This window comes from Aptenodytes patagonicus, chromosome 1, assembly GCF_965638725.1.
Source record: "Aptenodytes patagonicus chromosome 1, bAptPat1.pri.cur, whole genome shotgun sequence".
In the NCBI taxonomy this organism is placed as follows: domain Eukaryota; kingdom Metazoa; phylum Chordata; class Aves; order Sphenisciformes; family Spheniscidae; genus Aptenodytes; species Aptenodytes patagonicus.
Window position 1 is genome coordinate 79,875,228 of NC_134949.1, and position 127,486 is coordinate 80,002,713.

At 39.1% G+C, this 127,486-nt stretch overlaps 4 protein-coding genes across 7 annotated transcripts; 3 read left to right on the forward strand and 1 right to left on the reverse strand.

Moving 5' to 3' along the window:
* The first annotated feature begins 7,560 nt into the window (after positions 1-7,560).
* Positions 7,561-14,400, forward strand: UPK3A (uroplakin 3A). Its single transcript, XM_076328774.1, has 6 exons — positions 7,561-7,615; positions 8,432-8,587; positions 11,252-11,531; positions 12,757-12,839; positions 13,321-13,453; positions 14,313-14,400. Exons 1-6 carry the CDS (start codon positions 7,561-7,563, stop codon positions 14,398-14,400), a joined length of 795 nt encoding a protein of 264 aa, XP_076184889.1.
* Positions 14,401-46,003: 31,603 nt separating this feature from the next.
* On the forward strand, positions 46,004-61,697 carry FAM118A (family with sequence similarity 118 member A). 4 transcript variants are annotated; one of them, XM_076344242.1, is made up of 10 exons: positions 46,654-46,715; positions 47,494-47,657; positions 49,285-49,340; positions 50,564-50,816; positions 52,086-52,307; positions 52,930-53,058; positions 53,799-54,084; positions 57,454-57,486; positions 58,967-59,050; positions 59,991-61,697. In XM_076344242.1, the coding sequence occupies exons 3-10, from the start codon at positions 49,294-49,296 to the stop codon at positions 60,029-60,031; spliced, it is 1,095 nt and encodes a 364-aa protein (XP_076200357.1). In that variant the 5' UTR covers positions 46,654-46,715; positions 47,494-47,657; positions 49,285-49,293; the 3' UTR covers positions 60,032-61,697. The 4 variants fall into 4 exon arrangements, with proteins under 4 accessions (XP_076200375.1, XP_076200357.1, XP_076200346.1 ...); XM_076344260.1 differs by lacking the exons at positions 46,654-46,715; positions 47,494-47,657 and adding an exon at positions 46,004-46,057; XM_076344231.1 differs by lacking the exon at positions 47,494-47,657 and having other exon boundaries at positions 46,659-46,715.
* Positions 61,698-63,190: 1,493 nt separating this feature from the next.
* SMC1B (structural maintenance of chromosomes 1B) lies at positions 63,191-101,530 on the reverse strand. The gene is made up of 25 exons (XM_076344273.1): positions 101,422-101,530; positions 99,423-99,615; positions 98,774-98,882; positions 97,404-97,607; positions 96,788-97,026; positions 96,071-96,326; positions 94,492-94,632; positions 92,128-92,210; positions 90,963-91,170; positions 87,883-88,068; positions 85,336-85,515; positions 84,155-84,301; positions 83,392-83,529; positions 82,767-82,883; positions 79,498-79,604; positions 77,651-77,792; positions 76,026-76,171; positions 74,622-74,775; positions 73,086-73,184; positions 72,034-72,190; positions 71,116-71,270; positions 68,431-68,582; positions 68,109-68,178; positions 63,574-63,684; positions 63,191-63,301 (listed from the first exon to the last, which is right to left on the reverse strand). The coding sequence occupies exons 1-25, from the start codon at positions 101,528-101,530 to the stop codon at positions 63,191-63,193; spliced, it is 3,714 nt and encodes a 1,237-aa protein (XP_076200388.1).
* Positions 101,531-101,990: 460 nt separating this feature from the next.
* On the forward strand, positions 101,991-118,553 carry RIBC2 (RIB43A domain with coiled-coils 2). The gene is made up of 7 exons (XM_076328775.1): positions 101,991-102,110; positions 105,739-105,820; positions 107,372-107,716; positions 108,419-108,537; positions 115,492-115,719; positions 117,275-117,441; positions 118,411-118,553. The coding sequence occupies exons 1-7, from the start codon at positions 101,994-101,996 to the stop codon at positions 118,490-118,492; spliced, it is 1,140 nt and encodes a 379-aa protein (XP_076184890.1). The 5' UTR covers positions 101,991-101,993; the 3' UTR covers positions 118,493-118,553.
* The last annotated feature ends 8,933 nt before the right edge of the window (positions 118,554-127,486 follow it).

Consider the following 127,486-nt stretch of genomic DNA (forward strand, 5'->3'; position numbering starts at 1 on the left):
AAGGAGGCTGAGGGGAGACCTCATCGCTCCCTACAACTACCTGAAAGGAGGTTGTAGCGAGGTGGGCGTCGGTCTCTTCTCCCAAATAACTAGTGATAGGACGAGAGGAAATGGCCTCAAGTTGCGCCAGGGGAGGTTTAGATTGGACATGAGGAAAAATTTCTTTACTGAAAGAGTGGTTAAACATTGGAACAGGCTGCCCAGGGAAGTGGTTGAGTCACCATCCCTGGAAGTATTTAAAAGACAGGTAGATGCGGCGCTTAGGGACATGGTTGAGTGGGCGTGGTGGTGTTGGGTTGATGGTTGGACTCGATGATCTTAGAGGTCTTTTCCAACCTTAATGATTCTATGATTCTATACCTGTTTTCGATACACCTATAATAAATCCACCATGAGAAGTCTTTCAGGTTAAATAAAAATATCTAATCATAAAGTCCCCTGAGATAAGCTTACAATGCAGTCAGCTCAGTCCATTAGATGCTGGACTAGGAACCATGAGAGTTGAGACATAGGCTTTCTTTACTACTGTAACACTCCAGTCAAGTCATTGCACTTTACCATGCATCAGTTTCCCCATTTAGACACTGGTCATAGCAATGCTTACTTTTTTCAGACAGTCTTTTTTTAATAAATATAATTGGATGTACTCGTTCAGTTTTATCTCCCTTTACAGGGCTCTAGGTTTAAATCTGTTGACTGCAAAGAAACTTACACCAGCACAGCTGAAATTCTAAGATTGTTTTATCTATCACATCCCTCTCCCAGCAGCTATTTACACTGAATCTTACTTGTTTATTATTAATTATTAATAATTATTAACTTATATTTGCCACTAATATCAGCTGAAAGCTTAGAACATCAGAAGCATATGAGTCAGGAGAAACATTGTCTTCCTTTTATTATATTGTTTCTTGAGTGGTTTTTTCACTTTTCAATGTAAAAAAAATTATTCTGGAATGCATTTTTGCAAATGCCTTCTACAGCATCAGGTTGACTTTTCTTCCACCTTCAGTCACTGACCAAAGCTATTTACTGCCAAGCATATCCACCATGCACATGATCTCAAAGAAACTGTAGAAAAACACTGAAGCATCTCAGTCTATTGTAAACTGAAGCTCTATAAATGTCATGTTAAACTACAAACCATATAAACACAGCTGGGTCAAGCTTTTCTCTCCCTTTCCCAGAGCAATTGTGAATCACAGCAGTTTACTACATCAGGATCCTTTTTTCCCCAAATCTCTTGTTCTAGTCATATTCCAACCGTATTTGTGGATGAGAAGTTGCTGTATATCATGTTATCAAACCATGAGAATGAACTCCTTAAAAAAGCAATCTTTTGATGCTTCTCATTGACTTACAGATATAACTCAATACAGGGCTGGCAGCATTCCTGCTTGACATGTTCTCATGGCTTCCATTCAATTCAGAGTTGAACAAGAAGTCACTACTCAGAAGCATATTTTGTATAATACAGTCCTTTGAATACTGAAGAGGAACAGAGATGAAACTGAGCTGTTTAAACTTTATCAGTAGGAACCTATATGCAAATTCTATACAGGACTACATTGTCAAACAACAAACAAAATGAGCTCAAGTAACCAGAAATATGGATGTTGTTTAGAACATAAATTTTGACTAGCAGCAGATGGACATTCATTACCTACCTTTACAGATTACTCCATCTTCCTCCATACCCTGCACTGGAACCACGGATATGAATATCACGACCTGTGTACCAGAATTGTTTCACGAAGCCCTTTCACGCCTCTTGGAAGGCAAATGAACAGGGCATTTCTGTGATGCTGTCTGAAGAATGAGGATCCAGGCTAAGCAACATCTGATTCATATACCTCTTTTTAGGGGGTAGTTCTAGTTTAGGGGTTTTTATCTGGTTGTTAACTTCGAACAGCATCTATCAGAATTTAGTGTAAAGCATTTCAGCTACAACATAAAGACTGTAGTCAAAAACAGCATATACTTTTTGTCCTTCTGGGAACAATGAATTAGCTAGTGGGTTACAATTCAGTGAGTAAAGGAAGTCCTAACAGAAAGCTTTTTCCATTTTTAATTACAACATTATGGACCTAATTCATCACTTTGTTAGAAAACTTTTACCCTGGTCTGACTGCAGTGGAATTTGGCACACTGATCAATACAGGAGCCTGGTTGTGTTGTACTTCACATTCATATAAAACCACAGCTATTGCACCGAAGTTCAGCTGAGTCTCAAGGGTATTAAACTGGCTCCATGAAGTGATATTTCAGGACTCTAGATTTAGAGAGGTATTCCTAGCCCTAATAAAATCTTTGTGAGGAAAGAGCCTACTCTTCAGCCATTACAGAGAGATCCTTCTCAAACCTCAAATAGTAATCAAGTTGCATATCATTAAAATTCACTCTTGCTTGCAAACCCAGAAAGCTAAATTTTATTTACCTGGTAAAATTAAATTAAAAGGGCTCCATTATACAAATAATCAAGAGCAACCTGAGGACAAAGGTGAGGGATTACACCCACTGCTTAGGGAGGCCTGCTTCCTCACATCAGCCAGGGAAAGGGTCATTGCATTGACCCACATCATGCCAACACAGTAAAGTTACTTTTGCATGAAGTCAGTTAACAGAAACTGCAGCCTAAGGAATGTAGCCAGTTCACAGGCCAGGAAGATTAACCCCATCCCCTGTCATCTTTGCTTAGTTCTTCATCAAAAAACATGTTACTTTGGTTATAGATATAACACAGTTATCTAACCACTCTGAATTACCAAAAATACGTTCTCTTCTTCCTCTTCTACACCAGTGTGACTCCTCATTATAATTGATGTTTAGAACAAGCCCCTCAACCAACAGTGGATTCACTGAAGTAGGAAAATATTACCATTTTGTAAGTGAAGAAATGTGGGACCAACCTACATTGACCTGCCTGGTACAAATGATCCATCACAAGGGGCAGTTCTGAGAGGGCTGCAGCAAATGGTGGTTGCTTTTATTAGGGACATCTACACTATCACGTAAGCCCAAGACTTTCATAAAAAGAATTACTTCTTAGTGGTTCTTAACAGTATGAGGTGAAAGTTCAAGCAGATAACTGCAGATAATAAGACATCTCCTCAGCAAAGAAAACAATAACTTCTGTGTAACAAAGGGGCCTTTCATTTTAACCCCTGGCTCCTCCAAACTGCGGATGTTTCAGTGTTCTGCAATTGTTCGGGGTTTACTGCAGTGATAAGACCTTATACACGATTTCTGAGGGGAACGCAAGAAGGACCAGTTCTTCTGTTCGTAAGAAGTTTACCTCAATGGAGCCATGCCAATTTATATTAAATGATGGTGTGGCCCTGATTTCTTATGTAGAAAGTTATTTTTCCCTTCCTGATATTTCCACTGTTTGACCTTTCAGGTTTGCACAAAATTAATTGTCACCAGATGATAAAATAAGTTCTAAGTTCTCATCTTTCTAACTGAGCATTCGTATTTCCTTATGGACACATGAAAGATTTCTAATTTAAGGAGATCAATGGCTCAGTGAGTCATGCTGCTCCGATCTGTGCACAGATGGGACCCCCACTCAGCACGTAAGTCTGTTCCTTTGCTGAGTGAATGTAGGATGGGGCTTATCTCCATCACTTTGGTCCCTTTTTAACAAAGCGGTTTGCAGAGCTCTTCCGGAGATTCAAAATCTACATGCTTTATTAGGACTTTATTAGGAAAGGAGGAAGACAGACCCTGAAAATGAACCCTAAGGCCATGTTAATAGGTGTGTAGACTTTAAGATCAGATGTGAATGCCCCTTGTTGCAGCAACAAAGGACAGAAATACTTCTCCAGGAAGCCAAACGCATATCAAAGAGATTTCAGAACTGCACAACCGTACCAGGCATCTGTGTGGCCTTTGTGCAGCAGATCTTGTGAAATGTGAATCTCCTACTGCCTTGAATTATTCTGGGAAGAGTTTGAGAGAGAGAAATGTCGTAAGAAGTATTTCACTTCCTGCTTCAGTGAGGAGTTTTCTCCCTGGATAAATGGGAAATTTCTCCCTTTTATCTACAGCCGTCTGATATAAATGCAATGCAGTAGTGACTGAAAGTTATTTACCATTAGATGGAAGTTTCCATTGCGAGGATAGCTCGGATTTCCAGGCACTGCCCATGACAATCTGTTACTAATACCAGCCCCAGAACAGCCACTTCTGAAGCCTATAGTAGCTGACCAGTAACCTCTTTGAATAGATTTTTTGGTTTCAGTGCCACTCTCAAATGGACAAATGTCCTTATCATAACAACAGTACTACAGCTGCTTCCCTTGTGGTTAATCTCTGCAGACCAGCTGATGCATATGACCGAGCAGTAGAGGTGGTTAAAGATCCTGCCAGATCATGTCTGTAGTATAGTGACTGGACAGAAGGAAAAACTTTTCCATTGTTTCTCATTCCAACTTATCCTCACTTTCACAATATTTTACAATGCTGTATCTCTGTACTTCCCTATTTTCTAACTGTGTCAGCTCTCCACTGCTCTCCCAAACCTTGATCACCTGTTTTATCAACTTGTTTTTTAACCATCTCTGCATTCTCTTCCAGATCTCCCATATTCGTGGAATGCTTTTGTTAAAATTAATTCACAAAGGCATTACTCCCCTACTCTTTCAGCTCCTACCTCAAGGGCTACACCCACCAAGATATCTGCAGGAAATTAGAAGCTAATAATGGCTATGCAGATAATTAGTGAGGATCATCAAAGGATTTTAAAATGGATTTTATGTTTTATTTGTCTTTTTCACCATCTTGACTGGTAAATGTCACCACCATGTTTTTTACTGTTATTAAACACTGTAATGTTCTCTACATGGAGCTGGGCTTGCAAATTGCCCATAAATTTTAGCCCGTGCAGTGGACTGGAGAGATGGAGCACAGCAGATTATGGAGGGTTATTTCCACTACACCCACAGCTGAGCATGTAAAGGAGGTTTGGACTTCAGATCCTGGAGGGTTCCATACATTTCACGGCCTTTTGGGACTTCAGGCCCCATCCTCCCCAAACATGAGTTTCACACAGCCCTGGAAAGCCAGGGCTACAGGCAAGGTTTGTTCTCATGGAGCCATCAATCCAAACTGACTGGAGGCTTCTATGAATTACTCCAGAATTGCCCACAAGGTAACATAGAGCAAGAAAATTGGCATTGTTGCTTAAACAAAGACGTAGGAATTTACATTGATGTCTTCTCTTGCACTTCCTTTCGGGAACTCTGTAATTATACTGAGGTTAAGTTTGTTTATGGTAACATCCTTTAAATCCAGACCAGCTCCCCTGACTTCAGTGGAGTTAATGTGGATTTACACAAGTGTAAGCAAGGATGAGATCTGGTCCTAATTTAGGGCACATCTGCCAGCACAGATGGAGCTGAGAGAGTTTATTGTCATGTTAATTTTCTACCTCTGTTTGAGATTCTTCTGAGCATGGAAAAATTTTAAAATCTTGCAACACAGGCAATGTTATCCCCCCTTATTGTGGCTGGTGAATTCCACCAGAGCACAAGATGGCCTTGTACTCAACTACATCATGATGGCTTGAAAAAATAGCCTCACAAAAAATAATGGCTAAAATTGTCATCCTGTAACCACTTTGAAAAGTGATTAACTTTCTGTGATGAGCAGCTCTATTGACATACTCCTGGCTGTTGTAAAACTAATCGCCTGAGTAACAGTTTGCATGACCGTAGCCCAAGGAGCAGTTTGCCACACTCTTCATCCAGGCAAGACTCCAAGAAGGTCATGCAGAGTTTTGCCTGAGTAGTAAGTGCTGAATTTATTGCTTGATGGCTGTGAATCTAAAAAAAATATTTGTACCTTTAAATCAAAAATTCTGTTGTGATTCTGGGCCTTAATCTGTTGATTTTTAAAATTTATATTCTTTTCTGTTGTCTGTTTTGATGCTTTAGAAAGTGAATGAGGGAGCAGCTCTTTCTTATAAAACTTGGAAGAGTATTCTGTAGCACATGCAAGTGGCTTGCATGCCATGAAATAGAATACTTCTTTTTCTCTGCTATACAATATGTACTAGTGTCTATTTTTTTTTTTTTTTAGTTAGGCAAATAATGTGCCTATTTTCTATCTTAAGGAAAAAAAAGCCACTGCTTATTGCTCTGGAAGGGTTACCTGTCTAAAGAATTCAGGATCTGATTTTACAGGAATCACTGTTTGGAGAAAGTATTGATTCTATGATGGAGAAAGAGATCTTGTTGTTCTCAAGCTCTGCTTTTACTGTGGAGTCAGAAACCTTACAGGTTTTGTGCATTATTATATTGCTTTAAGGGATAAAAACACTCTTGAGCAGATCAGTACCAAGTTTGTACAACTAACCCCCCTAGTGTAAATGTTAAAAATCAGATTCCTAGGAGTAAAAGACAGAAGGGTAAGATCTTTTCTGGCTTAATCTGATTTACGTGAGTGTTTATGCCCACACAGGCTTAGAGTGCATTGTAGAGTGAGAAAGTATAATACAACTCATTCTTATTGTATAGCAATGCAAATCTAGGGTAACTCCTGTATTCAATATTCTCCCTCAAAAGTGGTGTGAGAAAAAAGTCAAACCAAACACACTGAAGATGACATGCAGAATTTGAAACAAAATGAGACACATATGGGGAGGAAATTGCATTATAATCATTTGATTACATATTTCAAACAGATTTCTGGGGCCCATGGCATATCCATAAAGAAGATGGTTTTGGTAATGTAACTGTAGTGATATTAGTGTAAATCTGGAGTTGCTGCAGTGACATCATGTTAGCCCCATTAATTCTGTAAAATCTTGCTGATACTTATTTTTTCCCCTCAGCCTATTTTAAGTGGGTGATTAATAATTTTGTAATCTGAGCTTTTATGTAATAGACCATTCATAATAGCAATTACTCATCAAGAATATTCTCAGCTGAACAATTCGGTATAACAGGTCAGATTCAGATTTCCCAGTGGTTTGCTCTTCATGTAGTTGCCCTGAACCACATTAGGGTTAACTAGAAGCAGAAGGCTTATGTTTTTCAAGATGTAACCCAGGAAACACAATTCAGAAGGCAATTGTAACCTCTGTTAAGGCTGCCCAAATTTAGAGCTCTGAATCAGAACCATCCATGATGCAGACTGGATGCAGGGTTCAGGTATTCAGTTCCGAATTTTCCCTACATGAGAGATTTCAAAAGTTTTTAGACAGAAGAAGGTGAAGAACAAAGCCACCTATCAATGACACAGGTGGGAAAAAACTCTCTTTACGCTCATAGCACTGCTGAGAGCTACACTGGTGCCCAATACCAGGTGGAAATCAAAGCTGCGACACCCTTCCTCACCTGGGAGCTGGGGGGGAGGGGGTTTGGTGACACCTGAGCAGGAGGGGCAATAAGCATATAGGGAGGTGCTGAGGGGGTAGGCAGCTCCTAACTACAGGACCTTGTGGAAAGGGGCAGGTGTGGTTGACTTCAGGGAGGGAGTGGATGTGGGAGCTCTTCAGTTGGGGTTGCCTCCCAGCGTTGTTCTTCCTTTCGTGGCAGGTTTCTGGAGGGCTCAAGCATGTGCAGCCATTGGGTTCTATTAGCCTTTTGCTGCTTGGGACAGCTGTGTGCAGGTAAAAGGCATCTATCTGCAGTCTCTTCTTTTTTGTTGCTCCTCTCTTTGTGTCTCTTCCCTTTCTGTTTCTCTTACGTTTTCTTGTTTTGTCTTGAGTGTCAACTTTCTGATCCAGGATCTGTATTGGGAGGGGGTTTAGGGCTTCAAACATACATTCTGCCGGAAGATTGTTAAAGTATCTCTACTGCAGCTAGGCTGGGAAGGAGGAGGAGCTGCTGAATCCCTCTCTTTGTTCGTAGTTAATCTTCCCCAGGAGACTGGAGATGGGATGAGCTTGTGTGGGGAGGGGGGAAGTGTCTGACATAAACTTTATTCTAATACCACTTGCCCTCTCCAGGGCCTCTCCCAGACAGCTTTCCTCTCTGCTAAATCTCTCACTCTGTATGTTAACAAGCCTGATCTTAAAAACCTTATTAAGACTTCTTGCTGCTAAAGGATTCAAGAACTGACTGTGCTGCTTCTGGTGCTGCCACTGGAGGGGGGAGGCTGTACGCGGGACCCTAAAGACAGAGGTTCAAGTCTCTCCTATAATGAGGCTTTGCCTTTGTCCTTCTGAGATGATGTGACCAGTATGTTTGAGAAGCAATATCTCTTACCTCCCTCCCCAAATCCTTGTGTTTCCTGTTTTGCATAAAGCAAAACCCCTACCTCTCAAACTTTCACAGGGCAGGTAGGCTGTTTCCTGCTCAGCTGCAGTTCATATCTCCCTTTTATGTTAATGTTGCTGCCAGATCCTCCCTTTTGAGTCAGAGCTTGCAGAGAGAGAGGAGAAAGATTTTTTTTCATATGCTTTTTTGGTAACTTTCTCTTCTAGATCAAAGCCTGAAACCTCAGATTGCAGCGCCTCAGCTTGCTACAAACAATCCAACTCTCACTACAGTTGCTCTAGAAAAACCTTTCTGTATGTTTGACAGCTCACTGAGTCCAAATAAATCTTACATCATCTACTTGTACACAATGAAAGAATCAGGTGGGTATCCAGCATTATGCTTCTCTGGAAGATAACTACATGATGTGACCATTGCATAATTCTTCACAATTTGATGGGAGTGGGTCTGAATGGGGGAAAAATCTGTAGCTGTAAGCTACATACAAGCTGAGCCTCTGGTCTCAGTTTTCTCCAGGGCATTATTATAAAATACAATATAAATAACTGTAGTATTTCAATGGGGCTGATTAATGATAGCAAGCCTTAGTACTGTTAGACTCCCACTAGGTGTGGAGCAGCACTATCAGCTATAAACATTGGCCCGAATCTTGCTAATGAAACCAAGTGGTCCACAGTCCGATACCCTATCTTTGTCTAAACACGAATGCCTTGTATAAAAGCCTGGATTCCCCTAAGTAAACCTGCTGAGAGAAACTGGGTAACGGCTGCTGTTTGCTTCATAGTTAGGGTAGCCAGCCCTTGCAAGGACTACTTTTTTTTTTTTAAGACAAAGGCAAGTCATGCTAGACTTGTGGTCGAAGATGCCTGGCCCATGAGTTCATTCATAAAATGATTTTCATAACTGCTTGGCAATGAAACACTGCTGGCAGTGACCAAGACCTGCCTTCTCTGTTCCCTGCTGCTCTGGCAGATTGTTTTGAATGCCAGCTAGAGCTACTCCGTAAGCTGACAGAAATAAATGACCTCCTTATATCATGCCTTCTCCCCTGAAGGCTGTATGCAGCCTCCTTTTCTAAGAGGCACAGAGAAGAAATCTTGAGGGGGACAGAGAAATTGGCCAACAGACAAAACGGTCTAAAACTTCCGCTGCTGATTATTGCTGCTTTGGACAAGGTGGAAGGAAGGGGCCTTGGATGGGTAGAAGCTGTAACCAGAGACACCATCCCATACAGCTAACATAGACAATTGTGAATGCACGGCCTTATGAGACCCGTCCCGTGACTGAAGTGCATGTCTTTGTATGTCTAAAACAGACTGTAAATGCATTATAATTATATAAAAGGCTACTGATACCTAGTTATACCTGCAAATATGCAAACATGATGTTTTGTGTTAGAAATTACATCAACCACCCCATCTTCTGCAGATTCTGTGGTAAAAGCTTCCTACACAGATGGGTGAATCTCTACAAAAGGGGTTATATATGGAGAAATCGCTTCTGCTGCTTTTAAGGCAAGCAGATGCAAACTTGTTACTTGGCAGACTGGAAGGAATTTTGTTTGGATTTGTCTCTGGTCTGCAGAGAAGCACATTGGCTCACCCTTGGATGCCTCCTGGAGCAGGGAGAAGGAAAATTTAAGAGAACTTAACTTTCTTAACACCTTATGTTTCAGCTCTGCTGGTAAGGAAATGTGTCAGCATACTACAAAGCTGAGGGTCTAGCAAATTTCTGAAGAAGTAACGTAACTTTTAGCTCTATTCTTGTTAATGTTGCTATCAGGCTTGATCTACTTAGTAAAGTTTAAAAAACCAAACAAACAAAACCCAAGAAAAAAAACCCACACAAAAGGAACTTGCTTAGGCATCAGCTCTGACTTGCTCACCAGAGCCAGGCTTAGAGTTATTGAAATGGAGAGTGGGAGAGCAGGAAGACCTAGCTGTGAGAAGTATTATAATTTGGGGAAGCAAGCCTAAGAATAGAGCATGTCTTAGCTAGTATTTGCTTTCATGTTATTGGCCCCTATTGAAGAGAGGGGTGTCAGAGCTCAACTAACTTGAGCACTAACCCTTAAGTTGTATTTCTAACCTGTGCTAGAAAATTTTCCCTTTTAAAACAGGTTTAATTTTGCATTGGATCATAGCTAAAAACTTCTCATGACCAAGCAATTGCACAGCAGAACGTTTCCAAACTGAAGTAGTTCCCAATGTACCGCAGCTTTGGAAAAACTGGCATTCCTTTGCTGCTGACAGCACTGAACAGCTGGAGGGGGCTCCCCAAAAAAATTTAAGCCGCGGTTGCAGAACTTGGGAGCATCTCTTGGGACTTGTGCCTTGGCTTTGCAGCAGGAAAGGTTTGAGAGCTGTAACTGAGCTTCCAAACTATGCTGTAGGGCTGGGTGCAGATTCACACTTTGCTTGAAGCTGTGAGGACTTTCAGACTTTGAGGCATGCTGTCTGGAAGCAGTGACATGCCTGGCTGGCCAGAAAGGTAGATACCGCATCTGTTCATGCAGCCCCTACACACTGGTCTGCATACTGCATGGTTCTGGGAGGTCCAGCTGCTGCGTGGCCAGAGGTCTAAGGGTTTCTGCTCCAGGAGGTGGGAGAATTGTGACTCTAAAGGAACTCTGCCTTGGCTATAGTATCAAATCTGAAATGGCAGGATTTACTGGATGTTTATTGGAGCCATGTGTGGCATGGGGGAAGAGCAGCCTTTGCCACCCTCCTCCCTACTCCATCAGATTCTCCTTGGAAAAGAGGAATTTGGGGAGGGTGGCTACTAAAAAGTATTGCTCTGAGATACGCTGTGGATCCTTCACAGTTTCTGAAGGACAAGTGTAAAGAGCTTCATCAACAAACAAGGAGGAAGGGGTAGGATCACTAACACAGCCAAAATGGTAGCAGATTTTTGGTTTCCCTTTCGAGTGTTTTGGGGTAGAAGAGCAAGTTGCCGAGTAAATACAGGGTGAATGGAAAGGGCTGAACTAGTTCTAACAGCCTCATTAAAAAGCATCTCTCCTGCAGCAAGTGCAATAAACTCCCTGGTGACCGACAACAGCAGCAAACCACTCGACAGCACCTTCCAACAAACAAGTGGAGGGCAGCTCGGACCTTACAAGGCTGCCTTGTTCAATGTACCCAATTGTGCATCGCCTCCCAAACTTGCTGATGTAGGAGATGTCAACAAAGTTTCTGATGTCCTGAAACAATACCTCTTCAGAGTTGGGGATGATGGGACTTGTTTGTACGACCCAAACTTCCTAGCTGTCTGTAACCCACCTCTTGCACCAGACACAACATACAGGTATAATTCTTATTTCTTACAAGGTGATTGCTGCTCTTAAAACACAATAGGAAGCAACATTGAGTCTGTAATGTTCCTTTGTAATGGTATGATGTGAATTACCAGTCCCTAACTGAAATGCTCTATTGCAAGGGTAGTTATGAAGATGGCTTTACTCTGGTTTAGCACCCTGCAGATGGTCCTCTATGGTGCCCTAGCAGTGGTGAGCTCTGTCAGGTTAAATTCATGGATCGGTAGGAAGATTCATGTGTGAACTGCTGGATCTTATACCTACGTTGGAGTAGGTAATCCAGTGACAGCATCTGATTAGAAACTGCTGGTAGAAAAGGATTTTGACTGGAAAATGATGTTGAGATTATTCACCGTGTATTTTGTGTTAGATCATTCTGCCAAATTGCAGACATGGATCTGGCTCTGCTTGCTTTGTTTTGATGGGATTTTGAAGAGCCAAAGTTCTCCTTGGTCTCCAGCTCCAGGAAGCCTCTAATGTTACTGGAGACTTCACAGTGAGGGCCAGGTGGCTTGCAGACTTGTCTGACCCCTGTTGTTTGGGGAAGCTGGCCATCTGGGGAATTTGGGCACCCTGACAGCTGTTACCTGAAACACTTGTTTTGCTGTTGCCAGCTATTTAAAAGCTGTAGTAAAAATGGCACTCACATGGAGCCGACTGCTGTGGAGACCTAATACGCTTCGAAAAAAAATACTATGGGCTTTTAGTTTTGCAAAAACTGTCTTGCCTCTTCTGTCTCTTCAGGACATTTCTGAAAACTCAAACTATTGTGGAATGGAAACTCAATTTCTTTGCCAAATCTGATGTTGGCCTGTCTCTTCAATACTCTCCTCTAGCAGGGAAAGTGCCAAAGATCTCTATTGTTGGACAAAATCTTCAACTTCCATATGGAAATCAAAACCACTTGCTGTCCTAAATAATGAGGCTCTTCACAACAGGGAATAGCAAGCTGGGAAAAACTGTTGTTGGAAAGCTATCATCTGCCAAGGCTCACAAGAATGAATTGCAAACTGTGCATGACATAGCACAGAATGCTTTTCCATGATTAATTCTATTTGCTCTTTATAAGGTCTCTGGAAATAGTCAGTTACCTTTGATAGTCTCCATCTAATGCTTTGACAAAACCTGAACTCTGACCAGCTAATCCAGTAGCTTAAAAATACTAGTAAGGAAGCTCAAATTTGAAATACCTAATTTAACACTTTTTCCCCACAGGTTTAAATATGTGTTGCTAGATAGCACTGAAGGGATCATGAAAGACCAAACTCTCTGGTCTGATCCAATCAAAACCAGAAAAGGTAAGTCTGTGGCTTGGCTCAGGTCTTCTGAGTAGCTGTGCTTGCTTTAGGACGCTATTGCTCTATGAGCAACACCTAGTCCTTTCCTACAGTTTTAACAATTTTGTCAGGCTTTCAATATTGGAGTAGCAGACTTAAATATGGAATAATTCTGTACTTCTTTTGTGTACTTCAAAACAATTCTTTTAGTAAAGATAAAGTTTGTACATGCGGTTTCAGATTTTATGCATATCATAGTATCTGGTGCTGTTGACATTTCTCAGTAATACAGATACTTGTCATACTGGCTAACCTGCTGAGGAAAGCTTATAAATTCTAAATGCTGACACTGAGTCTTAAACCTGTTTCCCATAAATCATCTAAGACTTCAGGTATAGACATAATCAGTTTGCCTCTCCTAAATCACCAGCCTTCTCCTATTTGGTGGGTGTGTTCATGGTCAAAAATAGATCATAGGAACATTCTTTCCATGCTTTTCTAGTTAAACTTCCCTTGAAAATTGATACCTGGCCTGGTCGAAGGAGTGGAGACATGATTGTCATCACCTCGATTCTAAGTGTTCTTGTGTTCCTTCTGCTTGCTGGCTTTCTTGCTTCTATGTCCTCTGTTGTCATGTAAGTACTGCTACACCTTACAACTTCCAGTAAGAGTACCTAAACCCTCAGTCATCAGCCTTCTTCCCTATGGCTCCAAGCCACTGTTGCTGGTCTTGTTTGAGATGACAGACCAGATGGTGTCCTCCAAATTTTGAAGTTGGTAATGGGAAAAGACTACTTTATCATAATCTTCCCTAAGATCAGCAGCTCTTGTAATTATTACACAGCCTTAAGCTTACTAGCTGCCAGACTTTAGTAAGGACCACTGGAAAAAAACAGTAGAGTTGCACATACTTAAAGCCTGTATATTCTTTCTTACATATTGCACCTTTCCATCTATTCAGGAGTTTGGAAACTGTCTTAAGGAGTGCAGGCATTTATAAAGATTACATAATGTCCTAATTAATGCCTTGATTTTAATTTATTTGCCTCCTCCCCAGGAGAAATAAGTTATCCCTTTCAATTAATAAGTGAGGCTTTGCTGGAGCTGTATAACTCAACTAGTCTATGCATGTTCCCTAGTCTTCTATGCCCCCTGCCCTGGGAAATCAATGAGGCTTGATTGATTCCTAAACTGAACTTTTGGAGGGAATGAACTAAATTTTAGAAAGGGTGGGTATCAGGGCTGCTAACACCCACTTCTTTCATTAACTTGAAAATGATGCAAGTGCTCTGCATTCAGTCAGCTCTGCTGGGCTCTCCTGGATTAAAGATGGGGAAAGCAAAAACTGCATTGCAAATGGTTATTTTAAAAAAATCTATCGGCTTCTCTGATGCTAAATGATTTAAGTAGCAATCAGCCTTTGCAAAATGTTGTGACAGTAGGCTCCACTCAGGCTCTACTGGAACTTAATAAAGTCTTTCTCTTGCCCACCAGGGGATCAGAAGATTCTTCTGCAGAGACAAGGTGTGTGTCTCAGACTACTCAACAGAGTGAACCGAGACCACAGTTAAGCTCTGAGTGAACAAACTGATTCAAGTCAAGGATGGAAATGCAGCGGAATTGCTACATGTGCTAGACCTACAGGACTGTCTTTTCTACTCAACACTAGTCCAAAACAAGCTACAGAACATAACCACGCAAGTGAAGATGAATGGCATAGATGAAATAAGGACAACTTTTTTGAAATCTTGCAATACATGATATCTTGTCCTAATGAGATTTGATTTAGTTAATTGCCTTGTACAGCACATATCAAATGCCTGGACTGAAGAAAGAATCTTCATGAGATCCTTCAACTTCAGTGGTGTGATCAGAGGTTGTCTAGTACATACATCTCATCTGGAGTAAGCATTACTGCAGACCTCTCACCTGTTTCTCATGATCAGATGAACATGATGTCTCAACCTTTCTCTATAGTAACTGATGAGGAATAAAGGAAAACAGGCTGCTTTAGAAAAAGATGTTCTTAGAGAAAACTAGGGATTAAAAGGTAGACAACACAGAGCTACTGCTGCTTACTCAGGATTTTAGTGACTATATGTGTCATAAGACTTCCCGTTTTTCCTCTCCTTCCCTAAAAGAAAGCAAGCAAGTTCCAATTGCCCTGTATGTAGCAGAGTACTTCTGATCTCAAATACTTAAATATCCTCAAACAGCTTTGCCAGGGATGAATGGTAACAAAATTGCTCCAAAGAAGGTGTGTCCTTTCAGAGCTCCATATAATTTGTTGGTGGGCTAGTGAAGGGGAGATACTGCTTTAGTGGGACACATGAGTATATTCACTGTTGTCAGGCTTAGCTTCATTCCTGACCTTTACCTTAGGCAGCGGCAAGCCAGCAATATTCACATCTTAGTATCTAGACTGGTGGGTTTTTCTGAGCTAATTCTCTTCTTTCATTTCGTGATCTCAGTTGGTGACTAGAAATAAATCTTTGCCCCAGGTTTGAGTTATGTACTGCTTTTTTCCATTGATGCCAACTTCTATATACAGTTTTGTCTCTACAAAAGACTTGAGGAAGATCCAACTTCAAAGCCCTACCTTATACCTCTTGAGTAAGTAGAAGCACCTGTCCTATTGTAGCAAGCACTTACTTGTGATAAGCACAGAGCTGTCACTGGTTATTATTGATGTTTTCCTAGTTTATCAGTAAATTTGTTAAACTGTTTCAGATTATAAATAAATAAGGATTCTGTTTTGATATAGGTAGTTCACGATCACTGTCATGACTGGATGATCTTGCACTGATACTTATTTCAGGGAGTGGGACTTTCTCTCTTCAGATTATGAAAATTAAAAAGTTTTGTGTAAAGTCAAACATTGCCAGGATGGACTGTTGAGAATTGTAGCTTGGTGATTGCAAAATTTGCCATTTAAATTTCAGGAGTTAGGCCCTAGAGATTTGTACATGAGCTTCCAGTGTCTGGGTATTCTAACCACAGCATGTTAAAGCTTGCCTGCTCCATCTTGGTTTCAGCTACACAAGGGCTGGCAAGGAGAAGGGAGAAAGCACTTTAAGGGAGAGATGGGTGCTGTGTCTTCTGACTAGAAATGGATGCTGAAGTACCTGGAATTACATTTTTCTGGGTTTTGGCTATTGGTGCCTTCCCTGTAATTTTCTGCCATACAGGCTGCTCCAAACACTGTTCTGAGGTGCTTTCTCATTCACGTATTGGGTACTAACTTGGAAGCAATGGATATTTGAAAAAAAGGGAGTATGAATTGTAGGTGTGCAATGCTGAACATTACGTGAGAGATCCTTGGAGTGTTTGCCTCCTTTATAAAGCCAAAGTAGTACTTCACTGCTATAGAGGGCTCTAACTCCCTGCTCTGGACCCAGTGGAAAAACAGGCTATCTAACAGTAGGATCAGTAAAATTAATAAAGCCAAATAAGTATCCTTTCAACTGCAGACAGTCAATACATTATATTGGATGCCATATCAGTTAATTCTATTACTGGAATAAGTTCTCCTCCATTTCGTTTAAAGGAGTTGCTTGAGACTGTATGTCAGCACGTACAGCTATCATTTAAAATACAGCACTAGAATAATCCGATCTGTTTTCTGCCAGTATCTATGAAGACATTCACATCAAGCAGTTTGTCTCTCACTCTACAGATAACTGATTTTAGTCAGTTTAATCCTGCTAATGGGCCTAGTTGAATAGCTTGTATTTCTTCTTGTGCTTCTCTTACATCTTTCATTTAAAAGATCTTCACTTTATTTCTTTGTGGAAAAATTCAGAATGGATTATTTCTAGGTTTTATTTTTCCTCCACACAAATGAAGCAGAATTAACTGTCAGTTGTTCCTATATTGCCATGCATACAAGCTTTGGGTTTTTTCACTTTAGCTTTTCAAAACTTCCCCAGTGTTCACAAACTTTGTGTGAAAAAGAATTCTGCCTTTCACCAGCTTCACATCTTAGGACATTTTTTTCTCAAGGAACACGGGACGGAAGAGAAACTCTAACGTATTATGATTTTTGTCAAAATTTCCTGTTGAAATATTTTGTTGAAAATGACAACTCCAACTACTTTTTCTATACAACCCTGCTTTTAGACAGGGAGAACTACGCTTGGAGCAGCTTTAGCTTTTCACAAGATCTTGCCTTTCAGTACCTGTTCATTATGCTGTGAACTGTATTTCAGGACTGTGCCTGGTCAAAACAACAGTCATGATAAATACCAGAACAGGGTCACAACTACTTTTGCCTCTCCATATGGTATTTTCATTGATCTAAATACTGACTTCTTTCTGCTCTGCTTTTGACTCCTCGCTGAAGCAAGGGTATGGAAATTCCTGTTTGAAGCCTATCAGAGGTATGTCCTGATTCTTATCCTGGTCATGCAGAAGAAATATAAGGTATCAATGATTAACGGCATTTCTTTAGTACATAGACTTAAGAAACAGAAAGGTTGGGGGCCACTGCTTAATTTTTGAAGGAATGGGGGTGCAAAAAGACTACATTTGGCTCTTTCAGGAGTTGTTGCCAACCTTGTCTGTATTTTTGTTCAGATATGTCTTTCACAGTCAGCCTGCCACACTGAAGGAAGGAATATGTATGGATAAGACATAGTTCCTGAGCCTTATGTATTTACATTAAAAGCATCAACAGAAATGAGACAAAACTGAACAGTGATATTTGCTAGGTGTTTTCTACGTATTGTTCATCTATTCCTAGCTGTTGCTTTGGGCACTGAATGATACTTATCATTACTTCAATGACCCTGCAAAATGTATTGAAAATGCTGACTGCAAGTGCTGCTATGTGGTAGAAAATAAAGATAAAAATCACATCTATGGAGAGAGTCCAGGAGCCACTACTAAAGTCCTGCTTACATTTAAGACTTCAAGATTGTGCTTGGGTTTTATCAATGTTACACGTGATGGTTGTGAACAAGTTGAACTTGAGATCTCTTTTGAAGAGAAGCTCTAAGAAGACTTTGACCCATGCCTGCTGGTCTGCACTGAGATGAATGTAACCCTAATAGTATTAAGTTGCCAAAAGTATAGTTGTATACTCCATTTCTGATATCTTTTACTTGGGTCCTGGTATTTCTCTGGGCGGAAAGTAATAAATACAAACTGTGCTGTGGAAAAACTAGTGCTGGGATGAGGTTATTGTACATAGAATCATAGAATCATTAAGGTTGGAAAAGACCTCTAAGATCATTGAGTCCAACCATCGACCCAACACCACCATGTCCACTAAACCATGTCCTTAAGTGCCACGTCTACATGTCTTTTAAATACTTCCAGGGATGGTGACTCAACCACTTCCCTGGGCAGTCTGTTCCAATGTTTAACCACTCTTTCAGTCAAGAAATTTTTCCTCATGTCCAATTTTCACCTGTGCTCTAGGTTAAGATTCAAATGCCTGGTCTCCAGGACTGGAGAAACAAATTGCATTCGATTCTCTTTGCATCACTCATTCCAGCATGCTCTCAGCTGAGGCCCTGGCAGAAATGCTGCTTTAGGCCTGTTTAGCAGATGGACTGACTGCACTAAGATTCAGTACAGTTGAACACTGAAGTTGTCCGCTAGCAGCTATGTGACCCAACTTGTCTGTGGAGCTGCCTGAGCTTGGATGTGGGAAAAAGGGTGAGAGCTAGACAAGATTTGTGTGGTTTGAAGCACTCCCTTGTGTGGTTTGTTTGGTCCTAGGGCTGCCTGCTGCTAAAACATGGCTATGCGAGTCTTGAGTTAACTAAAAGACTCCTTTCTGTGCCAACTGTAATAACTTTTGTGAGGCGTTTATAAGCATATTTTTAAACTGTAGTATGCCAAATAAAAATAATTTTTTAATGGGGGATAAATGAGCACAAAGATGGTAAAGATGTGAATATGGAGAGATGTTATGTTGCATTTCTTGAACATGGTGTGTTTATGAAGATAATTCCCTCTGCATCTTCAAACAAGTCTTTTCTGCTCTACTTTCACCAGGACAAATGCATAATTAACCAGAATTAATACACGGGCAGGGTGAGGGAAGAGGTCATTTCCTTCAGAACTACTTGTCTTTTATTCAGTAAGTGATTCTGCAGATTATTTAATTGACTGGTCATTAGTAACATTAGAGACTTTTAAAAAAACTCCCTTAGATAAAGGAGGAAGCAACTCATCTGATGGTAACAGGTGATGTTTTGGGGCAGACTACAGAAAATTAGCATTCTCAGAAGCTCCTGGTAAGAAACTCTGTATTATACTCTCAGTTGTATGAGAATTGGGCTGGGAACCTGGCAGATGCAATATTTAATACTCTTTTTCAGTTAAGTTGAGGCATATAGCATTAGGTTGTTTGGATGCTGAAACATGGTCAGTTTACTGAATTAGCTTTGCTTTTGTTTAGGTTGGGCATAAATGCAGATCACTTGCTAGATATATTTGGAACTGGGGAATGAACCTGAGGAAAAGGATGCTAGTGAGAGCCATACTGTAAAGCAGTCACAGTACTTTTTATAGATATTTGTGATAGATCTGGTCAGCTGTGATCAGGAGACCTACCTCAAGATCAGGACCAAATTGCAAAACGCATTTATCAATGCCTAATGGTACCGAGCAGCAGTATAGTGCTGGATGCTTTTACTAATGAGCAAAGAACCTGACACTTCCTACTAGAAAGAGTTTAAAGGTTTGTTCAGGAAAGAAAAACAATCAGCCAACAAGTACAAGTTTGTCTGTGGGAGGAAAACTTGCTCTAGAAATTAGGTATTCAAAAATTAGTAGCATGATTTTTGAAGCAGTCTGAGCACTCAGGAGCTCTTATTTCCTTATGGTTTTACCAATGAAATGTAAAAACCCCTCTGAATTTTTTTTTGGGGGGGTGTATGGTACTTTCTCACAAAAGTACTGACTTCCAAGTGTAGCTCTGCCACTCTGGTCACTGCACTGAGTGATCTTCACGGCTCTGACTGCTCTTTGCATATATTTTCCTGCTTCTACTGCTTAGTCCATGCATACGTCACTACAGCCAATGTAGTAATGCATGCACAATGTTAAGGTCCATCACTCACTGGCGAATTCCCATTTTGACCTTACCTACCTTCTGATGCTTGGAAACAAGACTAAGATGGAAGACATTGGTCCCAGCAATATAGACAACCTTATTACTAAATTTCTGTTCTTTGAATTTATTTGAAGTGTGGGGTGGTTTTTTTTTTTTCAAATTTTGGAAATGATTTGGGAATTCTGGCTGTAACTGCATATATAGCCTGTTGTTTCAGAGATTCTTGTGTATTTTTATTCTGCTTAGATGCACGGGCCTATCTCTGGGAAAAAATATGAGCGCTGTTGCGGTATAAACTATGACAGTGTGCTACTGAACTACTGGCACTAGTTTTTCTACCTGGTTACAGTTTAGTTCTGTCTTTGCAAGGTCACAGTCTGATGAGAGTTCAAGACATCTAGCAACTACAGAGAAAGTGTAACAGTATGGTACCAACACCCCCCAAATCTAAATCCTAATCAACTGTAGAAATGAGGTCTTGGCCCTAAGTAAGCAGCTGTCTTCTCTCTCCCCTCTCTTCCTGCACCTTGTCCTTTCTTACAACATCTGCCTGGGTAAGCTTGATGTTTAGCTGTCCTGAAGAGAAAAGCATACGGGATATTATCTGACTGTGAAAAATAGTAACTAATAGGCTGGCAATTCTTTTATGTGCAGCTCATGTATAGCTGAAGCTAATTGTGACCAAAAATTATTATAATCACCTGGCTGCTTTTCTGGGAGACAAGTTTTGAGTTTCAAGCCATTCCCATTTGAACAAGTGTGCATATACTACACATCCTCCCTCGTAATTAGTACCATCTTTCACTTTCACTGGCAAAAGTCTCAGCAGAATGACCAACTTTCAAATGGTTTTTAAATGGCATTCAAACCTTCTTTGGCTAAACTTGGCAAAATGCACTGGCCTCCATATGTGACTTATTGCCAGTTCTGACCCTGACAAGGTCAAGTACGATAACTTTCAATCCTAATATTGACAGTGCTCCTTGAAGAAATGCTCTGACCTTTTACGTATTTGCCTGCAGGGGCTATGTGCCTATCTAAGCAAAATAACTGAAGAGTGATCATGTCTCATGCACATGGCTGTGCGTATAATGCTGTGTATAATACTGCATTACTACTATAACCCAAAGCTGGATGTAAAAAATAATGTAGAAAGTCTCCCTAGAAACTTTAATGTATCATAGTTAGATAAAAATTCCTGAATATCAGATGGATTTTGCCACAACTTTGGCTGATCCACTGATTGATATCTTCCACATGTGGTAAAGAAAACTGAAAGAATACAACTCTGATCAGAGGGTAATGTGGTGTTTTCTCATATCTAATTGATAAGGACCTCATTATATTAGTCGTCTTGCAATAACCCTGGTTCTTTCCAGGATAAGATTCCCAATCTCTTCTTTATATAAACAGTGCACAATATTTGGAAAGAGAAAATGGATGTCACACTTCTAGCAGAATATTCTAGTTCTTCCCTACAAACTCAGCTCAAGTTTCACTCCAGTCAAAAAGTAGTAACCAGGGAACTGCAGAATCTTTTACCCATATTTGTCTTGTCTTTGCTTTTCCATGAGTGCGTTTCCTGGTGAGATTTTTGACTTAAGAATTTTGGATTGTCTTATTCTTGAAACAAGATGTGCCATCTTAAAAGTAAATGCTTTCTGTCGAACTGACTTTGTTTCGTTTAAGAAATGGGATTCTGGCTTTTGCTGCGACATGGATCTGTTATCTGAGTATCGTTTACTGTGACTTATTGAACAAAAGTTTATAAATTTCTGAGCAAGTCAACCATCTTTAGCATTTAATATCAAAACTAAGTTTTTTGATAAAGGCGTACATGTGATAAAAAGTATTATCTTAAAGAGTACGTGCATCAGCATTTTCTCTTTCCCTTTTTCGTATCTTCCTTCTTTGCTTCTATTTAATGACTGCAAATCTGTCCCTCTCTCCTGTGATGCCAACTCAACAGCCCCAGAACTACCTCTCAATTGATGGACAAGCTGGACTACTTCCCCCACTGTGCCTTGGAATCGGAAGGGCTGTTCAGTTTAGACACTGTCTGTAGGTGCCCATTTGTCATCTCAGCAGTAATGAATAACATTTGGGTTTTATACCATAATATACACCAAATTACTATTTGGGGGGTTGTTAAAGAATATGTTGTAACTGAGTAAATGAAACCTAGAGGAGGAGGAAACAGCAATACTCAGTTTTATGTTCTGTAGCAATTCTTATGTACCTAGTTCTCTGTGTGTCTATAGCTGTATAGACAGCTATATTAGAAACTATCATTTATTTCCATTGAAAAGAATTATTTGTAAGAGACGTTTGTATGCATTATAGACTTCACATACAACCAAATTCTAAGAAAATAGATCTGAAGTATTTCTACTGATGTCAAATTAACTAGCAAGCTGAAGAAGAAATTCTAGCATATATTTAAAAAGTAACTTGTACAATCATTTTCATGGTTGCTTCTGATGGTATTAAAAATATTAATAATATTCAAGTAATTGAATTATTCTGGATACATCCAGCTATAAGGCATATTGATCTTTCAAACTGCATAATAATAGCATATCGACTGAAGAACACAGAAGGACTGAGATGACATCATATGTGACTAAAAAGAAATCCCTTGTACTTTCCTAATAACTATGTTAATTTGGCCTGAATACAGGAACTTCTTTATTCTGAGGTAGCTTGCAAGGGTAAGCTTGGGAAAAGCATGTGCTGCCGTATAACCATTTTCCCCAGTCCAAGCAGAATTCAGCAGTAGAGATCTGAAGGTTTAAAAGCACTGGGATTAGTTTTCCCATGATGAAAGAAGGCAAAAAGGAAAGTTGTTTACAATCCCTAGTTCTACATCAACAGGTTCAAGACTAAAGGTGGGTACAGAGGTATATGGGTGTAGCATGTAGGTTTGCTACTTCTGTTCACCTGAATAGTTTTATTTGTGATTTTAATATGAGAGAGACAGAGATGGTATTATATTCTAGACGTGTGATATTTTTGAGGGTAATGCTTTGTTTCCTCATTTATCCACAAGCTAGTATTCATAAGCAGGATCCGTGACATTTCATTATTGCACTTAGTCATATGGTGCTTTATGGCTACAACGAAGCACCAGCTGAATTCCGTTACTCTTTCCATTTACTTTTTTTTTTTTTAATAGCTCTTGTATCATGACTTTGGAGAATGACATATATTTTCTTCAAAACATTGTAAATTCTTTCTGGATGAAAGGAGTTATTTAAATACAATGGATTGTTATTATTTCCTTAATGGCATGAGTAACTTTGGGATAGATTCTGTTCCACATTCCATTGAACCAAATCCATTGAAGCCTGTCCATTTCCTCTGTGTTTACACAAGCATAGCTTAGCAGCAGAATGCATTCCAGGACTGCAGCCCTTTCTCAGGAAACATCCCCATTGAGATTTGCCTAAGGTTTGAAAGATTATGCACAGTTGGAATCAGTTTATCAATATACGATTCCTCCCACCCCCTGGCATGAGCACAACTGGCCAGAGCCCAGCTAGAGTGCACAAGGAGAGTCCCATAGAAGAACATCACTCTGCAGTCTCGCTGAAATGGTGGATCTGCTCTTGGCAGCCATAGGAGAACCCTAGGGTTTATCTCAAATTTGGCTCAGTGGAAGGAATTCTCAGCTTAAATGTCAGTGAAGATTCAGGCATTACTGATTGCATATGAGGCAATTACAAGAAAATATGACGGGGCTAATTTTCCATGTTCTTGTATCCCTTTTAAACTTCAGTTTAATGAAGAGTTTGAGCCTGAACTTAGTTTTAAGCATGTGAGTATTGGAAAAAGACTTTTCAATTCACAGAATTCTAGCAAAAGATATAGTTTTAATCGGAAATGTGTTTTCACAAGGGAAAAAAAGAACCTGAAAAGTGTCAATGAACATCGAAACACTTTGTCCATGTTGTTTGGGGGATTTTTTATTGGTTTTGGTGTTTTTTGGAGAGGATGCAGAAATAATTTCCTAACCAGCTGAAATAGAGATGTTATACTCATCTTTTATTAGATTTCCTGTCCATCACACATTTGTGTGGAAAAGAATTTGCTCTAATGTTGTCTCTTATTTTCGACATTGCCTTTCTGTCCACTAATGAACAAAATTATAGCACTGAGAATGGTTATTTCTTATTTTGGTCATATTCCCAGAAGTATTTCCCCCCCCTCCCTTTTCAGTTTATAGCCAACACCATCAGCGGCAGTAGCTATTCCTGGAGATTCAATTGCTGCACCAAGTACCTTATGTTTGTCCTGTTTATTTTTGGATTTGCAGGTGGTTTTGAATTTATTGGAGCATTACTGATCAGAAACACGGGAAAGTATTGCCACCTTCATAAACACATTTCTGATCTTCACTGAAAGTCAAGGCAATGAAAGAGTCTTCCTCATCTATGACTTCTAGCAGATCGTCTCTATATGGAAAAGGTTAGTTCAATGTCTGTGTCCATCACACCTTGCTGCTTAAAAGGATTTAAGAGCTAGTTATAATTTGACAGCTTTCTTGCGTACAGCTTGCAGTCTACCAGGAACTGAATGAAAACTATTTCGATAATTTCAGACATTAACGTCTTCCCCTTGTTCCCAGTAGTATTCCCAAGCCCCATAAGACTACAGTCACCTTCAGTGTACTATTCTGAGGTACCTACTGATAAAATCATCACTCTGTGTAAGAAGACTGTGGGATCATGCCAAAGGCAATGCGAATTGTTTACTAGTGGAACACCAGTTGTCCTCATGTTTAACCCAGTCCTTTTTAATGCATTGGTCACCAGTCACCTCACCCTGCACCCTGAGATCAGAATAGGTCTGTCTATGTATGTCTGTTCTTTACCATTAAAATGCACAGTTAAACTAAGTTAACACCCTGCAATCTTTATTAAAAAAAAAGGAACAGATGGATGCTATCAGAGGAACAGTGACTGTATGTCTTAGCCTGTTGGAGCTGCAAGTAGATGACTAGATCACTGATTAGGCCCCGGCCTGAGGTTAAGCTCACTCAACAGGATGTGAGAAACTACTGAACATGACATGAGAAATTGCTGGACGTGACAGATAACAATGTGAGAAGCTGACAAAAGTTACAGACAGTGCTGTGAGGAGTGGCTGGACTTCACATGTGGTTAAAGGGGGAGATACATGAGAAATGGACAAACTTTATGGGTGATTGGAGAGCAGTGCTGGGGACCTTTAGGGGAGCAGAACCTTGCGAGGTCATCTCAGTAATATCATAAGGCCAAGATAACCTAGGAAATCATATCAGGAATTACACATTTGGGTATGTGTGTAGCAAAACTGGGACCGGTAGGGAAAAGTGAGACTACTTATTTAGGAGGGGGCTGAGCTGGAGAAAAGGATGGCTAAGAAACACAAAAAAGTCACTAAGGCATGCAGATAGTGTACCTGGGGCTGTCTGTAGCTCGCAGGCAGCACTGTGTTTGATCATTGCAGCTTGGAGCAGGACAATAAACCAAACCTGTTCTGATGTTACCACACGTCAAGCCTGCTTCCACAGTTTGGAGAGCTGCGGTGCCTACCCTTGCTAGCAAGACACACTTAAAGTGTCTTGCTGGTAGAGTGATGAAAAGGCTCCATTGAAACGGACAACCTAAAAATGGATTGAGTGAATATATTTAGGATAAACTCAGAAGCACAGGTACAGATTTAGGGTAAGTTTGAAAGTAAAACCAAACATTTTTTAAACAGGATAAGAAATAGTGACAAATCTAACCCAAATTCTGTTTCCAAAACTCCCTCCTCTGAACAATGGTAAATTGAATCCTGTGGAGGGCTTTGATCCAGATTTTTCAAATGACTGATACCACATGGTCCCGCCCTTTTCAGTCTTCCTCTATTAAAGCAATATTTATTACTGTTTGGACTGGAGTGACATAATATATAGAAAAAACATAATGCAGAGCTAATGAATAAAACAAATACAGTATGCTAATTTCATAGGACTTTACTAAACTGTACTCTCTTTGGTCTTTCCCAGGGTTAAGTTCTTTATTTTGGATGAAGGAGCTACAATAAGTGCTCACACAGACTGGCCAGTCGTTAGGATGATAATGTAATCTTTCAGCTGTGCTCATCAATTCTCTTTATTTGCTCTCACCTTGCACTAAACCCACACAGACAGTACTGAAACCTTTCTCTAAACAATAACCTTGCAAAATTTCTACCACTCTATTACACTTCACTTTGCGTAACTGTTTACATGTGTACTACATCCAAATGGCAACATTTATTTTACAAGCCGAGTCAGATCCCTGGCTACACCCATACTGGTAAAATAAAACAGATCACAATCTTTTCTCTGGCCTTGAGGGCAAGTGACACAGCACAGCTCACTTCCACATGGCTAAATGCTTTCCTTTTGAAACAGAGGGGCCTTGTCCATACTGCTGTTGGGAATGACACCTGGCTAGTGCTGTCCCCCAGATTCTGTCTGGACATTGATTTTTTTGAGAGTGCTAGTTGTCATAAGCCAAAACTCTGCTGGGAACTAGCCTGACAGTAGAACAGTATGGACAACCATGGGACAGAGGTTGGGTCCATAACTTGATCCTGCTTATTAGTAAGGTCGTAGCTGGTGGTTATGGCTGCATTGATATCCAGCATTGATTCCTGCCCACCCAAGCTGGTATGAGCTAAATCAACATCTTACAGCCTGCACCACAGCTCCAACTGCAGCTTAGATCAAAGCAGAGGCCTTTTAGAAGTCACTTTCTCTTTTCTGGCTGCCTTTGTTCAGAGGCAATAGCCTCTAAATCCAAATTGTAAGGCCCAGCTACATCCTGCTCTATGTTGAGGCGAGACCAATGCCCATCCACTCTTCCCATCTTTCATTTCTACAGGAAAAAAACCCCACAACCTTATCAAAGGGCTGCAGTGTGCCTTGACAGTTCTCCAGTCTGTGGGATGGGAAACCATGAGTGTGTCCTGGGAAAAACGTGCTTCATGGCATAAATATAGCCAGAGAGAGAAAAGCTGTGGAACAACATAGAAGGAAGGCAAGAGCTGGAGGACTTCACGGGCTCAAGAGGTGTCCCGTGCCCAGGGAAGCTGCAGACCCAAGACAGTGAAGAGCAGGACTGGAGGGTGGGCACTGACAAAAATATATAGAAATTCTGAACAGCTTCTACATCTGCGCAAGATTGCTCCAAAGGGTTGATATGAAGAGACTGAACTTGCAAGACACACACACGTATATATGTGGCAAACTCTTCTATCACAGTAGACTTCCCTCAGAAGTCTGTACTGTAATTGTTTTAGAGATAATAAAACTCTGTTTTGGTTCAATACTTTATTGATCTAACATTTTTCCCCAGACATCTGAAAGCTTACCTGCAGGCAATATATTACATTGGCTTAATTATACAGACTTTAAAACTGACTTAGTCAATCCACTGCAATATCTTGATGAAAGTAGTCTCAGATCAATTTACATCTAATTTTACTAAAATAACCCTGAGTCCCTGCTGCATTGACTGAGTCCAATCTTACTAAACTTAATTTCTGTAGCTGGTGTAGCTCATCTGAAGACATACCTTCAGCTAAACTGTAATGAGTCTGAATGCGTGTAAAAGCTTACATTTAGATTTTTAAATACAGTTTCTGTTCTTACACTGAGATATAAAACCTAAAAGGCAGCTTTGAACATCTGCTGCACCTTCTTTAATGTCTTGTAGTTTTAGGGTTTGGGGTTTTTTTGCTTTTTAGTGGTAAGTTTCACATAGGATGGGTCATTTGAAGGGCAAGTGGCAAGAACATCAGTGAGTGTTGTTCTGCTTTTTGTTGTTAGATGCTTCCTGTTGTTTGGCTTAATTGTAGCAACATCTCATGAAAATAAAAAAAAATAGCATAAAGCAGTCAAATTATGATTTCTTTCCAGATAGTAGGAACTGCAAATATAAAAGAACTGGTTTTGAAAATAATATGATGTGAAGAGTAATATATCATGGAGGTAGCATAAAGAATTAGAAACAATGCAAACTGGGTAGTGAACATGTGCAGTTTATGAAGTGTGTGCAGTGACAGTGTTTACCTCAATTCCTCATGGAAGAGATGAACCAAATCAAATCTCTAGACCCAAGATGAACAGTGATGATTACTTTGAACCTAAAATTAATGTCCTCTAGAGCATACTATAAAACTCACTGTTAATTGAGATATTAATATGGGAGAAGGCATAACTTCTAATTTTTTAAGAAGTAGTATTTCTGACAGAGACAGACTGGACTTTGCATCTCAACACATACATATATCATAAAATCATAGAATCATTGAGGTTGGAAAAGACCTCTAAGATCATCGAGTCCAACCGTCAACCCAACACCACCATGCCCACTAAACCACGTCCCTAAGTGCCGCATCTACACGTCTTTTAAATACCTCCAGGGATGGGCACTCAACCACTTCCCTGGGCAGCCTGTTCCAATGTTTAACCACTCTTTCAGTAAAGAAATTTTTCCTCACGTCCAATCTAAACCTCCCCTGGCACAACTTGAGGCCATTTCCTCTCGTCCTATCGCTAGTTACTTGGGAGAAGAGACCGACACCCACCTCGCTACAACCTCCTTTCAGGTAGTTGTAGAGAGCGATGAGGTCTCCCCTCAGCCTCCTTTTCTCCAGGCTAAACAGTCCCAGTTCCCTCAGCCGCTTCCCATCAGACTTGTTCTCCAGACCCTTCACCAGCCTCGTTGCCCTTCTCTGGACACGCTCTAACACCTCGACGTCCTTCTTGTAGTGAGGGGCCCAAAACTGAACACAGTAGTCGAGGTGCGGCCTCACCAGTGCCGAGTACAGGGGCACGATCACTTCCGTGCTCCTGCTGGCCACACTATTTCTGATACGGGCCAGGATGCCATTGGCCTTCTTGGCCACCTGGGCACACTGCCGGCTCATATTCAGCCAGCTGTCGACCAACACCCCCAGGTCCTTTTCCGCCAGGCAGCTTTCCAGCCACTCTTCCCCAAGCCTGTAGCGCTGCATGGGGTTGTTGTGTATTAGCCAACTATGAGCGTACGATCCTGGGTATGTATCCTTTGACATTCTATTTAGAGCCTTGAGTCAGAGGTCATCTGCCTCATAGATTCAAGTGTGATATTTCATATCAGTAGGACAATTTACAATACACTGTAGTGGTGTCTGATCTTCAGTTATTCTGCTGACTCAGCTCTGCAGGGTCCTTGCTAATACTTGAGAGCTGCAGGCCTCAGCCCATCTTCAAATCCAGACTTATAGCTATGCTGTAGGTGACCTGAGGAGTTGCCTGCTTCTTGTACCAAATTACAGTATCATTTAATATCCTAAACATTCTGTGTCCATTACCACTTGAAATATTTTGGCTGAGGCTACTTAGACTTCTCACGTAACTGATTAGTTTTCACCTGGAATAGTTTTTACTGCTTGTAGATCTGATCTCAGTGATTAGAATTTATTTTTATCTTATAACAGTTGCACTTGCATCTAAAAAGCTTCTGCTGTGATCTCAAAGAGGAAAGATGCTAAATATTTTTTGCAAAACAAAGCAATGTTGAAAAATGTTACAGTGATGCCTGAGTGAATAAAATAGCAATATAGCAAGCCTCTGCAAAATTCTGTAATAACTTTCATATAATGTAGTCTATAATTAAGTAGAAAGTTATAGAAATCACCCTCAACTTCAATTGACCATTCCTAATTGAATTCTATTCTCAATCCAACCCATGAAAGGCCCATTGAATTCAATGGGACCTCACATGTTTAAGCACAGACTATTACTTTGGAGTTGATCCAAAGCCTATTGAATTCATACAGAAAACATTCTGTATACATGCAGTGGACTTAAAATTAATCTCTTTCCAGTTTTTATCTTTCAGGAAATAAACTTTTCCAATACCTAAGAATTAGCTAAAGACAGTGACTGGTGACTACTTTCAGAAAATGACAATGGTATATCAAAGTGCATGACAATCCACAATAAGAAATAAAAAAGAATGATGACGATAGAAATGTAGCTGTAGTTCTCAGACAACCCATACTGAGGAAAAGGATGCTCTTCTAGCCTACGCCGGGGGAAAAAGAGCTCTGCAGCACTCCATGGAATGTGCTGACTGATTTAAAAGAAAAAATACAATGCGAATTTAGCTTACACCTGAAATATATTAACAATGATCTATTAGCAAAGTTGTCTTGTATCTACTGATACCATTATTTACAATTTACTATTTCACTACTCCTAGATTCTCACTAGGCATTCATATTTTTAGCTGAAAAATGCACAATAATCTACTTTTTATGGTCTTGATAAATTATGTTTGGGCTTTCAACAAACGTGAATTCTTTTCTTACCTCTCTCACTCCAGTTTTCATTTTTCCCCCCTCCCTATTCTGGTCATTGCTTTGAGTGTCAAATAAAAATGAGTGATGTTCATAAGCTAAAGGTAACCACAAATACATCCTGATTCAAATTGCAATAACAGTGAATCTTGGTTGAAAGGAAGACTATTCTCTAATAAAAAAAAAGGTTCAAATTATTTCCTTGTAGAGGTGAATTATTAAAGAAGCCAAAACCACATCATAAAACATTTAATAAGAAATTTTTAGTACTTTCTATACGCTTTCCAAATTCAGCTAGACCGGCTCAATACTTGAGAGTTACACCTACATTAAAGTGGGCCATGATATTTTTTTTTTTTTAATCCTATGAAAGTACATTTACAAGCAAAAGCCCTTCTGTGGACATAACTGCATATTCACACTGTGGGCAACCGCAGTCAGTACCCTAGGAAGCATACTTGTTATGTGTGAGAGAGCCTGAGAGTATTTAAGAAAACAGCGATTGAAATGCAGCTTTGACAAGCACCGCATCCCAGCTGGCAGCATCTGCCGTAGCATAAAGCTTGGCAAAGGCATGGGTGAAGCAGAAGTTGGTTGTTATTACAAATCTTAGATATAGATACATTTTGAAAACGCGGTATAGAGACCACCTGAACTCTCCTACAATGCAGTCAAACCACAGGTGATGGGTCAGTTTTAGCCTCCTATGACAAGTCTTGATACCGCCTTCTGTTTGATAAAGAAAACCTGAAGATCAGCCCTGGAGTACCCAGATAATTTATTTCCTTGGTGGTGAGGGCAGGGAGGCCCATCCAAAGCCAAAGGTACAACTGACACTCATAACACTGATCTGGAATCAGAGAGGTGGTGGTACCTACGGATGGCAAAGATTTACTCGCACATCACAAGAAAAATACGGTCCACTCAGGTGCATAAATACGCATTTTAGAGTCTGCAGAGAGAAAGGTGCATTCTCCATTTCTGAGACCAACCCAACATTCAGGTGTGGGAGATCCCAGCACAGTGATTTGGACAAGTCAGACCCACGTAGGACCATAGTGTCTGTGCCAACAGATGGAGCCAGCGTGTTGCCTGCTGGGGCCCTATTTTGTGCGCTGGGACCCTGGGCACCTGCCCTGGATGGTGTGACTGCTGCCACGAAGCAGAGATCTTGCCATGCTGGTGCTGAAGGTAGCAGGGCAGGAGTATCTCAGTGGTTCTCACTCTGCTTAAAACCTAGGCCCAAGCTCTGCTGTCTGATGGCAAAGGCAGAGCTGGCTCTTAGTCACTTAAAAACTGTCACAGTTAGAATATATGACTTAGCTGAGAAAACTGCAAAGGTGATGAAAAGAGAAGGCTTTGTCCCACAGAAGGCAACAGAAATAGGGCACAGCAAAAGAATGCAAGGTAAGACAAGAAGATTATTATAGATAAGGAATGTATATGCAATAACATTACTGAGACCTAGAAGTAAGCTCTTATCAAGCCAATCGGTAAGAGGGACTGAACCGGTGAAGGTGTGTTTGATGTGGAGGGGAAGTGAGCGGTGCTCAAGCTCCTTCTTTCACTACTGAGGCGCCACTGCCGCTCCCAAGAACAGAGACTTTTTGAACAGTAAAGAGACCTAAAGTGTGACTCTGAAAAGGATAATCACCTGAAGGAAAGAGTGCATTTTATTGATACAGCATAACTTTTCCCTCGCACACAGTTAACTACAAGCACCATTAAAAGTTCTTTTGAGGCCCAATGTGAGGCAAGTTGTATTCCATAACTTTCTAGGAGGCTTAAAACAATCTAAGTTGTACTCTGTGACTTTATGGGAAGATCAAAGCAATCTAACTTTCTGTTGTAGTCAAGGCTTTATTCTGTGTCCCATCCCCCTCATCTGATAGTCCACATGTATTCAAAGTGAACATAAACTGTTACCTAACCATGGTGTGTGGAAGATACCTCCACACGCACGTGTACAGATCTTTGCTTCTGCACTCCTGTGCTGCACAGGAACTTGGTCCTTTGGAAGACAGGTAGCCGTGCTTGCACAGCTCTGAACCTGTAATGGTATGTCCCATTTCCCGGCTAATTCACAGCCCCAGAACCAGATATGGCTGGTGGCAGGCCAGCTCAGAGTATGTTTGCAAGCAAAAATCTCAACTACACTTGTTCTTGTAGATATACCCTTACATCATGCTAGTATAAGTTTCAATACTACCTACAGGATAACAGAGGCCAATATATTTTATTTCAAGCAGATGAACTGGTTTTAGACCCAGGAAAGATGAGTGAAAGAAGGCACTGTAATATTTCTTAGGCTTCAAGAAACTCTGATGGTTCCAAATATTGCCTTGGAAGTTTATACCTGCAGTCTTGTTAGTTTGTTTCTCTAGCGCTTTTAGGCGCTAACTACTTAGACCATTTTGAAATAAATCATACACAAAGTCTACCTGTGTACTGTTAATTAGTACCTGATCCAGGATAGTAAAGAATTTCTCCAGAGAATTCTAAAAGGTTCTCAGTTAATAAGGAAATCTGCAGATATATGAGTATATCTACTCAAGGTTAAGTTAAACAGGACTAAACCGTGTAGAAGAATCTGTGCAGTGCATAAAAAAGCCACACTAGAAGACTGTTAATTATTTGAATTTCCTATAGGTGTTTTTAATAAGAGCTAGCTGGGATTTTTAAAGGTATAAAATACTATGTCTATAATTAGTGGCAAAATGTCCATTAGCTTCCATTAATTTGAGATTTCACTCTTTTTTTACCTCCAGATTTTCTTTCCTGTTTGTGAAAATTCATGGTGAAGTCTATCTTTATTGATGATTAGAAGGTTTGTCTACTATACAAGATGAGAGAAGAGCACCTATCCTTCTTATCACTGAGAATCTCAATACAGGACATATTTCAATAGCTTTAGCAGAGTAAGCTGCCAATAAATTACATGAGAGCATCAAATCCTAAATATTTATTAAGAACCTGGATGATAGGATGCAGTATGCTCTCAGCAAGTTTATGGACAACACCAAATTAGAGTAATCAATATACTGAAGGGCAGGACTAATATTCAGAGGGACCTCGACAGGCTGGAAAAAGTGGCTGACAGGAACCTCATGAAGTTCAGCAGAGGCAAGTGTCAGGTCTTGTACCTGAGATGGAATAAACCCATGCAACAGTCTAGCCTAGATGATCTCCAGAGGTCCATTCCAACCTAAATTTTATGATATTATAGTGTTTACATGCTCATAGATATATACCAGGAACCAAGTGTGTCTTGGTTTTGTAATACAGAAATAAACTACCCACAAATGCACAATTATACAGTTAAAAATAAATATGGTATGAACAGAGTACCTAAGCTATACAGTAGAGTTGCCACACATATAAACTATAATACAAAGTGCATCCTCCAAACGATTACTATCACAACACATGATAGCTTTTACTTTTCTCTGAAGACCATCTGACAGATGCCTCAGCTGCAGGGCATTACGCCAAGCAATGCTTAAAATGTCCTAGAAATCGTAAAACACTTTGCACAGAGTTCACGTCTAAAGGGAGTTATTTCTGCTTGAGTACACAGTTATGGTTCCTAGGAACTATTAAGATACACAAGACATCAAGAGCTGAACTACTTGTGTATATACTGTTGCCCTTATTTGCATTGTGCAACATTTAAGATATCCTCTCTTGTAAAAACAAGAGCTTATTGTGCTATCTGTTCTGCAAACAAGAGCAAACCTGGCTCTGGCTGTAGGATGGCCCAGTGCTGCATTGTTTGGTACCACAGAATCTGTTCCACACAACAGAGAAAAGCTCCAGATCCCATACCTGAAAAAGACTGATTTTTGCAAACTGCTGTACTTTTATACACAAGGTTATTAGTACGGAATTAAATAACATAAATGGAATGCAGGATTCCCCTTATACTATTCAAGATACTTCACCTCAGGATGAAAAAGATATTTGCTTGAAGGTAAACATTTATGTCATACATTTTATTACTTCAAGCCCATATATTTCTTTTTTTATTCCTCCACTGTGTTTGAAACCTGGGGTATTGCATATGCCTGGCATATGCAATTCATACATATGCATTCCCAATGTTATGCACCATTTTCTAAGAAATGGAATATTTATGTCATTATTTCCAGAGACTTATCTACACTCAGAACTGAATCATCTGTAGCTGAACCAGTGTATATTGTTTCAGTTACAACGCCGCCTGGGCACTCATCCCGCAAATCCTGGATTTGCGCCTAGAGAAGCAGTGGGTTCTGGGAGAATTTTAAAACCACTTTTGAGCCGTTGGACAACAGACAACCAAGTAAAAATTTTAAATGCATTTAGTTAACAAGATAAAACCCCAGGAGACATTTGAATTTTTTTTACTGGTAGTGTTCTAGTTTGATTTGGTAAGTTATATCCTGCATCAGCTCCATGCATTACCTATACCAAGCTTGCTCATGTACAGCAGAAGCACACGTATCTTCAGTACACGCTGCATATTATTACTGATCATCTGAAAATAGGCGTCAGGTAAAATATCTCACTGTTTTTTTTCTGGCAGAAGTTTCTTCACAAGTAATCTGGAATTTCTACCATGTCTCTACTCTGCGGGCTATCTTTTTTATAATAGCACTGATAATAACATATATGGTTAAGTTTTCCCACCACTTTCCATTAAAGGACTCAGTCTTTAGCTACTTTATGATCTTCCCAACATCTAACCACTCTGGCTGACGCTTTGCAATAGGCAAAAAAATACTCCAGAAAATAGACTTAAACAATTCAGCACTCTCTAAGAGCATGGCTAAGGAAAATCGTTTGGTTTGTCCCTGTTTTTTCCCCTTGAGTGCCTGTAGCACTCGAGTGTTTTCTGCCAGACAGTGTTTCTGTCTCCTCTGCCAGGAGCTTGAAACTTCATGTGAGAGAGAAAGGGAGGGAAAAAGGCATAGCATATGTACAGAGTAGGAATTGCCTCACCTTCTCCTCCTCATAAAAGTAAACCGTAACAAGCTAAAACATGTTTAAACAAATTTCTATGTGGAGAAGTCTAAGCAAGCCCCCAGTAAGACCTAGCAATCTCCCATCTTGTCATCCAACTCTGTTCTCACCTTTCAAGTGCCCCCTCTCCAAAATGGGGAAAGAAGTACCAGCTAGAGACACCAGAGGGGCAGCAATGGCTGCCGGTCGCAGGGGCAGTATGGCTGTCACCTATGGCTGGGCCCAACAAATCCAGCAGCCTAGGGGCTGAAGGCGAGGTGGCCCTGACCCTGCCCTCCTCTATGGGCCCCATGCCCAGTTGCTGCATAACTAGCTTACACTTGACAGTATTCGGGGCGGGGGGTGGCTCTTTTTCTGGTGTTTGGGATAAAATAGGGCTGAATATACAGATACCTCTTGGAGAACTGGAGGTGAAGCAGAGCTCGGGGGCCACAGGGTAGGCTGACAGGGACCCTGGTTCCCAGGCAGGGACGGCTGAGGCAAGATGGCGCTGCTGCAGCTGCACAGGGGGAAGATGGCTCCTCGGGACTGCCGCTGCCCTGGCGGCAGGCTGGGGCATGGGTGCTGGTTCTCAGGCAGACAGGTACAGAAACAGTGAGGGGACTAATGTCATAAAATGCAGTTTTCTCCATTAAGAAAAAAACACTCCCAGCTACTTACCACTCTCTAGCTTGCTGAGGTGGCTGAGCCCATCCTTATAGGAGAAGGGTTGAGTTTTCCTGAGCACAGGCAGAAGAGCCATGCAGGCCAACCCGGGCCCCAAGAGGCAGTTACCAGCTGTGGTGGGCAGCCACCAGGCAGGACCCGCAAGCTCCGCACCTGCAAATCTCCCAGGGCCCAGCTCAGCCACCAAGCCCCCAGCAACGTCCCTGAGGGGCTGGCTGCTGTGGGGGGCAGTTCAGGGCCACTGTGCCCACACCTGCCTGTGGCCTCCAGCTGGGAGCCAGTGGCCACCGTGGCTGAAAACACACCACAAACACAGCTGAGCCCTGCTGGGACGAATGTTCTCTGTCAATACCTGGGCCAGGAGCTTAACTGCATCTTTATTTTTCAGCTTGATCACCCAAGGAAACAGGCCAGCTCCTCCAACAGCTCTTGAACCTGCTGAGCACCTCCAGCCAAATTTGAGTGAAGTGTGGTGATCTCAAAGATAATTACGATTCCACTTAATTAGCAGCCATGGCAGCAGCTGGGCAGAGGTAAGTGCCCTGCTACAGGGAAGACAGGCAGAAATTGTTGCCTTTCCCTTGGCAGCAGAAGCAGCATGAATCTGGCTTTAAACTAGCATCTGCACTGGTATAACTAGCTATTGGAAAGACACTAATGTATAGAAGTGCAGGTTTGTTAGTTCTGCTGGTTAAGAAGTAATTTATTGCAATTTATTTTCATTTGGTGAATCGAAAAGGCTCTCCCCAGTGTTTCATTGCCCTCCGAGGTGTAGTGGTAGCTGCTCTCATTTGCCGTCGCTCCCCATGCTATGGACCAGGGTTTGCTGGTAGGTGGTTGCGTGGAAGGGTTTGGATGGGTCATGAGATGTTTCCCACAGGGCCTGCCTGATCCCCCAGCTGAGGCCATGGCAGGGGTGGTGGTGGCTTTGGTGGCCCAGGTGCAGTGCACGCTGCCCCTTTAGACTGGGAGATAGTTCATGACTGTGAAAGCCCGGCTCCTGCCTGCAGCAGGTGTCCGTGGGCCTTGTCCTGTTCCCCACCCTGAGCAGGCTGTGAGTGAGCCACTGAGGGTGCCTCGCCTCAGGAATACAGCTGGGAGGCTGCCCTTCCCTGCAGTGGTTGCTCAAGGGCTGAGGTTACACTTGCAAGATTTCCTAGGGGTAATCTTGTCTCAGTAGCTACCTGACTGCAGAGGAGGCAGGAAAGCATTTGGTTTAAATGTGTCACGGGAAAAAGTGCGTAACGGGAGAGGAAGGAAGAGATAAAGGCAATATAGCCTGCTAAAACTGGGATTGATTGGTAAAACTATGATGAAGGGAAGGACGGAGAGTGATTGTGATGGGATTTACAGAGCAAACAGACCAGAATTAGGCAACGGGAAGAAAGGGAGGCTGAAATGTGTTGTGCAGGGTAACTAAGATGGGAAGAAACCATGAACTGGGGTGACAGCAGAGGGAAAGAAGAAGAGGGGATAGCCAGATCTAGTTGTCTGTATGTAAAACAGAAGGAGGGACTCTGTGACTGTGAGGGAAGCAGATGCCCGTGATGGGCAGTGAGCCTGGGGAAGAAACGACAATTCTGACAGCGAGCCAAGATGCTCAAGGAAAAGGGGGTTGTTTGGCACAAAGAGCCAGAAAAGGGACAAAGTAGGACAGCACCTCATTGTGCAAAGGAAGGACAAGAGTAGGGTAAGGGCTGAGGGATAAGGAAAGACGAAACTAAATGTGACCTGGCGAAGAAACTATATTGAATGTACTGAGAAGCAATGACTTTCTCAAAATGAGAGTACGGCTGGCTGGGTAAAGAAATCAAGATTGGAATAGGAAGAATGAGAAACATAGAAGGGACTAGGGACAAAGGATCAACTTGGAATAGAGGCAGGACTCTCTAACAGACTGGCAGGAACAGAATGGAGGTGGTGCTGTGTGCATAAAACTGGAAATACAGAATATAAAATGCTTCCCTGCAAACCTGAACAGGAGCCCAGGGTTCCTGAATCTCACCATTCCTCTGCTGTTCCTGGTATCCGTGAAACCCACAGGGAAAGAGCTCCACCCATCACAAGTATCTGTGTATTTAGAGCATGTTAACTTTCCTTCTATTAGCAGTTCCTTTCTTCACTTAGGTGACAAAGGTCCTTGAATTGCTTCTAAAGTCTCTGGTCCTAAAAACACATAATGGAATTTCGTCTGTTTGTCTTTCACCAACTTTACACTCGTAACAGTGTTAAAAAAACACCATGGCTGCAAAGTCAAGTTAGTTAAGAGTGGAAATCTGTATTACAGATATTTCTGCAATATTAATTTAGCATCTTACTTATGGGTGTTATAGTACTGTCTTGAATTACACAGTCATGGATTATCTCTTCCGCGTGCTTCTGTCTCTGTGGATGAATCAGGTCTGTATGCCAGATAACAACACTGCTTTGCATGAAACAAGGAATGAAAAGAAAATTACAATCTCAAAGCTCAGGCCCTACTCAGGAGGTAGATTTAGTCTTTTCAACGATCATAGAGTTCTTGTGCTAAGCTGAACAAAAACACCTCAACAAAATTTTTTAGTGTAATCAGTAGTACTTTGTTCTTTGTTATGTGGGTGCAAAGTTTGAGGATCCAGATCCGATTTGGACAAATACTTAACACTCCCAGCTACTGCTGTAGTCAGTGGAAACCGTGCTTTGAATATTTAAGGTACTATAAAATGCAAAGCAGTAGAACAAAACAGATTCTAGTAATCTAAAAATAGGCAACCAAATTAATAAATATTATTTTACTTTAATTTCTACATGCATCATTTTTTCTCCCATCAGTCAAATAGAAATAATATTTCCTCTTGTCTCACAGGAAGTTTAAAAATAAATGACAAGACATTATATAAAGAGAGTATTTCATTGCAAATAAATAAGTATCTTCATCTTCAGCGATGGTTTAGAGAATGTGCACTATATTAAGCACAAAGGTTGTATATTTGACAATAATGAAAAAAATTTTTGAAGCAACTTACTATGTACTAGAAGACGGAGAGGTAGGACAGGGGAAAGAAGAATGCATTCCTATAAAGTAGCATCATAATGCAAATCCATGGTGAAGCAAAGCAGGGGTGCACAGGCAATGTTTACTTTTATATTTCCTGGCTTCTTAGCGTTTGAGCTTGAACCTTACTGTAGTGTTCTTTTAAGCCTTTTGCAAGGGATTTATTTAAATTTGCTTATATTAACATACAAACCTTGCAGTAGGTTTCTCCAAGTTAGTCTGTAATGCTCTTCAGCCTCTAGTTAAATCATTTATTCTGCTTACTTTCAGTCACATAAAATAAATTACCCTTTTTATATTAATCTTGAGTATATTTACATAACGCTTTTATTCCGAAGCATTTAAGTCAGATAGTGACTACTATGCCCACCAGCGCAACTCGGCTTCCTACTGTTTAATAATACAGCTAAAATATAGAACTGGACTTGTAAACCCATGGGATTCTTTCTAAACCTACTCACTATGTTCCTGTATAAAATCATGGGACGGTTTAAGCATATGGACAGGAGGTATCCAATTAAAACTACTAGAGGAAGTTCAACAGAACTGAACTATTCAAATAGCGATTTGACTAAGTCACTAGTATTAATACTTCGGTTAAGTTTCTGTGTCATCAGAAGAATAGCACAGTTTGTTGTTGTTGCCTTCCTTGAATTTGATTTTAGTACGGGCAAAAGAAAGCCCTTACTTACCTTTGGGCACCAAATTCTACGTATACCAACTGTTGTTTTGCATGCCCTTGCCCAAATACCAATTTCTGTAGCTTCTGCTATGTAACAGGAACACAGCCCACAACAGGATGGCTGCAGACTGAATTTGATCTTTTTGTGATTAACAGCCTTGCATTACTACAACCTACTCCGATGCCTTTCCAGGAAATATTTCTGGGATGCCTGTCTTTGCAAATATTCTTTATAAACGTTAACCAGACTGGTATTTCTGGTGTGTATATCCTTATGCTGTCTAGCCTAGCGACAGTACAGATTTTCTTTTTTGTTTCTACAGATCTTTTGTTGTAGAAAAAATCAAAAGACTGGCTTTTTAGTTTGCTGAGAAGTTGAAGAGTGAAATAGAAAAGGCAATGGCTTTTTGTACCAAAACTCATTGAAAAGCTTTAATTACAGTGCTGGTTCACTTTAAGACACCAAATCAAATCTTAGCCTTTTATGTCGGAGTAATAAAATGCCATTGCACAGGATTTCTTCCGGCTCTGGCATCTCACAGTGTGCAGTGCCAGTATTTGCTCTAGCTAGAAGGTGAGGAGATACCAAGTGAAAATGAACAATGAGCCTGAATGAGATTGAAATCTTGGGAAATTCCTGTTACTCAAACCTTTCAACTCTCTTATCTTTCCGCAAAAAAACAGGACTAACACCTAGGTGAAACTACCTGAAGGTATCTGGATTTTCTCATAAGGAAGTTTTTCAGCCTGGAACACGCTGCATAGGTAAATTGGTTTTGATATTATTTTTAAATTTTTTTTCATCTTTACTGCTAAGAGTCACTGTAAGGGATGTAGCAGGAGAAAGCAGCCATTTATTAGAAAGCTGACTTTTTAAAAGTTACCTTCAAACTAACTAGCATTTGCTATAATCAAGACTGCATTAGTAGAATAAACCTAATTCTAATTTTATTGTTTCTTATTAAGAATGAGGAATTCTGGAGAGAGCCATATTGCAATATGAGTCAGTATTGGAGTTGATAACTTGCACAATAAATCCAGTAAAACTGGAGATTATGGAGCCTTTTATGCCTCATCTAGTTAAAGAGACTCGGAGCCACTTAACAAAGTAACAGACTGAAAATTTCATACAGAAATTTCCTATTGTAGTATATTCTAGTAAAATATTAAAACTCAAAAGTAACCCAATAGCTTTTTTTCTTCTGTAGAACGCAGGACCTTCATATTATAACTTTTCAAACATTTATGGGTTACATAGTATTCAAGTAGTTAAAGCTGAGGCTTGACGACATTGCAATGATAATCCTGCCTGAATGTCTTCTTTCTGAGATATAGTATCTAAGAGTTTCTGCACGAAGGCCCAGATTCCCAAATGAAAGAACGGGAATGAGTGTCCAAATATCCCTGGGCCGGGATCTGCAATCCTTATTGGAATGATAGCATACATTATAGCAAAACACTTAGTTAAAACATGCGTTAAATGGGATTTGTAACTGAGATCTCACACCAAAAATCATATACGATACATAATATGGTTCTCATCTGTTATGTTAATCCAAGCAAGTGTAACGTAAATGTGGTATAACACTTCATTTCTCTTTAGGCGTACTGCAGAGTATAAAGCATGGCAGCTGGCTGGATACAAAGAACTTTGCTTCTTAAGTAAGATTTCATTTGTCTTGCATCCCTGGACCTAAGTGCTACATTTGCAGCTTCCTCTGCAGACTTGGTCCTGACTGCACAGGAATTACAATTATAGATAACCTCAGCTATACCCCCGAATTAGGAGTTAGGCACAACTATTTAAGCTACAGGAGAGATCGTATTACCAACCACCTCAAAGCAAAGGTTTGTTTACTAGAAAATACATGAGATCTGCGCAGTCAATAGCATTATTATGCAAACAATTCCCCAGCTGATCAGTACTTCAGACAGCCAGTCTGACTGGCCACCCCAGGGTGATGGGGTTCCTGTCCTCAGGGCTCCTTTTTGCTGCAGTTCAAGAGAAGTCCAAGATCTTAACCAATGCTTCTCTACTGCACTTCTGCACTGCATACTGGACCCATGTGCTGGTCGCCTTTGTAGCTCTCTGCTTCCTGCTCTGTTGATTGTGTTTTTAAGCTCGTTAAATATATGGCTAGGTAGAAGAAGCAGCCATTGGAACAAAAAAGCCCAGCCAAGCAGAAAAAAACCCTCATTACTTAGTACCACGTATGGTATGTTCTAACAGAGCAGAGTAACACCTCTACTTTTGTCCTGATTTTAGGTATATTTTATTTCTGCGAATGTTTTGGCAAACATTTTCAACAGCTGATATTTCACAACCAAGAAAGACCTTTATGCCAGTTCACCAACAAGTTCTTAAAATAATATTCCCAAGGCTCATTTCTCTGACCTAGTTATGCTTTTTACCAAGCAGCAACTTATTCAAGCAAAATTTGAGTATTTGCAACTTCCTGTCTGGCTTTCTGCCCATTCTTTACAGTAATATGCTTGATTTAAATCCATTCCTTCCAGTCTCTATAATGCTTTATTTCCTTTTACCTTTTTTCTCTTTTTTTTTTTCCCTTCTCTTTGGTTTTGTTTTTGCTCCTTTTTTCCATTACGGTTCTGCCTCTCCTTCGAAATGGCTTTTCTCCCTTTCATACTGCTTCATGCATTGTTGCTGTTCAGAACAGGTAAGGGCCTTGTGACACAGCTCCTTTGGTTTTTTTGTCAGAAAGGTGCAAGAGACAACCTATTTAATCAAAGGACATTCCAGTCAGTTACACTCCTTAGTTTCTCAAAGCAAACTCATATATTCAGACTTCATTATAAACAGTTCGAACTAAATTCAAGGTCAGAAAGACTGCAGGTAACAGAGCTAATTTCCCCCATCATTTACCCTTTTTAATATATATTTTTTCCACAAATGACTATACTGAAATGATTACACTCTCACTGATGCTAATGTTACTGGACTCTAGAAAACGGATTTTAATTCTAGGAATTAATTTATTATTCATTATTAATCCAATAATTATTAATTTAATAATTGTTAATTATTGGATTAATTTATTGTGGGGGGAAATTATGGTAAATAATTTTTGGTAAATGGATTGAACAGGTTGTGTTTAATCCTAAAAAGGAGCATACCATAGAATCATATTCTGGCATTTTGTCCTGTATTCAGTGTAGAGTCAAATCTGTTATTAAAGCCTTTTACTATTAAAGCTTATACTGCTATTCAAAAGAGACCTTGAAATAATTTCCCAAGAAGCTGTAGCTTACCATCTCTTCCACGTCTCATTGAAAGCATAGGACAGCAGCAGGAGGTTGTACACACTGAAGAATACTGACTGCGATTCAGACAGCGTGAGAGAGGTAGGTGCAAGATAATGCAGAACTTGCATGCAGTTATGCTCTGTTAAGTAAAAGTTGACTGTGGGGAGACCTTGTTGGTATCTGTCACTGAAGCGGTGCTTATCACCTGGCAACTTTAAAAACAAGCTCTAGTGTACACCTGCAGTTACATACAGAATTATTTTACAGACCATGTCTGTAAAACTGTCTTAAACTCAGGGCTTAAACACATACAGTGCTGGAAGTAAAAATTAAAAGGTTGTCTCTGAAAATTAATCTCTATATTCAGTCATAGGTAAACTCGAAGTGAAGGGACACCGGCTTTTGAAGACATACTTTGAATTTCTGATAGTATCTTTCTTCTTCAAAGCATTTTATAAACTATTCTGTTTACAAAGATGACAAACTAGCAAGATCCAGTCAGCTCCGAGGTAGAAAAAAGTAATCACCTACCAGGGAGTAACTAGCAGTTCCATTGTACACGTAGAAGGAATTTTATCTCAATCAACAGGGGCAAATTGGCTTCCTGCTATGAAAAAAATTAAGACACGAGTTAGTTGGTGTCTTAAAGATACTTTTCAGCAAGCTCAATAAACTTTCATTACGAGTTTTACTTGTTTTCTTTCAAACCAGCAGGTTCTGGCATAACGTAAACTAGGATTTACTTTATCATAACTTATTAAACAGCAAGATGTCAAAAGTAAAGCAGCATTACATCTCAGCGCATAAAAACACAGCTGAATAATCAGACTCATTGCCCCTTCCAGCCAAAACCAGCCAGCTGCATTTCTTAGCCTGATTACATCACTTCGAGTAGTATTTCCAAAGTCTGCGAGAAAGCCCAAAATAAGCAGCTGAATTAATGTATTGTTTAGTACACTTGGATAAACATATTAATTTACTATAATACGAGAGATAAATCTTAGGTTGAATCAAGTGGCAAGCTTCTGCAGTTATTTCATTTAAAATACGTGTTCTACCTCTCAGAGTTTCTCAATTGTAGCAACAGTATTTGCTTTGTTGCTTCTTGAAAGAAACTCCTTCCTATTTCAAAGCTTACAGGTTTCAACACACTTCATCATCCTCTTCTCTCTGTGACTTTTGCTACTGAACTTTATGCCAATTTTCTTGTAACGGTGTTTGCGTGTCTCTCTCATATACAGTTTGAATAATAACAAGGAAATATAATGAAAAATAATACATTGATGGCTCTTGTTGTAGATTTGGAAAACTATACTAAACCCCCCTTTTGATTATATTTTATATGGCTACTTTTGGACTATATTGGATTGAAAAGTATTGATATTCTTTGTCCTTAATGACTTTCCTAACCTCTTGCAAGGGAATCCAGAGCTTACGTAATTTATTATTGTTGTAAGTACTGTTGGGGTTTTTAAATAATAGTTATTGTAGTCTAAGGATATAGAAGGAGCAAGACTTACAGGAAAAGGTAATAACATTTATCAGATGAATTGGTTCAGACTGAAAAATGGAAAAGCTTTCAAGGGCCTTTCTTCACAAATATTTCCTTTCATATTACTTTTTAAATTAATGCGAAACAAGAATAGTAGGTATTGTGAATCTACAGGGCGGGTCTGACCTTGAGTCTCAAGCTCAGGAAAATATTTGGCAAGTCTTTGTGACTCCTATCTACAGCTGACAAAATATTCTAAGATACTCAGCAAATTATTTAGTAATACATTCCAACGTTATTACAATGCAGTGTCAAATGGCATTCCAAGCTGGATTTCCCACATAGTTACTGGGGTTTAGGGAGCAGAATATCACCCGGTTCTTTTAAAACACAAAATCTTTGACCTTCAGGGTTACTGAACCCTAAGTATCAGCGTGTTAAAATACCTTGCTGACTGACTGGCGGTAGCAAAGGGTGAAAGGCAAAGAGCTAGAAGCATTGCAGAGCTTCTCTAACTCAACCAAACTTCAGTTTTCAGGTGAGACTGTAGTTACATTCTTTCTTCTCCCTTCCTGTTCCCTCTGATCCTATCCTGCATCTTCCTTACCGCTACGAGTATGAGCCTCCAAATGTTTGTTAAGCCTTTCTAGGGGCACTGCAATATAGTAATGCAAAAAAAATGACAAAGTGAGAAGTGATGTCTAGGGAATATTACACAGACAGTTCAGAAGGACACAATGTTTATATGCAAATTGAAAGTTAGCGAAGTCAGTGTGGTCAACACAACTACTCTTGCCAAAAGTACCGCCAGATATGGAGTAAAAACAGAGGGTTTATGTTTCGTCTGTAAAGGTGGCCATCCTTACCAAAATTCTTCCTAAACTATACTAGAATATCAAGACAACACTGACATTTAATGAACAGAAGAGAATGTTCAAATCCATCCTACAGGCATGCAAAACCTGTGACTCCTGACTGTACCCTCAAACAACAGAAGTGACTGACCAGAGAAACAAAGAAAAGCTTTTAAGACCTGTGTTTGGGAAGCTTATGCCAACAAGTACTTCAAGTCTTCAGAAGTCTGTAAAAATGGCATCACGAGTAGTCTTGAAAACTCCAGTTAAGAAATTAAAATTTGAGAATGACACGTTTTTGACACAGTTTTGCAACTGGAACTCGGGGCTACCGTTCTGCAATAGTATCCTTCGGCACCATTAGCAGCCTTTTCGTCCCTGGCTGCCTGGTTTTCACGCGTCAGCTGACTCCTCTCGTGAGGTGGTCTCATTAAATCCGCAGCGTTGCAGAGAAAGCTGGGCACTGCTGTCAGAAAATAGGGTGGAACCGAGCTGAACGGTGTTAATCAAATGCCTTAATAAGCCGCGGTGAAGGAACTTTGGGTTTTTAGGCTTTGGCTTTAAGAGATTGAAAACTAAAAAAAAAAAAAAAAAAAAAAAAAAAAAAAAGAAAAGCACTTTGAAGCGGAGGAGAGCTTTGGCTGTGGGCTTTCAAATGTGACTAGCTGAAGCAAGCGAGCTGCGTGCGGGCAAGAGGCTGCTTTGCTACCAGTGCAGATAGCACATGCCACCTGCCGTTACGGCATCACAGCGTCACGCCCAGCCATGCCTCAGTCAACACAGACCGTCAAGCCCAGCCTCCGGCGGAGCCACGGAAGGTAACTCTGCCATCTCTTTTTGCCGTTCCTCGGCTTTCTCATCACCCCAATACTTCTCACCTGTAACACTTCCACCATCTACAAGTTTTCGCAGCGTTAACCCCATTAATCTTCAAGTTTACCAGTTCCTTTTCTCCCGTACCTGGTAATTGATTCTTCTATTTCGCACAGACTCGCAGGCTGCTAATTTGTATTTTTGCCTGTAAAGAGTTTCAAGTATTTTTAGGGGTGCGTGAACGCTACCCATCTCCATTTTGTGAGGACAGCAGGGCGCAGGAGGGTGCACCACCTCGCTTGCTGGGGGGAGGCGTGTGTGCGTGCAGATCTGTTCAACTCCGCTGCCGCTCAACCATTGCACGGGTTTGAGTGAAACGGTTCGCGTTTTTCAACCGGATTTTAAGGCGGGGAGTGCTGCCCCTGCGGGGCTGGCCGCACGGCATCAGCCGCCCGGGCCAGGGGCTCCCGCCGCCGGGCGGGAACCGTCCTCAGGCGGAATCTTGCTCCTGGGGCGGCTGTTTCCCAGCCGGCGGGGAAAGCTTTGGGGAGGGGGCGGCCCCGCCGGCGAGGGCGGCGGTCGTGGCGGGGGGAGCCTCGTGCCGCTGGCCCCGCCCTGGCGGAGCGCGGCGGGGGCGGGGCAGAGCGAGGCCGCTCCCATGAGGTAACGGTCGCCGGAGCCCGGCCCTGTGCCGGCGGGGCGGGGGGCTCCGGCATCGCCGCTCGGGCCCGCGTCCGGCGTCGCCGCCATCCCCCCCCGCCCCCCCACCTTCGGAGCCATCTACCCTGGGGCGACAAGGCCGGGCCGGGCCCGGCCCGGCGGGGCGGGGGGATGGCGGCCGCGGGGCTCTGCGCGGCAGGCGGCCGCGGGGGGCGCGTGCTGCTGAGCTGAACCGCTGCTCCGGCTGCCCTTAGGCACGGCCGCCCGGGCTGCCGTTGCGGGGCTGCGGTCGCCGGGCAGGTCAGGCGGCAGCAGGGCCTCCGGGGCGGGGCAGGCCGGTCCGGGGGAGGCCGGCGCCGGCAGCGTTGCCGGGGGAGCGGCTCCTCTCCGCTCGCAGGTGAGGGAGGAGGAGTGCCGCCGGCCCGGAGGGCGGTGTGCTCCGGCAGGCTCTCGCCGTGCCCGCTCGCTGCGCCGAGTAACGCCGGTTCAGTTACCGGAGGGCGACAGGGAACTTCACTCGGCAGAAACTCGTGTCCTGCCCAGCCTGATGCCCGTGGTCTTTTTCCGGAGAGAATCGTCGGGGACGTGGGGTGGGTGGGGGAAGGAGGCTTTCCTGTGCCCGGTGCTTCCTTCGTGTTGAGCATTTTAGGCTGCTTTCGTATATTGAACTGCCCGGAAAAATCGTTTGGTCCAATTAAAGCGTTGACCTGAAGTTTCAGTCAGTGAATAGAGCTCTCGTTCCATGCACGGATCATTAAATAAAACTTACTTTCTTGAACAGGAAGAAAATACGAAATTAGAATTTGTTCTGATGACCCCTCCTTGCGTTCGGAGTAAAGACCCAGCTCCCATTCAGCGCTTTCGGGTATATCTGGATTGTAGTGGGGTCCGGTTTCCAGGCTGCCGTGAGGAAAGGGTGTTGAAAAGCAACCGTGCACGCCTTTGGTTAGTCCAACGTGTCTTTTTGAAAGTACACCAGTGTTGAATGCTGGTGCCCAGGTCCTCTGTTTTTCTAGGTGTGCTCACTGAAGAAGTGTTTATTACATCTAATAAGAGAATGTTCAAGACTAGTCACGATTACTAAGTACTCAAAGGCATGGGAGAAATTTGAACTTTATCCTTTGCAGCCGTTTAGCTGTTACGGGTTGGTGATAATTGCTGCCGCTTATTTGCACAGCTTCTGCTTCCAGGAAGCAACTTTAAGGGGTAAAAGGAAACAATGAGGTCTAAAATGTTGGTACTGACAGCATCCTGTGGTGAGATGCTTACTTTATTAATTTTGGTAAGTTACTAATGTAATTATTAAAGCTTTCTTGGGGATTCTTTCCCAAATACTTCACTGGATGGGGTTATAAAATAATACAATCTTTTTCAGAATAAATAAGTTGCACTTCCTTCATGTGTTGTTTTTGCGTTGTGAACTCATAACTCTTCCATATATAAAGGAATCTTGTTCTCTAGATTTTGAAGTGTTTTGCTCTAGGTAGGTTATTGTTCTGAATTTTGAATGTGCTAACGTTCTTCAGATGGTAGTGTAGCATCTTTGTAGGATACTGTCAGTGAAGGAAGGGAGCATGGAGGAAATAAATACTACAACAAGAAAAGTTTTTTCCACTTGAAAAGACATCCTGGGTGCATTCGCAGAAGAGATCTGTGTGTTTTCCTCAGAAATGCTGATGTCCCCCTATCATAGGGTGGGCGTTTTTTGGGTTTGTTCTTTTCTTTGGGTTTTTTTTCGGTCAAATGATCTCCAAACTTGGGCCTCTTGCTTCCAAATTAGCTTCCAGCATGTGAACCTGAGAGCTGGCAAGTAGCCTTATGAGCCATAGGGTCTGGCAGAACGCGTATTTGAGGGATTAGGGTCTGCAATCTCCACAACCACAAACTAAGATGTGTTTCAAAGCCAAACAAAAAATACATCCTTACAAAAACAAAGCCAAGAATTAATGTAATGAAACTTGGGGATTTCTAAGTGACGATATTGTAGCCAAATTCTCCTGCCAAGATGCAGTCCTTCTTATGCTTTAGACACAAGACAATATAGACGAAACAAAAATAAGTTTTTATTTAAAATACTAGCTGAGAAAAAAATCTTTCGTGTTATGTGGTCTGGTAGAGTAGCCAGGTGGCTAGCGGAGGGCCTCTCATGATCATTATGTGTTGCAGAAGTCCTGTTTCCACAAACTTGGTTGAATCAACTGGTTATTATGAAAAAAAATTAATGCAAGAAATGCATTAATTTACTTGAATTAACATTTAAGTGGGTATGATAAATTTTACCTTGAATTTAGACACAAGTATTTTTCAGCTGCATGAATAGCCCTATCTTCGTTAGCTTCAAAATGTCCATCGACTGAGCTTAAATGGAGCTGTGGTAGATTTACACACTCATACTTTGTCAGCTTTGTTTCTGTCAGTGCGTTGCTTAACTGGGATGTGACATACAGAGTCTTGATTTTAAAATACTTGATAAGAATAAATAGAAAATGCTGACAATAATACATCTGGGTTTAATTTTGGCCTTTTTTAAGGTAGAAGTGTTAGGAATTATTTTACTTTTTGTTTCACTTAGGGCTCAGAGATGGATTCATCAGAACGATCAACAGTTAGAAGTGAGAAGAAATCCAGGTAACTTGTGTTGCAGAGATTATACAAAACTGTCTCTTAATGAAAATCTGAAAACACAGTGGAAATACATTACTGAAAACTGGATGCAAGAACAACGTCATGCTTGAAAACTTGAAACGATCCCAGACACTGACCGAGGGCTTCATACTCAGTTAAGCTGTTTGTGAGGAATAAATAATATACTTGCTGAGAGGAAACAATTTGTGCTGAATGTAGCAGGAAGGCATGGGGATTATCAGCAATATATTCTTTGTAGGCATTGGCTAGCAACCTTATCTACATGTTTATTAATTGCTTTGCCTGAGGCCATTTCAAGTTAAACATTATAGTTTTAGCTAGATAGTTTCAGATGATTGTGAAATAAGAGGTGTTAAACATCCATATTACCGGATTAACAGGAATTAAAAATCTGTAAAGGTAGTTTTGAAAGTCAAGGGAATTCTAAGGTTCTGTATTACTGAAATCCTTGTTTGTATACAGTGATTTCACTGTATGGTTTAAATGCATTTTCACTTCTTTGCAAAGTAATCACGAAAGCCAGACTTTCTCGACAGTTTCTTGTGCTGGCTTGCGCAGTGAATACTGACGTAGAACCAAATACGCCTTTGAGAGTCGTCTGTGGTTAGTAACATCTGAATAGTGGGCTAGATGAACCCTTGATCTGAACAAGCATGACTCTTCTTATGTTCCTGTATCCTAAAGTGAGAATAAGTGAGAATAAAAGATACTGCTTTTTCCCAGAAAAACACAAGTTTGTTTCTTTGAAATATTGTGACTCGTCCCTTTGAAATACTTCTACTTACTTTCTATCAGACACGTGTTAAGTAAACCATTGGACAGTCCTTTGACTGCTTTTTTCAAAATTTCATTTGAAATGGTGTTTGGCTAGCCCAGTGGACTGAAAATTGGTAATTGTCAATTTGGATCTCAAAGACATTAGTGATTTGAAGTTGTTGCCATTTTTTGGCTTTAATTAATTATGTACACTTACTTGTCTAAAATGACCAAAAGACCTAAAGTACATTGTCGGTTTGGGGAAGGCTGTGAACTGCTGCCAATACCATTCTTCTGCGTAGAAATGGAGAACTCCGTTCCTTTTGGTTGGTTAGTATTTTGCACAAGCGTTAATAGTTCATATGGACTTCCTGAGTCAGTTGTGAGATCTTCAGAAAAGTTAGAAAATGCACTGTGAAAAATGAAGATTTTTGTTTTCTGTTTTAAAGAAAATTCTTAAAAAGTCTAATAAGAAAGCAGCCTCGGGACCTTCTTCTTGTAATTGGAACTGGGGTAAGTGCTGCAGTAGCACCAGGAATCCCAGCGCTGTGCTCCTGGAGAAGCTGCATTGAGGCTGTAATTGAAGCAGCTGAACAGCTGGAGGTGCTTCATCCGGGAGATGTTGCTGAATTTCGTAAAAAAGTAATCAAAGATAGAGACCTGCTTGTGGTTGCACACGATCTCATCAGGAAAATGTCACCAGTGAGTATGTTTATAACTTTGATTGATTTCTAAAATTCTTACATACTTTTATTTTGTTATCAACAAAAATTCTTTTCAGCTTTCTAAAACTTGAAATTTTTCTGGTAAAAAGTGAAAGTTTGATGGTAGTCATATAGTACACTGTACGTTTTAGAGAGGCTAAAAAATCTTGGGTTTTAGTGTAAGCAAGCTTTCGTCATGATTAATGCAAGCAAGACCCCCGACTATTAAATATTTGCCATAACGTTTCTTGGAACTGAAAGAGGAATTTATAGCTCTGCTGGGCAAAACTAGAGATACCCTGAAAGTACAGGTAGACCTTGACCCTACTGATAGCCTGAGATCACACAGACGTAATCACTGCTGCAGCTCACACTTCACTGAAGACAGTCCATACATGCCCAGTTTCTCAGACGTTTGTCTTGGGTTCCAGAGGTTTTCAGATTGTGTTAACAGGTTTGCCAAGTCTTCCAGTTGAAGTAATTAGGGTGACATACATACTGCTAAGTTGTAGGGTGTGCTGAGCGTTTTACAACACGTGGTGAGCTTCTCTAGAGGCAAAGTGTAATAATAACCTCTCTCTTTTGGGAGGAGTCTGCATGTATGGTTAGGCAGATTGAACAATTAATACATTTTTCTCAACCAGGAAGCAAAAAAAAAAAACCCCAGAAAAAAACCCCCAAACCCTTTAATAGTATATCCCAGACTCTGAATCCAGGGAATGATAATTTCAGTACACTAACCGGTTTTCAAAGCAGTAAAATCATACTGAGAAAGGTGAGGTTTCCATGTAGTTAGGCCAGTAACCATATTTGGCTTATAAACAGACATTTGTTCTGTGTGTGATACAATTTATTGAATAGGAAGCCTGTATATTTCATAGAATTGTTACGTGTTCCTATCAGTCTCGGCAGATACTCTGGGCAAATGCAGCCTACGCTTTGAGGAAAGCGTACCTTCATGTTTGTTTAGGAGTGACGAGTGAGGATTTCACTGTAGCAAAACAGTTTTGTTTTACTGTACCTGCATTACAAGCTTCCTTGAGAAAGCCAGACTATTATTTTGAGCTACATTAAGTAGAGGCAAGAGCACCTGAATAATTTGAGATTGGTTTTGATGGTTTTGTACATTCAGACCTTTATGCTTTGTATACTATGTAAGCCCTCTAATTTTAAAGAAATGCTTTGGCATTAAGTAGACAAATGATGTGGAGGCAATTATAATGGTGCACGTGGTCCTTATGAAGCGTTCATCTTTTTCTTTCTTCAGCGTACTGGGGATACGAAGCCCAACTTCTTCCAGGATTGCTTAATGGAGGTGTTCGATAATTTAGAACAACACATTCAGAATCCCGTTGTTCTGCAATCAATCCTGAGACTCATGGAGAGAGGCACAATGGTTCTGACTACAAACTATGATAATTTACTTGAAATATTTGGTCAGCAACAGGGTAAACCTATGGAATCTTTAGACTTGAAAGATAAGGATAAGGTATGATGAGAGCAGTAAAGTTTTTAGACTTATTAGAAGAGAAGGCAGCTCGTAAGCTTCATTGAAAGATGTTTTCCTGTTTAAAGAGTGTCGAGGCTAAAACTTCTTAATTGGTAAAGCATGTCTATAAGCTAACAGCAGATGCACATTTATTTTACGTGTCTTTTTATTCTGAATAATCTGGTAACAGTTACCAAAGAGAATTTCAGTGATGCACTTATTAACCAATGCCCACCCACTCTGTGGAAAAAACCCACAAACTTATTTAACTTACGTGAAGTAATTGTTACAATCACAAATATGATTTCACCTAGCTGGTAGTTAATTTGCTGTTCATATCTTTTCTGTCCGTGTTGCTGGAACTTGCTTCTTGGTTGAATGCTTGTTTAGACCAAAAAGCCAGAGATATCTTCAGTATCAGCAATCACCCCTTTATTATAATTTAAAGTAAGCTGTGTAATTAGTAATTAAAATTGTCTCTTGCTGCAGAAAAGTGCAAAAGAAGTTACTTCTGCTTTAAGTGGTTTTATAAGTTAGGACAGCTGTATATTTTTGCAGAATCTCGGTTATTGTAGTATATTATAGTATAACAAAGGAATGTAACTTGCATGATTTGCTTTAGGTTCTTCAGTGGGCAAGAGGTCATATAAAATATGGAGTTCTTCATATTCACGGCTTATATACAGATCCCTGTGGAATGGTGCTAGATCCCTCGGGATATAAAGATGTTACTCAAGATCCTGAAGTCATGGTTCGTGTGATCTTTAAAATCTTCACTACGTTTTGCCAAACTATTTTTTTGTAATCACTGCATACACATTACCTAAGGCTAGGGTTTTGCAGTTCATATAGATTAAATAATTGGGGCCCAGAAAAATGGCAGTATTATTCAGAAAGCCAGCTGTGTTGCTAGGGCAATGTATGCTCTTGTATACTGCTGCTTTGTAAATCACAATCAAAACCCTCAGCTGTATGTCGTAGTTTTAGAGTTCTTTGTATTTATCTCATGAAGGAACATTAGCCCCAAAATACTAGACACCAGAACAAGGATCCATCACCATCTGATTGCTTGGATTCATTTTTTTAGGGGCTTAAGCTGTTACCAGCTCTGGATCCTGGACTTAATGTCGTATCTTAGGTATTTTAAGAAGTCAAACATTAGGTCAATCTGTAAATAAGGAAAATTAATATTCTTGACCAAACAGGAGCCTAATATTCTGTCATCGTAATTCTTTCAATTTAAAATTCCCTTACTGGAAATACATGTGCACTTAATTTTGTATGGTAACTTTGAATATAATTTTTTTTTTTGTAGAAACAGTGCTTATGAAATGTCAGTTTGCCCGGATCCTAAAACATATGCTTAATTCAGTTCAATAGTGATATCTGCTCTGCTTCTCCTTTTAAGTCTGACGTATTTTAAAAGTTCTTACCTTGGCCTTTTGACTGCTGAAGTAAATGTAGCGCTTGTGTGTTTATATTTCTTAACAGGAGGTTCTTCAAAATTTGTATCGAACCAAGTCTTTTTTGTTTTTGGGCTGCGGAGAGACTCTGCGTGATCAGATATTCCAAGCTCTTTTTCTTTATACTGTAAAGAATAAAGTGGATTTAGAACATTATATGTTGGTGCTTAAAGAAAATGAAGACCACTTTTTTAAGCTCCAGGCAGATATGCTGCTGCACGGAATAAAAGTAGTGTCCTACGGGGACTGCTTTAAACAATTCCCAGAGTACGTACAAGATCTGACTGCTCAAATCTGCAAGCAGAGAAGCCCAGGTAATGTATCCTCTTCAATAAGAACATTTTGAGTAGGTACGTAGCAGGGTGCCACGTCTGAACAATCAGCAGTTGGTCTGAGGTGCTGACCTCGTGCGTAGCTAGCGATAGGCCTGTGCAGCATCTTTGCTTATGAATGGCATGCAGAGTTGGAACACGTGACAAAATTGTAACCAAATTTCTTTCTGTAAGGTCTGTGGATTCTTGCAAATTTAATCTTTAATTCTGAATTTGTCTTTTTGTTAGCATTTGGTTAAGCCGTTTACTTTGTGTATTTTTTTTTTTGGCGTGAACGACTCCAGTATATTGAGTATTACACTGTATGAAATATGACATGTCAGTAAAAGAGGCTAAAAGAATAACTGGTGGGATAAGCTGGTTGAGCCACAATATCTGATGAACCGCAGAATGGGAAATTAGTACACCCAATAGCGTTTCGCTTAGCACAGTTAGGGCTAATGGGGAGAAAACCCGAGTGTGAGGATAATGTTTTGTGACAATAAAATAGAAGAGGCTGTGGAATAATACTCCATTTGTGACAGTGAATGGCATTCTGTAGAGGGCGTTTAATGCTAAAATGGGAAATAACTCGATACCTTTGCTGAAGGTAGCAGTCCTGTACCCGACAGGGAGCTAAATTTTACTAACTAGGTCCATTCACCTACTCCCATCCTGTTGTCTCTCCACTCATAAAATTCCTTAGCTGTAACGATGAAGAGCCTTTAATACAAAACGAGGGAAAAACAACAACAGTATGTTGAAAGAAAGAGACTTCTTCAATGTTTTCCAAACAAGGACAGTTCTACTATGGCTTATGCAGAGAATTGAGGAAAATAACTAGAGTAAATGACCTTGGGAAGAATACTGTTTCACAGCTCTCTTATTTATCACGTCAGTGAAACTGTTTTGTCTAAAATTAGTGGTCACACAAGCGGTGCATAGCAGGAACCTTCCCCTTGCCCTCCTTAAAAGAAAATTGCAGGTGTATGCCCAAATCATATAATGGTTTTTGTAACTGGATGAGTATTACATTTAGACTGGATTAGATTTTTCTTTCCATGAAGGCTAGAAAAAATACTTAGCACAGCATCTAGGTTTCGGGAAGTTTGTCTGCAGTGTAGACACCTAAAAGTAAGTTGGGGTGCAGTTTCAGACACTGAACCAGCCTCAGCCTGCTGGTTCTTTGACATACTGCTGTTGATGGATGTGATGGACATGCTTCTCATAGTCTGAGCAGTGCCTAGAGCCTGTTGAGTCTGGAGTCTCCGATTTATTGCAAAGCAGCCATTGATATCAAAACAGGGTGGGAGATACATTTACGTAAGCTCTAAATGGAAACGACTGCAAAATCAGACTATAATGCTCCCCTTTTTGTTCAGTGGAATTACTGATTGGCATAATACTTGCAAGAAGAGGGACTTAACGCTGACTTCAGAATCTTGATCTGAATGTTGATCACACTTACAAGTCAAGATTCCAAACAAAACTGTTTTCAAATGTGCGTAACTGCTCTTTACGTTACCAAACTGTCAGGTTTCATTTTTTTCATGCTTATTTACAAACTCTCTTTTAAAAAATAGCAGAAGGAGTTTGTTAAAAGGGTTATATGAAAGAAATGAGAAATGCAGGCCCTGATAGGGGACTTCAGCCACCCGAACGTGTGCTGGAAAAGCAGCACAGCGAACTGCAAGCAGTCCAGGAAAACTACTGGAGTGCGTTGAGGACAACTTCCTAGTACAGGTGACGGAGAGCCTGACCAGAGGAGAGGCGCTGCTGGATCTGTTGCTCGCTGTCGGAGAGGTCAAGATTGCAGGTAGCCTGGGCTGCAGCAAGCATGCCCTGGTAGAATTCTTAATCTACAGATGAAGCAGATGAAGTTGCTAAGCCACTAGCCATCATATTTGAAAAGTCATGTCAGACTGGGGAAGTTCCCAGTGACTGGAAAAGGGGAAACATAACCCCCATTTTTAAAAAGGGAAAAAAGGAAGACTTGGGGAACTACAGGGTGGTCAGTCTCACCTCTGTGCCCAGCAAGATCATGGAGCAGATCCTCCTGGAAACTATGCTGAGGCACATGGAAAACAGAGAGGTGATTGGTGACAGCCAACATGGCTTCATGAAGGGCAAATCGTGCCTGACAAATTTGGTGGCTTTCTGTGACAGGGTTACAGCGTTGGTGGATAAGCATTTGATACTGTCCAGCATGACATCCTTGTCTCTAAAATGGAGAGACATGGATTTGATGGGTGGACCACTCGGTGGATAAGGAATTGGCTGGACGTCGCACTCAAAGAGTTGCGGTCAATGGCTCGATGTCTGTGTGGAGACCAGTGATGAGCAGTGTCCTTCAGGGGTCTGTATTGGAACCAGTAGTATTTAACATCTTTGAGAACGTGGACAGTGCACCCTCAGCAAGTTTGCGGATGACACCAAGCTGAGTGGTGTGGCTGATACTCTAGAGGGAAGGGATGCCATCCAGAGGGACCTGGACAGGCTGGAGAGGTGGGCCTGTGTGAACCTCATGAAGTTCAGCAAGGCCAAGTGCAAGGTCCTGTACATCCCAAACATGGATACAGGCTGGACAGAGAATGGGTTAAGAGCAGCCCTGCCGAGAAGGACTTGAGGGTGTTGGTTCATGAGGTGCTCAACATGAGCTGGCAATGTGCGCTTGCAGCCCAGAAGGCCAACCGTATCCTGGGCTGCATCAAAAGAAGTGTGAGCAGCAGGTCGAGGGAGGCGATTCTCCCTCTCTACTCCACTCTGGTGAGACCCCACCTGGAGTACTGTGTTCACGTCTGGAGCCCTCAGTACAGGAAAGACATGGACCTGTTGGAGTGGGTCCAGAGGAGGGTCACAAAGATGATCAGGGGCTGGAGCACCTCTCCTATGAGGACTGGCTGAGAGAGTTGGGGTTGTTCAGCCTGGAGAAGAGAAGGCTCTGGGGAGAACTTATAGCAGCCTTCCAGTACTTGGGGCAGGGGTGAGGGGTGCCTTGCAGGAAAGAGGGGGAGGGACTCTTTATTGGGGAGTGTAGTGATAGGAGGAGGGGTAACCATTTTGAACTGAAAGAGGGTAGATTTAGATTAGGTATTGGGAGGAAATTGGAACAGGTTGCCTGGAGAGGTGGTGGATGCCCCATCCCTGGAAACATTCAAGGTCAGGTTGGACGGGGCTCTGAGGAACCTGATCTAATTGAAAATGTCCCTGCCCACAGCAGGGGGGTTGGACTAGATGACCTTCAAAGGTCCCTTCCAACCCAATCTATTCTGTGATTCTAAATGCAACCTTGCCATTTTGGAATGTTGTATAAAAATGTAAAAACTTTTTGGATGCTAACTTGTGCCGTTGCTGTCTCTTACACTTCTCTAGATGCTGATCGAGTGGACAGCACAACACTGTTAGGTGAGTAATGTTCTTATTTTCACAGGAAGTTCCGTAATCTATCAGAGGGACAAAAATAAGTCTCTCATTTACAAAGTAATTGAATGATTATAGTGCAGCACTGTGATTTAGCTCTGAAAGTCTGCTTAACATACTCTCTTTTTGCCCTCTTATTTTCTTTCTACATATTAGCAGATAACTGCTGGCTTTCAGGTGTCAATAAAATGACAAATGATAAAATGGAAAAGCTCCAGAAAATGTGTATAAAAAATTATTAATGCTGATCAGAGTATTCTAAGATAATATTAACATCCATTAAGGTTTTGGCTTAAATTTCCAAACATACGTTTGGCTATTTTGAATGCCTGCCTTAAGAAGGTATGGAGGAGTGAATCTCAAGCTTAAGCGTGTAGTACTGAAGGTGATTTTTTGTCTAAGTGTTGTTCAGGTATCTTTGTGATACTTCTGTGAATAAGCAGAGCAATAATACATTCCAATTTATGGTATAAAATAGCAAAACTTCCCTTTGAAACAACACTTCAACTTAAAAACATTACGCTTCTAAGATATTTGTGCTGCTGCTGCAAATGATACCAAACCTGTATAAAAAATACCATTTCATTATTGCATATAAGGGTCTTTGGCATCGCAGGAGATTTAAACACACACCCTCCACCCCCCCACACTTTTTCACAATCAAAAAGTACACAAGGTCCAAGATACTTGTGGGCAGGTGTAAAGTCAGAGATTACTTTTGTAATTGCAACTAGATTTTAAGCTTATCTGTCTTTCAGATGAATTCATAAATCCCTTTTTCAGTAAAGTACAATTAGGCATCAGTGGAGAAGAAACCAAAAACTTGAGGACAATGTATTCCAGTTCCACTTGACATAAAGCTCCTTTACTAACTTATTAGCACCCTCCTTACAAGTAATCTTAGCACCTGTTTACTTGTATTTTGGAATACATAGCAAGTTAAAAAAAAAAAAAAAGAATTATTCCTTAACACAGATTTGTAAAATACCGCACCAAAAAAAAATATCTAGAGGTTTAAGTGATGGATGTCCTGATTTTGAAGGAATTTCCCTTCATTTCTACTGTCCAGCTATGCTGTTTATACTTTCAACAGTAGCTCACACCAACAATTTTTTTCCTCTGAATAAGGGATCCAAACTTTTTAAAGAAGCTTCTCACCTGTGAACTCCACAGGCGGCATCACACAAAATCAAGAATTATTTTCCTCAGAAGGCAGCTGTATAATTGGCTACTTCCCTTTTTATATGTTAGTACCAGAGCTCAGTGTTGGGGAAGAGCTCGAGATCACTGAACTGGTGCAGACTTTCAGTAGGGTTAGTGTTATAATTCAGAATCCAAATGTAAGAATCTCAGTGGACCAGTATTGTGTTTATTTTAATATTTGGTGCTTGTAATAAAAAGTATACAAAGCACACATATGTAGCAACATAATTTTTTTTTTTTCCTCCCCCCTCTCCCTCCACAGGAACTTCATGTGTGGACTGTGCTAAAAGGAAGTTAGGAGAAAACGGCACTGACTCTCCTAAGAGAATCAAGCAGTCAGACAATGGTATACTCACTATTTAAGTGAAAAAAAAACCCAAACAAAACCCAACCCAAAACCCAACCCAGCAGCTTTTTAACAGTAGGTGTTTTACATCTGCTGCATGAAAAGTTTTGACCTGAGTATTCCCATGGTTTTAAGTGGAATAAAAATTGTGCACCTTAGCCTTTTCTTTTCTAGAGCTGTAAATGTGTAATGTATGTAAAGCTTGAGAGTCGTACTAGTCACTCTCCAGGCACTTCCGTACTACTAAAACTGTATCTGCAGGGTTGTTTAGAAGCAGGTGCAAGTTTTCTCTCCCTGTGCTTCAAGCCAGTTGGACCAAGGTGAGGCCAGAACAGAGGTACTGTTTGAATCTGTCAGAAATTACTTTTGACATACCTGCGACTATCTGTTAGTTGCCTTTGAAATGAAGGGGTTTCTATTCTTTTCTCATCAGCTGAACTGCAGTTAGGCTGCTGGAGGTTGAACTCTTCAGGGGTCTGTCAGCACAAGGCTGCTTGCAAGCTTCAGGTTTGGATCCCTAAGCTGTTAGGAAGTGTTTCATGTTTATAGATCCTGCATCATGATAACCTGCCTATTTTACACTTTCAGCATGAGTATTTGTTTGTTTTCACTTGTCAGTCTGTTAAGGCATGAGATCACACGGAGAAAAGGATGCAATAGTAATGTATCAGCAAGGACATACCATATGTACATGGGGGCTTACTGACCTATTTGCAGTGTATTTCTACGGAAATATTTTAAATATTGTTGTTTAAATCACAGAGTATGCTGCCAGTTATCTCAGAAAGCAGATAATGGATAGTCTTAATGCAGCAGAATTAAAACCAGTTAGTATCTAATTGTGTACACAATTTCTAGTGTGTAAGTTTGACTTCAGTTGAACTACTCGATGATTAAGGTTAGGCATTGCATTAACTGTTGTTTTTTTTTTTTTCCTGAGGTGCTGTTACTTCACCTGCCACTGAATTGTCTCAGCACTAAACTGACATAATTACCAGTCCAGTTGCTAACACTGGTAATCTTATGAAGTGTTCTAGTCAGCTGCCTCTCACCTCAGTGTCTGCAGGAGAGCATGTTCAGGACCATTCTTTGTTCTTATTCTGGCACATTCATACCTGGCAGTCCTGGAGGGTTGCTGCAGTCAGGTTTCTCTGCTTATGTTCCCTGTGAGTTTGATGTTACACCTTCAGAGATCACATCACACTATAATGAGCTTTTACAGGGAGTGGAAGTGATGAGCCTGTCAGATGACCTTTCTGTCTGAATTGTGGTATGTCAACTCTTTACTCCCACGTCACAGAAACAATTTCTGTTTGTTCTCTAGTATGTATGTGTGCACAATGAAAAGCTTAAAAGCTTCTTTCTAGACTAATAATTACTGAGATGGGTAGAGTTTTTGGGGTGTGGAAGTCTTTGTCCCTGTTCTGAAGTAGGTAAAGATCTCACGACATTTTGCCTAGAAAAGCAATCATCTTAAACAATGCATGCACACTGACTCTTGTCTTCTACCCCAGAAGAAAACACCCAGTTGTCTTTCATGATTGACAGTCTGGAAACCATACTTGGGTTTTAGTATATGATATAATTGCTAAGGACCTCAAGCATCAGTTCTCAGGGTTTCAGCTGTGTTTTTTAAAAGGTAAAAATCAAAAGCAAAACCAGCCTGAATATAGACCATACGCATCCTCTCCCTTTTGAGACACTGTATTTATACATACATCACTTGAAAATTAAGTCTTCTAGCATTGCATATAGCACTCTCTGTAAGACTCCAACCTCTAAAATTTGCTTCTCTAGTCAATGTGAATTGGCTGTTTTCAAAAGTGATCAGCCATGCTATTTTGGATGCTGATGGATCAGCTTAGAACACTTAAACTGTTGCTTCAAGCTGCAGCAAAATTAATCAGATGAGCTGAGCCATTTATGACCCTGATTACTGCAATTATTTAAGCCCAACCCTAAAGTCACGTAACTCCTTATCTCGTGCCTGAAGTCAGATCCACATTAGGAAATCACACCCCCTCCCTTTGGTAAGGATCAACTTACACCTAGCACTGGTGATGATTCTTCAGTTTTGTAGACACCACTGAACTGCAACTTACTTACACAACAGCCTCCCCTGACTCAAGTGCCATTTATTTGTATCCTGAAAAGCAGATGGGTAAGTAGGGGGTTATTTTAATTCCTAACATACACAGTAAGAAGGTAGAAATGCCTAGTTTTGGTGTGTCCTCCCCCCCACCCCCTGCAATCCAATAATATATTTGTCATCTTAGGGATGGGATTGCCTTGCAGCTACCTCAGGGTTTAAAATACAGTCAAAAGGGTCAGAACCTGAAGCTTGTCTGTTCCATTTATCTGTTAAGTGAAAGAGTAACTTGTTTAAGGCCCTGTTCAAATTATTACCCAAGTACTGTGAAAGAACTAACCATACAACTTGGCACGTTAAATGATGTTTGCCAATTCTACCATAGATGGCGGCTCTTCTACTTAATTCATAGTTGTTTTTTTTTTAAATGGCAGTAAGATATTTACTGAAAACAAACTTGTTGACCATTTATTGTCCTGTTTTGTTCAAGCTGTGTAATAAACGTGATAGGACATCTCTGATGATGGCATACAACCTTTTAATAAAGTATTTAAAGCTAAATAGACCATTCTTGTATAGTAGCTAAGACGTGTAGCTTTCACCATTCTTCAGACTGTTCAATTCTTTACTGTATTTTTCTATTTCAACCAGCTGTTCCTAACAAATGGTTAAAAAAAAGCCACAAAACAAAACTTCTGTATTTGCAATACACAGACTGATATGGGTCAAAGATCTTTGAAAATCACTAGAGGCTGCTCTTCTATCCATCCTTCACACTACTATAAGTATTTCCACATCTGTCAATGGATTCTGAATTAAGGGACTGATGGTAACTTACAACTTACGCTCAGAGTTAAGTAATTTTATTTAATAAAGTGTGGCAGCAACATAAGTATTTGATAAACATCTGTCTACAGTATAAGTAAGTGGACACATTTATGTCATTGAAATGTTCCCATAGGAACATGCTATCTGCTGCTCGCATGTCATTCCTTCCTTATGCAGTAACCCCACATGTCCAGACATCATCAGTTGTGTGCAACAAGCACAGTATTAGCAACACGTTACAAGGTAGAGGTGTATAAGCAGCATGGTGGATAAAAGGAAGCTAGTATATGAACTTAAGAAGATGTAAGTATTATGAACAACCATAAACCAAATAAAGCTCTTCAGCATACACCAAGGTGAAACATAAGCCACATGAAGTGATTAGAGCTCTCTCAAACAGTGTTCTGTATGCAACTTTATTAACTTTGCTTCTTACATGAAGCGCGGCCATCAAAATAAACTCGACTTTACTGGGACAGCTACATAATAACAATCTCAAACCAATATACTTTTTTCTAAGGCTGCTACCTGTATGGCATCTGACTCACACCTCTTTTATTCTTTCCACTTTTGTGTGAGGTAGAATACCTCAAAGGTGAAGTTTTTCCAGGTTATATCACACCTAGAGAGATATATGATGAGCTTTTGTAAAATTAACTAATATTTTCATAAGGTTGCAGCAGAAGACCGAAGTGTTACTGGGCATCACAAAAGTCACGTAAGGTAACGGGCAGATTCCAGTACCATCTTGTTTTAAAAAACAGGAAATAATCCTATCTGAAGGCAAACAGATGCAGCTGCGACACAAAAGAGTTTGTAAAGGTCTTGACTAGTGGTAACATGCACCTAAACAGCGCACTGGAGATATGGCTAAACACATTACTTTTCATAAGAAAAGGAAAGGCTTATTCTTCGTAATAGTGTGCTTATGTGAACCCGTAATCCTTCATCTTAAGGCAAAAACACCTAAAACATTTGAAGAGAAAGTTTTGCATACCAGAATGTACACACTTCAATAACGACCTCTGGCGCTCTCTTACTTGTTAACAAAACTGTATCAATGACCAGCAGTTGCTTCCTTCAGTATTTTAGAAAACTGCTTTGTCTGAAAGGTAAACATTTCCCTATCAACCTCTAACAGCCACATTCAAACTCAGATTTGTTACAGTCAGCTGTAAACACAGTTCTTGCTGTTGTCACCTGGCCCTGAAATCATCCATGCTTTATTCCGAAACAGAACTGCGCTTGTGCTTCTCTGTTCTTTCCTGGTCATCCATGTCTGGATACTCGGTAAGATCCAAAGTCAGTACTCGACTGAACATAAAGTCATCATGCTGAGAAGAGGAAGGATCATACAATTGTAAAACATTTCTGTAATTTGAAATAAGCATTTCATAAATGACTATGAGATACAATAATGAGCTTCAGTTACCAAAATGATCTTTTCATCGAGCCGGTACCTGCACTTATTTCTGAACACGAAGTAGTTCAAATCCAGCAACACAATTATGTACATGATTGACTGTAGTAACACGGTGTAAATCAGTACTTCAACAAAAACCAGCGTGTATTATTTTAACAAAACTTGGTAATAAGTAATTGTTACCTCTGGACACACTCCAATCAATGCGTCTGCTTTGGAATAAAACTCTTCCTTTAGAGAAATAACTATCATTTGAAGCTGTTCATGTGCCTGTTCTCTAATGAAACTTGATACCTTTGGAAAGAAGCCAAATATTTCAGTAAGTTAGTTCTGGCAGACTTAAACCATGCTATAATTAGGGAATGATGAGGAAAGAACTGAACTTCGTTAGCCGCAGAATTCAGTAATTCAGTTACGAAATAAGCAGGATAAAATGAGAAATAAAACAGTCTTAAGACAGGTACTTCGCATGTTCTTAAGACAACCCCTCGGATTTGCTGCTTTTTGAAAACACTTAAAATAATCACTTGCTCCAATGAATAAAGTTATAGAAAAAGGTCAGTGACAATGAAAAATATTTTACTTAATATAACTACAGAGGAAGGGGGAAAATTCCTGAATAAGGAAAAAAAAAGTGTGAAAAGGTTGTTACTGGCTGTATACTAAGATCTTAAATACATATTAGTTCGCTGCGGACAGCAACATTCTTTTCAACGATCTGCAAAATAAAAGGACAAATATTAAGTTATAAATTGGTGACTGAATAAGGCAGTATGCCGCCATATAAATTAAATGCTGAATAAAGGAAAACCAGTACATTTTTAATTAGACTTTTGTCTGCACAGTTATAGCTATGTGATAGGGAAGTCATTTTTTTAATGGAAGAACTGCCTTTAGTGAGTTACATAATTCACATTCATTTTACAGTATAATTACAAGTAAATTATTGGAGATACGCTTTAGTAAATCCTTAAACTGAAAGAACGGAAAGAAAAAGACTTAGTTCTAAGCATAAAACCTGGATACCAGTGAGTACTAGCAACATAACATTTTCCATATATCATTTTTGCTCACTTGCAATATTTAATTCCTCTGTCTGAAGGTTTTGGTGCTTTCCAATAACAACTGCATCTTGCAGATAAGGGAAGAGATAGAAAAGACCCTGGGAGCAGGGAAACATTAAGTGAATTATACTTGCAGATCACTGCAATTTTGCTTTTCCTCATTCTGCAATTTAAGACACTTTTCACACATGCTTGAAGAATAATCTAACTCTCCTTATAACAAAACCTAGATAGATGTTGAAGCCAATCAAAGGAATCTTCTAGGAAACCACTATTTTGTCACCCTCTTCCTGAATTACACGGGAATGTGTAACTCCGTGCATATTACGGAATATCTGCTCTCCAAGCGTATTGCCCATCACAGCCTCTATCACAGGTTGCCTGCTTCATGTTGCTTACGTGAAAAGAGCAGCCTTTGTAGTAATCCTGCCCCAACCCCTCCACGCTGCATCTGGTTACGGGAGCAGCAGGCAGGAGAAGGACTGCAGAAGGGCAGTAGGCCAAACAGGACGTTCTGGACTGGGGCCGTGCAGCTGGTATGCCCCAGCCTTACGGGAGACGGGCATCTCTAGCCATGAAGGTTACAAAACAGGTAGAAGCCCAATTCAACTTCAAAGCAGGAAGCTCAGCCTAACTTCCCAGTCAGGTTAGATGGGCCCCAAGGACTCAACTAAAGGCTTAACGTAGACTACTAAGGCAATTTCAGGGTTAACCCTAATGTGTAATATAATGAAAGTTTAATAGCTCTTTGGCCATAAAGTGCTATTTATGGATGTTATTTTTATAAATATACATTAGACCAGAACTTACGTTACTTAAAACTTTCTGCATTAATGTTCTTTATTTTCTTGAATATACATCTTAAAAACATACATTATTGTTGCTGATGCGTCAAATGAAATATGATACTTTCAAACTGTAAAAAATGCTACCAATTGAAGGTTACAAGCCTAGCAACCATTTGGCTAACAACTGTTAATATGACCGTCTTTTGTGGGCTATGAGTGTGATTTTTACCTGAAGAAAAGTAAACCACATTTGAAATACATTTGAATTGAGAAACTCAGTTGCATAAAAGAAAAATCAGCTGTTCTTTGTTTATAGCGTTCTGAAAAAGAATGGTGCTCAGCATATTCTTAGGTATAAAGTGGACATCTCTTCTGCCAGATGTGACAGAATGAGCCTACTCAAAGGCAAACTGCAGCAAAGTGCCTCATTACTGTGTTTCTCATCAGGTGTGTTAATGCATCATTTGTAGTCTCTATGGAGAGTTGGTTAACATACTAGAAATCATGAACTTCATGGAATGTGTACGTAATTGACAACCGGTGCATCTATAACTGCAACAGGAACTTATGTGGATAAACTAAAGTCATCCAGGTGATAACCTGCAATTTTGTTAGGCATGATCTGGGACCCCTGCCCGGCTCCAGACAGAACCATGGAGAATTTTACATTCTTATCGAAAAGACCACTTCAGAAATCTGCAGAGATAGGAAGTACTAGACACCTAATACACTGCAGCTTTGATGAAAGACAAAAACGTGAAATTTAGCATTAAATAGTGTAATAGCAGACAAGAAAGACAGGAAAGGAAAACTTGGAGGCAGCCTGCATAACTCTAAGTCATCAGCCATGATACATTTGACTCCAGAATTAAGAATAACATCCAGAAAACACAATACTGGTATTTAACCAGAATACGTGATCTTCAACTGTTATGTCAACTCATAGTGGTCCTGAGTGAAAGCCTAGTAACTAGAAGAGTATCTTGTTAAAAAGCTTAGATCACGGAGGTGTTTTGTGATCACTTGATGTGTAACCTTGTGTTGAGGTTTAACCCAGCAGGCAGCTAAACACCACACAGCTGTTCACTCCCTCCCCCCCAGCCCCTCAGTGGGATAGGGGAGAGAATTGGGAAGGAAAAAAAAAAGTAAAATTTGTGGGTTGAGACAAAGACAGTTTAATAGGACAGAAAAGCAAGGGAAAATAATAATAAATAAATAAATAATAATAATAATATACAAAATAAGTGATGTACATTGCAACTGCTCACCACCCACCGACCAATGCCCAGCCAGTTCTCGAGCAGCGGTCACCGCCCCCCCGGCCAGCTTTCCCCCAGTTTATGTACTGAGCATGATGTCACATGGTATGGAATAGCCCTGTGGCCAGTTTGGGTCAGCTGTCCTGGCTGTGCCCCCTCCCAGCCTCTTGTGCACCTCCAGCCTTCTCAGTCGGCAGAGCATGGGAAGCTGAAAAGTCCTTGGCTAGTGTAAGCACTGCTCAGCAACAACTAAAACATCCGTGTGTTATCAACATTGTTCTCACCCTAAATCCAAAACACAGCACTGTACCGGCTACTAGGAAGGAAATTAACTCTATCCCAGCCAAAACCAGGACACCTTGTTTCTAATCATGTCATTGAGAGCCAAACCCTAAAGCTTGCTTAGTTATTTTCATTGCAGTCCCATATACCTAATCCGGTGTTGCTGAAACACACTGGACCGAGTTAAAACAGACTCAGGGCATATCATCTGCTTGGAAGTAGTGGATGATGGGTATCCCTCACGGACTTGTGTCCCAAGGAATGTTTAAGGAACTTGGGTTCAGGAAAACACTTCTCACAATGCTACGTGGAGTCAGTAATCTCCAAGAAGGAATTTTATCTGGCAGGCACAAGTAGCGGAGCTTCCCCAGCTGTCTACTATAGAGGTACCCTCCAAGTAAACTCTGATGCACTTGGCACATCAGGTAACTCCACTGGGGGTGGGGGGGTGGGGGGGGGAGGAGAGAAAACAAAAAACCCAGTTTCGTGTTTATAAAACTGGTTTTGTCTGTTAGGCTCTACCAAGACTGACATCACTGTTAATGCAAATAGAAATACAGCTCGATCTTACTTTATGTGGAAAAGAGTGCTTCCATGGAAGAAAATCCAGGCACATGCGGATATCTTTTTGACTCCTCTCCTACATACAATCTCCTTGTATTGAGTCTCCTGCTCCCAGCGGCTGACATCTACAGCTGGCAACCTTTACTGTTTGTGTCCTATCTTAAGTTTTTGTTACAGTGAACAGTTATTAGCAAAAAGGGAAAGAGAAATTGAGAGGACAGGAAGCTATTTTAATCAAGCAAGAATTCACGTGCCTAGAATGATGGGAGTGACAGCCCTTAATTGGTGTTAATGTAAAAATATTTAGTAGGCCAATTACATAAAGTAAATACTGCAGTGATAGAATGACTTGATTTTCAACATACTGATACACTCCTTTCTGCTTCTTAGACATAAGGGAACTCAAAGGCCTTAAAAATTCCAACCAAAGAAACCCAACCAGCAATTCACAAGTGACCTTCATGTCAGATCGTACCACACATAGTCATGCTGCATACTTTCACACTCCTGACCTATTTTTCTCAACTTCACAGTTTGGGGACTGATTAAAACACACTTAGATTTACCAATTTAAACCTGGCCCTAGTCTAACATCTCATACAACCACTATTTCAGTCCTAAACCCAATATATTTTAAAACAGGTTAAGACAGTGTAATCAATCTCTTTATCCCAACAACCTGTAATGAAAAGTCGGCATCCTTCTACAAAATGTATCATTATATTGTCGATAAAAGGATAAGGCGAAAGGGACCAACTTACTTTATCAATGTTGGTGTTATCCAGGGCAGCATCTATCTCATCTAAAATAAAAAAAGGTGCTGGCCGAAAACTGTAGAAGACAAGACAGTATTTTGCATTTAGATGCAAAGATGTTAATAAACATTCTAATTACTTCAGAGATTCACTTACTCTATCATAAAATTTGGTAAGAAGTAATGACAGGTAAAGAATAAGGACTTTAGTAATGTTTGAATACTCTATTAGCAGATTTTTTAAAAACGTGTTTGTAAGTGTAACACTGTCTATCTTCCTGCCACTTACTCAGCCACATACTTGGATAATACCGTAACATTTCTTTTACCTGTGTATAGCAAACACAAGAGCCAGAGCTGCCACAGATTTTTCACCTCCTGACAAACTGTCCATTGGCATAAAGCGTTTTCCCGGAGCCACGCAGTTAAAGCCAATGCCTTCCAGATAAGGCTCCTCAGGATTTTCAGGACTAAGGAATGCCTGGAAACGCATACATTTCATTATTAATAGTGACATTTATAAAATTATTAAGATGGGTACTTTTTAGGTTTAAATACTGACTGAACTAGTGTCGTAACTTAGCTTCATTTGTAGGTAACACCTGTTCATCTACACTGAAGAGCAGCACTATAAAATTTCCCAGTGAATATGCCTTTGTTAACGAACCATGAGCTAGGAGGCTAATTAACAAAACCATTTTGGAAATAGCACCACATCTTCGGTATTTACAGACTTTCAACTACTAAATAAACTTGATTTTATCACCTTTTATGTAATTGCTTTATTTTTAAATTTTTTTTAGACTTCAAAAGCGGTTTTCTTTTTTGTTTGGAAGTAAATATACTTCCGAAATCACACTTTTTTGTGAAAGGCCCGTTTTATAAAATCTAGCTTTGAGCTGGAGAAAGATTTTAATATAGGTAGGCTTTCTCTATACTTCGTATCCTGGTTCCCAGGTCCAAAACTTCAAAGTATTATTTTAAAGGAATGGCCATTTTACCAAACCATTAAAAAGTATGATGGATAAGCTAATTGCTACATGGTTTATTTTTCCCATTAAATAGAAGAGACAATAAGATAATAGTCTCTTCCCCTCTGCACAAGTAGATACAGATAAAAGAAGAATTTCCATAGTTGACACTCATTCCAAATGGCTCCTCTCGGATCATAGATACAGTGGAAGAAAAACAAAACCAAAACACTACAGGTACTTTGATTTAAAATAAGTTCTGTGGTAAATAGTCCTGGAAGTAAGATATAGTGCTTGCAGTATCTTTGTTTTGTCGGAGGTATGCATATTTTCCTTTTTCTCTGCTGAGAGAAGGCCTGTTGTCGTTATTACAGTGTTCTTCAGGCTGTAAACATGTCAAATATCTTGCAATGCAACTGCCAGTTCTATGCCATTGCATGTATCTATGCAAGAGGAAGTTTTTTTCAGATGTTGGGACACTGTTAGCAAAAATCATCTTGTAGCTTACTAGGGGGTACATATATTCCTTGCTCAAAGTATGAAAGGAACAACATTTCTCTCTCCACAGAAGAACGGAAGAGAACTGGTGGTGAACCCAGCAGTGAATATGTGTATGTACAGTTTCTTAGGCAGTAGTTTCTTTTAAGGTACTTCTAACACACAATGTGCTGATGAAACAAATTTTACTGAGCGATATATTCAGTGCACGCATGTTTGGAGTCCAGAATCTCTGGAAGTTAAACTAACTCAATCTATCAAAGCTTCTCTTTCTTGGACTGGATAGTAAAGCTTTATTAATAAATGTTATTAATACAATAATATTAAGAAATATTAATTTTAATATTAAGAAATTTTCATGTTAAAAATTGTTAAGGTTGCTTAAAAAGCATCTGTTCAAGCTGCAACCTAGGCCACCTCCTCTGACAGCAAAACTCAGAGCTAACCCTTTCCTTAGCTAACCACAGCAATCGCCACACACAGAGCAATCATTTCTCTTCCAATGCAATTAGAGCAGCTTCCTTCAGCTGCTATGTTAGTATCTAGCAGGCAGCTTTAGCTTCCCAGCTAATCACAGGATAATCTCTTGACCAGGTTACCACTATGGTTCAAATCAAGGCACAGCATCACAGACCTCAAAGAAAGCACGCAACTAATTTTTGGCAACGCATCTGGAAAATACTGGTTGTTTCAGAGTGATGCAAAGTCAAGACCTGCCTGATGTTTAGTCTAGGGGAGAAGGTATGTGCCCAGTAATCATGAAGAAAGAAATGCTTTATTATCCTGTCCAACCTAGAAGCAGAAAGGATATGTTTAAATGTATTTAAGGTGTTCACCGAATATCTGACTCTGAGGGAAAACACAAAATCTGAAGTTTAAGACAGACAAGAGTTCAAGCCTGAGCCCTTTAAACATTCAACCATCTACCATCAAAGCATTTGGGAGTTTCCTCTTTACTTTCGGCATTAATACTGGAACACTAGCAAAGATTAATACAGTTGTGACACAATTTTCCTACAGGTTTCTTAAAAGTTGCGAACACATTTAAGTCTGTCTTTTTAAAGTATTTATTTAAGTGGGGTATAAGGAGCTTCAAAACCTCATACAAAACACTAGCACCGAAACAGTGATTTATGATTTTTAGTTTTATCTATACTAATGATTAAGTGTTTTTAATCACTTTTTATTGGTATCACTAGATCTGTAAACAAATGTTATTTTTAAATGAAGTACTTGAATATATTTCACATTTGTGTCATGGTAATTTACAAGTCTGCTAAATACAAAGAGTAAAACTAACCCAAACCGAGTAGTTCCCAATTTTGTTAATACTTTAGATCACATTACTCTAATGTCAAGCATGCTTTGGCATATTACCTATTCCTCCTCTGACCCTAAAATTCTGAAGTCTTTATTATTTGTGTAATTTTCTTCTTCAGGACTGAAACTGTCTTTGGAAACTAAAAGTGTTACTAAGTTCTCTTATTCTAGAGAACAAAGCATCAAGTAGGCCTTTTAAGCCAAGCACCTACGAACATGACACACCTGAGCACTACTGTTTCTGCAAAGTTTCTTGTAGATCTGATCAATGGCTATGGAGGCATGCTCAAAGCACCGGCTAAAAAGCTCATATCTCCTTTTTTTCACCTGTTCAAATTCTTGCTTGCACGTTCTGGCCTCCTTTCTGCTGGTCTCAAAAGCTATGAAAAAAATGCTGAAATTACTCCATAATAAGCCTCTAAGCAAACACACAGAACAAATATATATTTGTGTACCGTAACAAGCATCAAGGGAAGTATTTATTGCAGAAAGAGGTTCTAATGCACACACAAGGAGCATACCAATATTATGAGTTTCCTTCCAGCTTTCAAATGGAGGCCCCAAAACTGAAAAGTTAGGATATATTCAAATCTGCTCTATGCCACATTCATCTGGAGCAATGAACAGAATTCTTCTCCTAATTCCTTCCGTAAGCTGGGTAGCCTTAAGCAGCACCAGCATTTACCTGTTACAGCTTCAGATCTCCTTGTTTTTCTTAATATGTTAATGTCTGCAGTGCTCTTTGAGAATACTGATAGTTTTGCGGTAATGCTCATGTCTGAGTTCTGGACAACGTATATGTGCTCCTTCAATTATTAAAAAAAAAATTTAAAGAATTTTATGATTAAAGTCAGTAATTTCTAGAAAATAAGTAAAAATACTTTATGATGTCATTTGGCCAACAAAGTATCTTTCCAATCATTCAAACTGTATTTCAATAAACTACTACAGAGTAAAGTATATGTTAATAAATTGTTTACATTTAATTAAAGAGACAACTGAGGATAAACACCTGAGCACAAAAAATACCTTAATAGCTGAAATAAGCAAAATCAGCGGGACCAACCCCAGAAAGAAGAATTTCAATTAGGGTGAAAACTCTCACAGTCACAAAAGAGATTAAGACGGAAGACTCAGTGTTACCATCTATTGATTCTTGGAACTTGTCCCGAGCTATCTGTAATTTCTCTACTGCTCTCAGGTTTGGAGCAGCTGTCTTCATTAAAGTATTCTCTTTAGATTTTATTTCCTGCTGAATCTGGCTCAGATGATCCTCTATATCTTTATCAGACTCCAGGTCCTGAAGAAAAAAATAAAAATACTAGAACAATAAAATTTGCTTTTAGGCCAAGACATTTCATCATATATGGCAAGCACTCGTAGTTTCTGGAAGAAGTGCCCCACTCATCGAATAGCTTAACTGGAAACACAACAAACCAGAAAACTCCACTCAGTCTTAGTTCTCAGAATAAATTTACTAGGTCCTAAGCATTGTTCCACAAGACCTTTAAAAACAGACCACAAATTCCCTAGAACTCTGGGTTTAAATACAACATGGGAGGGAGGATTAGCTGGCTTCACTACTTGCTTTGTAAAGAAAACCTTTGAAGACAGGTTCTCGATGAATTCTTTGAGACAAGTTCCAGTGATGACAGATTCATCCCTTGCTCTGTACCTAGCCTCTGACATTTAATTATTTTCCTTATGATTAAAAAGGAAAAAAAAAAATCTACAAAAAACTGCTGAGAAAAAACAACCTAATGGACTGCTCCAGAGGGAAGTATGGTGAGTCTCAGCCTCTGAAAATACTACAGAGAGAAGGCCGCACAACCCCCCTGGCAGCCAATCATTGGTTTCTAGCGTCTTGAGTCATAACCTATAGTGTTGGAACGTAAAGGCAGAAGGTAAAGGAGGAAGGAAAAATCAGAGTTATATTTACTGTTTCTCCATTCTATTTTTATGGTTTAGGTAAGCTTTAAATTAAATTTAGTTATATGGGAAATTAACCTATCCAGAAATCCCATACATTAGTGCTATGTATGATTGCAAAACCAGAACACACACACACGCACTTAGGCTTAACTGTTTTTAGTAAGTTTCACTTAAAGACTAGGGTGAAGAGTAAATAATTTCAACAAGTAAAATATTTTAAATAAAAAACTCCATCTCTAATAATTTCAAACAAAAAAGATTACCTTCAGGTCTTCTGCTAGGCTGCTGTAGTCTATCTGAATTGCTTCTTCCCTTTCATAGATACTTGACGTAGTCCGAATGCCTTCTGTTTCAGTTCCTAGCTATAAATATGAAGGACATTCCAGTTCAGAAATATGACAGTTAACTTTTAAACTGTTAAAACAATACGTTAAAAGGATATAAAATGAGGAGACAGTGGTAACATGGTATGAGGTAAACTTCCATAGCTCCTCCCCTAGCCAAAATGGAGTTAACAGTTAGTTAAGATCTTATGAGTCTAATTAAAAAATGCACCTTTTAAATGAAGACAAAAACATCTGCTAATTTCAGTTTGAAGCTAAGATGAAAGCAGCAGTAATTTATTTGTAATATATTTAGAACAATGTGCATACTGTAAATATCCTGATTGGAAAGATTTACGTTCCCATGATTAATTCAATCCCCTTTCAAGGAAAGGCTCTGAAGTGTGTAAGTTGAGGCGTTTGTTCCACTCATTTGGCCTCAGAAGAAATGAGTAGCTTCACTTCTGTATGGCGTAAGTAGAGTATCTTCTGGACACCGTAAGCCTGGATTTCAAACAGCTACTTTCCCTTGAATAAAACACGTGCTGCGTGTCGTTACCAGTCCCTTTCCCACCAAGATTCTTTCTCAGAACCAAATCTTACTGGTCTTCTCAGTGATATTAATTAGGAATCCAAGTTGTTACTCCTACTGCCCCCCCTCCTTGGTTTCATCTCTTCCTTATTCATAAACAGCGAGAGCTGAGCTGCCTACATACTCTGATGATTAGCAGTTCATGTCCTTTCCCTTCAGACTGCCTACCTCACTGCCTTCATTCTGTTTGTCTTCTGACCCACTCATTCATACCTATCCTCCAGCAAAAGTACTTTTCTAAGGAATCGGTTCAACAAGACGCCTTCCAAATTCACAGACTTGTTACAAGTCCCTCAAAACCCATAGCTTTCTTTTGTAACAGGGGAGAAAGTTTAACTTCTCCTCACAACAGATATGCTGGAAAAAGAGGGAAGACTGAGAAAAATAATGAGGGTCAATCCTCTGATAGCAGGAGTATTTCTATTTTAGCCTATCCCTAATTTCTGTGAGTATCTACATCTACTAAAGACAAAAGGATGATTTTAGACAGCATTCATATTATGGATGATTAACCGAGTATTATATCAATCCATGTACATGCCATATTTATTTACATTTCTGAATTGACCCGTGTGTCCTCTTACATATGCGTATCTGGAATACTCCTTCATACCCGTTTGCTTGTACCACAGCGTTTTTATATATTTCACAGGAATACATTTCAAGCACTAGCAAATACACTTGCAAACAGTATTTCTGTCTACAAAAATACACAAAAATCCTTCTTTTGAATGGATGAGGCCTGATCACATGAAAACAATTTATTTATTTTAATATTACTATGCCAGACACACAGTCCTCTAAGGAAAAAATAAGTATCTTGAAATTTAAGACTGAATAGTTGCTCCTCCGTGATATCTGTCTTCTGTAAACATTTTAAGTACCTCCACTTCACTGATGTCATCCAGTGACCCAGACAGAAGCTTTATTTTCAAGTCCTGCACCTTGCATTCAAGAAGCATATTATGTCGTCTTAATCTTTTCTCTTCCAGAGAAGTTTCTATAGCTGTAGCTTCCTTTTGTAATTTTGTAGCTTCCCTACGTACACAAAAGGCACAAAACAGTTAAAGAGCAGAAGCATCGCTGCCAGTAACATCCACAGCCATACAGCATGAAAAACAGTTACCAAGCTCAAAGAGGGCTTTTTCCTCTATAATCCCCATCAAACATAAAGGAAAATGGTACTTAATTTCTTCCATCCCCTTTATTCTCCCAAATTACTCAAGAGGGAGCTGGGAACCACACACTATTCTAGCATGCAAGCTAACACTCTGGTATTCTGTATTAACTCTTAACTCTATCGCAAGGTAAAGGCTAGTAGCACGGACACGGTTTCAGTATATTTGCCAAATTCACGCTATAGGAAAGGTGGATATTTGAACATGCTAACTATAACTAAACTCTGTTCTGTTCAGCTGTGAACATGTTTGGAGATTTGATCCTTGTAAATTTAATCAAGTATCTTTTATCATTACTCTACTTGAAATACACCTTGTTTCTTTGCAACAAACTCCTTTGATAGCATCAAGTTGCTAAATAAGGCAGACACATAACAGTCTTACATTGTTAAAATTACATACTATAAAATTAATTACTAGGCATACAGTCTATGAGTTTATACAAAATTCCACAAGTTTACCTAACTATACTGTGCCAACATGTTGCTTTTTTTAAACATAAAGACAACTCATGATTAAGAGACATTAAATACACCAATAATAAGCAAGCGTAAGAAAACTGAAGTATAAACTGTCCCCAAAGCAGTTAATTTAAAAGAACAGTAAGGACAAAAGTGAGCTAAAATTAGTATTAGTTTAAAGTATCCAACACTCGAAAGGCCTAGAGAAAGTGAGAACACTGAAATTAGAAAAAAAAATCTCTCATTAATTGAACCAACTGTACAACTCCAACAAAAATATAAAACTACCAGCAAACTTAATATGTCCCCGCCAATCAAGTTGTAAGCTAATACATACTTATCAGAAGTCACTACATATTTATCAGAAATCACGACGAGACCTACAGTAGGTAGATAATAAGATAATGTTATTCTATATGGTTTATGGGATGGCTCTCATGAAATAATCTTGTTCACACTACTTTTGGGAACCACATACCGAATTAGAAAAACACTTTTTAACTAATGCATACTGTAAATGCAAATTACCATGCCTCTAATGAATCTTTCACAAGAAAAGAGAACAAGAGAAATTCAAACGTCTGATCACTAGAACTCTTCTAAATATTATCACATTAATCATTTTCCCAGGAGTACAATTAGTAATTACCTATTAAGAGTTAACAACGTCTTTCTGAACTCTTCAACTTCATTTTGGGTTTTTATAACCTCAGATTTATGAGCACTTAATCTATCCTTAAGATGTTGCTGCTCCTCCACAATTTCATTCACTTTTTTTAGAAGCTTCTCCTCATCCTGCATAGAAATATTTACATTTTTAACCTTTCACCAGAAATTTTGATAAGGAACCTTTGTAATACAGAAAAAAAGAGTTAAAAGCTTAAACCTGTTCCAATACATTCAAATGTGTTACAGCACAAAATCTGAAAGGCACTGGGAAACAGCCTGTCTTATACATAGGAAGATCCAGATGTTTAGTATACATAAGCACAGCCAGCTCCAGATTTGTGACTGTACCGGACTAAACTATAAAGCCCGCAAACAAGGCGGGGATCCTAGGACGCCTACGATCTGTAGGCTACTCCTTTTTCCTCAGTTAGTCCCTTAACCCTGCAAGAAGGATCCCATCTGCTCTACATCTACAACATATTTAGCAACACCTAAGGTAACCTGAAATCCTTTAAAAAGTATTGTTCATTAAAGATAAATCCTGAGGTAATCTGCAGAGAACAAAGAATCTGTGGAGGTACTCTAGAAGGGTCTTCCCCTATATAACCCATACCACTGCTAAATTGCTAGAAATTAGATGCTAGAATACAGTAAACCTAACGCTACATGCATGAAGACACAGTCCTTAAGAGACCAGTATTACGGCAATCTAATCAAGACTTACTGATGTTGCAGCATCCGAACAAAGTAGCTTCAGAATTTAATACAAATGATCCTTCTCTAGGCCAAAAATACCTGAATTTGCTCAAAGTCGTATTTCAGAAGAGTTATGCACACAGGCATGAAGTCAGACATGTTTTTGTGCATGACTAAGGGTCTGTTGTTTTTCCTCAGTATCAGAAATACACGTCTTCTAATGTTAAAATACAGAGTTCAAATGATGCATGTGGGGTTTTTTTGCCCACTTTGGGGCAGTTTTACATTTCACTTCTTTGTTCAAAGCGCTATTACACATCTTTTCTCCTTCACTTTCTAGTGCACCACAGCAGTTTATTTAACAAGCAACATTAACACAACAAAAAATTACTTATGAATAAAGAGCACTATGAAGGAAGAATCCAGACATATTACTTCAACTAAAAATCTAAATTAGTTTTCACAGAATTATTTTAAGTCTATTAGTGGCTGTGAAGTGCCTTAAAGATGCAAAGCACCAGAGTTGCTTACTATTACTCATAAGATCTTCTAAAGAATCTCAGCCGCATGCTACTAGTTTTATCTGTAGTCATATGCTGCTTTTTCATATGAACAAAAAAACAATATAATACTGTACATACAGTAATCCCAAATTTAATTTTTAGTAATCTTATTTTTAATAATTAATAAGTACCCTAATTATTCCAAGATTATTCCAAGGTTAAAATGACAATATGCAACTGCTTTTTTTTTTTTTTTTTTTACATTTACAAAGTCAACACTGAATTAAGCCCTAGAAGAATTACTCAACAGCATCAACTATGTTTATTCAAAACTGTAATTCAATGCATTCTTTCCTCTCAGTCCCAGACAGAGAGATACATGTGTATATATATAATTTACAGTTACCTTCTGTAGCCCGGTAATCTCAGCTTCATCTTTATGAATGGTCTCCCTCAACTTGCTGACTGTGTTTGTTAATTTTTGTAGATGATCACGATTATATTCCAGCTGAATGTTTAGTCTTGTCTTCTGATTTTCAAACTCCAGTCTAGTCAAAGTACAAGTATTTCAAACCAACACTTACAAAGCAGGCTAGTAACTGTGCTTTTAAGTTATTACAAGATACATTTTCACTTTGACTATTTAGATAGCATTTTTATATCTTCTACGTGAACACAAAAATTTGCATATGTTTGGATCATCGATTCCGCCACACCATATCCTGTGCATATACTGGAAGTTACAAAAATACAGTGATAATAGTTCAAAGAATACAATATACAGTATGGCCACATTCAATACAGAAAATAACACAAAGTTCAAGTATCTCAGTATGAATGATATACCTGTAAATGATGTAGATATGAGCTGGGCAAAAGCTACACTGATGCTGTGTATTTATCCAATGCCTGCACTCCCTGCTCAGCCTCTGCAAGCCTCCTAGTCAGCTGGCATGTACGTTTATCTGATTATAAGGAATCTATCTCATTTGGGAGATGGCAATTAAGAAGCATGAGACCAGAGCTTTTTAAGCCATATTCAGCCTTGGTTATCATCTCTCAACTGAGACCTGTATTTGTTTATAGGGGTACAACGGCAAAAACTTCTTCACATGCTGCTGTGAGAAAGGACTGAAGTAAAACTAAGCAGCTGTTTACAGGAAGGTCTCCTCTCAGCTGTTACTGTCTGCCTCTGAGCTTTGAGCTTCCCAAATGATTTACTACTAGTGCTGCATCTGCTCTTCAGGCAAAAGGGATGGCACAACGCCAGATACAAGCTCTTTAGACCTGGGCAAGAAGGCACCATAGCACAGGCTTACAGGACTAATGATGGCAAGTTAGGGCACAAGCAAGGCCAAAGCCGTATGTGCAGTGTAGCATAAGGCCATGGAAAAAGCTCCTCTTTTCATTGTTCTGTTACTAACTTCTTACACTTCACCAGACTTCAGTTTTTGCAAACACAAGTAAATGATCAAATCACTTCAGCCAGCGGGTGCTTTAACTGCAACTGAATGCACTGCACTACTACCTCACTGCAGCCCTAGCCAAAACCATACATTTGGACCTGTTTCTGAAAACCGGTCAGAGAGTCTCTCAGCAGCTGAAGAGATAGCTGAAAAGAAAATGGACTTCGGTGATAGCCATTGCACTAGTCACGTAGAAAAGGTGTATTTTCTATAAATAATGTCAGGAAATGCACAAACTATCATCTGCCTGAAAATGTCTGTAGTACAAGCAGACAGTTCATTTTAACATTCTCATTCTTTAAGGTATAAATTTACGGTCCTGTGACATGTGCCTGTTTGAGGGGAATACCAGCTGAGGTTGCCTATGAGAAAATTAAGATCCTGTTTTCCTTAATAGCATGTTCCTATACCAAATCACTGCATCTTACACCCAGTTCTCCTTTAAGATTTTTCATACATGAGTGAGCCTTCATGTCATCCTCAATTTATGGTAGAGCCATTTTTCAATGTGGATTTTAGAAAATTATTCTTTGCTTTATTTTTCTATACCAGTGCTACCAAAATAGTACATTTTACCTATAAAGTTCGTAGCAAACTGTCACTGACCATAACTGTCCAAATAAACCCAAACCATAGCAGTGCAACTGCTAACTGATCTTTGCAGTGATAATGTAACCTTTTACAGTCTTCTAGGTTTTTACGGTATTTCCTGTGATGGAGTTACTCATTTATCAGTGTGCCCAATCAAATACAAACCACTTTTTTACATTTCAACTACAAATACCACCTTCTCTTATCAATCTCCTCTTGTTGTCTCACATGTTCTTGTTCATACACACGAATATTTTCTATACCAATTTCTTCACAGAACTCCTGGAAAACAGCATCTTCAGCCTTTGAATAAAGAGAAATGGAGCAAAAAAATGTTTATACTATTTTGGCACTCACAGAAGTAAAACATTTAGACAATCACTTCATGCTACAGGCTGGATTTTCAAGGTACTTAAAGAAACAGCAAATTGAACTACTGAGAAGTAATCTGTACTTGTCATTTTCAAATAACACTTTCAGTACAAATGCCAGATACAAGGCATATGATCTGCAAAAGGTAACTCTTATCAAAGCTTTTATTGACAGCACCTGGTCATTCCAAAGACAATTAAAGTCATCACAGTGTAACCAAATTCTCTGGTTCTGCCTGTGGTTCCCAGTCAACTGAAGAAGAGAAAGCTGAATGGTACACGAGACACTAGTCAGATACACCAGGTTTCTTCGTGTAGCTCAGTTCTTCTTTTCAATCCTTTCAAGTGATCCATAAATATTAATTGCTATGTTCCATTTATAGCAAAGCCACAGCAAAAAAACCTGCTACAGAATCTCTCATTTCCTAATTACGCAGTATATGCTAACAAAAGCCTCAGCCAAAAACAGTCCTAAAATTTTAATGCAAAATTTAAGCAGACAAGTAGGTATGGTGCATATGGCAGGACTGAACAAAGAAATAGCAACAGCCTACAGCATTTAAAAGGAGACCCAATGGACTGAACAAAATTTTAAGAGAACTTTACAGGTCAAAACTTAGTATTGTTTATATTGTTTTGGTACGCAGGCTTGTTTAACCAGGTATCAAATACTACATCAAACCAAGTTATACTATTCAAGTAACACTATTCTTCGGAAACTGATCACCAGCCTCCATCTTTTTTTGGTTGGGGTTTTTTTGTTTTGGTGTTTTTTTTGTTTTTTTTCAGAACAAGCAAAAGAAAAGTCCCCTGGATCTGGAGTTCTTATGGCCTAAACATCAACAACTTCCTCAGTGTTTGCAGATGACACATCTGCACTCCCTCGTGCCTGTACCACAAGAAAGACAAAGAACATAGAGCAGTTTTGGCTTGTTTTACATGCAGAATTCCAGTCACACATTAATCCAAGAGAGACTGATGAGAATGGGTCAGAGGCCAGGAACTAAGTTACATTCTATACACCTCCAGTAACTCCACACAGTGGTGAGGAATCTCTCTTTCTCTAAGAATCTACCTTTACACAAGCATCTAGGTGCAGGGCTGTGAATTTTCCAGATAAAACTGCAGCACTTTTCCATAGTTTGTACCAAATTCCTTTGTTTGGCAAGAGTAGGAACACGGCAGCTTCCAGAGGTGCTTATTTCGCAGAGAGGCTAGAGTTATTGTCTGCTCTAGTAGAACACAGTATGAAACCCCTCTTGGTACCAGATTAGGTTTTACTACTATTCATTTCACTGAATGCCTTCAGTCTCTTCACAATAACCATGCTTTTGAATTTGTCAGCTGTCTGTACAAACTGTTCTGGGGACCATCTGAAGATTAGAGAACGATAAGGAAAATGAAGGATGAGATGGCAGAACAGTCTGCAGAAAAAACAGCTGGAAGACCTAACTGTTGGATCACATATCATAGAGAACTTTTCCTGTTGCTGATGAAAAGCAGAAAGAAGCAGGTTCTAATGACAAAAGCTGTTTAGTACCATAACAGATAATGAATTTGGACAGGCGGGGATAGCATGAGGTCCCTAAGCTCTGCATCAGCTACCCCTCAAAAAAGAGGGAGAGCAAAGAAGACCCAGTTATATCATAAGCTAGTCCCATCTTCCATGAATTGGACTCCAAATGAATGTAGGCATACAACAGTCGTAAAACCAGACCAAAACAAAAAACCAAAACCCCAAAACCACAACATCCAAAAAAACCCCAACAACCCCAAAACACCTCTTCCCCCCAAAAAACACCCACCCAGACAAACAAACAAAAAAACCCCCTAAAACAGTGGAATGCGGAATTTGTTGACAATCATCATGCACACCTCAACCATTCTCCTAGGGTAATCAGACCGCACAGAAAATAAAGCGCAGATATTGGCTACTTTCCAAAGAGAAAGGTATCTTCACACTATGATGCTCTTTATCTACTTTTCTAGTATATAGTGGTGTAACAGGTCATCACCTAGACATGACACCTGTAGAGTTCAGAACAAAGCACTCTAGCAGTGCTGAGAACTGTTCTCAGCTCTAGAAAACTGATACAGAGCTCTCTTCCTAATGTCATGAGCATGCCTGATCTATTCTCCCTGTGGGTTGCAGAAGTAGTAGATCTTCTCGTCTCCCCATGAAAACATATTGATAGAGCATTTCCACATAGACACTGCACGGGTCCTGCTATGACTGCAATGAGAATGATTTTCAGAAGGACAGTCACCCATGCAGAGACTGTCAACCAAGTGGGTGCACTGATTACTGAGAGACCTGCAAATCTTCTGGGTGCATATAGAGTTTAGTGTATGTACGTGCTGTCACAGATCCACATCGGCCAGGAAGGCTTAACGCCCAAAGTTACAGTCCACTCATGCAGTCACACTGCAAAATTATCTCTCCACAAAAAGGAAAGATCCTGTAACTACAGTTTCTTACTAAGAACTTGGACATTAGAGTCTGAGAAAGAATAAGCTGAGATTTATCAAATTCTATCCTGAGGCCATGAAAGACCTAGAGAGTATTTTTCTGGGATTTGATCTACAGTGAAAGTTTACTCCAAGAGCTCTAAAGCTGTGAACTTCGATGGACTGTCCCTGCTCAATGCTACAAAGAGTAAATCATATTTATGAGCAGAGCAGGAAAAGGTGGAGGAAAACCAACCCATCTTCTTCAAACTCAAAAATTTTCTCTTATGTCAAATGAAATTATAGTGTATGTATTAAGCAAAGCTTCATCTAATATCAAGAAGTAGATGGTTTTGGTTGGTTGGGTTTGTGCTTGGCACATAAAAGTCACAGCGTTTTGATTTTAAGGAAATTGATTGGCAAAGCTATGATACATATATACTAACATCCAAGTGCATTTCTGTTCAGTTACCTTGGTAAGAAAGGTAGAGAATGTGGAAAGATTGCTGGAGTAACTTATAACCCTTGTCAACAAAGTAGTTTACAAAGTTAAAAGTTGTCCAGGTTCTAGAAGTCAGCAGGAACAGAAAAAAAGTTTCTGTAGTATAACAGTATAAGCTGTCACGGCTATGACAAAAGGCATTACCTCATTAATTTTCTTCTGAAATTCTTCTATTTTTTCTTTTCTTTGTGCTATTCCTTCATTCAGCATATCATGCTGAGACTCAATATTTACCAGTTCACTTTCCAGTTTTGATTTTTCCTAGATAGAAAGGGAAAAGATGGTAATTTTTCTTAATAGGATAGTCAACTTCCTAGAAATTAAGAGACAGTTCTGTTCCAGAATAACTGTATTCTTCTGATTAAAAACATTTAAATATTTTCTTCTCAAATGTCACTTATCCACTATTATTGCCGATTTGCATGCAATGATTACAGTTTTAATGAGTAGAAAAGCAAATTACATTATAAGTATCATTTAAAGTGCATTTTGACATACGGATTTCTGGAGGTTACTAAATGATAAGACAAGCTTACCAGAAATTCAAATTTAAAACCTAAAATAGAAAAAGCCTCATGTAAATTACTTTGTAATTTTTTTTTTTTTTTTTTATATTTCATTAATTCCTCAGTCATAACTGCTGTATGTAAAACTTAAACTGAATTAAAAAAACTATGGAAGGAAGTAGTATTTACTTCACCGGTAATTATAGCTTAGGTAAAAAAATACAATTATTAAACATGGAAATTATAAACGCTTAGTACTATACCGTGTAGAGATTAGCGAGATGTTTCTTTTTAATAAGCTCTAATTCACTCTGTGAATATTTAAGTCGTGTCTGAGTTCCGTGGCATTGAGCACGCAACTGCTTCAAGTCAGCCTCCTTACGTTTTATCTTCATTAAGTCCTAGAAAAATATTACAATGGGAGAAGAGAAACAGCATTTTAAACAAAAGGTGACTTCTTTGGAAATTACTCATTTTTCAGATTCATGCACTACATAAAGCTAGCCTCACTGACATACGCCCCGTTCAAGGTAGATGCTGATTGCATTGGTCATATTCAATAGTCATTTTGCAAGATTTATTTCTCAAAAGAAAGCATATGCTTGCAAATTCCTGAATTCCTACTCTATCCCTCCTCCAAAATAACTGGTATGACAAATTGTTTTACACTGACAGGTTTTGGTCCGTGCAAATATTTTCATGTTGACAGAATGTATCATCTTTTTCAATAAAAGTCTTTCAGGTACTTTGAACCACAGATCTTTTTCCTTGAAGGAACTTGTATCAACAGTGTTGTCCTGGTTCTTTACCTCTGTGATATGCGAACCAACCCACCAGCTAAGGACAGATACCCACAGTTGATTATTATTAACTAGAAGAGGATAAACAGCTACTATGCCCTGTCTGCATCTTCTAGAAGTTTTGAAAATCATCTTTAGAAAATCATCTTCCCATAGCTGAATTAAATTACATACAACTTTTACTCCTTTATGCCTTTTGCCGTTAAGTGCTTTTTAACAGACCTACCTTTAACTCATTAATCAAGCTATCTCTTCTTTCTTTCATTTTATTCATTTCTTTATCATCCCAACATCTAGCTTTAAATCTTAAATCACTTGATCCTCCAGAAATCACTCCAGATTTCAAAAATAAAGTTCCATCAAGAGCCACTGTCTGGAAGCGCAAAAAAAAAAAAATTAAAAACAAATAAATCTGAACACAAAGCAGCCAAAATATCCCATAAACTAGCGCATCAAGATATGGTAGTTAAACAAGCGACAACTGCATTTTAGTTGGACTCCAATTTTTTTCCCCGTGTTCCAAACCTGCTAAAATGAGATACGTGAAGCCACAAAAAAGACTGTTGTTTCTTGGCACTAGTCACATTTTGGTATTATTACAACTGATCAGAAAAGGAAATGAAATTGTATGAATTTCCTTGTATTTAGGAAATAAATATGAGACATTTGTGTCTACATTGGCAACTTAGAAGGTTATGTCTGGCTCAACAGAGCAAACCAAGCAGTGTGATAATGGAGTAAAGGAAAACAGCTCGTTTGTAAATGGGAAGTGTAAATTTCAGTAAAGAACTTGGGTGTTTTTGTGACTTAACTGGATTCCAAGTAAACATGATTTCACACTCACCTTCAACTTAATGCTGTCTTAAGATTTTAGAAGGTTTACTAAGTGCATAAATGGGCTCTACAGACTGTGACAGCAACAGAAATATGGATAAGAAGAACGAACTGCAGGAAGAGACAGAGAAGCTTCCAGTCCTCAACACAGTCTACATCTACAACTAAGAGATTCTGTCAGGTATTTTAAGGAATTTTTGAAAGCATTTCTTCATAGAAAAGCTAGCAAAATAAAGTTTGTATTTTTATATCAGACAGTTTTAAGAACAGGATTATCCCTCCTTCCTCCTCCTCCACTTCATCAAGAGGAGCATACCAAGAAGCATATTTGGACACTAACTATCCTCTAATTTGCCTCCTTTTCCCAGGAAATCACTTGAACATACTACCATACAGAGGCAAATATAACCATGTGAAATATCTGAGGGGATATTTGTGTGGGAACAGACTAGACAGCATAGTACCATTCTGTGTTTATCTGCAATACTTTGTGGGATGTTTATAGAATTATTTAAATGGCATCAAATATGTAACTGTAATGAAAAACACAAGCAACAAAATTCAGCTTCTTACTTTCAACCTCACTGGTCCATCAAACGCTATTTGTTTCGCTTCTTTAACTGTTTCACAGATCAAGCCATTCCCACTCACAAACTGAATCACTTTTTTCAGTGGAGCAAATGGAGTCTGTACAACATCCACCATCATTTTAGCTCCTTTTATCTCTCTTAACTTTTCGTTGATCGGTTTAACCTGTAAAGCATAAGTGGTGTTTAGAATCCATGTTGTAATAGCAAAGCATGTCCAAACCTGAGTGGTCTGGGGACAGGACATACAAGTCAACAGAATGGGGGTCTCAGTTGCTACAAGACTAGAAACAGATCTGGTTTTCACGTTCTGTGTATACTATAGTCCTTAAATCTGTATAACCTATTTCACTGTGCATGAAATGCAAGTATACTAATGCATGTAGCATGGGCAATAGACAAGATGAGTTGAGGATCTGTGTGCAGTTGCAGGGCTACAATCTTCTTGGGATCAGGAAGACATGGTGGGATGGCTCCCACAACTGGAATGTTGCAATGGAGGAATAGAGGCTTTTTAGGAAGGACAGGCTCGGAAGACAAGGAGGTGGAGTTGCCCTATAGGTGAGAGAACAGCTGGAATGCACGGAGCTCTGGCTGGGGAAGGATGATGAGCCAACTGAGAGCTCACGGGTAAGGACTGAAGAGAGAACTGGTAAATGTAACATTGTAGTGGGTGTCTGCTACAGGCCGCCTAACCAGGAAGAACAAGTGGACGAGGCCTTCTACAGACAGCTAAAAGCAGCATCAGATTCACAGGCCCTGATCCTCATGAGGGACTTGAGCCAGCCCGGTATCTGCTACAGGGACAACACAGCAGGGCATAAGCAATCCAGGCGGTTCCTGCAAAGCATCAATGACAACTTCCTCACCCAAGTGACTAAGAAGCCAGTGAGGAGAGGTGCTCTGCTAGACCTCGTGTTCACCAACAAGGAGAGGCTTGCTGGGGATGGGAAGGTCAAAGGCAGCCCTGGCTGCAGTGAGCATAAGATAGGAGAGTTCAGGATCCTGAGAGGAGGGAGCAGGGCAAAAGGCAAGCTCACAACCCTGGCCTTCAGAAGAACAGACTTTGGCCTCTTCAAACATCTGCTCAGTAGAGTCCCATGGGATAAGGCCCTAGAGTGAAGAGGGGCCCAAGAACGTTGGTTAATATTCAAGGATCACCTCCTCCAGCCTTAAGCACAAATATCCCAATGAGCAGGAAGTCAGGCAAAAATGCCAGGAGGCCTGCATGGATAAACAAGGAGCTCCTGGCAAAACTCAAACACAGCAAGGAAGCCTACAGAGGGTGGAGGCAGGGACAAGTAACCTGGGAGGAATATAGAGGCACTGTCCAAGCATGCAGATATGGCTTTCCTAAAAAGCCAAAGCCCAACTAGAACTGAATCTAGCAAGGAATGTCAAAGAAACAGCTTCTGTAAGTACATAGGTGACAAAAGGAAGACTAGGGAAAATGTGGGCCTGCTGCTGAATGAGGCAGGGGACCTGGTGACACATATGGAAGAGACTGAGGTACTGAATTCCCTCCTCACCTCAGTCTTTACTAGCAAGACTGGCCTCCAGGAATCCCGGGTTCCAGAGACCAGGGGGAAAGCCTGGAACAAGAAAGACATACCCTTGATGGAAGGGCATCAGGTCAGAGAATGCTTAAGCGAACTGGACATACATAAATGCATGGGCCGTGATGTGATGAAGGAGCTAGCTGATGTCATTGCAATGCCACTCTCAATGATCTTTGAATGATCATGGCAACTGAACGAGGTGCCTAAGGACTGGAGAAAAACAAGTGTCACTCCTGTGTTCAAAAAGGGGCAAGAAAGAGGAACCAAGGAACTACAAGACAGTCAGCCTCACCTTGCTCCCTGGGAAGGTGATGGAGCAATTAATCCTAGAAATCATTTCCAGGCACATGAACAACAAGAAAATCTTGAAGGAGTAGTCAGCATGGATTCACTAAGTTGGTCATGCTTGACCAACCTGATAGCCTTCTACAATGAAATGACTGGCCTGGTAGACGAGGGGAGAGCAGTGGATATTGTCTACCTAGACTTCAGTAAGTCTTTCAACACTGTCTCCTAAGATCCTCATAGACAAGCTGATGAAATATGGGCTGGATGAACAGACAGTGACGTGGACTGAAAACTTGGTGAACAGACAGGCCCACAGGGTGGTGACTGGTGGCACAAAGTCCATTTGGAGGCCAGTAACTAACCATGTCAATATTGGGACCAATCCTGTTTAACATCTTCATTAATTATCTGGATGATGGGGTACAATGTATCCTCAGCAAGTTTGCTGATGACAAAAAACTAGGAGGAATGGCTGATATGCCAGATGGTCATGCTGCCATCCAGAGGGACCTCAGCAGGCTGGAGAAATGGGCCAACAGGAACCTCATGAAGTTCACTTCATAAGTGCTTTGCCTTAACACTTAAGTGTGTTAAGCTTAACATTCTAGTTAAGCTTAAATGAGCCAGTATCAAGATTTACAAGTGTATTGACTTGCTCGTGACAGGAAAAAGAAAAATGTACTTACATCAAGGTAATCCAAAGCAAGAAAAGTTTCAGGTTCAGCTCGTTCTTGTTTTAGGAACCGAATGCAATCTCTTGCTGTTTTTTCAGTGGCAACGACAATAGCAGTCATGTATTTGCTGAATACCTTGGTAACAGCAAGCTGGTATTTTTTATGAATAGGATGACACAGGTCGAGCAGTCTTCCAAACTGAAGATAAAAATATAGAGAAATGTTAATATGTTACTTTAGATATCAAATAATATTTCTGCATACAAGATACTAAAGTAGTAAGAGGAAAATGTGTTACGTATCTACCAGCTGCACTCTCTTACATGGCTGTACATCAGAAAAAAAATAGAAATTGTAGCAGTCATCAATCCAAATTGCAAAGTATGCCTTCAAAATCTGAAGGGATTTAATTTTTTCTCTGAGGTTACAGTTACATCTCAATGTTTTACTCAGAATCTCTACCATACACTTCTAGAAGTACGACAGAGTGACAATAGCAAAAAGTTAGCTAAGCATCTTTTTTGGAGAGAAAGAGAGTATCTAACACAGAGTAAGATCTTTGAATGACAGTAAGGTCTTAAATAAAACTGTTAACTGGACAATCATAGCAAGAGAGGCACTAGTCCAGTTTCAACCCAGAAAAGAATTATCTGCTTACTTTAGTAGCATGAAAAGAAAAAAAACCTGCTTTTCTTGTACTGCACAGTCCAAATAATCAAGCCTGTTTTTTGCTTGTTATTGAAATAACACCTCCATAGATAAAACTAATTAGTTCTTTGCTGTACATGTTCCCTAAAGATCTTTTGTTCCATTTCTGTAATTATAGGTACAGTTGAGCTTTCCCTGCATGATTAAAGCTACTAATGCACATTCTGAACATTATAACCTGTGAATTCATGCAAGAACAATTTTTCTGCTTGTTGACATATAGCTACTGGTCTCCTCTTGCATGTCTACAGTTTTATCCTTACCAAGTTTAAACAAATGAGAACAGGAAGATAACTACCAAGAATTGTATGCAATAGGTCATCCACAGTATTATCTCATGAATTATATAATTGAGATAACTTCCAGTAGATCAGATCACGGCCTACTATGATCTACTTTCCTACCCTTCTCTTGACAAATGTTTTCCCTTTTCTGAAAAACAGTAGAAGCAAGGATAACATCCAACACCACAAAGGTCTTTATTTAGTTTCCTGGTTTTCTCACACAGTGTCATCTACTTGCATGTTTCTATCTGCAGCTCAGACACGTGATGTTTCAAACATGCAAAACCATACAGAGGATCTGTATACTTTCAGACACAGGCATTTAAGTCCTGATGGAATGCCAAATTTCTGTGAAAACGGATATTGACGGCCCAAATGAATCTGTAACAATAGCAATCTTGCCAATTAAAACTACCAATGTAGGAATGCCTTTTTGAAAATTAAACTATAAAAACTGTAGTCAGCTGCAAAATTCACTTTGTTGATCAGACAAATCCATGAAAATGCACAGATCACTCATACAGAGGGAATCTCACTGCTGCATGGCTGTTCCAGTACCTGGAATGTTCACCAACCGTTACAAGACGTTTTACAGAAGAACAGGAGCTTTAAAATGGATGTAAGTACTAAACATTTAGAAGCAGTATGCCATTTTTTGCCTATGAAATCCAGAAGATTGACACCAAGATTTCTTCCAGTTTGGCCTGAGTACTTAGTGGACTACCAGATGACAAAATGTGTCATGACCCTTCCATCCTGAGACTTTAATTTGGATTGTGTTTAGTAAACTGGAATTAGTGCACCGGAGCATAAGGAGCAGCACAGAAGTAACTCTGTTTGCCTCATATGCTGGTGTTGGGAAAACTATTGCAGGAACAAGGGTAACTGAAGCAGATATCATTAAAACTTTCTGTAATGGGATAGTTTATGTAACCAATTCAACTTATCTAGTTTTTATTTGTTAGAAGTCATCACATCTGCAAGTAATCTTAAATTTACAGCTCCTGAAGGAAAATGACAGATAACATCCTGAACACCAGCTCTCTCCTAAGCCGGCACGCTATCACCAGCCTGATCCAGTCCTTTTCAAATAGGGATACAATGCAAAGAGCGAGCAAAGAGAGATATACCAATCATTTTTTTGAATTTTTGTAACACTTTGTTAACATGGATGAAAAGTTTCTGAAGAATGGCTGAAAAGCAAATTTCTTAATCTCTTGAGAAAACAACAGCATCAGACACTTACCAGATTCTGAGGAGGTTTTGCAAAAGACCAAGATGCAAAGAACAACTGAAAACATTTTGATTTTTTATGTTCTTACGGCAGCACTAGGAAGCAGAGATATGTCACCTTCTAAACATTAAATAAAAAAAGATTCCCAGCTTGTACATCTCAACTGACTATTTATATCAAAAAGGATTGATTATATTGAGACATACTCAGAAGCCAACTATTCAATTGATTAGATTTATTAAAAAGTTCTTATCTGGAATGGTTTCCAATGTTGGAGTAATTTTTAAGCATCAGTAAAGAGGTGTAAATATGCCTCATAAAACAATCAATATCTGCTGACAATTCAGAATCAATACACAAAACAGTTAATAGCATTATTGAAGAGAAATTTAAGTAAAATATGGTAACCGATAAGCAAAGACAGACCATTTGGTACCATAAAAATCTCATGCACCTAAGCAAAATTGTCCTTTGGAAGAAGTATTCTTTCTGAAATAAATGGTCTCACAGCTAAACTTCCCATTCATTTGTTCAAAATAAGTAAGTCAAAAATATGTTTGAGGACAGAAGAAAACAAAACCAAACAGAAAAAAAAAAATCAAACACCAGAAAAATCACACAAGAAATCAGAATTATTCTTTGATGCAAGCAGTAATCTGTTTAGTTCTGGAAACCGTGAAAAATAATAACAGTACATGCTACTATTCTTTCAGAAATACTATTTCACCAAGTATACTCAAGCAAGCATGAACTTTAAAATAATACTCGAGACAGTCCAATTTAATCCAGCTACTTACTCAATCTAAGGCAGAACTCTTTAAAACTTAAATCTAAAATAAGGCATTTAAATGAGGCCCTTCAATTACCACAGAATCCGGATATAGTCTTTTGAGACTTTCCAGGATCTCTGCTCTCATTTGCTGACGCCTTCCTTCATGGTAATCAATTTTGGCATTCTGCAGTTCACCAACTATTTTGTTCAACTCTTCATTCACTTCAGCCATTCGTATTGTTGAATTTTCAATTTCCTTAGTTAGCGCTTCCTCTTGCTGTTTTTTCTCGGCTAACGACTCACTTTGAATGGAAGTAAAAAAAGGAAAGCTATTTACTATTTCATTTATACAAGCTTTGAGCTTGTAAAATTACAGTCATTCTGTGGTCATAGACCATACAAGTTGCATTCTATAGCATAAGCTATTTTTAAGGTTTCAAAATTGAGTTCAAGGGAGAGTTTTTGCCTGTGTAACTTGCAACCATACTGTTTTATCCTCCATCAATAAAAGGTCTGCTATTGCAAAACTAAGAAGGACTGAGAATTCTCATGCAAAATTATGACTCACTTTACACACCAAAGTCACTAAGGCTCTACCACGCTCTACTAAAACTACATAATTAAAATAATTTTGCATCACAGCAGTCACAATGGGTCTGCTGCTCCCTGTCCATGGCAGAACTTTGTTCAGTACAGACAACTTTAAGCCAAAGCACACATTACAGATACATAGGAAAAGGTAGGTTGGGGAAAAAGGCTCTGAAGATCACCTACTTGGACGTCCTGCACAAAACACAGGCTAATGTCAAAGTTAGTTCAGCTTGCTCAATGAAGGGCTTATATACCTTATTTCACAAAGAGTAAATATCAGGTGGAAGACAAGACTGAGGAAGCAAAAACAGAGCTGTGCTCCTAATACACAGTGTAAATATTAATGCTTTCTAGAGCAGCACAACTACAGAACTGCCCTGTTCTCTCACTCAGAATTTGTACACTAATAGACCCGTTCCCTACCTGTAGTGACATAATTTGCACACCTACAAGAAATTAGAAGCAATTATAAAACTGGCTTCAAACAAGATATGGATAAGTCATCATACTTCCTACTTATTTTGACAGCTAAAGTAACTGAAATATTAATTAGAATTCTTACTAAAATTTGAAAGAAAAGAATTAGAAAGAATTAGAAACCTGCTATGTTAATTTGAAAATATGTAATATACAAGAAATCCAATTAGCTTTTAATTTTTTAAACATACGTGCATATCTTGGCATATTCTTCTAACTTCTCTATTCGTTTTTTATGCTCTTCTATCTGTTCCACAGTCCGTTTTATGTTTTCCTATGCAATCACAAATAGAACGTGTTAAAAACAAACCAGAGGAAAACAAGAGTTTTATAGCAAGATATTAAGCTCTTAATTCAGAACAAGTACTGAGACAGATCTTTTCTTCCTTGTTGGTATTTCATGCTGAAGTAATAGCACCTCTTTTTCAACAGCAGATGCCAAACTGCACCATGAATAATAAAATTATTTTCCTTTATCAAGGCCATTACTGTATTTTTCATGTTTGGCTACAGTTCAGAGAAAGCCTCTTTAGCACAAAGAATCATGACACCATCACATAAAACAACTGTAAACATAGTGCTAGTAAATTATAGGCGTTAAAACAAAAAAGGTGCTTTTCTTGGCCCGAGATTAATAGAAGCTTTTTCCTAAGAAGGACACATGAAGAAGTTGACATAGAGGTTCCAACCTGACATAAAAGCATTGTACTAAAAACCAAGCCAACAGTGAAACAAGTATTTTTAATTACTCCAACTGAATAAAAATACATTAACTAAAGCAAATTAAAGAAAAAAAATAGTTACCTACACATTTTATTAAGCCTTAATTTAACTTCTGAAATCCTTCTGACCTTTTGAATAGCTCTAGGGATGGAGAGTCCACCACCTCTTTGTGCACCCGCTTCAACATTTGACTATCCTTGAGATGAAATAGTTTACCTCATAGCAATTTGGAATTTCCAGCGTTCCAAGTTGTGCCTGTTGTCTCCCATCCTATCACTGTTCACCTCTAGAAAGAGTGTGGCTCTCTCTTATTCATACCCTCCCATCAGGTAACTGCAGACAGCAACAAGGTCTCCCTTTCACCTCTTCTTCTCCAGGCTGAACAGATCCAGTTCTCTCAGCCCCTCCTCATAAGCCAGGTGCTCCAGCCCCAGCCAGCTTGGTGGCTCTCTGCTGGACTCACTGCAGGATGCCAGTATCTTTCTTGTACAGGGGAGCCCAGAACTGGACAGAGCATGCTAGATGTGGTCACATACATGCTGAATTGTGAGGAGTGATCACCAAATGTCAGTAGTACAGATAAGTAATGCCAACTCTGAATGGTCAGACATGCATTTTATGAACTCCCAAGTATCCCTTATTTCCTTCTCAACAGTACAATGGGACTTGCAGAGTTTTAGAAGCACAAGCAATAGAATTTATTTCACTTCTAGATACTAACTAGGTTTTCCTGGTAACTAGTACTTCAAAAAGAAAAAGTAGTATTGTATAAAGAGCAAATGGATGTACAAGTATTAACTTAGATATCATGGCAAGGATGACTTTACATCCTCATACATATACAGAAATAGATTTTTCCATACAAGCAAGTTTATATGTACAAGAATGAGGTGTCAGGAACTCTAGAACTGGTAAAGTCTTATCTGATGGATTTTTAAGTTTTCCAAACATAAGAAGTCTCCTCCAAACTTGACTCCATAACTAAATGGTGAAGAAATGCATGTTGCCTCTCTAACTTCTTAGTAGGTGACAAAACTGCAAGGTTAGCATAGTTGGGGGGGGGGGGGGGGGGGAGGGGAAGGGGGAAGGGCAAAAAACCAAAACACCTAATAAGGCAGGGTTTCCAGCAAAAGACAGCTGAGCTTCTGTCCTTTCTACTTCTATCAGAAGCATCATGCAAAGTTGAACAATGAGTTGGGAAATAATTTTTCTAAAAGAACATCAGTCATGGTGACCAAGTCATAGTGAAAAATGGAGGTTTTTTGTTGTTACATGTTTGGATATGCAATGATAAAAGAAATCAGAAACAAAATGACAGCAACGATCTGTGTTCACACCATACACCCTGCCTCTGAAGGGCAATAGAGGAGTAGATACCAAGGAGATTTTTCCAACTACAACACACATACACACAACTGACCTTAAAAACACCCCCGCAAAAAGGTAGCTGTGATCAAAATAAACCTCTAAAGGGTGCGAGTATCATATAGATATACAACAGTGGTAGGACATCTCAGAAAGAAAATCTACACTTGCAAAAACAGGAACTGATTACAGTTAAGCATACGTTCTGAGTAACTGTAAAATATTAGAGCCAAAGCTTTCAAAACCAAATCCTCAGTGTGGGCCCATGCAACCATTCTCTGAAAAAATTTAGAAGCCATTTTGCTAAACCTGTTGCAATATGAAAACTGAACTAACACTTGCAATGTATCTCCTTTGCTGAGGATTTACGTCAAAGAATTTAACACTTTATATAGACATTTATACCAGAAGGAGGGGTAGAGAAACATTTTCCTCCTTAAAATGTAATTCTAGCTTGATGCAAATACCTCAACTTCTTTTTTCTTCCTCCGATTAAGTTTCAGCCTTTCTTGATCTGCTTTTTCCTCCCAACGAAGTTTTTTTAGCTGCTGGGCTAGTGTAGCTACTTTCTTTCTTGCTATTTCCTTTAGCTCTTTATAGCGCTCCAACTGGAGAAATAACAAAAAAAATTCACTCCACAGTGGGAAGACTCATGTTGTTACAGCCTCAATTAGTAATTGCCTACTTTATCATAATTAAGATTATGAAAACAGCCCAACTCTCCAGAAGACCCTTCTAGCTACTAACTGCATTATAAGAAGTTATATTTTATTATTAGAGAAAGATTCAACCCAAAGCTTACACTTAATAGTTCTTGCCTGCGGTCTTGTTTTGGACTGCTAATGACTTATTTTTCAGGAAAGTTTATAAAGTTTACAGTACTTCAGTCAATCTTAAGGTTAACACTGATTTTTGCACAGCCCAAAATTAGTGCAAGTTTTGGTATTTATAATTACAGCATTCTCACGTTATCAAATAATTTTTTTAAGGTAAACACAAACATTTTAAATAATCCTTCAGAGTTATGACTAACTGACCAAATACCTCTGAAGTGCAGAGTAGGAAGATTCTCAAACTAAAAAAAAAATCCTGCAGGCTCTCCATTAATTGTTCAGAAACTATTATGAGGAAGAGACAGTGGAGGAAAGAAGCTAGCACCTATTTTTAAAAGCGTTTCTGGCCATATGGTTGCAAAGACAGCTTCTTCAAATGTGAACATACTATAAAGTGATGCAGTCCTTTCCTTCTAAAATAAAATAGCTCATAAGTGAGCTACCTTACATTTAGATTCTGACCCACAGAGGATGGTATGTATACTACCAAGTCATGTTTACATTTTTGTTGTCTTCTTGTTTTCCTAATTGAAGACATATTTCTGTACTTCAGCTGACAAGCCATTTCTCAAAAATTACCCTCTCACCCCGAGACCCTACTAGATGGTTTCTATCCTACCCTCCTACAATGTACCATGTGGACTTCCATGAAGAAGGGGGAAAAAAAAAACAAACCAGAGAGAACAACCTAACCATGGATAATTACATGTGGCTATAATCCTAATCCACAGATGACAGTCCCTGTGTACAACCCTTCTGAAGTTTCCATCAAGCTCTTCTCAACTTCTCGTTCACTGAAAATTCACTGCTTCCTCTAATAAGGTATCTTCTCACATTGCTTAGAAGATGTACTTCACACCCTAGGAAAGATGCTTACCATTTCCAATCTCAGAATGGTGAATTTCTAAATCTCTATGCAACTTAGATTTACCTCCTAGAAGTGTTCTGCATTTGGAACTTCTGTGAGATCTGACTTCCCCCCAACCCCCTCGCAGAAAGGAGACAGCCCACTCCCTCAAGAGGCTGCATCATCGTTTCTCTTCATCCGATGAGACAGTCTCTAAATGAAAGTTACAATTTTCTTTTTGTCTGAGCTCAACAGCAAAAAGACGATTAGAAATTACAGCTTCTTGATGAAACAATGGTTTCTCTGTCATCAGTGGGGATTTTTGGACTTCACTAGTAAACAGTACTTTTTGGCCTCCCAATTCACCTGACTTTCTCCCAGCTCAATATCTGCTGCTCTCTGCAACATCTCTTCAGCTTTCTTCTCAAACGCTCTCCACGCCTTCTCAGTATCATTCAATTCTATCTCTAGTTCTTTTATGTTCTGCTTTTCCTTATCACAGGACTTCTCCTTGTCCCTTAGAGATTTTTTAGACATTTCTACTTTCTTGATTTGGTAGGAAGTGTTTTCCTTTGCTTTTATATAGAGGGGTCTCTGCTGAATCAGTGATGCCTCCAGAGCCCTAAAAAAACAAAAACAAAAAACAAACCCAAAACAACCAACCCACCCACCATAAAACACATCCAAAACAACAAAACCACACCAAAAAAAAGGAAGAACCCCCTCCCAACCACACATGCAAACAAATAATCAGTTGTCAACGGCAAGGTTACATACCCACAGGTGATTTTTTTTTTTTTTAAATATCAACTGAAAATAGAAATTTAAGAAGTGAAGTGTAACCTTCTAAAAAATTTAATAGCTAACAAGTATTTATATAATGAAATTATTGACAACCTTGGCATGGTGGTGGAGGTGAAATCAATGTCTAGATACTACTTTACTAAACTGCTACAAACGGACTTCCATAGTGTTGGTATATCACCCAACTGCTTTAACAGGACATACAAGCCTGCCAAGCAATTCCCAGAGCAGACTATGCTTTAAACTCAACTATCAGAGAATCTGATTGGAAAAACCTACTTCATTTCTCTTTCCATGTGCTGTTGGTCTCTGTTTAGTACACCAAGCACCTTTTTCTTGGCTCTAAACGCATCTTCTGCTGTGGAAAGAGATTCTTTCTTGATACGAGCCTCCATATTCTTTTCATCCAAACTTTTTTTCTGAAAGTCAATGTTTTTTTCATTGTGATAAAGCCGGAAAAGCTGCAGCTGTATCCTTTCTTCATCCAGTTCCTTGAGAAGCATCTGGTAATGCTCTGCCTACCAACATTAAAATTTTATTTATGGTTTATAAAAAGGATTTTTAATCATTAGCAGTCTAATTTGAAGTCCAAAGTGATGTAAGATGATGTACCAGTAGCTGTAATTCCCGTAATGTGCACTAATCATAAAACTCAAACATGTAAGTCAACAGTTAAATTAATTATACTGGCAAACCTACACTTTCATTTATTTAGATTTTATTGTATTTATTGCTCTACCCTTTTAAGTTATACTAAATTATTATATATTATACCATACTGAAAAAAATAGTAGATGAAAAACAAGTTGGTTTTTTTAAGAAAACCTGTATTAAGTTCATTAAAAATGCCAAGTCTGAGATCTTAACATGCAAAAAAGGACTAACTGTGAGTTACCTCCTCTTTCTCTATCTTTGCTTGTTTGCGTTCTGCTGCAACACTTTTTTTCTTGTTGTAATTAAACTGCGCATCCTCTTCTGCTTGCTTCATTTTTTTCTTTTTTCGTTCATAGTCTTCAGCATATTCCCATGAATTACTGATTTGTTCAAAAAGTTGAGTTCTCTCCTTCGGCTTCTTCATTGCAATTGATTCTACTGTTCCCTAAAACAAAATTAAAAAAAAAAAAGAAAATGCAGCACTGTAGATCATTATGTTGTCTAATGAATTTCTTTAAGAGCATATAGCACAGATTTATCTCTGGATATATTTATGGTTAACAGAATTGGATGGAAAAGCTTTTAGATTCAAACCCAAGGAAAAGTTTAGTACCAGAAGGAATACCACTTAGCCACCTCACCTAATTAAATGACATCACTAAAAGGTTTAGAATGTCAGATACAGTCTATGAAAAACACCTTCAAACTGAATCAACCTGCACAAATCAGTGAGCAGTATGAGAATGACAAAATTAAATCTTCTTAGTCTCTTTAAAGGAGCTGAAGCTCATTTTCAATGAAAAATTAACTAACACCCCCCCCCCAGTATTTCAAAAGCAAAACCAGCTGAAATCAATGCACTAGAAGATTACGTAACTCCCGAAGCCAATGGGCACACAGTTTTTGCCCATGTGTTACCTGCTCAAATCTTCACTGATCTGAAGGAGTTACTATTTTCAGTAAAGTGTAGGAAATAAGTTTTGTGATTTTTATTCTATTTGTATAGTGGGCAAATGCCCTCATCATAGAAACTATTATCACAGTAAGAATCCATATATAGGATTTCTATAAAAGGGGAAAATCAGTTCTTCCTTGGGAATTTTCCTCAGCAACTGTAAAGACAACAATCTTGTGAAATATATTCATCATAAGTATATGGCATTTCTGACCTATATCATTAAATACCTGTGAACTAATAACCCAGTAGGATTTTCAATCCCTCAATCTTAACAAAAAATTCTATAAATGCTGATGCATCTTGACTAATAGGAGTGTTTTAAGACAAAATTATCTTTTCCTCTTTATAACACTTCTAGAATTTAATACACCAAACATTTATAAATAGAGACCCACATTTTCTTATATACTCTGAATAACACAAATACTCAATTTCTTCCAGATTAGCTTCTTTCTTACTCGTGCACTCATGTACACAAAAACCCCACTATTTCCATTTTGCAGACTTGTAATTCTTGGCCGAGGTCAGGAAAAAATGTATTGGCTTGAAATTAGCTAAGTGTGCCCTCTTTTCTGTCAAATAGGCAACTGTGTACTCCTATGGAATAATCTCAGCAGCTTTTATTTTCTTTACAAAGTACCTTAAATGCTCACCTGAAAAATAAGACAATTCCTAGCTTTGACAAGTATTCCTACTTTTTCAAGCTCAGATATGTAAGCAGATCGGCTGACAGATTTATCATTGAAAAGAAATTCAGAACAACTATCTAAAGGAGGAAAGAAAAAAAAATTACTATAAAATGGCTACAACACAAAATCCATAGGAAAAGAACTAAACTAGTGGAACAATTTAACTGAGCAATTTCCTCAAAGAAGAAAATAGATTCCAATTACTCCCTTAGTCACTTCAATAATTTCATTTTTCTGTATAAAATTCTAGTTGCATACTTCCAAAAGGTACTGACAGATACTTAAGTGCTTTCGACTGCAGCAAGGTGTCAGACCCCATTTTCTAGAGCCTACACCATCTGTATACTCCAAGTGAATATAGATCAAAGTACGGAGCAAAGAACATATATTAATCACTTAATTTTTTAACTTTGCCTCTGTATGTTTTTTCAATTATAACACTTGGCTATCGAAATGCTACAGAAAGACTGTAAGAAGTATTGCAATACTCATGGGCTTAATCCACCCAAATACGAAAGAATATTCAGCACCTGAAATTCAAAATTGAATATTCTTGGTCTCCATTTTTTTTATACATCAGACAACACAAAGTACGTGCAGCAGAATCTACTACCTACCACGGATAACTCTTGAAAATGTTTTTTCTTCCCCATCTTCTTCACAATATACTATCTTCACACTAGCTGTAGAAGAAACTGGTTTTCCAACATGTGCTCCATGAATAAGTTCTCGAATACTTTTAACTCGTAAATTAGAAATCTTTTCACACATCACAAAACTAACAGCATCCATTATGTTAGATTTTCCTTAAAAAAAAATTTTAAAAAATTGCTTTGACATGGCAGAAGTGAAAGGAGGCATTTGATTAACAATTAACTAAAAAACATATACATAAATGCAAGAATCTATTAATTCTATTTCTAATTCTGTATTTCATTGAGGAAAAAATATCACACATAATAAAGAAATATATTTCTAAGATGTAACACACTGGCAGCAGATTATAAGCCTATCTGTAATAAAAATCATCACAAAACTGATTTGTTATTTGTTCAGCCTTGTTGCACAAATTTTTCTTACACAGGCATCTCTAGAGTTCATTACTTAAACTGAGTGAGCAACATCATAATCCTTACTTGGTAGTTTCCTTTATTTAATGCAGTCAGTAAGGTTTGCTGCATAAGCACTCTATCACAAAACTAGGAACTCTTCCACTACAACTCCAGTGTTCTAAAAAACATAAGCACTTTCCCAGATCCATTCACCACAGCAACAAAGTTCTCTAATCATACTCCTTAAATAAAAATTCTTAATTGAAGCCTCTTTTTGTTTTTCCCCTTTAGTCTTGAGCATTTCTGTTGACGGCTTAATTATTTTCTGCCTTCAACCTTGCTACTCTTCGGCAGTATTTTGACTTATTCTCCAAAATATCATAAAAGGAAGAATACTAGGGAGAAAATAGATAAATAAAAAAACTCAATTCAGAGATTACACAATATTCACAATTTTTCCTCCCCCGATTCATCTATAAAATGTATTCAGATTTGACTGGAAGGGTACCCAGAAAAAGTATCAATAATTTTGAGACTTTCCAATATGGAACAGTGGGGCTAGGATGATAAAGAATATGATAATAATGCTAAATAATAGTTACTTACATTCATAGCTCTCACTTCAATTAGATAAGTGAAGAAACAACAGGCTCTAAAAAGCTAAATCATCAACTAAATCATTAACAGACTGTGGAAACTACGACCAAATGCTAAGCCCATCCTTGTGGGTCTTTGTTAGGACAACCCTCACCTCCTATCGTGTTGTTCTCTGGCAAATAGAAGATAAAATCCCATTTGTTGTATGGAGCTCTTCATTTTAAAAAGTTCCAGCACCCACAGGATAACAATGTGGAGGCACATCTACAAATGAAGGCTCTTGTGGGTTAAACTACAAAGCAGCTACCAACTGCAAAGCTACTATCTCTTTCCCAGAGGCATTTACTCATACGGCAAAGACCACAGACTCAAATCAAAAAGCAGCTTGCCATTGCTACAGTTCACAGCCCAAACTATTTAAGTAAAGCCATCTTTATGTGACCTTAGTAAGCTGAACTATGAACTGGAGTGGCAAAGGCAAGGTGTGCCATTTGCAAACCACTCATTCTACAAGGGCTGGAAAGAGTAGAGAAGACAACTAGAAATGCAAAGTCCTTCAACCACCCCACCTCTGTCCTTCAATGCTGGAAAAATCCATACTTTCAGTTAAAGAAGCAACAACAGATCAGGAGCCTCCAAAACTCTGCTTGTGCTGCCGCCCCCCTCTGGTGCATACGAAGAGATTTTAAGCAGGCCCATTAGCCTTTACTTCCCCTCCACCAAGCCCTAAAACTCTACTCCTCGATAGGCAAGCTATCACCATCCTCACCCATTCAGTGCAGCGATGCTGCCCCTATTCCTGGGCCTCCACCTGCACTGTTACTGTTTCCTCCCCACCAGGCGTTGCGTTCACAGAAAAGACCTGGCAAAGACCCCAAAACTGAAACCTCAATTCTGATAGCTACAGTGGAGAAGCAGGGCCACCAGCTTCCCACCGACCTCCCCCGCACCCCAGCCTGCTACCTGATCCGTTGGGCCCGATGATGCAGTTGAACCTCATGAAGGGGCCGATAACCTGCTGCCCCCGCCACGACTTGAAATCCTTCATCACCAGCAACTTCAGGTAGCCCATGCCTGCAGCAGCAGTGGGCGAGGAGCAGCTGAGGCCGCTAGGCCGTTAACTTCCTACTCCCTCACAAGATTTAAATAATCAACGAGTATATTTTACTAGTTTGTCTTCCGGGGGAGGGAAAATCCCCTCCCCGTGCGCTCGGCCCCCGCCCTTCCCCCCGCCCGGCCTCTCCCCTCAGCAGGCGGCAGGCGACGCCGCCGACAGCGCGCCCTCAACGGCCGCCCGCCTCGTGTTCGCAGCCACACGCCCTCGCCACGTTGGGCGGCGATGGCGCGGGCGGAAGGGGCGGGGGAAACGGGGAAGGGGCGGGGCTCCCGTTCCCATCGCGACCCCGTGTGTTGTGCTGCCGGCGGCAGCTGTCCCGGCCGCCGTGTGTGGTTCTCCCGGCGGCAGCTGTCCCGGCCGCGCTTCGCTCCTGGCCGTCGCCCGCGCGGTCCCGGCGGCCGGTTGCTCTCTCGGCGCCATGAGCAGGCTGGGGCTGCAGCGAGACCTGCAGGAGGCTGCCGCCCTGGAGCGGCGGCGGCAGCGGGAGCTGCAGCGGCAGAGCCGCATCTTCAACGCGCGAGTCCGGACCATAGGGGTGAGGGCGCGGCCCAAGCCCCCGCCCGGGCCGCGGTGCAGCGGGGAGGGACGGCGCCGCCCGCCCCGCTTCGATGTGTTCTGAGGAGATCGGTCTAAAGTGGGGGCGACCCCGAGGGCAGACCAGGGAGGGGAGCCGTACCGGCCGGGGAGGGCGGGAGGCAGCCGGCCCAACCCTGCGGGGAGCGCGGGCCCCCTCAGCGCCTCCTGAGTGCGAGCACGCGTGGTTCCAGGTGGGGGAAACGCGGAGAAAACGCCCTGGTGCGTCTTTTAGAGGGCTGAGGCGCTTTTAAAAAGTTGGTGGTGAAAGCGAGTTGATACTCTCTAGGCATCGTCAACAGTTATTTTTGGCAGCTGTCGCGGGAGGGGTGTGTGTGTGAGAGAGTCTGAGGGGGACTTGGGTCTCACTGCTGTAGGGTTCAAGGGCAAGATTTCATTTTTCCTTAACAGGACTGAAAGATCAAGCCCCGTCTTTCAGTATCTGTGTAGGAGTTAACAATGTAGTATGCTTTACTTAGGGGTGAGCCAGAAACTTGCAAAGTCAGCTCACACAAAAGTGGCATAAAAAGTAGTTTTTACCTCTGTGCTGTGCTGATACTTCCCTCATCTGTTTGATTCTCACTAGAAGCTAGAATCGGTGCCGTGAGAGACTTATTGCTGAAAGGGATCCTGTGATTGGTCCCTATTTTGCATCAGGCAAAATAAGACAGATCCATCAGGCCATGTTTATGTATATGGAATTAACTGATGTGCCTGATTTTTCTTGGCGTGGATGTCAGAATGTGAACGCCCTTCAGTCTGTGAAGATTTGTGGGGATGATAGCTTCAGTCTGGAGGCTTTTCTCTGGAGTCCCCTATGCAGTTTGCACACTGAACGTCAGAAAATTGTGTTGTATTTTATACCTATTTAAATTTTGGATGAAATAGTTCATTTAATCTTCCTGTAATGTGTCCAAAGGCCCACATTAAGGTTCTGTGTGTGTGCGTGGAGGGAAGAGTGCTGTGAGGTGCAGTAAGTTTACATTTTGCTTGTAAAGTATTTTGAGTGCTCTACGCTGATGCATATATCGTGTAAGTGCTGGAGCATTAACTAGCGGAGAATCAAATTTAGAATTGATGAAAATAAGTCCCATCTGTTGACTTCATTGGACTGGTAGAATTGCAACAGATGTCAATTTGATCCATCTTGTCTCAGGTATGGAAACGTGTCTCAAGTCAGTGTAAAGATATCTTCATCTTATCCCTGACAGTACCTTGGATTTATTCTTGTCGCTCTTATGCAGGAGTCATTGTAGTTGCACAGCAAAGTAGCAGTTCCCACTTAATGAACAGGACAGGTTGTCCACCTGATACAGCATCCTGACACATACAGTAGCCAACAATATACTTAAGTGGAAGGAGCCAATAACCTTTTTTTAACAGATGTGGGCTAATAACCTTTTTTTAACAGATGTGGGATTGGTATAGTAAGATAGTTCAACTTTCTTCATCAGGAAACACATAATTTCTCTGTAAGATGGCTTTTCTAGAGCCTTAAAAATGAAATGTAAACCATAAATTCTCAGCTAATGAAATAGCATATCTTGGTGTACTTTATTGAGCAATACTGAAGTACACCATCTGAAGGTCTTTCCCAAATACTTTTGCAGAACAAACTTATCAGACAGGTTTTGATAGATACATTTGCATGAGACAAACATCTAAAATGAAGGAGAGCCCATTGGACGAATTTTGTAAATATTTTGGTTAACATCATTCAATGTACCTTATTCATTGGATGAACAATGACTGCTGACAGAAGGGGCTATTGTTGTGCTTTTAAGCTAGGCCAAGTCCAAAGCATGAAGAGTCAACAAATCTATACAGAGATAAACTATATCAGTATTTCCGATGTGGTTTTAGATTCTTTGCTTTCCCTCTCTCTCTCTCTCTCTCACCAGTTTAGCTGAGCAGCTGTCTCTGACAAAATTAAAAAATCAAGGTGGTATTTGACTTAGACACCACAAATCCTTAAGCAGGGATTAAGTAGTTCAAAAACAGGGAGGTAATATACTGACTGGAAAGTAGAATGGGAACTGAGATTTTAGGGTTTTTTCTTGATTATTACTAGTTTTATTATTACTTTGACTTCTGTATCTGTTTCCTCATCTGAGTAATGGAAAAGTAAGATACTGCTCTCTTCACTTAGAGATTTAAGAATTTATCCTCAGTAAATCAGTAATTTCCCAAAAGAGTTCAGATGAGTAGTCCAAATGAAAAATTACTTCCCATTTATATATGAACTATTATACATAAATACAAGAAGATTAGAAATTAGCTGATTCAAACTGTTCATAGTAGGGGATTTGTTATTTTAATGCTTAAAAGTTAAACCTGTAGCTTTATGTGACTAGGAAGGTTGTTTTAGGGATGTATTCTTGTCAAGTGAAAGCTGTTCTAATGGGAGAGAGCTGATAGCATAACGGAATTTGCACGCACAAGTCAATACATTGACTACCTGTATTATTGCCAGAAACTACTAATGAAGTCGTATTGAATTTCTCTTAACAGTGTTTCCTATAGTTGCACTGAAAGCTTGGTTTCCCAAATGAGACCTCTAAATGAGTTGATATTTAACGCCGGCGACATCATTGTTTTTGGACAATGATACCCTGTAGAATACTTTATGGTTTCACCCTTGCTTACAGATTTACCTCTTTACCTGATTGGTATAGTCAGTAGTCCTTTACAGCATTAACAATGTGTATTTTCAGCCACGATCTGTTTAGGTCTGGTTTTAGGCAAAGATTATCAAAATAGTTTACCAGATTCTTGAAGAGTTGTCATTGGTTTTTGATAAATCTTTTAAAGATATTAAGTGATTTGACCAGTAAAAAAAAAAAGAAATCCAGGTTTCTGCCTATTAATTTGCCACCTTCTGTCAACAAATGTGGGATCCAATTCTTTTGCCTAAAACGTAGGTGGCTGCTACCATTTGATGATATGCCCTAGGGTATTATGCCTTGCTCAGCTACCATTCTCCAGGGATGTGAATATTCTGTATTGTATCTGTCAGCTCATTGTAGATGTCTGCATGTATCTCAAATGGCACCCAATATTGCATTTTGGCAACTACATGAATCCCACTCTCTATCAGATAAGACTGGAAAACTTCTTTCCATTCCCCATTATTTCTTCAATGTACTTTTAGTGAACCATCTGTATTTTTTTCAAATCTGAACTATTACAACTTCTGGTCATCTTGACTGTCAAAATACTTACTCGCTTTATAAATGAAAGCAGAAAACCAAGAAAAACTAAGTAAAAATGCCAGCTGTAATGGGGAAAACATATTCTGTGTAATGCAGCTTAAAATGTTTATAGCTCTATATATCATGTAAATTTGGTGTTTTGTTCTGATTTGGTGCAAGAATATACCTATCATTACTAAAATGAAGCAAACAAACAAGAATATTGCTGTTTCTGAATTTTCTTTTTACGTTGCCTGCATTGAATTGTGAGGTGTATATGCTCTGTTGGTAGTGGTTTTATATCATTCTCTTACAACTGTGAATGAATGTAGCTTGACAATGCCTGTTTTTAATAGTTAAAACATAGTATCTTTTAACTGCTTTTTTTCATTTTAATAGGTTGATAAAGATGCATTGGATACCCAGGTCAAGGATAGGAAAATTCAAGAAGCAGCTGAAAAAGCACGAAATGAAGAACTTGGTATATTCATAGATATTCTGATATTTCTGTGAAGAGTTAAATGTAATTTACTATCTGTTTCCTGCTTGCTTTTTCCCTTGAAGTATTTCAAAACTGCCATATTTATTTCCAAATGGAGCCTATCTCCTTGACTCTTGCTATATGTCTCTACCTATATAAATCTATCAATCAAGAGATATATATATATATAAGCGCAATTGTAGGTTTTTCTCCAAATTCAGACATACAAACTGAATACTATAATGTGTAGTCCTATTTATGTTCATACATTTGCATTGGTACAGTATGTGTTTTCCTCAGTATCTGAAGATTTATATTGACATGATTAAACTGGTATACATTTCCTAATAGGCCAGAATTTTCAGTGTTTTCCTTTAATAAGTGTTGACAAATAGCATTGTTTAGAGACCTGAAGATAGGGGAGCATTTTAAAAAAACTTAATTACTTAATACTGTTCTTTTCAGAATAGTAGTGGCAAATTTGTTTGATTGCTTTCTTGTAGAGTAAGCCCATGTTCTGTCTGGCTATTCTTAAGTAGAATGTATAGATTCTATAGAATCCTCTATAGATTATTATTGCTAGAAGCATGAGTCATGTACAACAGGTCTGTAAGTAGGAGCCATTGCTGAGTCAGAACACATAGCCACACAAGTATTTCAGCCATGTCCCCTGACCTCAAAACCCTTTGTGGCCCTCTGTGTTTGGAATGCTTTCCTGTGATATCATGTGAAAAGGTCGCACAGACTGAGCTCTCCGTGGGTTTCAAGAAGAGCTAGAATGGAGCTGCCAACTTCCATGCTGTGCTTCTACGGCTGCTTGTGATTTTCCTGGCAGAATACCTGTCAGACTCTTGACTCCTAGGAAACTGCCAGAAGCAATGTGTAGTCTGGCAGCAGAGGAAATGATCTTTTCTTGTGAATTATATTTAAATGGCTAGAATGGCTAGTTTTGAGTTGGGGTTTTTTGTTACTTTTTTTTTTTCCTTTAAAACTACATCAGTTACAGCATTTTGATTAAATGGGCAAGAGCTATTAAGCTCTTCAAAAACTGTTAGTGCCAGCCAATTCTTTTGGTGCTATGATTAGAAAAATCATTGGAACTATGAAACAGCTATCTATATTCCTTTCATTGGGAGCCCGATTTTAATTTTTTTCTTGACAAGCAACAATGTATTTCAGTTGTAACTGTAAACTAAATGAGAAGAATTAGTGTACAGTACATTTCATGTGTTACTGCAAGTTTTACTCAAATGAAACCTCATAGTTCTAGAAGTATTTCTTATTGTCTGTTTCACATGCATATATTTCATTGTAACATTAATAAGACAACTGATTCCTATAAAACTGGAAGTATTTTATAAGTAAGTATTACTAACATTAGAGTGTTTGCTGGGCTGGTACACATAGATGAAATACTCCTTCCTAAGGTATAAAAGTTTGAAGACATTCTATTTATTCCTCTTCAGAATTTTATTTTCCATCTTATATGCGCACTTCCATGACACGTGCACTTCTAAGAATTGTATTTTCATTGTGTTCATTTTTCTCTAGCTAATGAAATGAAGCAAAATGACAAGATCATGTGTATGTTAGAGGAACGTCAGAAAAATGATATCAGAAACATAAATAAGGCTATCAGTGAATTTCAGAAGAATTTTCAGAAGCCAGAAACAAGACGTGAATTTGACCTGTCTGATCCGCAAGCCCTAAAGAAGGATAGACCTGCTCGACTTTCAGACAATGATCCTCGATGTACTGTATCTGGCTTGCAGAAGTTTATGGGTGAAGACTTAAACTATGATCAGAGGATGAAATTTCAAAAGGAGCAGTTAAGAGAGTGGTCTCTTCAGCAACAGAGAGACTGGAAGAATGCATTAGCTGATCAAAAATTTGCAGGTAACAAAAGAAGATAATAAGGTTTTAATCTGCTTTTTCTGAAATTCTGGTGTATCTGACAAAACTATGGTATAGCCTATTGTGTCAGAGTCTGACATAGCAGTATTTTACTGCTATGATTCAGTATATATTCAGAATATATTCAGAATATTCAATATTCTGCTTTTAGAAATACTGCAGCAGTTTTTACTTTACAAGCTCTAATGTATTCAATATCTCACTTAAGAAATGTATTTTTAATAACATGATGATTTCATTTCTGTTTTACGCCTCAAATGAAGTATCAGAGCATTCTGAAAAACCATCTATGTTTTGCATGCTAGATGGTATGTTTACTTCATCAGACCAAATTGTTCAATCTTTACTATTCTAGAGCAGACAAAATAATACTGATTTTTCTTTTCTAGCTTGTCATGAAACATTTTTTCTGCAGTACTTAACATACTTTTTCATTTTAACTTTGTCTAACTGTTGAGACAAGACGGGTTACGTAATAAAGTGATTTCATGACTCACCTGAAATTCCAAGATGCAAAGCTGCTCTGGTAGGATTCAGAAATAGTTATGTAATTCAGCCTACTGTATCTGTAGCTCCTCTGTCTGTCTGTCTGTCTTTCTCTCTCTCTCTGTGTCTTATAGTAGCTTACTCATATGGCACATCGTGTCCATGAATATTGACTAAATTTCATTTTAATTCATTTAGATGATCTTTATGACAAGAGTAGGATTGAACTTGACCAAAAGACTATGGAGCAACAACGAAAAGAAGAAGAAAGCAGGCGTGCTGTTTGTGCAGCTACTAAAGATTTCAATAAAACCCAGGTAAATTAATGTTGGGTTGGTTTGTTTGTTTTTAAAAAAAGTGGAGACACAGAAGGAAAATAAGATGAGCAAAAGTACAATGAGTAATGATGTTTTCGTAGAGGTTTCTTAGCAGCTAATTTCCAAGGCTGTTTCAATAATTGGAAGACAGAATTTATTCACTTTGCCCTCTGCAAGGATCTCGCTATCCTCTGTCTAGTTACCCTCTGCCAAAATTCTCTCTCCTTGCTGACTAGAGGGCAGCAACAACTCCCCAGTATCTCCGGGACTTTTAGTCTGTCAACTGGGGTACAGCAAAAGTCTCCCATGCTTCCTTCTGGTTTTGTATCAGTCATTGGATAATCTTAGCTGTGTCTGCCTGTTTTTCTTTTTGCTTGTGTGGAAACATTACTACCAGCAGCTTTTTGTCTTTATTGCTTATGTTAATTCCCCACACCCACTGTTTTTGGCACTTTGGCTTCTTCCTTGGTATTTGCATACATGTCTCTTGGTTCCAAGCATGCTTTGGAACCTACTGAAACATGTCATGAACCTTTCTCTGTCTGTCTTAGTACCATTATCTGTCATGCTCCAGTTCTTTATCTTACTGCACAGTTTTTTTTTTCCATTCAGCTTATACATACAGCTCAAAGGGCTACATGGACACTATTAGTTTGCTTAAACTATATTTGGTGTGAATTAGTGTCCTGGTTTCGGCTGGGATAGAGTTAATTTTCTTCCTAGTAGCTGGTACAGTGCTGTGTTTTGGATTTAGGATGAGAATAATGTTGATAACACACCGATGTTCTAGTTGTTGCTAAGTAGTGCTTACACTAGTCAAGGGCTTTTCAGCTTCCCATGCTCTACCGACTGAGAAGGCTGGAGGTGCACAAGAAGCTGCACCAGCTGGGAGAGCTGACCCCAAAGTGGCCACAGGGACATTCCATACCGTGTGACATCATGCTCAGTACATAAACTGGGGGAAAGCTGGCCAGGGGGGCCGCTGCTCGGGGACTGGCTGGGCATCGTTTGGCGGGCGGTGAGCAATTGCACTGTGCATCACTTGCTTTGTATATTCTATTATTATTATTATTATTATTATTATTATTATTTATTATTATTATATTTCAATTATTAAACTGTTTTTATCTCAACCCACGAGTTTTCTCACTTTTACTCTTCCGATTCTCTCCCCCCATCCCACCAGCGGGGGGGGAGTGAGCGAGTGGCTGTGTGGTGCTCAGTTGCCAGCTGAGGTTAAACCACAACAATTAGCTTTAAATTTATTTAGTCACAACAAAATAAGCCACATGTAAATTACCTACATCGAGTATGGTATCTTTTGGGTTAAGTCTATAAGCGTGCAAGCCTTTGGTAAGTGTTGCTTGAGCCTTTCAGGGCACATTTGGCATATAATTTTGTTTATAGATATCCCAAGGTAATTGAAAAGGCTTTTACTGCTTGAAGTCATGGCTGCTGAACAGTATTTTATATGAATAGCCACAAAAGTACCCTAAGTGGCTGGCGCACTTAGGGTAGCTCTAGTATCCCGAATAATTGTTGTCATACCAATTGATTCCATGTAAAAATTCCTGAATTTGTGACACGGTTTGGGGATGGGGTGGGAGGTTTGTGTTTGGTGTGGTTTTTAATGTTTGGGTGTGTACATTCTACTTGCCTTGTGTGCATATTAAATATATAAAAAAGACTTGCTCTTTGTTTTTTCTGACATAAAGGCATGATAACAGAGGTTGGGGCAACAGTCTCCTCTTAGTTCTTACTGTCCCTTGCTATGTTGTATAGATTGGAGTTACAGCTTGCAGCTCTTTTTCTTTCTTTCTGAGGTAGTTAAGACCACGATACCATTTTCAGCATTTCCTTTTTTTGCTGAATGGTTGAGAAAAGCTCTTTTTCCCTGAAATGATATGCTGGCACAGTTGCTGCTTTTCTTTATTAAACATGTGAGCCAGAGGTTTCAGGTTGCCAGGCCTTTCAGTGATGTTGTCTTTAAGAGAAAGCTATGTTACAGAGGGAATTTCTATGCATCTTTTTCCCAAGAGAGAAAACTAGGGCATTCAGCCTGAGAATGAACTTCACAGAATAAATCTCTGTATCTGACCTCGGATGCATAGAACAGAAGTCTCCAGCAGTTTCAGCATTCTGAGTAGCTGGTTTGAAGACCTTAATCTCTTGAAGGTGCAGTCTGACACTGTGTTTTGCTCTACCCACATCTGCTCTACCTGTCAGTGACTGCCAGAAGCGGAACTCCTTTTTCCTGTTCCCCAAGTTTCATTAATTTTTTTCTGTTGTGTCTCTTGCAGTGGATCTAATGATCGTGAAGCTTCAGGATGTGTTAGATCATTTCTCAAATTCAAAAGAAAATGAACTCTGGTCTAGAATGAGTGACTGCTAGATCTGACTGGGAGGAGTGAATGTACAGTCTGAGGTGGCAGTAAAGGAAGGGAGAAAGCAAACCCACCCTTTCTAAGGCAACCCGCAGTTATTGTAATTTGGATAAATTATAATATGGGAATGCATCTTCAGAGAGGAAGACATTTCCTAGAATTTAGCTTTGGATCAATCATTATCTCCATGGCCATCATCTGTAATCCTTAAGGTTGCCAGTATCTTTAGGGGATGTAAAAAAATAAAATATTTAAATAAATAAAAAAAAAAACCCAAACAAAAAAAAACAACATAAAACCCAGCAAGTCACGTACTCCAGGAGAAACATTTTTTAGTCAGTCTGCTAGTCAATCGGTAAAGAATCCCAGCAGATGACTGAAGGTAGGGTATCTCAGTTCATCACAGCCTCCCTTCGTTACAGGATTTGATGTTGCTGCCCCCTGTGAGAGTGGTTCAGCTTCCTCCACTTACCATAATACCACTGCCAATGACTTTACTGCTGACAAGCTTATTGCTAATGGTTCTTTTTGTTCTTCTGGAATTAATTAGCAGGACAATGAATTGATGATATGTTTGGTACCGTATTTCCCAGTGGTGAAGGATCCTGTACTGTAAGCATTTTAAGTGTGTGTAGTGTCTAGAAAATTAATGCTATCCTTCCTTTCAGATTTTCTCTCACCTAAGTATGTCTTAATCAGGAATACCGACATTGCTTTTGTCCTTGGTATAAGAGAAGACTTTTACTACTAACTTAAACTGTCAGTTATTCCTTCTGAAGTCATTCATATGTAAGTAGCGTTTTAATTTGGCAGGCCAGGTAACAGAAATGAAGGCTACCCAGAGTCCTGACTAGAAGATAACGTTTTTCACTTCTTTTGATGTGATTGTAATTCCATAGCAGAATCTTACTGTTGCAGAAAGAGGTTCCTCACTAAGGATAATAACACTTGGGAATGCCCAGTTTAGCAGTACAGTGGTAGATACACTGATTGTATTCTTGAAATTAGAAAGAAAGAGTCTTCTTGCTTTATATAGCATAGGACTTGAGTCATTTCCAAGACACTTTGTAGATAATGCTAAGAACATGAGAGGATGTGATTACAGAGGATCTCTAATTTAATGACGTCATATTTATAGACTTGTTAACAATCTTACAGACCTTATGTAGCTAGAATTTATTCCTGGGCATACCACAACAGCTTGATAGTTTTCCCGATAATGTTGTTACCATGGACATTTGATGGCGTTATTCTGGTTCCTTATTCACTCAACATTATGTCATTACTAACACATTCGGAGCCAGCAGCCACTTCAGAGAAATAGCTTTTGAGGCTTTGAGTAAATTATGTATTTGCATTAACTGTGGAGCCTTTTTCTTTCACCTGAAATGAAATATTTGAGTGCCTAAACATAGAAGAAGAATGCTAACTTTTCATCATTCTTTGAACTGTGCTGTGCAAATATCTTTTATCACTTACATCCTATTCTTGATATTCAATGTCTAGAATCACCAATATTTCAACATTTTTACCACGTTTTCAGGCATGAGGAAATGTAGTGCACGCACTGATTTTTAACAGACCTTGCTAAGCAGAAGTTCCTAGCTTGAATGTGCTGGATGTGCAATTCTCTACTATGAGATAAGTGTCTGTATAATACAGACAAAGGAGTTGTATTTACTGTACAGATTAATAATACTTCTTTCACAAGTTCCTAAGACCCTGGATAGGTCACTCTGGTCATCTGTGAGCTTTGTGACTTAGTGATAAGGACTTCAGAAGCTGTGTATTCCTTTAGTCCTGTGTTGGCGTTAGTTAGTTCCTGACACACTCGAGACTTGGTCTTATTCTAAGCATGTGAAGTCCTGGCCTCGTAATGCTTCTATGTGCATTTCTTCTTTTGCTTTATGACTTGAATCAACAGCGAAAGGAGCCATTTAGTAGTAGGGAAGGTATATAATGTTGGATCACAAATCAAAATAAATGAAGGAGCATCTATTTGTGCATCTGTTTTTTTCTTCCATGCTACACCAATGAATTATGTTTTATTAGGGATTTGACTTGATAGGTTAAATCTGATGCATTTTCCAAGTTTAAAATCTTTCTTTTACAGTGTCATTAATCATTGCATAGAAGTGCTACACGCATGGCTATGCACAGAGCTGGGAGTTTCCTCCAGTAAGATTCCCAGGCAGCTCAGAAATTTTAGGCTCTCCCCCTTACTGAGAAGGTTAGGGTTACAAGGTCTAAGTGCCTTTTTTGGATCTGTTGCTAGATCACAGTGGAGTGACATTAATAAAGTGATCTAAATAAAAATTACACATTTTAAGCTTTGAGGCCAGTAATTATGTGAGGTCCATCCAAAAGGACTTTCAGTTAAAAAATGTGATTTACTCTGGAGCATTTTCAGAACTAAAAATAATTGCTCGATTCATAGTATTAATAAGCTAGAAGTACATACCCAGATATTCTGGTTCAGTGTACCAAAAATATCGGATGATTGAAAATCTTTGGGTTTTTTGTTTTCTTTTTTTCTTGGAAATTGTAATGTCGTAGTTCCTGTCAAGTTATTATTGACTCTTCTGGAGGAAAAAAAAACTTCAGGGAAACACATTTTGGATTAAAAAAATTGCTTTAAACTTCTGGTAAAAATTGTACTCACTGACTTCAGTGAGATGAAAAAGTGGCCTTTAGTTTCCAGTGTATTATTCCATGTTATGATGGCAGAGCCAGTAATTACTAGATCTGAAGTTGGTGTTTTGCCACTTGAAATTTGATTTGCTTGAATTTTTCCATTTGTCTAAAAGCAGACATTTCTTTTCTTGCTCTAGACTAGAGTGTACGTTCCTATTAGATGGCTGGTAAGTATTTTTAAATATGAGGGTTTCTGCATCATCTAAGTTGAACTGTGGCTTAGCTAATTTATAATTCTAAAAAAATGAATTTATCTTTTATTAGTTTGTTTGCACATCAAATACTTTCGTTATTTTGATGGAAACCTCAAGGCTGTTTTCAGCCGTGGAGTTTATTAATCTAGGATATGGTACTTGGTATTATTTGTTATTTCTTCTTCTGTCCAGTCCCTGACAGGTTGTTGTGCATCTTTGCTTGGAGCAAATAGAAGTCACTCTTTGACAGCCTGATGATTTGGGAGAACTGCTGTCATCCAAACTCGAAGCCCATAAATATAAATGTAGAGAGAAACCCAGGTTAGCAGTCTCCTCTGGTGTGGCGTGGATCACTGTGCTTGCCAAGTTAGGATTCTTCTCCATAACATTTGCAAAGGAACAGGTTCCCACACGTGTGTCTAGATAGTCCTGTCATTCTCAGTTGTTTGTATCTTCTAGTTACTCTGCCTGCTAATTTTCAACTTCACCTTATATGCCGTAGAAGACTATTTTACCTGCTATGACTTTCTTGATGCATAACCCTTCATTTTTCATTTGTCCTTATCCACTTTCTAAACGTGTGTGTGCCAACCAGTGAACTACTAATCGGCAAGAAAAGTACAGAGCTCTTCTACTGAACTCATAAAGTGAATATTCTCAAGCCAGTGATTTTTGAACAGAGCATGAGACAATCTTGGACAAACTCGAGAGATAGGTATCCACTGATCTGTTGCAGCCAAGATATATGCGTAAAACTACATATGCGAGAGACAGGTCTGGCAACCTGTGCTCTTTGTGGCCTAGCAAGAAGGAGGTTACCTGTCCTCTGTCCAGATGGAAGCTGGCACTATGCATTGTTCCGGATGGTTTAGTTTACGCATTACAGAAGAACAAGACAGGATTAGAAATGGATGATGCATAGCGTTATCATTCTACTTCAAATTAGTTTACTTAGCCTAATTCTTCTTTGGAAGGTAAAGGATTTTACTTCAAAGTAAAATTTTATTTTGAAGTAAAATCATCATATTTGCTTTCTGGAGTTTTGTAAGGGGAAAATTTCCTCTGAATAGGTGACTATGACCTTATAGTGGACATTAGGAACAGTGATTTCCATAGGAAATGCATATTCTGATTTCTAATACTACAGATATATTCACATAATATGATTCAAGTTTGCATTTTGTATCAGCAAAGGGAACAGATTCAAGGCTGCATCTTCAGGCTTAACACAGGTATCTCCTGTCTGTTTGTTTGTTATGAGTGCTTAACCATGGTCTCCGTGTAGATTTAATATGTAATATAAATCAAGGCTAGTGATTCAAGATAGTAAATTTTTATCGTAAATTTCTTCCATATTGTGTCTGGCCTCCAAATATCAACTGGTATTTGCTTGTGGATAAATGTGAAACTGTTTTTTATTTAATTCTGGCTTTTCTTATAAAACAAAATTATTTTTCCCCAAATTACTTGCTGTATGTGATATGACAACATTAAAGAAATGTATACTATTAGATTTTCAACCTTAGCCAATAGAACCATGATCATAGTATTCATATGTGATGCTGTTGACAACTGCATGCAAGTGGGAAAGAAATCTGTTATGATATGCTAACTTTGTCGCATCCCTTAGTTAATATTTTCTCTTGGAAAAACTATCAGTTCTCTCCTTTCACTGACTTTAGGCTGCTGAACTAGCTGAGAGAAAGAAGTTGGAAAAGTATCAAAAAATGAAAGATGACATGGATGAAATTTCCAGTCTCCTTCAAGGAAACTTGCTTTCTGAAAACCCTGAACAAGCAGTCAGTTCCTTTGGTAGACATCGTGTGATCACAGATCGATGGAAGGGAATGAATCAGGATCAGCTGATGGCAATCCGTTACTCTCAACAGCAACAAGTTCTGGAGAAACTGGTATTTAAGCTTATGTGCATATTCTGTATTCCTGGTTGTAGTAATATTATAGACAATGTTTGTAGAAGAAAACGTTTTTGTTTGCCCTGCACGTCCCATTGTAAGACTGTGTTTTCCATTGATCTGAATTTTACCCAAACTTTAATCCATCAAACTGAATACAGTGTCTCCAAAGCAGCTGGGAAATGTCATGGAGCAGCAGGAGTGGGCTGGAGCCCTGGAGTTGGGCTGGGAGGAAGTTTGCTGTGGAGCCCAGGGCCAAGGGGCCTGGGGGATCTTGGGGCATGGTCCATGGTGGCCCAGCTGAGGAGCAACGTCCTGCACAGCCCAACACCCAGGCTTCATGGTGTGGTTTAGGACTGGAGACTGCACGAGCTGCCTGCAAGGGATGAGCAGGAATGGGCTGCTCCATAGGGGAAGAAGAGCCAGGAGCTGAGGGTGAAGGCAGGGCAGGCCGGAGCAGTGTTCTCACGCTCAAGGGTACTTGAGCAAGACAAGTAGAGCAGGTCCAGTGATCCTGCTCATGCATATTTCATAGACTTAAAAGTTCACGAATGCAGCCTTTCTACCATCCCACACAACTATGAGCCACGCTCTAGGATAGAATTACAATAGAAAAACTAAATATTGCTAATAAGTGCTGCTCTAAAGGTCTATGGAAGCAGGCAATCAAAATGAAGAAATCTACCCTTCCTATGCAGTTACGAGTGTACAGGCCTAGGTATTGTGAAGCAGGATGCTACTTACCTCATTCAGTGCAGAGGCTGGATTCATAACAGCTAATGAATAGCTGTTCAATTTTATTTTTTAATCCCTATAATACCGTATGCTACACTATGTCTTATCTATGGCTGTTATTAAAGCTGAAGATAGAATTGTCATTTTCCTGGCTCTCCTATGACCCTAAAGTGAACCCATTCAAGTAGTTAAGCTGGCAGAAAATGAGCCCCACCAAGAAAAGTGAGTGTTTTGCAGGCCTGGTTTCTTGAATCAGTTCAATGTGATGTCAGACAAGAAGTGAGGAAGTGATAGTATAACAGGGGCAGAGGAAAAAGCAGTTTGGGTGTACTCATCTGGTGTTGGCGGCTCAGTTATTACACTGAGTTAGCTATATTCTAAGCCATACTGATGTCTACTGACTTCTGACCTCAAGAAATTAGAACTCCTGCTAACAGGAACTTAAAAAAAAAAAAAAAATCTGTCCTGATGCTCTGGGTTTTTAGAGCGCGCTAATATGTCGGAGAGAAATAGTAATCCACTGATTAACTTACTTCTGCCAGGCAGCAGATCCTAATTTTCTTACCTTGTGCAGAGGTAGGAGTCTGTCTTGCTCCCTGGAAAAGGATAGCTTTCTCATCTGCAGTATCTTACTTCTGCCTAATGCATGAGTTCCTACCTCGTTTGGAAGCGTTCTCTTTTTCTCCCTATTTCAGATGCTACCCCTAGTGTTCCGTAAAGGCAAGCAAGTTTGTTTGGATGAATTTACCAGTCAGACTTTATATATAGTTTCATCTTTGAACAAAGAGAAAATGAAGCATTTTTTTCACTCCTGTAGAGACTAAAAGACGAAGAACGCCGAAGAGATGCTGAATGGGACAGGCAAAGTATACAGGCTGCAAGAGCACAGTTGGTTTTAGAGCGGCATCAACAACGACAGAATCGGGAACGCCGCCAAGTTTTAGATAACATAAACGCAGAGCTATCTCAGGAGCAGAAATCAAAGTAAGTACCAAAAGAGTTTCCTTCGTTTCAAATAAAACTCTTTACCATTAACACAATAGCTTGGCTTTCAAAGAGCTTTTTTACTTGTATTTTTCGTTACTTTTTTAATACACTTGTAACAAGTTTATACTTCTAAAAAAATCAACAATTCAGCTTAAGTGTTTTTCAGTACTATTTAAACAATCTTCAAAGAGTAAGTTATGATTGTTACTGACTTGTATGAATTTAGTAGCTGGAATTCTTAAAAGTGTTCCACTGACAACAGACTGTTTATATAGATAGCAAAATGGAGAATAAATACAATTAACTATGCAGAAAATTATATTATCAGGTGTAAAACAGTACGTGTTTCTTTAATTTACCTTAGTTTTCTGAAACAAAAAAGGATGGGTATCAGTAGAACTGCCAGTTTCTGATAGCTCAGGGTTAAGCTAATGGCACAAATGGAGCTTTTCCATTATGTATGACAAAACTAGATGATTCTTTAGCTAACCACTGGACATGTCTTGGTGGACAGGTCTTGTGTCTGCTCTAATGGGAAAGGAGGAAGATAATATGTGAAGGGAAAAAAAAATCAAACCCAAGTGATTCAGTGTTCTATTCTTCCAGTCTTTTTTTTTTTTTTCCTTTTTTTTCATCATGCATGCATGCATACATTTTGCAAAAGAATTTCCAGTACCTGATGCTTTCCTGTTACGAAAGCAAAAATTTGGAATTGTGCTAATTTAGTTTTTCATTGTGAGATTTTTGGTAGGTTATTTTAGGATGAAAAAAAAGTTTCCTATATTGAGACGTGTCATACATTTTGGAGAAAAAGATCTAGTTATATTAAATTCCATTTCTAATAATTCTGAATTTTATGAGCCTTTATGAGTGTTTATGCATTAGATCTTCTTTAGGTTTCACAGGTTACTTCTATATTATAATGAGAAAACATTTACTAACTGCATTTTTTTTATTTATTGCTAGGAACATTTATCTTAAAGAAGAAGCATATTCAAATTTTCCAACAGGCCAGTATTACGCACAGTTTAATACCACCAGCCGATGACATTCTGGATAAATCAACCTGAAATATTCAGAAGTGTGTAGACATATTAAAATTTTTAATTGAGCAATCCCATGTTTTATTATTTTTATCTGTTCCCTACCCTGTTCAAACAGTGCACTCAAACTAAAGGACAGTCTGCTAGGCCACATCTGTTCTAAGAAGAGGAAAACACTGTAATAATTTTTAAACTTGATTGTTTTTCTAAAAAGTACTAGTAGATTCAGTAGTAGGTTGTTTGACTATTGTGTCTCAGGCTTTACATTATCCATGCCTTTAGAAATGAATTTCTGGAAAGGAATCACAATTTAAAATATAATGCTACTTTATGCAACTTGGTCAGAGGGGAATGCTGCCTGACATAGATCACAAGTGATGCACACTTAGCAGATTCTATGGAGGGGGGAAGAAAGATGACCTAGGCAGAAAGTTTTGTGGGTTTTTTTGTGGTTTGTTTTTGTTTGGGTTTTCTTTTGTTTTTTTTAAAGCAAAAAAAGCAGCCAGACACAAAAGCAAGCAAAGAGGAAGAAATGGACAAGTTGGTCAGAAATACTGCTCTTATTTCCTGAATACTAGGAATAAGAAAAGAAGATTTCGATAGTTACCGAGGTGATAATAGCATTGAGGCATGACACAGAAATGGAATGTGTGTTATAGTAAGTGGGGAGAAGTATGGGGGAAAGTATTCCTACATACACCATCACTCGTTAGAAATAACAGAAAATTTAAGGGCAGTGTGCCACTAAAGAAGAGTGTAGGGAGAGTTTACAGATGTGATGGAAGAGGGAGGAAAAAGCAGGCATGCACCAAACAAAATCAAGGAGAAAATCTCAGATTGTGCAAGGTAATTCAGGGAAACAGTTTGCTTCCTGTCTTTATGGTTACAGAATTGACTTAGCAATGGAAGAGCCAGTCAATGATATTTGAAAAATGGGCAAGTGAAACACATGGGAAGAAAATATGGAGAAGCAGTGTAAGAAACTAACTGCACAAGAGAAATGGATGATGGAGATAACCAGAAAATGAAATCCAGAAGGGAAAGAGATGACATACAGAGAACTGGAAAAAGGGTTAGAAGACGTAATGATCTAAATCAGAAGAAAGAATGAAAGAGAGATGAGAGATTCAGCTAAACGTCCAAGACCTCTAAGATTGTGAACCCTTAATAAAAATAGAGAGGCCATTTATGAGAATAGATCTTGAAATAAGCATGTGTAGCTTGCCAGAATCTGGGATGTAAACTTGGGATAAAAACATCCTGAAGATATTGGCATGGAGTCCGCTGATTGTTCTTTGTATCGGGGTAAGTGATAACTTTGAATTCTGGTGAAACAAGTTGCAGATGACTACACCAAGCTAAGCAGGAAAGATGTTTAAAGAAACTGAGGCTGAAGTGAACTTTAATGAGTTATTCTCATCTTTGTGAAAATAATGAAGAATGCATGGTTCTCAAGATAGATACTGATAGGAGGATTTTGACGTGTTTGAAGGAAGCATTCCTTGAAAGGGGACTGTTCAAACAGGTCTGTTTGCTCAGTTGAAATACTGGCCCTGTGGGATCAGGCTGATATGACTAATTACCATTTTGAACTAGATAATAACAACAGGAGTTTGGAAAAGACCGTCATGTTCATCCCTCTAGATGGAGAGAAGGAAGAAAATCAAGTAAGGAGAATATAAAAATGGGTAAAGAAGTGTCTTGGGACAGGATAACCCATAGCAAAAAGATACGTCCCAATTTTAGTATATTAATACAACTGGAACTAATTGGAGTATAGATAGAAACTAGGTAGAAAAGCAGTGTGGCTGGAACACAGGAACTGAAGAATGTGCTATTCAGAAAAGTTGGAAGATAAAGCTGAGAGGGGATCACAGTTGCACCGTTAACGATGAGCCGGACTACAAAGAACCAAGAAGGGATGGTATTCCAGAGATTCTAATATGATAGCATTTGGAGATCCATTTATTTGTCAGACTGGGATTCACACATGGCTGGATGTCTTCGTAGTATTACCAAATGCTGTATTAAATTGACAATCTCAGGAGTGCAGGTACTTGCCTTAAAATAGAAAGGCCGTCAAATGGGGTGGGAGGATAAAACAATAGGCTATCTACAGTAGTTTTCATTCAACTGAAGTTGGATTTGATCTATGTTGAATATCTCGGGATCTTTTTTTTTTTTTTTTTAATTAACTAAAGTTTTCATTACCTGACAGAAAAATGAATAAAGAAAGTGTTGAAAAGTTCATGAAGTTGTCTTCATTTGTCCAACTCATGTGAGTAGGTGTTTACAGACTTTACAACAGCTGTACAGTTTAACTAAAATATGCTGGACCTCGTCAGATGATGTTTGAGCTTCCTTAAGGAAGGACTATATCATTAAAGCCTTTTTGTATTTACCTAGTCACTTGCTTGAAAACTTTTTATATGAAGTTACAAAAAGGATAGGTTTCTCAGTTATACTACAAATAAGCCTTTAGATAGAAATTCAAATAAGACGACTGACAATTCAATAATTGGGTAGGATCAGGCATCACTAAATTCCCTGGAAAACCTTCAGCATCATCAATCATATTTGCAAGAACAACCATGCTACATTCTACCTGTTGTTTCAGAATACAAAAACTGAAATTTATTTTAGATGTTAAAAAAGCAGCACAGTCAAGTTGTGGAGAACATGCTTAATGCAAAGCGAAAAAGGTCTGATTAATTGTTGATATTTTATACCAACGTAGTTTATTTTGCGCTGAAACAAGCCATGTTTTCAGTAGGCATATCTCAGCTGAGCAGGTGATAATAAGGGGTTGAGGTGCAGCAACTTCTCAAACCTGTATGGCTCTATAACAAACTAGATGTGGACTGGTATCTTCAGCTTTTGAAATGTCACTCTCTTAACTTTTACTGCTGAATACTGAAATAAGTAGACAAGATGTATTAAAAGAGCATTAACTTATTGTAGGTGCTGTTTGAAAATGTTTGTTGGTTTCCATTACTGAGCTAATCTTTTCTTTGTGGTATTTGTAGATATTTCTAATAAATACGGCATTGAAAAAGACAGTGTCTTCCGTATGAGGATATGGACAGCTAATTGGAATAAGTACAAATCACAGCTGTTGGAAGTAGAGGGCTAGCAACTATCTCTTTATAAAAAAATTATATACATTTTCCATTTTTTTTAGAAAAACTTTTTAAAAAACTGAGTACTGCATAAGAAGTTCCTAACACTGGTCAGTTCCCATTACTGTCCTTACAATTAGCCTAATTAGTTAGATGCAGGTAGTACAAAGTTGTCCACGTGTTAAATGGTCTTCATGGAGCACCACTGAAGTAATTTGGGTAAGACATATGTGCTAGGATCTGATTTCAGGGAGGAAAATGATGATCAGTACCTATCATGTTTAAATTTGTGTTTTAAATTTTTTAAATTTTGCTTGTATCAGTTTTCTGCACTACTGATACTTACCTTGGATTAATAATCTGGGAAAAGGTATGTATTTAAAGTTTAAAAAAGAAGTTACAGTGGTTGAACTGAGTCCAGTATTCTACTTTTTCTTGGGATTTTTTACAGTCATATTTTTAATAATTTCATACAGTGTGTGCACAAAAGCTTTTCACTTATTCCTAGAAGGACTACTGAAGAGTAAATAATTTCGTATTAGAGGCATTTTCATATTAAGCTACATTTCTTTGAATATTGTATATTATGTTATAGATGAACTTTTATTTCTTCTTCTGAAGAGAGGCTAGCATGAGATTGATCTTTTTATAGAGACATTAAAAAAAAAAAGGTTCTAATACTATTAAATTCATGGATGTTAGTGACAGCAAAATTTGCCTAGCTAATACTCCCAAGGCTAATGATTATTCCCTGCCTGGTCTATTCATTCTCTCATCTGCTTTAATCTAATGTTGCTGTATACTTCCTGAGTAACATCCAGGACATACTTTTAACAATATCTACTTGCTTTTAATTTTCAAAGTTTATACTTCTATAACATCGCATATTAAACATCAACAATATTATTTCCATACCGAAAAGGCAAGTATTAACTTTCGTGAGCAGATCACTGCCTATACCTCATAATATAATTTCACTCATATAATGATATTTGCTTTTAGTTTTGCTGTAAGTGAGATTCATGTAGCAAAAATGAAGATTGGATCTACAGATGAACATAAACAGGCAGGTAAAGTGGTGAAGAGTGAAAGTGGTATTGATAGAATTTACATGCACCTTAGAAAAATGCAAGTCCATGACGTTCTTGAGCAGGATAATGGTGATTACGTTCAGGGAAAGGAAACACAGAATTACTCTGGCTGTTGTAGAAGCCATCAATGTATGTTAAGTGACCTTGCTCCCTGCTGTGGGGGATTTCTCTTTCCTAAACCTGGAGCAAAGGCCTGCCCAAGGAAATTCTTAGTTAGCGTAAAAGATTCTCATGGCAATCACTGTGTTTAAATTGGATTGGTATAAATCTTTTTGTGTTTCATTGGAACATGAACTAGCTAATTACATATGTAAATGAGATCTATTTTTCAGTGTATCTCACTATTTGTGACATAGTGCAAAGTGTGTAGTTAAGTCTTTGAAATCACAGTAATTGGTGTGAGCAAATGAGTTGGAAATTTTGTGTATGGTTACCCTTCTTCCATTCCTTTCCCTAAAGAGGGACTAAGAAATGTGACAGAAGAAGTATCCAACTAAGTCATCATCTTCTCTTTGATGGAGGATTATTCATTTCCAGCAAACTGTCTCAGGGACTTCCAGAGCTATAGGTGGTTGTTATTACAATTAGTAACAGTGATAGAAAAGTCTTACGCTTTTTGAATCCACATAAATTAGCACCCAGCATGTATTGTTGCAGACTCCATACCTTTTGTTTGTTTGTTTTTGAACCTGACAGCTTCAAATTTTGTTTGGTTCTTGTTAATCTTTTTATGAAAATATTTTTAAAAGGTGAACAGCTGTTCCCTGTATTCTTTAGAGTTTTTTAGACCTCTGTCACATCACTGTTTAATCTTCCCTTTTTCTAGGCTGAAGAATTCTTAGCTGGTTCAGTTATTCCTCATTAAAAAGCTGTTGCATAGATTTCTCAGTCCTTGTTACCGATTTCTGTACTTTTAAAAATTTTACTATATAACCTTTTTGAGATGAGGGGGTCAGGAGATTGTGTAATAATGATATTTTCTGTTTTATTCCATATTTTCCATAGTGTGTATATGTATATTTCCATATAATCCCAACATCTGTTTTGTTTTCTTGGCCATTGTTGAGCACTGAGATGCATTTTCATAGAACTGTATACTGTAACTCGAAGATCTTTTTCCTCAGTGGTATCAGCTAGTTCAGGGCCACCAAAATATATATAAAATTAAGGTTGTGGGGTTTTGGGGTTTTTTTTTGTATGCGTCGCTTTTGGGTTTTTTTCTATCAAGCTTCACCTACCATTTTGTCTCCCCATCACTCAGTATCACTAAATTCTTGTGCAGCTCTTCTCACCATCTTTTTACTACACAGGTAGGTTAAAATGATCAGTAAAGTACATGATCACAATATTTACCTCCTTTTTCAGTATGTTGAATAGCATTTTACCTAGGACAAGGGCTTGTGGGACTTCGTTAGTTATTTCCCTTCAAAGCAGATAATTCATTCTTGGCAACCTGTTACTGTCCATTTTGTTACGCTGTTCTGTAACGTCTGTAATCAACATAATGGCTTAAGACATCTACCAATATGTTCCACATAATAAAGGATTCTGGTCTGGAAACATCCCTACTCTCCTCCACTGTGAACACACAAAAAAATTTCTTAAATCTATTTGCAAAGACCTTATTTCTTCTGACTGCTGCTCTTATAAATTTCATCTCCTACAGGTTTATTTTTCAGATTACCTGCTACTGAGGTATTCAGAAATGAATACAAATTTTATGCCTTTACTTTAGAGATCCTTAAACTTTTTTTTGGCCTGTGTTGTTAAGTTTTGCATTTAACTTGCCAGAGTTTGGGGTTTTTTCCACTGCTTCTGACACCGACCATTGGAGGTAAGATGGCATCCTTGTAAAAGTTTACTTTGTTGCCTAATGATGCTTGGGAAAGTTTTGTTCTCTCTAAGGTCTTGATAATGTTTAATTTTGCTTACTTTTATTTTTTTAGTAGTTATTTACTTAACTAGGAATTTTCATAATCTCTAGCAAATGAATTTAAAAGATCATATTAAAAATATTTCCACTGGTTTTATTTTACTATATAGGTGAGAGAGGCAAAATAAGTGAAACAAACAAACAAAAAAACCAACCCTCTTATCCTCGTGCCAATGGGCAGTATATTTTCTTCCAAGAATGTATGAATTTTCCAGTTTTATCAGTTAATTAAAAGTTTAAAGAAAAATAAGTCTGCTGTTTTATTTGCTATTTTACAAGAACAGATGGCTGAGTTACTAAGTTGTGATAATGTAATGCCATTTCTTTCTCCAACTTACGAAACTCAGAAAAGCCTAGTAAGAGTCTTGCAGATATTAGTGAGCTTTGAATCAGGAGTAAGTAGGCAAGGTTCAGCTCTTTTTTGTTAAAAAATCAGAAATTACTGCAATTAAGTATCACAGTAGCTAATGAAAGACAGCTTTGAAGTAAAATTTAATACTTCTATTAAAGTTAGGTTGTTTGCACAGTACAAGAAAGATGTTTAAAGTGCATCTTCAACTTAATCAAAACATGCTGAGAAACAAAGCAAATTTTCAGTTAAAAAACCCCAACAGAACATCATAAATCCAAAAGGAGTAAACAGACCTTATAAAATAATTCCTTAGTGTTGTTCTGGCTCAAGTTTGACCCTTCGTTAATTTTTTTCATCTGTTGACTTGAGTAAAATTAACTTCTGTATTGAAATAATCAGAATTAAACCTATTATATATCTGAATTTTGTATTAGGTTGGGTAGATTACATTCTGTTTGTATCTTCACAAGTCATTAAATTCTATACAAATAGAAGAAATGTCGACTGCAAAAGTGCAAACATTAATGTGTAAAGTTGGTATAACTAACATGGATTTGAAGGAGTTCACTTAGTAAATTGCTGCTGTTATTTTGGCAAGTTGCATAAGCAAGTAGTGGAAACTCAAGTTAGTAATATTAAAGAGATTTCTGCTGTTGTAAACATAGCTGTTTCAAATACTGAAATTTGATTATAGGATGAGAAAAAGTAGTAATTCTTTTTTTCTATTCTGTTTCATATTTCTGTGAGGATCTTGGTATTTCTCTTTTCAAATGAATTCTTTTTAGAACACTTTCTCAGACCCAGTTTTTAGCTGCTTGTGTTAAACTGAAGGTAGTGTTTCATCTCAGATTCAATTCAGAGGACATTAACCTCAAAACTTGGCAATGTAGACAGATATGTTACATAATCACAAATTTAATTTACAAATCAACAAGGCAAACTGCTCATAGGCAAAGGGGCATATAGAGTTTAAAATTGGAAAAAAATAGTTTCTGAATGGGAAAAAAATCAGTTTCTGAACGGATAAAGTACATTTTACTAAGATTTCCTGGTTTTCCTGCTGTAAGGGCAAAGCTAAGTTTTATTTGCAGCTATTAGTGAAATGTTACTAGTATTTTCTTTTTATCTAATGTTACTTTAGTAATGCTAATAAACAAATAAAAGCACTTAATGAAAGAAGCCAGGTCAGTTCTGGTTTTCCTACTGCAATTGTACTGTTCTTTATTTGCTTCTCATATACCTCCACATTTATTTCCCAAGGATACTGTGTTCATTCCCTAGCCCTGTAATACAACAAAACTGTATTTCAAATTCTTGAAGCAAGGAAATATTCTGTATGAATTAGGGAGAAAATTAATGTTGTCTGTTCCAGTAAATTGTATGTGTGATTTCTGTCATACCATGTTGCAATTATTAATGGAGTGAAATGCTTTTCAGATGACAGCACACAGAACCAGGAAAAACGGAGTATCTAGCAGACATTCTACTCCATTAAAGGCTGATGCACTGGGAGTGTGAGGTGATCATTTAATCAGGATAGACACCGCTTTTTGGAAGCAGAGTTTTATCTAAATATGAATTTATTTAAAGGTTGGTTTAGTTTATTGTTTTTTAGTTAACTACTAAATAAATTATCACTACTGTTCTGTAAGCTTCTGTTGCTACAGATATATATCTGTGCCTATTCTTGCATGAATCTTCAAATACTTTTTTAGGACTTCAGGATACTTTTTGCTGGTTTAAATACTTTTTTAAATATACTGTCCTCCTCTTTTCTAGATTGATTACAACAATTATTAAATGGGACTGCATTGCCCAGCCAGACACCTTACTAATTGTATGTACTACCTGCATTTTATGCAGTCAGCTTCAGAAAGATACTCCTTACTGCAGTTTAAAGCTATAGTTCTTCTTGACTAACTACCAGCCAGGAGAACTGATCAAAATATATACAGGAGACTAGTCATGAAAAGTGAGTGCCATATGAATATATATTTGTCCCAGGTCTAGAGAAATATGCATTAGTTACTTTACTCTCTATACATCAGCGAAGTATTTGCATGAGTATTTGCCACTCAGGAGAGGAGGACATTACTGTTAGAATTTTTCTTGTTACTGATGCTCGTAACTCAGAAACATAGTGCTGCTTAGCAAAATTATAGTGAGCTCTCACCCTGAGAAATCTAATTCCTGTGTCGTCTTATTAGCAATCCTAATTCTTCACAGAAGAAACCACAAAAATCTTGTCTGTAGAAGAAGCCACAGAAAATAAACAGCAGCCACTAGACGTCATAGTAGAAATTGCACAATTGCAGTTAACATAGCAAAAAAATACTCATACTAAGCTCCAAAAACTAATAGCCCCCTTCTTTCTATCCTTAGAAAAGATGGATAAAGATAAGTAATTCTTTTGTAATAATACATGATCTAATCTAATTATGCCATTTTGCAATAATACAAGAGAGTAGAAATACTGAGGATCCAGATACATCGTCATCACACCA

Excerpts from the sequence above, each read along its gene's own strand:
- UPK3A (XM_076328774.1), top strand. The coding sequence starts at position 7,561 with ATGTGCAGCCATTGGGTTCTATTAGCCTTTTGCTGCTTGGGACAGCTG. Across the intron at positions 7,616-8,431 it reads CTTGGGACAGCTGTGTGCAG|ATCAAAGCCTGAAACCTCAG; the intron begins GTAAAAGGCATC and ends TTTCTCTTCTAG. Across the intron at positions 11,532-12,756 it reads GCACCAGACACAACATACAG|GTTTAAATATGTGTTGCTAG; the intron begins GTATAATTCTTA and ends TTTTCCCCACAG.
- FAM118A (XM_076344260.1), top strand. The coding sequence starts at position 49,294 with ATGGATTCATCAGAACGATCAACAGTTAGAAGTGAGAAGAAATCCAG. Across the intron at positions 52,308-52,929 it reads ACTTGAAAGATAAGGATAAG|GTTCTTCAGTGGGCAAGAGG; the intron begins GTATGATGAGAG and ends GATTTGCTTTAG. Across the intron at positions 53,059-53,798 it reads CTCAAGATCCTGAAGTCATG|GAGGTTCTTCAAAATTTGTA; the intron begins GTTCGTGTGATC and ends ATTTCTTAACAG.
- SMC1B (XM_076344273.1), bottom strand. The coding sequence starts at position 101,530 with ATGGGCTACCTGAAGTTGCTGGTGATGAAGGATTTCAAGTCGTGGCGG. Across the intron at positions 71,271-72,033 it reads GTTCCAAGAATCAATAGATG|CTTTTGAGACCAGCAGAAAG; the intron begins GTAACACTGAGT and ends TTTTTTTCATAG. Across the intron at positions 63,302-63,573 it reads TGATTGGAGTGTGTCCAGAG|CATGATGACTTTATGTTCAG; the intron begins GTAACAATTACT and ends TCCTCTTCTCAG.
- RIBC2 (XM_076328775.1), top strand. The coding sequence starts at position 101,994 with ATGAGCAGGCTGGGGCTGCAGCGAGACCTGCAGGAGGCTGCCGCCCTG. Across the intron at positions 105,821-107,371 it reads AGCACGAAATGAAGAACTTG|CTAATGAAATGAAGCAAAAT; the intron begins GTATATTCATAG and ends ATTTTTCTCTAG. Across the intron at positions 117,442-118,410 it reads TCTCAGGAGCAGAAATCAAA|GAACATTTATCTTAAAGAAG; the intron begins GTAAGTACCAAA and ends ATTTATTGCTAG.